Source organism: Eptesicus fuscus, chromosome 15, assembly GCF_027574615.1.
Source record: "Eptesicus fuscus isolate TK198812 chromosome 15, DD_ASM_mEF_20220401, whole genome shotgun sequence".
Lineage (NCBI taxonomy): Eukaryota > Metazoa > Chordata > Mammalia > Chiroptera > Vespertilionidae > Eptesicus > Eptesicus fuscus.
Window position 1 is genome coordinate 4,768,962 of NC_072487.1, and position 110,422 is coordinate 4,879,383.

Genomic DNA, 110,422 nt, shown 5'->3' on the forward strand with positions numbered 1-110,422 from the left:
TTTGTAGTACCATTGCCTCTGAACACGAAATTACAAATTCCCTGTGTAGATTTGTAAAATTAATTGTTCCACGGGTTGTCATTAGGTGGAGAATCGCAAATTTTAAAAACAACTAAAACATTGTCAGTCTCCAATGAGAGAAAATATCTTTCATCCGGTTTCAGTTACTGTCCAGCCAGATGCTGTCACTGTCACATTTTTACTTTGTTAGGGACAAGATCTGAACTTGACATGACTTGTTTACTTTGGGGCATCACAACAGTGCACAATGGATAGACTCTAGGAATGAAAGAAACCAGGAACGAGTCCTCTGGACTTCACACTCGCCTCCCAGGAGGCTAGCTTGCTAGCACAGCATCTTGCACATTAACAGCTAGCACCAGATTGGTGGTGGTGGTTTTATTTTTTAACAAAATAACAGTCATGAGCATTTTTCATGAAAAAGTCATATTCCTGGTAATATTCTTATATCATCTGGCAAAATTATAGTTGTTAAGCATGTTATTCCTTAAAATGTAGTAATGCCCTCAGAAAATATTGCACATGTTCCAGGAAATTACAGTCCTGAAGTTCAGCTAATGTACTTAAAAGGATGACCTATTAGGATTTTATTTTCAAATAATTCTATGAAATGCGTATTTTCTAAGACAGCATGCATTGTGTAACAATTACAGAGCTGAAAAGGACGCATGCTTAAAACGATGTTGAAATATTACAAAACGTATCACTGAGGCCACTCTGAGACACCTACAGCCTCATGCAGGTGCTGAGGAATGGCTGCTTACCCTCTGAACGGAAGGAAGTGTCATTCCATCAACCCTGGTGATGTAAGAAATAATAACAGGCCTCGCATATGTATCCAGCACTTTCCAAAGGGTGCACTCTGAGGACACTCCATATTTCTCACTGATAACAGGCAGCCCGGTGCCCTTGCCTTGGTCAAATCTCCCTTAATGACAGTTGTCAAGTGTGTGTCACTGGGTAAGTCTCCCCGGGGCTCCATCGGTAGGAGAGCCTCAGGCCTTTCTCTAAGGGGAGCAGGGCTGACACCAGGGCTGTTTTGGCCTATTTATTTCAATGAAAAGTAATCCTGCCATCGGTTCTCCATAATTAACAAGTGTATAGCTATCAATTTTTCTACTCCCTTAAGTCACTGAATAATAAAATGATGGAATATGGTCATGGTATCATCTAACATTCCACCGAATCTTTTTTATAGTGCAACATATGCTGGTTAAGTTTATTAATCAGAACAAAATGGAATCAACTGGGGGAAAGTTCATAGAGGAAAATATCTTTTTTCAAGTTGACTATCTTAATGGGGTTCAAATAAGTGATTATTCTTTCATTGTTTGAATTAAAGTGATAATACAACATATTAAAACCTCTGGGATTCAGTGAAAGCAGTAATAAAAGGGAAGTTTATATCATTACAGGCCTATCTCAAGAAACAAGAGAAATCCCACATAACCTAACATGACATCTTAAAGAACTAGAAAAAGAAGATAAAAAAACAACCCAAAAGAAAAAAGGAAATAATAAAAATTAGAGCAGAATTAAATAAAATAGAGAACAAAAAGGCTATACAAAAAAAATCAATAAAACAAAGAGTTGGTCCTTTGAAAAAATTAATAAAATTGATAAACCCCTGACTAGAGTCACTAAAGAAAAAAGGGGGGAAAAAACCATATACACAAAATCAGAAATGAGAGAGAAGTCACCACAGACATCACAGATACACAAAGGATCATACTAGAATATTATGAGAGTATATGTCACCAAATTTAATAACCTAGAAAATATGAATAAGTTCCTAGAAATATATAACCTTTCTAGACTAAATCATGAAGAATTGGAAAATCTAAATACTAGTATACTTGCTGCTCCATCAAGCCTAGAGCATTAGTGAGGTAAGTTAGACATTGCCCTGCCTTTAGGGAGAAAGAAAGTTCACAGACAATTTGAGCATATGACAACTATGCATGGTATGGGAGCATATGAGAAGGGCATCCAACCTGGAGGGGAAGCAAGGGAGGAAGAATGTTGTCAGAAAAGACTTTTTAAAGAGATGATAACTGAACAGGGTCTTGAAAGCTGAACTGGAGGGGACCAAGCGAAGTGTAGGGAATGATAGTACAAAAGTAAGTAAATGGCATAGAGGGTGGCATGTGCACCTGCCAGGCGGGTCTAAAGAGAGAGGAGGTAGGAGAGGATTCAGTTATGCGGTGCCTTGTTATGACGGGTCATTTATGCCAAGCCAAAGAGTCTGCATCCTTTGGCCACTGGTACCCATTCCTTCCTGGCTTTGGGAGGAGTTATTTTACCGTGTGTGCAGTCTTAGTGGCATTCTTAATTTAAACACCCTCTGCTACCCCAGCGGATGGATGGGCAGTTGACTCCAGCTAAGCCAATTGAAACATCACCAAGTGTGAGAGGGAAAGTAGGTAAGGAGAATATGGAAACATCTTCATTAGAGAGAAAGTGATGCGGGTTTCTTTGGGTCATGAAAAGATTAGGAGATTGGATGGAAAGCCAAACGCAGGGAAGAGACGATGTGTGATGCTTTCCTATAGCCTGGATTCTTGGTACTTCATTTTCACATCTCATAACTGGATATAAATACTGTGTTTTATTGCCCAGCTGGCGTGACTCAGTGGTTGAGTGTTGACCTATGAACCAGGAGATCATGGTTCGATTCCTGGTCAGGGCACATGCCCAGGTTTTGGGCTCGGTCCCCAGTGTGGGGCATGCAGAAGGCAGGGGATTGATGATTCTCATCATTGATGTTTCTATCTCTCTTCCCCTCTACTTTATTCTCAATAAAAATATATTTTTTAAAATTAAGGAAATAAATACTGTATTTTTTCCACTGGAAATATGTACTCTATAGTTATTGTAATTACATTTTTTAAAATATTTTTATTGATTTCAGAGAGAAATAGAAACATTAATGATGACAGAGAATCATTGATCAGCTGCCTCCAGCACTAGGGATTAAACCCAAACCAGGGCATGTGCCCTGATTGGGAATCAAACTGTGACCTCCTGGTTCATAAGTCAATGCCCAATCACTGAGCCACACCAGCTGGTCTGTAATCAGATTTTCTAATCAAAATTTAAATACTTAGTGTTTTAAATCAGCACTGTTATGGAAAATTCAGACTAGGTAAACATCATTTATCTATGACAGTTTGGATGGGCTGTTCTATTAACAAATTTTTTGAGTAATATGTGCAAAAACCCTGTCCAATTTTACTCTTATCCCATGTTCACCTAACAACCTTTGTGAAGTTTCAACCCAAGAACAAAAAGGTTTCCAGTAGAAAAATAATTTTTGTGTTATTAATGTTATATGAGAATTCTACATACCTGATGGATATCTTGAGACCACACCAAAGCACCACCCAACTAGTGCCAGAAAGAAAAAACCAAAAGGATGAAATTGACAAGCACCAGCCATGCTAAAACAAACCCCACTCAGAAGGTCAGGCTCCGCGCAACAGCTGACTGCTGTAGTGATGACCAGTCTTTATAACCAGTAAACCTGAGGGTCAGTCTCACCAACTGATGTGCCTACAGCAATCAGGGTGCAGCTAGAGTGGAGAGCACACAAAATTCACAATGGTACATTGTTGGGGCACCTGCTTGGAAAACCAGTGCCACTGAACCTCCCAGGACACCTACCACATAAGGCCACTCTGCCAAGACTGGGAAACATAGCAGATCTACCCAATACATAGAAACAAACACAGGGAGGCAACCAAAATGAGGAGACAAAGAAATATGTCCCAAATGAAAGAACAGGACAAATTTCCAAAAAAGAACTCAATAAAATGAAGGCAAGCAATTTATGGGATACGGAGTTAAAAACACTGGCTATAAGGATGCTGAATGAACTTAGGGGAAGAACAGATGATCTCAGTGAGAACTTTAACAAAGAGATAGGAAATATACAAAAAGGAGATAGAAAATATAATAAAGAACCAGTCAGAAATGAAGGGTACATAATAAAAACAGTGAAATGAAGAAACTGGATTCAATCAAGAGCAGATTAGATGAAATGGAGGATCGAATCAACAATTTAGGAGTCAAGGTTGTAAAAAACATCCAGTCAGAACAGCAAAAAGAAAAAGGAATCCAATATATATATAAAAGGGTAGTTTCACGGATGTCTGGGACAACATCAAGTGTTGTCCAAGGATAAGAGAGGGAGAAGAGACTGAGCAAGTTATTGAAATGCACTTGCAGTAATAGTGTTGGAAAACTTCCCTAACCTGGTGAAGGAAATAAACATACAAGTCCAGGAAGCACAGAAAATCCTAAACAAGATGAACCTGCCCTAGCTGGTTTGGCTCAGTGGATAGAGCATTGGCCTGAGGACTGAAGAGTCCTGGGTTTGATTCTGGTCAAGGGCACATGCCCAGGTTGCAGGCTTGACCACCAACAGGGGGCATGCAGGACTCAGCCAATCAATAATTCTCTTTCATCATTGATGTTTCTATCTCTTTCTTCCTCTCCCTTCCTCTCTGAAATCAATAAAAAAAAAATTTTTTTTTTAAAGATGAACCCAAAGAGGCCCACACCAAGAAACCTCATAAATAAAATGGCAAAAGTTAAAGACAAAGAGAGAACATGAAAAGCAGCAAGAGAAAAACAGTTTGTTATGTAAAAGGGAGCTCCCTCCCATAAGACTGTTAGCTGATTTCCCAACAGAAACTTTGCAGGTCAGAAGGCATTGGCACCAAATGTTTAAAGTGATAAAAAGTAAGAATCTATAACCAAGGTTACTATACTCAGTAAGGCTACCATTTATAATCAAATGAAAGATAAAGAATATGCCAGCCAAGAAAATACTGAAGGAGTTACAAGAAATATTAAAGGGATTTTTTTAAGAAGAAGAAGGAAAATAAAAAATATGAATAAGAAAATAGCGCAAAGAAAATATTCTCATTGACAAAGGAAAACACATAATAAAAACAGTGAATCAACCAACATTAAAGTTTGTACAAAGGTTAAAATGTAAGAGTAGGAAGATCATATGTAAATACAGCAGTAAATTAAGGGATACACACACACACCATATAAACATGGAGAGGGTGAATAAAAAATGATAGTGATTTTAGAATGTGTTCAAATTTAAGTGACCATAGGCTGCTATAAACACAGCTTGATATATTTGAAGCATGTGATAACCACAAACCGGAAATATACAATACGACTTAATAAAAGAGTAATATGCAAATTAACCATCATTCCGCTACACCCACCAGCCACGCCCACCAGCCAATTAGTGCAAGTATGCAAATTAACCCCAACCAAGATGGCTGCCACCACAGAGAGCACAAGGGAGGCTTGGGTTTCTGCAGCAATAGAGGAAGCCAAGCTTTCCACACACCCTGGCGGGCCCAGGCCTCCACTCAAGGCTACAAAGTTTCAATTATAGAAGATAAATCCCAAGAAAAATGGCAGCAGCCACGGAGCTGGAGAGAGCAGGCTAGGGTTGCCCCTGGCAACCAAGGAAGCCAAGCTTTCAACCTGCCCTAGCTGGCCTAAGCCTCCGCTTAAGGCTACAAAGTCTCAATTATACAAGGTAAACAAATCCAAACAGAAATGGCGGCAGCCGAGGGCTTGGCTTTGCTCCAGGCTACAAAGTTTCAATTGTAGAAGATAAATAAATTCCAGATACCAGGGCCTCTGCTTGGGTCGCCGGGGGGCGTGGCTGGCCTGAAAACCACCACAGGCCCCTCACCCAAGCTACCCTAAGCCCCAAGGGAACCCCCACCCTGACCCGGGACACCATTCAGGGCAAACCAGCTGGCCCCCACCCATGCACCAGGCCTCTATCCTATCTAATAAATGAGTAATATGCAGATTGACCATCACTCCAACACACAAGATCAAGATAGCTGCCCCATGTGGTCAAAGATCCTGCCCCCATGTGCACACAAGATGGCCACCACAAGATGGCCAGCAGGGGAGGGCATTTGGGAGGGACCAGGCCTGCAAGAGAGAGCAGTTGGGGGCAATCAAGTCTGCAGGGGAGGGCAGTTAGGAGTGACCAGGTTGGCAGAGGAGTGAAGTTGGGGGCAAACAGGCTGGCAGGGGAGCAGTTAGACATCAATCAGGCTGGCAGGGGAGTGGTTAGGGGGGTGATCAGGCTGGCAGGCAGAAGCAGATAGGGGAAATCAGGAAGGCAGGCAGGTGAGCAGTTGGGAGCCAGCAGTCCTGGATTGTAAGAGGGATCCCAGATTGGAGAGGGTGCAGGCTGGGCTGAGGGACACACCCCCGTGCACGAATTTCATGCACCGGGCCTCTAGTATAAGAAATAAAAAGGAATTAAAGCACAACACTGCAGAAAGTCAACAACATTCAACAGAAGAAAGAGGATAACAAAGGAAAAAGAGAACTACAAGAACAATCAGAAAACAACTAATAAAATGGCAATAACTATATACCTATCATTAATTACTTTAAATGTAAATGGCTTAAATGCTCCAATCAAAAGACAAATGGATAAAGAAGTGGTACATATATACAATAGAATATTGCTTGGCCATAAAACAGTGAAATCTTACTATTTGTGACAACATGGATGGACCTATAGAATATTATGCTAAGTGAAATAATTCAGACAGAGAAAGACAAATGCCATATGATTTAACTTATATGTGGAATCTAAGAAACAAAATAAACAAACAAACAAAACAAAAATAAATTCATGAATACAGAGAACAAACAAATAGTTGCCAGATCATAGGGGGATTTTGGAGGTAGGTGGAAAAGGTAAATGGATTAAGAAGTACAAATTGACATTTGAAAATCAGTCATGGTGATATGGAGTGCAGCTCAGGGAATATAGTCAATAATCCTATCTAATAAAAGAGTAATATGCAAATTGACCATCACTCCAACACACAAGATGGCTGCCCCCATGTGGTCAAAGATGGCTGCCCCTATCTGGACACAAGATGGCCACCACAAGATGGCCAGCAGGGGAGGGCAGTTGGGAGGGACCAGGCCTGCAAGGGAGGGCAGTTGGGGGCAATCAAGTCTGCAGGGGAGGGCAGTTAGGGGTGACCAGGCAGGCAGAGGAGGGAAGTTGGGAGCGACCAGGCCTGTAGAAAAGGGCAGTTGGGGGGATCCCAGGCCTGCAGGGGAGAGCAGTTGAGGGGGACCAGGCCTGCAGGGGAGGGCAGTTAGGGGTGACCAGGCCTGCAGAGGAGAGCAGTTAGGGGCAATCAGGCTGTCAGGGGAGCAGTTAGGCATCAATCAGGCTGTCAGGGGAGTGGTTAGGGGGTGATAAGGCTGGCAGGCAGGAGAGCAGTTGGGAGCCAACAGTCCTGGATTGTGAGAGGGATGTCTGACTACCCGTTTAGGCCCAGTCCTACAGGGATCAGGCCTAAATGGGCAGTCAGACATCCCTCGAGGGGTCCCAGATTGGAGAGGGTGCAGGCTGGGCTGAGGGACACCCCCCACCCCGTACATGAATTTTGTGCACCCGGCCTCTAGTCTATAATAATAAAAGCATAATATGCTAATTAGACTGGGTGTCCTTCCGGACGAAGCTGGGGCTGTGAGGGAAGCCTGGGTCCCAGGTGCCAGAGGTAAGCCGGTGCCAGCAGCCAGGGGAAGGAAGGCCTACTCTTGCATGAATTTCATGCATTGGGTCTCTAGCATTGTAATAACTAAATATGGTGTCAGGTAAATGCAAGACTTCCCAGGGGAATCACTTTGTAAGTTATATAAATGTCTAAACTCTATGCTATGAAAGTGATATAATATTGAATGTCAACTGTAATTGCATATTTAAAAATTGAATTTTTAAAAAAGAACAAAATAAATAATGTTGTCTAAACCACCTAGTCTATGGTATTTTGTATAGCAGCCTGAGCAGATAAAGACATAGAGAATACTTAAGATGTACATATCTTTGGGGTTGTATGAGTAGAGACAAGACAACATTGAAAAGATAATACTATGTCCTTGAGTTGATGAAGAAAGTATATTATCAATTAATGAATCAAAAGTGATCACAAGGAGGATAGAGAATTTTTTAACCTGAACCTAGTTGCACCTCTTGAAATAGTAAAACTCAAAAGACAAAAGACAATCTTAAAATCAGTTAGCAAGGAAGATGATCACCTACAAAGAAAATGTTATTAAAATGGTGACATAAGACAGAAGATGGCTGCTGACGAGAAGGCAGACTGCAAGATAGTGTGTGAGTGACAGAACGAAAGGAGAGTGTGTGGATGTACAGAGAGTGTATATTTGTTGGTGAGGGACAGCTATACTCCAAGGGACTGTTGGGGACTGCCGGACTGGGCTCCTCTGACCAGGCAGCCTACACTGTTGCTGAAATCTCTCTCAGAGCGACCGGCTCTGCTGCAGAGACCACACCATCTTGACACAGAGAGTGGCTGTTATCGGAAGCCTATACATCCAGGGACTCTACAACCCCAAAACCCAGGGACCAGGTGTGAAGCCAGGAACACTATATCTCAAGCAGAGCGAATACATGGACTCGAATGAGCTCTACACCTTCTCACGGAAAGGTCAGATTTTGCCTAGGGAAAGGAGAGAGAGAACTACATAACCAGACACCCAGAGAAAAGAGATCATGGGGAGACAAAGAAACAGCCCGCATATGAAAGAAAAGAAGGCATCACCAGAAAAGGAAGTAAACGAAATGGAGGCAAGCAATATGTCAGAGTGAGAATTCAGAGAAATGGTCATAAGGTCGCTGAAAAGAATGGAAGACAAATTCAACAATATGTGTAAAAACCAAGAGGAAATGAAGAAGAACCAAGAAGAAATGAAAAATGACATCACTGCTATAAAGAACTCAATAGACAGCATCAAGAGTAGACTAGAAGAAGCAGAGGACCACATCAGTGATATAGAAGACAAGGTAGGAAAAAATACCCAAGCAGAGCAGCATAAAAAAACACAACAACTTAAAAAACAGGAGGAGAGCCTAAGGGAATTTTGGGACAACACAAAACGAAACAACACCCGCATAATAGGGGTACCAGAAGGAGAAGAAATTGAGCAAGGAATAGAAAACCTGTTTGAAGAAATAATGACAAAAAACTTCCCTGATATAGGGAAGAAAAAACCCACACAAACTCAAGAAGCTCACAGAGTCCCAAACAAAATGAACCCCAAAAGACCAATGCCAAGGCACATTCTAATTAAATTGGCAAACACCAACAACAAAATAAGAATCTTAAAAGCAGCCAGAGAGAGACAGAAAGTTACCTACAAAGGATCCCCCATCAGACTAACAATTGATTTCTCAATAGAAACACATCAGGCCAGAAAGGAATGGAATGAAATATACAAAGTCATGCAAAACAAGGGTCTGAATCCAAGAATACTGTACCCAGCAAGGCTATCAATCAAAATTGAAGGTGAAATCAGGAGCTTCACAGACAAAAAAAAGGACTAAGGGAGTTTATTACCACCAAACCAAAGGCAAGAAATGCTAAAGGGTCTGCTGTAAAAAGAAGAAATAGGAAGCAAAGAAAGAACACAGGCATAAAGAATAAAAATGGCAACAAACAAGTATCTATCAATAATAACTTTAAATGTAAATGGATTAAATGCCCCAATCAAAAGACATAAGGTAGCTGAGTGGATAAGAAAACATGACCCATACATCTGCTGTCTACAGGAAACCCACCTCAGAAAAAAAGGACTCACACAGACTGGTGGTGAAGGGATGAAAAAAGGTTTTTCAGGTGAATGGAAATGAAAAAAAGCTGGGGTAGCAATACTTATATCTGACAAATTAGACCTCAAAGTGAAGAACATAAAAAAGAGATAAGGAAGGCCACTTCATAATACTAAAGGGAGCAATCCAACAAGAAGAAATAACTGGTAAAATTATATGCACCCAATACAGGAGCACCCAAATACATAAAAAAAAAAAAAAACTTCTAGAGGATATCAAGGGACAGATTGACAACAATACAGTCATAGTAGGAGACTTTAATACCCCACTATCACCATTGGACAAATCCTCTAAACAAAAAATCAGCAAAGAAACATCAATCGTAAATGACTCACTAGATCAGATGGAATTGACATCTTCAGAACATTTCACCCCCAAAGCCGCAGAATATACATTCTTTTCAAGTGCACATGGGTCATTTTCAAAGATAGACCATATATTGGGTCACAGGCAAAGTCTCTTCAAATTCAAGAAGATAGAAATCATATCAAGCATCTTATCAGATCACAATGACAAAAACTAGAAATCAACTACAGTAAAAAACAATTTAAAAAATCAAACACCTGGAGGCTAAAAAGCATTCTATTAAACAATGACTGGGTTACCAGAGAGATCAAAGAATAAATAAAAAGCATTATGGCAACAAACGACAATGAAAACACAATGATCCAAAATCTATGGGACACAGTGAAAGCAGTCTTGAGAGGGAAGTTCTTAGCTCTACAAGCCTACTGCAAAAAAAAAGAAGAAGAAGAAGAAGAAGAAGAAGAAGAAGAAGAAGAAGAAGAAGAAGAAGAAGAAGAAAAAGAAAGAAAGAAAGAAAGAAAGAAAGAAAGAAAGAAAGAAAGAAAGAAAGAAAGAAAGAAAGAAAGAAAGAAAGAAAGAAAGAAAGAAAGAAAGAAAGAAAGCAGGAAGGGAGGGAGGGAGGGAGGGAGGGAGGGAGGGAGGGAGGGAGGGAGGGAGGAAGGAAGGAAGGGAGGGAGGGAGGGAGGAAGGAAGGAAGGAAGGAAGGAAGGAAGGAAGGAAGGAAGGAAGAAAAAGAAAAGAAAAGAAAAGAAAAGAAAAGAAAAGAAAAGAAAAGAAAAGAAAAGAAAAGGAAAGAAAAGAAAAGAAACAATGGTAATAAATTGCCTAACCCTACAACTCAAAGAATTGAAAGAGAGCAACAAGAAAAGCCCAGTGTAAGCAGAAGGAAGGAAATAATAAAGATCAGAGTGGAGATAAATGAAATAGAGACCAAAAAAAAAAAAACACAATACAAAAGACAACAAAACAAAGAGCTAGTTCTTTGAAAGGATAAACAATATTGATGAACCTCTAGCCAGGCTCACCAAGAAGCAAAGAGAGAGGACCCAAAGGAACAAAATCAGAAATGAAAGAGGTGAAATAACAACCAATCCTACAGAACTACAAACGACTATGAAAAAATACTAAGAACAACTCTACTCCAACAAAAAGGACAACCTAAACGAAATGGACATATTCTTAGAAAAATACAAGCTCACAAAAGTCAACCAAGAAAAATCAAAAAACCTGAATAGGCCAATATCTACCAAAGAAATTGAAACCGATCAAAAAATCTTCCAGCAAACAAAAGCCCTGGTCCAGACGGCTTTACAGGGGAGTTCTACCAAGCATTCAAAGAAGAACGAAAACCTATCCTCCTCAGACTATTCAAAAAATTATAGAGGAAGGCAAACTTCCAAGCTCTTTCTATGAAGCCAGCATTACCCTAATCCCAAAACCAGATAAAGACACCACAAAGAAAAAGAACTACAGGCCGATATCCTTGATGAACATAGATGCTAAAATCCTCAACAAAATTCTAGCAAATCAGATTCAGCAATACATCAGAAAGATCATACACCTTGACCAAGTGGGATTTATTCCAGGGATGCAAGGATGTTACAATATCCGCAAATCAATAAATGTGATACATCACATAAACAAACTGAGAGACAAAAATCACATAATTATATCAATTGATGCAGAAAAAGCATTTGACAAAATCCAACACTCTTTCTTGATAAAAACTCTCAGCAAAGTGCGAATAGAGGGATCATACCTAAACAAAATAAAAGCCCTATATGACAAACCCACAGCCAGCATCATACTCAATGGGCAAAAACTAAACCCATTTCTCCTAAGAACAGGTACAAGACAAGGATGCCACTTTCACAACTCCTGTTCGATATAGTACTGGAAGTGCTAACTATAGTGATCAGACAAGAAGAAGACATAAAAGGCATCCAAATTGGAAAAGAAGAAGTAAAACTGCCCTTATTCGACAGATGACATGATACTGTACATAGAAAACCCCAAAGACTCCATCAAAAAACTACTAGAACTAATAAATGAATCTGGCAATGTAGCAGGATACAAAATTAACACCCAGAAATCTATGGCCTTTTTATACACCAATAATGAACTCACAGAAAGAGAAATGAAAAAAAAAACCCCATTTACCATTGCACCAAAAAAATTAAGATACCTAGGAATAAACTTACCAAGGACATAAAAAACCTATACTCAGAAAACTACAGGACATTGAAAAAAGAGATAGAGGAAGACATAAACAAATGGAAGAACATACCATGTTCATGGATTGGTAGAATTAACATCATTAAAATGTCCATACTATCCAAAGCAATCTATAGATTCAATGCAATACCTATTAAAATACCAATGGCATATTTCACAGAACTAGAACAAACTCTCCAAAAATTCATCTGGAATAAAACAAGACCCAGAATAGCCATATGCTGTCCTGAGAAAGAAGAACAAAGTTGGAGGGATCACAATACCAGACATCAAACTATATTACCAAGCCACAATTCTCAAAACTGCCTGGTACTGGCACAAGAACAGACATATAGACCAATGGAACAGAATAGAGGACCCAGAAATTGACCCAAGCCATTATACTCAATTAATATTTGACAGAGTTAGGCAAGAGCATACAATGGAGTCAAAACAGCCTCTTTAATAAATGGTGCTGGGAAATTTGGTCAGATACATGGAAAAAAAGTGAAACTAGGTCACCAACTTACATCATACACAAAAACAAACTCAAAATGGCTAAAGGACTTGAATGTCTGACGGGAAACCATAAAAATCCTACAAGACTCCATAGGGCAGCAAAATAGCAGACATATGTCGTAGCAATATTTTTACAGACACAGATCCTAGGGCAAGAGAAACTAAGGAGAAAATAAACAAAAGGGACTACATCAAAATAAAAGGCTTTTTCACAACAAAAGAAACCATCAATGAAACAACAAGAAAGCCCACTGCATGGGAGAACATATTTGCCAAAGTTATCTCCGATAAGCATTTAATCTCCAACATTTACAGGGAACTCATACAACTTAACAAAAGGCAGATAAACAATCCAATCAAAAAAATGGGCAAATGACCTAAATAGACACTTTTCGAAAAAGGACATTCAGAAAGCCAAGAGATACATGAAAACATGCTCAAAGTCACTAATTATTCGAGAGATGCAAATCAAAACAACAATGAGGTACCACCTCACACCTGTCAGAATGGCTATCATCAATAAATCAACAAATAACAAGTGCTGGCGAGGATGTGAAGAAAATGGAACTCTCCTTCACTGCTGGTGGGGTGCAGCCATTGTGGAAAACAGTATGGTGTTTCCTCAAATACTTAAAAATGGAATTCCCATTTGACCCAGTAATACCACTTCTAGGAATATACCCCAAGAAAACAGAAACACCAATCAGAAAGGATATATGCACCCCTATGTTCATAGCAGCGCAATTTACAATAGCTAAGATTTGGAAACAGCCTAAGTGCCCATCAGCGGATGAGTAGATTAAAAAACTATGGTACATCTACACAATGGAATACTATGCTGCTATAAAAAGGAAGGAATTCTTACCATTTGCAACAGCATGGATGGAACTAGAGAGCATTATGCTAAGTGAAATAAGCCATGCAGTGAAAGAAAAATACCACATGATCTCATTCCTTTATGGATAATAAAGAACATTATAACCTGATGAACAAAAAAATAGATACAGAGGCAGAGAAGCATTGAACACACTGTCAAATAATAGCGGGAAAGCTGGGGAGTGTGTGTGTGGGGGGAGGTCAGAGATCAACTGAAGGACTTGTATGCATGCATATAAGCATAGCAAATGGACATAAGACACTGGGGTGGTGGGGTGAGGGCATGTGTGGGGGGTAGGGGAGGCTGAAGGAAGGTCAATGGGGAAAATAAGGAGACATGTACTACTATTTGTAATACTTTAAACAATAAAATAAAAATTTTTTTAAATGATGGCATAATTTTCAATAGCAACTACATAAGTATATTAGATGAAAGAACTTTCAAAGTCCTTGAATGGAAAAATTTTGCATCTACAATTGATTATCCTGTAACATTATAATTTTAAAAAGTCCAACAACAAATATTATGTTATTTTTAATATATGCACACAATGCAAAATATAAATATTCAAAAATTAAATGAGATTTAATATATAAATTTTTTACCCTGAACTCAGCATGTTGAAAGAAGACCAAGGCAAAATGATATATCCAATATGATACTATATATAACACCCCAAATTATCATTATAAATAATTTGGTTACACATAGCTATAATAAAACCATAAACTCTTTTATAAGATGGATATACACCAAGTTGGAATTTTCTTAAAATTAAAAATATAATTAGCATGTGATTCCACAACCCTCTCTTCCAAACAATTCAAAGAAGGATCTCAAAGAAATATTTGCTCACTCACATTCACTGCTCCTTTTTTTCTTTTTCACAATAGCCAAGAGAAACCGAAGTCTATTAACAGATGAACAGATAAAGAAAATGTGGTCTGTACATACCATGAGCCTTGAAAACAAGGAAACCGCATCACATGTTCCCAGGCGAATGAACCGTTGGGACATTATGTTAAGTGAAATAAGCAAGTCACAAAAGAACAAATACTGTGTGATTCCACTCACATCAAGTATCTAAAGTAGTCAAAGTCACAGAAACAGAGGTAGAAAAGTGGTTGTGCAGATCTAAGGGAGGAAGTAATATGACAATATTATTGACTATATTCCCTAAGTAGGGAGAATTAGGGTCCAATGTGTACAGCAATCCAATGTTGAAAGATGGCAATTCTCTAGAGATCTGTTGCACAGCAATCCTATATAATAAAAGGGTAATATGCAAATCGACCCATCTGAGGAATGACTGGTCACTATGACGTGCACTGACCACCAGGGGGCAGATGTTCAATGCTGGGCTGAGGGACTGATGAGCCTATGGGCTGGCGAGCACAGTGCCGGCCTCCGTGGCAACGTGCTAAGGATGTCCAACTGAAGGTTTAGGCCCTCTCCCCGTGGGCCTACACTGTCAGTTGGACATCCCCTGAGGGCTCCTGGATTGTGAAAGGGCACAGGCCAGCCGAGCTGAAGGACCGCCCCCCTCCCCTCCCCAGTGCATGAATGTCATGCACCAGGCCTCTACTGTAAACATAATTAACACAACTGAACTGTACATTTAAAAATGGTGAAGATGGATTTTAAAAGGAAGAATCATAGGCATACCTTTCCACAATACATGATTGTCAACAGATTTTTAGATATGACACCAAAAACAAAGGCAACAAAAGAACAAAATAAATAAATTCAGCTTCCTCAAAAGTAAAGACTTTTTTCATTCAAAAGACACTATCAAGAAAGTAAAGGACAACCCACAAAATGAGAGAATTTTGTGGAAACCTTATCTCTGGAAAGACACTTTATTTACCTAGACCCGTGGTCGGCAAACTGTGGCTCGCGAGCCACATGCGGCTCTTTGGCCCCTTGAGTGTGGCTCTTCCACAAAATACCACAGCCGGGGTGAGTCTATTTTGAAGAAGTGGCGTTAGAAAAAATTTAAGTTTAAAAAATTTGGCTCTCAAAATAAATTTCAATCGTTGTACTGTTGATATTTGGCTCTGTTGACTAATGAGTTTGCCGACCACTGAACTCTTACAGCTCAATAATAAAAGCCAAACCAACTAAACGTTGGCAAATGGTGAGGACACATTGCTCCAAAGAAGAGGCACACATGGCCAGAAGCATACGAAAAGATGCTCAACATCAGGGAAACGCAATCTCCTTCCGCAATGAGATGCCGCTCCAGGGTCACGAGGGTGGTGACCGGTCTTGCTCCTATGTCACTGGCATTTCCCCAGGATGCCAGGGCTTCCTCCTGGGGATTTATTCCTCCTGGAGGAGCAGGAAGTCTCTGCAGCCAAACCTGCCTGGTGCCTCCCAGGCTGTCCCAGTTCCTGGAGTGTGACCTGCCCTCAGTCCCCTGACCTCCCCAACCCCATTTTCCCCACAGAAAAACGGGGGAAAGGAACGCACTCCCAGGCTCTCTGTGCACCACCCCCACCCCAGGAGCTACAAGGAAGTGGAGCAGCAGGGAGCGCTGAGCACACAGGGACACAGGGAGCCCCTTCTCTGGTTGAGCATCGTGATTTCCCTGGAGGAGTGAAGGGAGGGCATTGCCCTTCCCACAGATTCCACTTCAGTCACTAGGAGCCCGTCCTGCTTCCCGCCTGACGCACTGCCCTCCAGGGTGTCCTGTCAAGTTTATTTTCTGGTGATAAAGAGGGTTGGCTGCAGGGGAATATGAAACACTTCTTCCCTCTTCTTCCCATTGCACCCAGCTTAGTATTTTACAGACGCTAATGTGCCAATCTCTCCAGGATTCCACGTAGCCGTGGACTTGGCCTCGCCCACGATTGAAGCAGCGATGGGCCTCCCGTCAGCCCCACTGTACAGGTTCCAGGGAGATTTCGGGGTTCCCAGGGCTCCGAGGTGGGGGCAGCCCAGGCTCTGCCTCCCCCTGGGACCTGTTCATCCAAACAATGACTCAAAGGCAGACACAGCAGGCGAGTGAGGACGGGCGCAGAGACACCCGGGGCCAGGTGTGGACCTGATGATGGGGAAGGCACACAGGGCGGAGCGAGTGTGTTCCCTTCAAACACACTCAGTGTTCCTGACAACCTGGGGGCTGGGGGGGGGGGCGGGGGGGGGGTGGTTAACCTGTTTCGCCACCGAGACCCTGAAAGCAGAGAAGTCGCAGGAGTAATTCGCACCAGTGAACGAGGGTCCAGGCTCTGTCCCTCAGCCACACATTGGCATCCAGGGCCGGCCACCCCAGCACATCGGGTGCACATGGGGAGGATGCTGACCCGGGAGGGCTGGCAGCTTCTGGACCAGCCCACGACACACACACAGTCTGGCACAACCGCCGAGCCCGTTTCTCTGTGTTGAGGCCCAGCTGGACAGGGAGGGGGCAGCGGCCGGGAAAGACGGGCCCAGGTGAGGAGTCTCCTTCACAAAGTGCCCAGGGGGCCGGGAGAGTGGGTGCTGCCCGCCGCACGGGACAAGGGAAGGCAGCGGAGGAGGAGCTGAGGGCTGACCTGCGATTTTGTGGGAGGGGGAGGCCCTGACATGAGTCCATTCCCGCCCGAGCTCTGTGTGGGGGCAGCAGAGGGCCAGGCCTCCTTTGGAACTGTACGGCCTCACCCTCCCATCGCTGCTGCGGGGCCACCGCCCGGGCCACAGCTCTGCATGCTGGGTGGGCTGGGGCCCTGCTCCGGAGCCTCAGCCTTCCCACCCAACCTGAGCCCGGGACGGAATCAGAACTTGAACATGGGGAAGAGGCATTGGCCGGAGGCAGGGGGTGAGGGCCAGGGCATGGCCACGTGGGAGCAGAGCTGGGACAGGCAGTTCTGCAGATAGGGGTCTCCTCCTGGCTCTGCTCCTTCCCTCACTGCTGGCTCATCTCACTCTTACATCCGGGGTTCGGGTCCCCGCTTTGTCTGTGGGGTCTGTAGCAGTGCCCACAGCAGGTGACTGGGGCCCCTCCCTCAGCCTGGATCTCAGCTCCCACCAGCCCTGCACCCACACACACCTGGGCCCCTGCCGCCCCTGCTGGGGCAGGAGGACCTGTTTCCACGTGGATGTAAATCTGCGTCAGCATCTGTCACACAAGAGACCAGCCATGGCTGGAGGGAAGGGACAGCAGGCGTGGGTGTCCTTGAAACCCCGTTGTCCCTGAGCCCAGTCCCCCAGCCACAGCAGCTGGGTCCTGCTCCCCCAGCTGGACAAGATTGTCCCACACAGAAATCACGCAAGGTACTTATCCTCCCGACCCACTGTCATTCCCCATGTACCCACCTTTAACAGGCGTGTCGCCATTACTCCCTGTCACCCCCTTGTCCCAGCCTCTCCCCCACCCCCCTCCACTGTCAATCACCCACTGAGACAGAGGATGCTCCTCCTGCAGGAGGCCCAGAGGGGACAGCCTGCCCCTGAGGCCCAGCCTTTCCCTCTCGGGTCAGCCCAGAGTCTGGCCTTGGGAGCAGAATGATGGGAGGGGTCCCTGGGGATTAGAGAGCTGTGTGCTCCCAGGAGCAGTGGGAAGAGATCACTGTCAGTCGGGAAGGAGGGACTGAGGGCCCCTGTGGATGCAGAGGGCCCAGAACCTCCCGCTCCTCCCTTCCTCTGAGGTCCCCTCTCCAAGGAGCAGCGCAAACCGAGTATGGACACAGCAGCCCCAGAGCATTTTCAAACAAAATTATCTTTATTCATAACTGACCCACAATGCCCCAAAGGTGCTACTCCTACCCCCACCCTAACTGAACCCTCCATAACAGTCCTGCCCACACTCCTCCCCCATCCGAGGCCCACCCCCTCCCTAATGGTCCTGCCCTCCCTCCTATCCCACCCCAGGCCCACCCCCACCCTAAGGGTCCTGCCCTCCCTCCTACCCCACCCCAGGCCCACCCCCACCCTAAGGGTTCTGCCCTCCCTCCTACCCCCAGGCCCACCCCCACCCTAATGGTTCTGCCCTCCCACCTACCCCACCCCAGGCCCACCCCCCCCCTAAGGGTCCTGCCCTCCCTCCTACCCCACCCCAGGCCCACCCCCACCCTAAGGGTCCTGCCCTCCCTCCTACCCCACCCCAGGCCCACCCCCGCCCTAAGGGTTGTGCCCTCCCTCCTACCCCACCCCAGGCCCACCCCCGCCCTAAGGGTCGTGCCCTCCCTCCCTGCCTCCCATCCTCCCATGTCAGTGGAACAGCAGGATCAGCCCTGCGATGAGAAGGAGCCCTTGGCTCCTCTGGGGGACAGCCAGGTCCCATGGAGTCTGGGCCCCTCAGGGCGCTGGCAGTGGGGGGCACACCCCTCAGCTCCATACTGGCTGCAGTGCCGCTTCCTCCAGCTCCCTGGGTCAGACGGGTCACACTTTCTCTTGTGAGGCTGTGAGGAGGGAACCAGCCCCAGAGCCAGTGCTGGGCTCCCCCAGACCCCGAGCTCGGCCCCTGGGCAGGGGGTCTTCTCCGCATGGTCGTGGCCTTCCCCCAGAGCGCGCTTCCCAGACTGGCCAGCTGCAGGGGGAGCATGGCTGAGGCCTGGTCTCTGCAGGGACCGGGACTGGGCAGCGCCCCGGGGCCCCCGACCTCCAGGGCGGGCCAGGCCCGAGGCAGGGACAGGACTCAGAGAGAGCGCGCAGGGCAGCAGGCGGCCGGGAGAGGCCCAGAGGAAGGCCAGGCTGGCGAGGTCCTCCTCGGCCTCACGGGGCCTGTCCGCTGGCCCGAGCGGCTCCCTGACCAGAGAGGCCTCTCTGGGGACGCAGGCGCCCCTGGGTCCCCGTGCACAGTCAGCAGGCCCGTGGCCCTGGGGAGCAGCGGGGGGGCACCGAGCCCGGAGCGGTGGGGGCTCCTCACGCCCCGAAGAGACAGCAGCAGCCGGGGGCCTGGAGCGGGGGGCGTGTGCTGGGCCGCGCCTCTGCCGGTCCTGGAAGCCAGTCTCTGGCGGGCAGGCTGTGTCACTGACCCCCAGCTGGGGGCCGTGCTCACGCCTCCGGGCATCTGGGCTGCTCGCAGACTCAGAAGGACTGGAGTCCCACAGGGGAGCACCGTGACTCGGGGGGGCCTGCACGCCCCCCTCCTCGGAGGCCAGGAGTCGCTCCTCTGCCAGCTGGAGGAAGAAGGGGACAGTGACTGGCGCTGCACACGTGTGAGAGGAGGAGGAGGTGGGTGATGGGACAGTGGCACTGGGGGGAGGAGGGAGGAGGGGACACCGTGACTCGAATCCAGGACAGTCATGTGGCTCTGCTCCGTCCCCTGTGCCATATTCCCAGCTTTGTGCCCCTGCCCTTCGGGGCTCCCACCCCCTCCTCCTCTCTGTTGTCCTCTCCTTCTTGTCCCGCGCTGCTCCCACCCAGGGCCGGCCCCTCGGCATGCGCTGCCTGCAGGCAGGGGTGGCATGGACACAGGCATGTGTGTCCTGGTTCTGGGTTGCTCCCTGCCCTGGTTTACCCGGGTGCTCCCTCCCCTGGCTCCCTGAGGCCCCTCCTCCGCCCCCCCCCCCCCCCATCTACCTGGATCCCTCCCTCCCTGACTCACTAGGCCTGTCCCTCTAACTCCCCTGGGGTCCCTGGTCCTATGGCTCACTTGGGGTCCCCCTCCCATCTCCCTAAGGTCCCACCCTCCCCTGGCTCACCTGGGCAGCAGTGAGCCCTTCTTCCTGCTCCAACTTCTCAGCCAGGGCCAAGGGGTCCTGCTGAGCGTCTGGGGAATTCATTTGCTTCAGGAACTGGGGGTCAATGACCTCCTCCACCTGGGACAGAAGGAAGCGGCCATGAGCCCCTTGGCAGGGAGTGAACTGGGAGTCAGCGGGGCCTAGAGGACAAGTGGGAAAGCCAAGACCCACCCCGTCCTCCTGCACAGGTGGGTGTTTCACTCCATCACGGTCATCAGGTGCACACACACACACACACACACAGAAACACACACACACACACACAGAAACACATACACACAGAAACACATATATGCACATACACAAACAAGGGCACATCCACATGAACACAGCACACACCACACCCACACAAAATGCACACATGCACACACACACACAAGCGCACACTTGCACACACACACACACACACACACACACACACTCTCACGCGCCCAGCTCAGCAGCAAAGAGCAGAGCCCAATCCCATCAGCCTGGGGGAACCCGGGTCTGGGTGCAGCAGCGCCACCCTCTGGGACCTGGTAGGCCCCGAGCTGTGAGCCAGCCCACCTGGGTGACAAAGTCTTCCTGGGAGCACAGCTGGTCCAGGTAGCTCAGGAGACTCTCATCCTGCAGCCACTCCTTCACTTCATCTTCCCATCCTCCACCGGGCGCCCCCATGGGCAGCTCATCCGTGATGTCCATGTCCTCTTGCTCGGCCTCAGGGGGCATCCCATCGCGTGACTCGGTCTCCCAGGGCGGCTGGGGTGTGTGGGCGCACTGGGCGCTGGGTACAGCCTTCCTGGGGGTGGGCGCTGGGCAGAGAGGGAAGAGGAGGGAGCGTGAGGAGATAAAGTTCCCACCTCCAGGGCATGCGATGCTGAGGGCAGTGTTGGGGCATTAATAGGGGTGCGGCTGGGTCGGGGCCACTGAAGCCTTGTGACTGTGTGAAGGGGAGGCCAGAGGGGAGCACCCAAGAGAGTCAGCTGTGAGGACGAGTGGAGCCACCGACTCTAAAAGGGGCCCCGCAGCCAGCCTGCTTCTCAGCAGACTTCATGTGGGGCCTTGACAGGGAGCGGGGCAAGGGGATGAGAGAGTGGACCCGGTCAAGACCCCATGGGGACACAGGGCCGCTGAGGCCCGGCTCTCAGGGCTGTTTCCCTTGAAAGACCAAAGCCCCCCATGAGGAGAAGGCCGATGTGGGGGGTGGGGGTGTGACAGTGGCCTGCGCTAGGCCTTGTTGCCTTTGGCCATGGGCTCTCGTGGGAACGTGCTGGCTTACCTGGCTGCATGCCCACCACTGGGGCTGGGGGCCTCCGAGGATCAGGTCTCAGTGGGGCAGGAGGAGGCTGGGTCTGCGCCCCCTTCTTCAACTGCAACTTCTGAACGTGCATCTGCTCCTCCGCCTCAAACTCCATGAACCTGGGGGTGAGGGGCACAGGCTGTGCTGAGAAGGAGGCCACTGGGAGCCCCGCAAAGGCAGCAGCGGATGGAGGGATGGAGAGCAAGGGCCTTGGGGCTGCCAGGGCCCGGACACTGGGGAGGCAGGAGGCTGGCTGAGCACATTGCTGCACAGCCCCTCTGGCTGGAGTCTGGCCCACTGGGCGGGCACCTCCTCCCCAGCCTGTCCTGAGCCTTCATGTCCCGCCCAGGACGGGTCAGCGTCAGAGGAGGGGGAGCTCCCGGGGAGGTGGGACAGGAGCACCCACGCTCTGAAGCTCAGGGAGAGACTCCTCCAGGACAAAGTGCCTCTGGGCTGTGGGGACCCCGTGCTGACACCCTCCCACCCCCCCCCTCCGCTCTGATGAGACCTCACAGCTGGACCCTGCCCTGCAGGCAGCCCCCCTGCCCCCCAGGTGTGGGGACCCAGGACCCTGACTCACTTTTCTGCCATCTCGAAATAGACCCTCCGGTCACAGGTGCTCTTGCGCTGCCATTCCTGCATGGCCCGCCCTATTCCCTCCTCCAGCGTCATGGTGGGCTTCAGGCGGGACAGGGGCCGGAGCGCTGGCCTGTAATGCCTCAGGGTCAGTCACGGTCCAGCCTGGCCTCCACCCGCCTGGCCACCCCAGCTCAGTGGAGCCAGTCCCACCCCCACCCGGCAGGACTGAGCGCCCACAGGTGAGGGAGGAGGCATCTGTGTGCAAAGACACGCCTTCCAGCTGCTGCTGTCACAGCCTCACATCCACACCAGCCCGTGAACCAGGACTGGAGGTGACCCCGCACTCGCACCCCTAACTGGGACCCCACCCTCAGGCCTTCCCGCCAGCGTCCCAGGATCAGCCAGCCTGCAGGCCCTCCCACCTCCTCTGTGATGGGAGAGCTCCGGGCGCCCCCTGCCCTGCCCAGTGCACTCACATGAGGAAGCAGCAAAGAGCTTCCGCATCAGGACTCTGGGGAAGGTGCCCCCGGGCCAGGGCCTTGAAGCGCTGCCAACGACGGAAGTCCTCGTACACACTCTTGGGGTTAGAGGCGTCCTCCAGCGAGGCCCTGGATTGGGAGGCAGCCAGGCCACCCTCTCTGGAAGCCCCATGTGGCCGTGTTCCAGGGTCCACTCGGGGGATGATGGGGGCCAGCTGGGCAGCTGGTGGTGGAGCTTGAGGAGGAAGGCTGGGACACCAGCCTCCATTGCCGGCCTGGGAGCCCCCAAAAGCCAAGGCGGGCATCATCATCTCCACAGCAGTGGCTTCCAAGAAGAGGGGTGTAGGACACACAGCACCCCCACAGATGGCACCTGGAGCACTCCCGTAGAGGGGGGCCTGAGTCAGGACAATGGTCTGAGTCTGGGAGGGCTGTGGTCGTCTCCCTTCTGACCTGACCTGGTCCATGATGTTGTCAGCCCCAGTCCCAACGGGGCCTTGACCAGCATCTCCTGCCACCAGAGGTGTCCTGGGCCAAGCCGGCAGCACCAGGGGGCGGCCAGGAGGGAAGGACGGGGTCCCGGGGGGCGGCAGGTGCTGCTCCCCAGGGGGCCGGTGTTCGGGGCCAGTAGAGGGCGGGGGACAGGGCTGGGCCATGAAAGGAGTCACGGAGGCACCGGGCTTCAGGCTCACATCCGCTCCCCGCGCTGCAGATGCTGTTGAGACAAAGGAAAGGGGGATGGAGGAGGGGAACCAGCACACAGCACTGAGGCGCTCTGGGCCCTTCAGCCGCTGGGGAACCAGGGCCGTGAGTCTCACCAGGGAGGGCCATTTGGATGGGCAAACTGCGGAGGTGGCAAATGTCCTCAGGTCATTGTCACACTCTGACCTCCAGTTGGGAATTATTCCACTGGAGAGCTTGCTCCCCGTTCACCAAGGCTCCCTGACCACTGTCTGCGAGAAGCAACAGCCCCAGCCAGCGCTGACCCTGAGAGCCTCCCTAAGGATTCCCCGGCACCGACCCTGCCAGCCTCAGAGGCATGGCCCTGGGACGGAGTCTGCTCTGGGGCCACGACCCTAGGCAGACCCACTAGCGGTAGTGACCTTGGAACTTACATCTCCGAGGTAAGTTCTAGGCACCAAAGGGCCTCTGAGAACAGGCCGTGTCTAACATATTAGGGCCCATCTGCTTCTCAGTCTTCCTCTTCCTCAGTACAAGTCACCCCCTTTCTGTCCCGGGCTTGCACAACAACACAGAAACACTGGAGTAATGTCTCTCCACAAGAAGGCACAGGAGCCCTGATCTAACCCTTCAACACACCGCCCAGCATGCACATGTGTGTCGGAACCAACAGTGAACACTTAACACGGGCCAGGTCCTGCCACTCGGCCCCAGCGCTCAGACTGATGGCCACCCTCAGGAGCTCTGTCATTTCACAGCCAGCAATGGCTGCAGAGAGTTAGAGGAGGGCCACGGAATGGGGCAAAGTGGGACTGGCGGTAAGGGTTTCCAGAAACTTCCAGAGCTGCTGTCCTGTTAGATGTGTCGTGGGACTGCAGACTGGGTGAGGTCCTTCCCCCTCCAGCTCCCAACAGGGGGAAGTGAAGGCACAGTAGGAAGCAGGTGTGAGCGGTGACAGTGGGACACAGTTGTCTGAACACACCCCCGCTCAGAGGAACTGGAGCAGACCTCGTCCAGGAGAGCACGCTGCACACCGCGCCCCTCATCACTCAGGACAGGCGGCCTTGGCCGTTTACCACTGACACCGACCATGGTCTTCCTGCCCCTGTGCTCCCTCCCCCTTAAAAAGGAACCCGCCTTCGCACACGTTCCACAGAACACCACCCACGCTCCACATCTGTTTTCTGTCCCTGAAGCAGGGACGTGGACTGTCAGCAAAACCCTCATCTCAAAGGTAAAGGGCGGGGCAGAGGGTGCGCCATGAGATGCAGGACAAGAGGGAGTCGGTCTGAAGACCTGGGTGGCACGGGGGGACAATTCGGGACAGCTCAGGGAACCGGGCCCGATCTTGGTGGAAGTTTCCGGGCCGCCCTGCCCGTGTGGATTCCAAGCCAACAAGCAGCTCCCTGGGCTGAGGAGCAGTGAGCTCTGGGCTGGCAGCAGGGGAGAAGCTCTGGGCTGCAGCAGGCGGAGGACCTTCCAGCCCAGCCCTCGGGCGGACATTTCATTGTGGACGTGTCCACACACAGCCCCACTGGACAGTTTTCTGGCTGAGACCACCCTCCCACTGCCCCCCTTCGCTCTAGTGCACTCAGCTCAATCCCTTAGAAAGATGCTGCGGGGCCAGCTCCAGGTGCCCGAAGAACAGCCCACAGGACTGGGCTTTCCCGTGACCACCCTGTGCCACCCCCACGACATCGCCCACTACTCCCCCCACACACGTGGAAGTGGCTCGTCTCCCCTCTGGGAAGAACCCACGTGCCTGCTGCCTTCCTTTCTCCACACTCAGGCATGGCCCTGAGCCACCCTGACCCCCCTCTGAGGAGCCCTCCTGGCCAGTGCCGTCACAGGTTCCCACTGGCTCCCAGCCGCCCCGGGGGACAGGTCCTTGGAGTCCAGTGCTCTCTCCCCCCTACTTCACTCAAACCGAGTTTCCCCAGTGTCACATTTCAATCCCAAGTTTTGAGGGACAGCTCAGTGTTTAAACCATCCCCCCTCCAATCTATAGGCTTACCTCCTACTGAAGCCATCCCCGCAGGCTCATTCACTGACCACCGCTGCCTAGTAGCCTCCACAACGAGAAAAGTCAAGTCGAGGATCCAGAGAGTGACCTGCTCCAACAGCTGCTCAGCATCCAGTGGAGGGAAGGTTTGGATTTGAACGGTAGAATGTAGGACTCCTGACATTCTGCAGCGGGGGAGGGGCAGAGGACCTGGGCTGGGGTTGGGTGGGGGGCATTCCATGGAGGGCTCTGATAGGTAGGCAAGAACCAGCAGTTCCTTTCAAATTTAAAGTCACAAATTTAAAGACACACTAGCAGTAATGACCTTCTCCAAGGTAAGTTGTAGGCACCCAGTCATTGATGTGCCCTTTATCTCCGTTCTTGATCCATCACCCTAGTTCTGGGTCCCTCAGCCTGCTTCCTATCTGGTCTTGGTTTACTTCAACGCAGGCTACACTTCCTGAACAAAATTCAGAACATGCGGCCTGAAGAAATAATGGGAACTTATGGCTCACGGATCCCAGTGTTTGAAATTAGGATTGACCCCGCCGAGGCGGCGTGCTCGGTGGCTGTGTGCACCTCATTCCTTAGGAAGCAGTCCTGTGACCCCAAGTCCCGCCCAGTGCCAGGAGCCCTGCAGATGCAGCCGGCCCAGCCTTACAAACCATCCCCTTTGCTCCAGTCCATCAGGGCAAGGCCCTGCAGCCTACAGGGCAAGGCCAGAAATCACCACTTTTTGTTTCTCCGAGTATTGGGTTGTTCAATGTCTAACTTTTTACCCTTTGAGTGATTTTAATGTAATGTTTTAAACAAGTAATGCCTTTTCATAGTTCACAAATTGTGCAAAATGGAAAATGTAGTGGAGTCTTTCTCCTGCCTCTTTCCCCTCTTGCAAATGACCGGAAAGATGATGGTATAATTTCAGTTTCTTTGGAAAGTATGACAAACTCAAGTGAGTAAGTTGATTCTGCTACTATACATATGTTTTATTGACAAGTGAAATTCTGCAATATAATACAAAAATGCAGGGTGGGCAGGGTGACATTGTTCCCATGCTACCTGCCATGTCAACGGAAACTGGCCCAGGCAGCCACATTTTGATCAATGTTTGAACAACCACCTTGCAATGGAAACATCTGTGAAGCAACATTTATTGAAAAGCCTCCACGTAACAAATAAATACAGGAGGAACGGGGTCAGGGGCAAGTGTCTCTTAGGGTGTGTCCGAGGTCTAAAATTCTTGGCCAGAATTGTGCGATGGAACGCCCAGACTTCTAGGAGGAAGGACTGCTCTTCAGAAACCACGGAAATGCAGTCCAAGGGCATGGAGGCATTGCCCCTCCGAGGAAAGTGCTTCAGGCCCGCCTCTCCCAACCTCTGTCCCGAGGGGCAGCTAAGTGCATGGCCTGCACGTTTGCAGCTTTAAAACCCAAGTGCTCCCTGCACACGCGCTGGGAGGTTCTGAGGAGGAGGACCTGCAGGAGGCTTCCCAGGGGCCCCCTCCCTCCACCTCCTTCCTCTGCTGCAGGGACAGCCTGGGCCTCTTCCCAGGGGGCCTCGCGCCAGGACGCAGGAGCACGCCCACTGGGGGCGGGGCTCTGTCCTGCAACTGCTCCCAGCGTCCGTTGCGGCCGTTGGCTCCCAGAGGCGCGCATGCGCTAACGGCAGGGAGGGTCCCCAACTGCCGCCCAGGCTGCGCGTGGGGCCTGGCATGGCGGCCTCCAGAGTCCGTTAGGTAAACAGGGAGGTAAGGGGCGCGCGGCCTCCTCACCCCTCAGGGGTCCCCCTCTTCTCCGCTGTTCACACGTGGGCTGTTTGCCCCCAGGTCTGTGTTCACCCCCACACCGCTCACTTCCGGTGGTGTGTCCCCTGGGAATGGGTTCTAACTGGCTGTGCTGGGCGGGGCGGTCAGGGATGCGGGGCCTCCACTGGGTCCAGGAATGCCTGTGAGCTGTCCCCTCGGGGCCCCTTCCGTGTCCCCCGCTTTCTGAACACGCAGCTCCCGGCAGTTCTTCCGAATTGGAAAGCGTCCTCCGGTTCAGCAGGAAGCCGCCGCCTCATTGAAATGAGTGGACAGGGCGAAGCCTCCCCCCTCCGCACAGTTCACAGGCCTGCCTTCCCCATGGAGCCTCTCAGCCCGCGGTTTCCTTCACCCGCACCCGCCACTGAGGGAGCGGCCTTGCTGACCGACAGTAATGCCTCTGCCCCGAAGCCTGGGGTGGCGGGCAGGCCTGGGGGGTGTGAGGCCTGGGGTGGAGGGCAGGCCTGGGGTGTGTGAGGCCTGGGGTGGCGGGCAGGCCTGGGGTGTGTGAGGCCTGGGGTGGCGGGCAGGCCTGGGGTGTGTGAGGCCTGGGGTGGCGGGCAGGCCTGGGGTGTGTGAGGCCTGGGGTGGCGGGCAGGCCTGGGGTGTGTGAGGCCTGGGGTGGAGGGCAGGCCTGGGGTGTGTGAGGCCTGGGGTGGCGGGCAGGCCTGGGGTGTGTGAGGCCTGGGGTGGCGGGCAGGCCTGGGGTGTGTGAGGCCTGGGGTGGAGGGCAGGCCTGGGGTGTGTGAGGCCTGGGGTGGAGGGCAGGCCTGGGGTGTGTGAGGCCTGGGGTGGCGGGCAGGCCTGGGGTCTGTGAAGCCTGGGGTGGAGGGCAGGCCTGGGGTGTGTGAAGCCTGGGGTGGGGGGCAGGCCTGGGGTGTGTGAGGCCTGGGGTGGCGGGCAGGCCTGGGGTCTGTGAAGCCTGGGGTGGAGGGCAGGCCTGGGGTGTGTGAAGCCTGGGGTGGGGGGCAGGCCTGGGGTGTGTGAAGCCTGGGGTGGCGGGCAGGCCTGGGGTGTGTGAGGCCTGGGGTGGCGGGCAGGCCTGGGGTGTGTGAAGCCTGGGGTGGCGGGCAGGCCTGGGGTGTGTGAGGCCTGGGGTGGCGGGCAGGCCTGGGGTGTGTGAGGCCTGGGGTGGCGGGCAGGCCTGGGGTGTGTGAGGCCTGGGGTGGCGGGCAGGCCTGGGGTGTGTGAAGCCTGGGGTGGAGGGCAGACCTGGGGTGTGTGAAGCCTGGGGTGGTTGGCAGTCCTGGGGTCTCTGCCTGTTCACTCGGTGGCGGGAATCTGAGGTGTGGATTCAAATGTGTGCGCTCGCTTTGTCTGCGGATGTCTGTGATCACGGGGAGGTCATGCCTGTTTTTGTGAGTGTGTAGGGTTGAGTGCTGTATTTGGAGGGTGTTGAGATGTAGTGCATGATACTCAAGCAGTTGGTAGTAATGTGTTTGTAATTTGGTGTTTGCTGAAATGTTACCCATTTTGTTTTTATCCCTTTGAATTCCAGGTTTCTTTTTAATGGAAAAAACCTGGAAAATACACACATACTCAGTCATTTTTAGGACTGGTGGGTGTTTAATATGCTGGTGTCAGTGTGTGTATTTGTGAGTGTGTCCGGAGGCTTGGGGTCCTCTTTTCATCTGTTCCAGAATGTAATGCTTGCAGAATTTGGTGGTGTTGCTTGTATGTGTCCTCTCAGTGTGTGTGAGGTGGACTTACATGTATTTGATAAGTAGTAGTTTGTGCCTGTGTATGTATTTGAGTTCCTGGAGTTTGTGGATGGGCTGTGTATTCTAGGGAATGTGAGAGTTCACTTTGCATGTTTGGAGACAAAGAGACTGTGTAGGTTTTGTGTGTGTGTGTGTGTGTGTGTGTGTGTGTGTGTGTGTGTTCAGGAATCGTGGAGTGTGTGCATATTAGGGCTGTGGGGTTGCATATGGATCTTTTTTGGGGTGACACACGAGGCCGATTTGGAAGGATTATCTGCATACGCATAGGGCAATGTTAGGACAAGTGCAGGTGTTCATTAGCTTGGGTGTATGATCTGTGTTTTGTATCTGAGGAATGTAGACAGATCATTGTGTATTCAGGGCATGTTGTAATTTTGTGTATTTTGTGTGTGTGTGATCTTCAGCAGCTGTCTACGCCTGTTTCAGTGTGCAGAGGGCAGGTCTGTGACTATTTTTAGGACTGGTGGGTGTTGAATATGCTGGTGTGCAGTAGTGTTTGTACGATTTGGTGTGGTGTGTGTGTGGCTGTATTCTGTAGGATGGAAGAGTTAATTCTGCGTGGGAATTTGGGAGTGTGGGGTTATGTATACGCAGGTAGTATGGCATGTAGTGTATTTGGGACATAAGTATAGAGAGATGGGTTTGCATATTTGCAGTGTACTGGGTGTTTGTGGGTATATTTGGGGCTTGTGGAGAGTGTGTGTGTGGAGTTTACGTGTGTATTCCAGGCTATGGCCGTGGGGAAGGATATTTGCTGGAGCTACATGTTTGTATTTTTCAGTAGGGGCTCTAAGGCTTACATATCTTGGGTACTGAGTATGTGTGTATTTGACCGAGAGTGGAGTTTCTGTGCTTATACAAGGGATGGGAGGATTGACTCTATATGTATCAGAAGTGTGTGATAATGATTATTAGTATTTGTGGATGTGAGAGCTGACTCGTTAGCTAGGGGTAATTTGGAAGTTGTTTCATATGTGGTTTGCTGGAGATATTTCTACATGTCTTGCCCATGTATACTGGTTTTTCCTTATATCTATCACCAGTTGCATGAATTATCAGTTTGTTCAGGGGTTCTTAGATGTACTTAAAGTGTATTTCTTTGGAGAATACTAAAGTGTTTCTACAGGTATTTGGTAGTAGTTAGCAAGCAGTGGTCTGTATATTCAGAGTGATGCTAGAGAAAAAATGTGTATAGTGTGCTTTTGTTACATACTGAAGAGGAGAGGTGATGAGGTTGTATTCTGGAGAGGTGGCATAATGTATAGTGTTTGAGGGGTCTATATATTCAGGGGTTGAGAATATTTGCAAGCGTGTGTGTTTCCATAGGTGTGTGAGAATTGTGTATGCACATTAGTGAGAGTTAAGGGATTGTCAGTGCTTTTGTGTTTTGCATGTATCTAACTGAGCGTGTGGGGTGGATATTCATAAGTGGTTTGAGGTCTGTGTATTTGGGATTTGTGAGTGTGTCCAGAGGCTTAGGGTCCTCTTTGCATCTGTTCCAGAATGTAATGCTTGCAGAATTTGGTGGTGTTGCTTGTATGTGTCCTCTCAGTGTGTGTGAGGTGGACTTATATGTATTTGATAAGTAGTAGTTTGTGCCTGTGTATGTATTTGAGTTCCTGGAGTTTGTGGATGGGCTGTGTATTCTAGGGAATGTGAGAGTTCACTTTGCATGTTTGGAGACAAAGAGACTGTGTAGGTTTTGTGTGTGTGTGTGTGTGTGTGTGTGTGTGTGTGTGTGTTCAGGAATCGTGGAGTGTGTGCATATTAGGGCTGTGGGGTTGCATATGGATCTTTTTTGGGGTGACACACGAGATAGTTGTGTACTTGATATTTTTAGAGTCTGAAGTATTCAGTATTCAGTGTGTATATCTGGGTGGTATGTTGGTTTCCCATGTTTGTATACAGGCCCATGTTTTGTGAGTGTGTTTATAATTGTAGGTGTAAAATGTGAATATTCAGGATGATTAGGGTTTGTTGGTAACAATTTAGGTACTAAGAGGTGGTCTGTCTGTATATTCAGGGAGAGTGAGGGTAGAAATGTACATGTGTACATTTATGTAAATTTTTGTTTATATATCTGAGTGGGAGTGGAGCTTCCTACTCATGGTGTAAGTGCATTGTATGCACATAATTATATGACAGGGAATGGGGTGCGCTGGAACTTGCTCATTCTAGCTTGGGATAGTTGATGGTGCATATCTCTCTGGGGCTCTGTGTTCATCAGGTGGGTAGCTTGAAATTAGTCATGCTGGGAATATTTGTACCAGGTACTCACCACAAATGAAGTCTTTCCTGCATCCTCCTGAGAGTGCTCTGCATTCACCAGCACCCCACTTGTGTGTCTGGATGCATGTGTGTGTGGAGCAAGAACATTCAGGTATCAGTGGGCATATGCATGGGAGGCTCTCTGTGAATGCAAGTGAGGCATCTGGGGCTGTGGGCCCTCCTATGTGTGCATGGACCCTGGTCATTCTGAATCATCGCATTGCTCTTAATCAGGTTGTTCCATTCTTTAGGGCCAAAGAACCCCATAGGTGTTGGTGATTTCTGGCCCCTCTTCCTACAGATGGATTGGGGGTGTCTGTCCTTTAGGCTGGTGGACATTTCTTTATTCTTTAGCATTCGTATGGTCCTGGCATCGGGGGTCCTAGATGGGTGGACCTGGTGGACAGATAGCCGTGCAGAACAGAACCGTCACAGGTGTACTGCTGACCTGACAGGCCGCAGTCAGAAAGATGCGGGGATGGGGGCTTCCTGGACAGGAGGTCAGATGGTGAAGTGTTACCGTTGGCAAACTCCCTAAGAGTCAGCTGGGCAGGTACTGGTGTTACTGACTCTTCTGGGCTAAGGTGGGTGGGCAGGGACAACTTTCACATGGGGTCCAGGTGGTGAGTTGTGTTGCGTATCAGGCTGGTCAGTGATGTTACTAGTTCTTAACCCACTTATCTCCATGGAAAGCTCGACCCTTTTGAATAAGAAGGACTTTAGGGTTCAGTGATATGACAGGGATGGAGGTGAAGAGGCTTTGTCCCTGAGGATGGCTAGGGGCTGACACCTGGAGAGACAGGGGAGTCCCACTCTGAGGACATATATGACTCTGACATTTCCAAACGCTTTAGACATGCTCTCCTTTGTTTTCTGAAGGCCCAGGAAGATTCTGGCACTGAGATGAATCTCATGTCAGCCTCATGTTTTACAGATAGGATGACATGACCCTCTTTTCTCTATTCCATATTGATCTGCAAACTACCAGAGGGAACCACATGATGAGTGTAGCCACCAGCTGACCCCACAGCTGCCTCCTGCCTCTCTTAATCCCTCTCAAGAATTTATTGGGTCTTCCTTCCTTATGGTGAGTCTCCTTCTGGTCTTTTCTCTTCCATGGTGAATCCTCCTGCCAACACAATGTACCCCTCACTTGCTTAAATGCCCCAATAACTGCTTGTCTGAGTATAAGCAGATTCCTAGTAGCTCTCACTGTCCTCTTCATAACCAAGCCCCAATAAAATGACAGTGTGTCTTATTGATCATATTGTGGGTTGTTGCCAGAATGGAGCCAGGCCTAGTTTTATATTTTAAAATGTTACATCTATATATATAAAAGCCTAAGTGACTGTTCAACTGTTCGACTGGTAGCTATGATGTTCACTGACCACCAGGGGGCAGACACTCAACATACAGGCATGGAAATATGGAACCGACTGATGAATCTCAGAGGGAAGGTGGGGAGGGGATTCGTGCACCAGTGGGGTCCCTTGGCCTGGCCTGCGGGGATTAGGCTGAATCTGTGCACCCAGCCTCCAACATCCTCCAAGGGATCTCGGATGGTGAGGCGAAGGGACCCCACCAGTGCACAAATCAGTGCATTGGGCCTCTAGTATTTAAATAAACATGCAGTATAATGTATACTAGTTACAAGGTAGATGTTCTTAGGGTTGTTTGTTGAAAAAATTTTTTGCTTTGGTTCTGAAATGGGAAGGCACGGCTCTGAGTTTTATGGGTGAGGAACAGGAGTACCTTTGTATCTTGAATCAGCACTGAAAATCCCCCACCAGGTGCAATTAATGCAAAATGCTAGACTGGCTGGCTTGGACAGAGCTGGTCTAGGGTTCAGGATTTAAAGAAGGGGCTGCACACAAATGAAAATACTAGGCATGAAATATGAACTTAGAAGGCATGGGGGCCAGGTGGAAACCTCTCTCTAGTGGAGAAGGTCACTGAAACCCTGGACCTGTCAGCTTTTATTCACTTGAATACACATTTGCTCTTTAGGAATGCATGCAGGCATATCAAAGGTAAAGTTTGGTAAACAGTGAAAGCATTATCAGGTTAGGGAATTGCCTTCAGCCATTGAGCCCACAGCAGGGCAACATTATGCTGATTTTCAGCCCTGCTGAATATCAAAGTCCATTGGCCTTCCAGTGAGTCTTTTTGCATTTATATGCTAACTACTTTTGGTTTTAGCCTCTGGCATTTCCCCCTTTTTCTTTTCTTAATAAATCTAGAAATTGCATGCCATCTGCAGGGCTTGAGTCCTTTTAAGACTTTTCATTTGCATCTGCAGACTAAAAATAAACATATAAGAACAAGAATGGAAAAGCAAATGTAAGGAGATCCAATGAAAAGGATTGAGTTTTTTATGTCCTTTTAAATTTCTGTCAGGCATTTAAGGAATTAGTTTGTAGTAGTCTCCTTTCTGGGCCACCAGTTCTTTGAGTCCCCTTCCCAATCACTGTCCCCTGTGACATGACAACAATGATATTCAAGTTCTGGATGGTGGACAAACAATGGGCAATGACAATGCAGGTCCAGCCTTCTTTGGATTTGTCCAGGGAAACCTGCACCATTGCACAACTGATGACTGCTAGCATGGCAAGGCTTCTTCATCATCCCCCAGGTCATCTCTGGACTATTTCTCCTCTGTCTTGTTCTCCTCCCAGTCCTTATCTTCAGCGTGTTGCTTGGGGCTACTGCTATCTGTGGCTGGAGTAGTTGATTGTCTGCAGCCACAGGTACAGGTTGAGGCCTTGCAGGAATCCACATAGGCTTGGAGGAGTTTTCTAGAAATACACAAGCATATCCTCAACCAAAAGTTAACAAGGGTCCGGGGCCCTTCCATAAGCCAGACTCGGGATCTTTCCATTTAACCAGACCATTTTCCTTTGGCTTATTCTGACACCATTGTAATTCCATGGGTGTCTTGCCATCAGGGTTACAAGTGAAAAAAATTTAAAGTAATTAAGGCTTGGTGTAGTTTACTTACAGGAGGTTTCTCCACTATTCCCCCTTTTTGTTTTTCAAGTTGGGATTTTAGCCGCTGATGTTGGCGTTCTATAATTGGCTGTCCTTGGGAATTGTATGGTATTCCTGTAATGTGCTGAATTTTCCACTTTTTACAAAATTGCTGGAAATGATACCTGCTTAAATAGTATAAATAGACTTTGGTCACTAAGCCATTTTAATCAAGCAGTCTCAATTCTATTTACCAGGCCAGCAGCATAGGCAGAATCAGAAATAATATTAAGAGGCTTTTGGAAATTCTTTAGTGCAGCCTTGATAGCTTCCAGTTTAATTATTTGCACAGAAGTATGATTGGTCTGGATGACTCGGTCTGAATTCATTGCATGATAAGCAGCTTTACCATTAGATGAACCATCAGTAAAAACGCTTACTGCTCCAGGAATAGGTTCCTGCTTAGTATTTTTTTTTTTTTTTTGGTATAATAGTAGGGGTGTAATATAAAAATTGTAATAATTTGTTTTTTGGGTTTTTTTGTAGGTGAAAACTAAGTTCTCCTGAATATCCACTTAGTCTAATTTGCCAATTCAAATCAGTCTGAAATAACATTTCTAATTGCTTCCCAGTGAGGGGAAGATAGATGCATTGGGGTTCTTCTCCTCTAAGTTGCCTGCACTGCTTTGTGAGTTGAGATATTAACTGAGCCATGAGTTCTATATATGTAACCACAATTTTAGAGGATTGATGCCCTAGGTGGACCCATTCAATAATAGTTGGAGAGTTTTTATTTTGGAAAATGACTCCAGTGGGACTATTTGCAGTAGGATTAATCTGTCCTAATAAAGGCAATTCAGGCTGTACCCATGCTACCTGAGCTGAGGATATTGCCTGCTCAATCTTAGTAACTACTTCCTACCTTCATCTGTTAATGTTCAGGGTGAGGAAAGATTAGAGTCACCCCTAAGTGTATTGAATAAATTTGCCATTTTTCCCCTAGAGATTTTTAGATAAGGTCTTAACCAATTAATGTCCTCTAATAATTTTTGAAAATCATTTAAGGTTTTAAGGCAATCTTTTCATATTTTACCTTTTGAGGCCTAATACATTGGTTTTTTATTACAGTTCCTATATATTTGAAGAGCATCTGCCTCTGTATTTTTCCCCAGAGCAATCTCTAAGCCACATATAAGGAGTTTCTTTTAAAAACTTTTACTTTCTTTTAAACAGAGCAACAAACTTTTTTGCTTTTCACAAAAAACAGTAGGAGAGAGGTATGCTGGCCAATACTGCAATGCATACATTTCAAGTAAAATAATTCTTTTTACTTATGGTGTCTCATTAATGGTGAGATTTAATGCTTGAATAATAACTTTTAGTTTACTGTGTAAATAGCAGAAGAGATTTTAAAATTTCTCCTTTTATTAAGCTTAAATTTTACTTTTAAACAGCATTCTTTTTGGCTAGTGCTCATTTGCATATGTATGCAAATTTTACTTTGGACTTTACTAGAACCAATTGCTCATAAAATATTGGCTTCTCATATACTGAGTTTATATAAGACCTTGATTATATTGTGAAAAGCTAACGAGTATTCAGCAGCCTTGTCCTGCTAAGCTTAGAGGTTGAAACCTTTATAACATTTAAAATATATGTATATAAATAGAATACAGTTATTAATTTTTATTTAATAACTATAGGCCTGGTGCACGAAATTCGTGCACGGAGGGGGGTTGTCCCTCAGCCCAGCCTGTACCCTCTCCAATATGGGACCTGGGCAGTCGGACATCCCTCTCACAATCCAGGACTGCTGGCTCCCAACTGCTTGCCTGCCTGCCTTCCTGATTGTCCCTAACCGCTTCTGCCTGCCTGCCTTCCTGATTGCCCATAACTGCTTCTGCCTGCCAGCCTGATCACCCCCTCACCACTCTGCTGCCAGCCTGTTTGCCCCCAACTTCCCTCCTCTGCCGGCCTGGTCACCCCTAACTGTCCTCTCCTGCAGGGTTGATCACCTCTAACTGCCCTCCCTTGCAGGCTTGGTCCCTCTCAACTAAGTTCTTCTGAATATCCACTTAGTCTAATTAGTTCAAAAATACTTCTAAGAAGAGAGAATAAATCCTTGAATCATTCCAGGGCCCTCAACTGCCCTCCCTTGCAAGCCGGGTGCCTCCCAACTGCAATCTCCTGCTGGCCCTCTCCTGCTGGCCATCTTGTGTCCACATGGGGGCAGGATCTTTGACCACATGGGGGCAGCTATATTGTGTGTTGCAGTGATGATCAATCTGCATATTACTCTTTTATTAGATAGGATAGAGGCCTGGTACAGGGGTGGGGGCCAGCTGGTTTGCCCTGAAGGGCTTCCCGGATCAGGTAGGGGTTCCCTTGGGGTGTGGGGCGGCCTGAGCGAGGGGCCTGTGGTGGTTTGCAGGCCGGCCACGCCCCCTGGCAACCCAAGTGGAGGCCCTGGTATCTGGAATTTATTTTCCTTCTACAATTGAAACTTTGTAGCCTGGAGCGGAGCCAAGCCTGGGGCTCCCTCCGCGGCCGGCAGCCATTTCTGTTGGGGTTATAATTGAAACTTGGTTGCCTTAAGCATGTGGGCCCGGCCAGGGTGTGCGGAAACCTTTGCTTCTCCTGTTGCCGGAGGCAACCCTGGCCTGCTCTCTCAAGCTCCATTTTGCCGCCATTTGTTTGAATTTGTTTACCTTCTATAATTGAAACTTTGTAGCTTGAGTGGAGGCTTAGGCCTGGCAATGGCAGGCAGAAAGCTTGGCTTCCTCTGTTACCTAGGAAACCTTGCTCTCTGTGGCTGTAGCCATCTTGGTTTGGGTTAATTTGCATGCTCGCTCTGATTGGATAGTGGGCGTGGCTTGTGGGTGTGTTGGAGGTATGGTCAATTTGCATATTTGTCTATTATTAGATAGGATGCTTCCCACGTGATTTCAACTATTTTAGATCGGCCTAATTTAGTTCAAAAATACTTCTAAGAAGAGAGAATAAATCCTTGAATCATTCCAGGGCCCTCAAAATGTCCCAAAGCTATCTCTCTGTTAAAGTCTTGAAATTTAACTTGGAAAGACTATCAAATATACATAACCCAAAGATTATATTATATACTTTTTGTAATTATTCTAAAAGATATCAATTACATTTAAACCGGTTTTAATATTAAAAATTTAGTTCAGACCATAGAATTAATTCTCTTTTTAATCAGGCCAATAAAATATTATATCCTGGATTGAAATTTTATCACATGTAATACACATAAGGACTCCAGTATATTTTGAACTACTAATTTCTCCAGAGAAAATATAAGAATTATTTTTCTCAAAAATTAATTTCTATACTTTATGCATTTTGTTATTACAAACATATAATTTCTCCCAACTTAATTTGAACTTTTAACTCTTAGAAGCCTCAAATTTTAGGTGGCAAGTTAAATACTTGGCATTTCTCAGATTAGTAATATATATTTACTAGTAAGGATATATTTCAAATAAAATACAAGACATTTAATTAAGAAATTCAAATCTATCTTCTAGATTTTTCATATCAGGCAAACTCAGAATAATATTTCAGTATTTTGTCACTTTAAAATACCTAGATATTTAATAATTTTTATTATTTAACTAGAGGCCAGGAGCATGATTAAATCATGCATGTGTAGGATCCCCTAAGCCTAGTCTGCCATCAGGGCCATGTCCACTGCCCTACAACACCTTGCACACTCCGTGGACAGTGCCAGTGCCACCCGATGCTTTGCTGACACTGCCAGCGCCCCAGGTTGGGGGGCAACAAGAGGTGCTCCCTGCACCTCCTGGTGACTGGTCATTTGGTCCTTATGGCATCATGGTGTTACGGCCACTGACCTTTTATAATATAGATTCAGCAATGTTCTAAAGTTTTAAATTACCAAAGACTTTGGAAAACTATGTTTAGGCATATGAGGCTGGGAAAATGGGAGGGGGAGGAGGGAGCAGGCCTCTAGCCATTTGAATTTAAAACTGCCACATTCTTCCTTAGAGATAACATCTAAGGTTACTGCTGTGGCTTCTATGCTTTTACAGGGAGAAGGGCGACTGACCCTTTCCTCTAACAGAGAGTGCAATCAGTCTCCCCTTGAGTGACTGGACTTTCATTATTAATATTTTTATAATTATTACTGAAAAGCTTTATTATAAATCCTTCATTTTAGTTATATCTATTCATTTATGTTTTAACAACTTTGAAATTTTAAAGCCAATTATTATTATCCAAGGCATTTTCTTTGGCAAATTCTGTACCACAGATAACTTACTTTCAGTGGCTTTAATGTAAACCTATCCTATCCAATAAAAGAGTAATATTCAAATTAACCATCACTCTGCTACACCCACAAGCCACACCCACCAGCCAATCAGGAGAGAGTATGCAAATTAACCCAACAAAAATGGCTGCAGCCACGGAGTTTGCAGGAGGCTTGGGTTTCCCCGGCAATGGAGGAAACCAAGCTTTCCACACACCCTGGTGGCCCCAGGCCTCCACTCAAGGCTACAAAGTTTCAATTATAGAAGATAAATCTCAGATACCAGGGCCTCTGCTTGGGTCCCTGGGGGGCGTGGCTGGCCTGCAAACCGCCACAGGCCCCTTGCACAGGCTGCCCCACGCCCCAAGCGAACCTCCACCCTGATCTGGGATACCCTTCAGGGCAAACCAGCTGGCCCCCACCTGTGCAGCAGGCCTCTGTCCTCCTATCTAATAAAAGAGTTATATGCAAATTGACCATCACTCCAACACACAAGATGGCTGACCCAATGTGGTCAAAGATGGCTGTCCCCATGTGGACACAAGATGGCCACCACGAGATGGCCAGCAGTGGAGGGCAGTTGGGAGGGACCAGGCCTGCAAGGGAGGGCAGTTGTGGGCGATCAGGCTAGCAGGGGAGGGACCAGGAATGCAAGGGAGGGCAGAGTTGGGGGCAACCGGGCCTGCAGGAAAGGGCAGTTGGGGGGATCCCAGGCCTGCAGGGGAGAGCAGTTGAGGGGAACCAGGCCTGCAGGGGAGGGCAGTTAGGGGCAAACAGGCTGGCAGGGGAGCAGTTAGGCATCAATCAGGCTGGCAGGGGAGTGGTTAAGGGGTGATCAGGCTGGCAGGCAGAAGCGGTTAGGGGCAATCAGGAAGGCAGGCAGGCGAACAGTTGGGAGCCAGCAGTCCTGGATTGTGAGAGGGATGTCCGACTGCCTGTTTAGGCCCAATCCATTAGGATTGGGCCTAAACAGGCAGTCAGACATCGCTCGAGGGGTCCCAGATTGGAGAGGGTGCAGGCTTGGCTGAGGAACACCCCCCCACGTGCACGAATTTTGTGCACTGGGCCTCTAGTCATATATAATAAAGAGGTAATATGCAAATTGACCATCACTCCAACACACATGATGGCCTCCACCATATAGATACAAGGTGGCCGCCACAAGATGGCCAGCAGGAGAGGGCAGTTGTGGAGATCAGGCCAGCAGGGGAGGGCAGTTGGGGGTGATCAGGCCTGCAGGGGAGGGCAGATGGGAAGGACACAGCCTGCAGGGGAGGACAGTTAGGGGTGACCAGGCCTGCAGGGGAAGGCAGTTAGGGGCAATCAGGCCGGCAGGGGAGTGGTTAGAGGGTGATCAGGCTGGCAGGCAGAAGCAGCTGGGTCAATCAGGCAGGCAGGCAGGCGAGCGGTTGGGAGCCAGCAGTCCTGGATCGTGAGAGGAATGTCTGACTGCCGTTTAGGCCTGATCACACCGAGATCAGTCCTAAATGGGCGATCGGACATCCCTCAAGGGGTCCCAGATTGGAGAGGGTGCGGACTGGGCTGTGGGACACCCCCACCCTGTGCATGAATTTCGTGCACCAGGCCTCTAGTTTTATTTTATAAAAACAGGAGTGCCCCCTGGACCTGTGAGCCAACCTTGGAATGCGGTCCATTATTATTCAAGAACAACCCTTTATTATGGAAACACTAGTCTTGTTTCCCAAACCCAGCCTATATATTTTCCTTGTGTCATTTTTGCCATCTTTTAAAGAAAAACAGTCTTGGGTTCATTCTATAGCATCCTTGAAGAGATGGGGCTCAGGCCAAGAGACCACCCAAAATCGGGCAGGGCGCACCTTCTCTTAAGTGAGTCTTTTTCTTTTTATGGGTATAGAAATCCCAGACATATCCCTAAATTGTGAGAAATGTCTCATCTATCCACATTTCAAATGATGGACTGGGAAATAACAACATGGTGAAAATGAGACTTTTAATAGCACTCCCAAGAGTGGGCATCCATTTTACAGGATCACCAAGAGACCTAGGAATTAATGGGCTGGGGCCTTTTTTAGTTACTTCCTTTGTCTAGGGAATTTTCCTAAAACCTGTGTTATTGAACACGTGTACTGCTCATATTCTTTCTCCCTACCCCCACATTGTTTGCTCTGGGGAAATTTAGTAATGGCCTGGCCATCTACTGTTTCTTTTCTATTAAATTAAATTAAAGGCATGCTTAATAGACTAACAATAAACAAATTAAACTGAATAACCAAGACAGATAAAACAACAGTCAACAGACAAGCGCCCATAACATATAGACAAGAGTTAATAAATCAGAGTTCTTTTTATGGATCTTTCAGATGTTTTACATTGCCTGAGACTTATAGCCTGAATGCAGCCAAATCTCAGCCTGTTCACAGATCTTATCATATTCTGCTCTCCATAGCATTGATGGCCTCTAAAGTTATTTTAGCTAAAATCTGCCTGTCCCAAGGCATCATATGGTAATATTCAGACAAAGCATTAAGGAGTCCTTTTGTAAAAGGACTGTTAGCTCCATTTTCTCTAGCTGTTGAGCCTTCCCACATTAGAGGTGGAGGATCTGGGGCCTTAGTGTTACAGATTTTTGATCCCCAATACGAAGTGGACATAATGCAATTTGAACAAGAGCCCACCTAGTTAATGATTACAAGGGCACTCATTTTCCTTGAGCCTGATTTAAGAGGCAATACCTTTTGACACCTTAATTCCTTTATCCTTGAGCATGCAAGCTAAAAATTTACAATGATGTTTTGCCTTTTACTCAAATTCTTCCCCATTATAACCTGGCTTAAATAAAAGATGTTCCTCATCCACTTATGATTCGTGACTCCAAAGCTGGTATGGGCTTTGTGCATGGTGAACTTCGCCACCTTTTTGGTGAATTTCCCCACTGTTCCAGTGAATTTCCTTTTTTCTTCGTTTTTTGCTCAGGTGAGTCTTCTCCAGATCCTTATTCATGCATAAGAAGCCACATCCATTTATGGCTAGACTTCAGGATCTGAAGGAGGGGCCACACACAAATGAAAACTCTGGACATGAAATATAAATTTAGAAAGCATGGGGGTGGGTGGGCAGGCGAAAACCTCTCTCTAGTGGAGAAGCTCACTGAAACCTGGGACCTGTCAGCTTTTATTCACTTGAATACACATTTGCCCTTTAGGAATGCATACAGGCATATCGAAGGTAAAGTTTGGTAAACAGTGAAAGGATTATTAGGTGAGGGAATTGCCTTCAGCCATTGAGCCCACAGCAGGGCAATATTATGCTGATTTTCAGCCCTGCTGAATATCAAAGTCCATTGGCCTTCCAGTGAGTCTTTTTGCATTTATATGCTAACTACTGTTGGTTTTAGCCTCCGGCATGATCATATTGTGGGTTGTTGCGATAATGGAGCCAGGCCTAGTTTTATATTTTAAAGCATTACATCCTAATATATTAAAACCCTAGATCCATAATGGCCACTAATGACTGAAGACTTGACAGGAAACCAGGCTAGGGAGCTGAGGAAGCTGGAGCTGTGGGCCGCTGGCTGCCTGAGGTGGCGGCTGGGAGGAGGGAGCTGTGGGCCCAAACGACCAAAGGACTGGTTCGGCTCTCATGGGTCAGGCTGCAGAGGCTGAGGAGCCTCGTGGTGAGGCAGAGGGGAGTCGCGGGGTGGGGCTGTTAGCGTGGAGCTTCCTGGGGTGGCTGAGGCAGAGGAGCTGGGTGGGGTGGGGGTGGTGGAGGCAAGGCAGAGGAGCGGGGTGGGGGCTGTTAGCGTGGAGTTTCAAGGGGTTGCTGTGGCAGAGGAGTGTCGCAGGGCAGTGAGCATGGAGCTTTGAGGGGCAGGGGCTGTTAACATGGAGTGTTGTGGGGCAATGTAGGCAGGGCGGGGGCTGTGAGCCTGGAGCTTCACGGAGCTGCTGAGGCAGAAGAGCGTTGTGGGGCGTAGGCAGCAGAGGCCAAGCAGCCTCACGGTGTGTGGGCTGTTAGCGTGGAGGTTCATGGGGCAGGGGCAACGGAGGTGGAGGAGTGACGCTGGGCAGCGGACATGGCCCTGACTGCATCTAGGCCTAGGGAACCTGCACGATTTAATTGTGCGCAGGGCTACTAGTATTTAAGAAAACATTCAGGATAATGCATACAAGGTAGATTTCCTTGGGGTTGTTTGTTGGAATTTTTTTTTTTTGCTTTGGTTCTGAAATGGGAAGGCAAGGCTCTGAGTTTTATGGGTGAGGAACAGGAGTACCTATGTATCTTGAATCAGCACTGAAAATCCCCCACCAGGTGCAATTAATGCAAAATGCTAGAATGGTTGGGCTTGGACAGAGCTGGTTTTCTTAGGGTGATATTTTTTTGGAATGTAGCATTCTCCATGGACAGAGGGAATCTTCTGTTCTTTTTTAAAAAATAATTTAAGAAAATGTTTTATTACAGTTGCCATACAATTATTATATTAGTTTCAAGTGTACAACATGGTGATGAAATATTTATATAACTTACAAATTGATTACCTCGATAAGTCTAGTACCCATTTGACACCATAAGTGGGTCTCACAATATTATTGACTTTACTAGTATATTCCTGTGACTGTTTTTATAATTGGCAATTTGTAGATATTAATCCCTTCCACTTTTTCACCCATCCCTCCAACCTCCCCTCAATTTGACAACCATCAAAATGTTCTCAGCACCTATGAATTTATTCCTGTTTTGTTTGTTGGTTAATTTTATTCTTTACATTTCACATGTAAATGAAATCACATGGTACTTGTCCTTCTCCATCTGACCTATTTGATGAAGCATAATGCCCTCTAGTTCTACCTATGTGGTTGCAAATGGCAAGATTTCATTCTCTCTTTTGGTTGAGTAAAATTCCATTGTTTGCAATACCACACTTTCTTTATCTATTCATTTATTGATGGATATGCTAAGTGTCCAGTTGTCTGCTCAGCCGTTCAACCATTCAAAGCATAATATGCTAATGATATGCTAAGGCCACTCAACCACTCCCTATGATGTCCACTGACCACCAGGGGAGGGGGCAGACAGTCGACCAGTAGCTGTGATGTGCACTGACCACCAGGGGGCAGATGCTCCGATCAGTAGGTAAGCTTGCTGCAGGGGTCTGGCTGATTGGGACTGAGCAAGATGGGCCAGACATGCCCTGGAGCCCTCCCGCGGTTCCTCCCCATCTGGCCAACCACTCGTGTCCCTCCCTGGCCCTAATCATGCACCAGTGGGGTATCTCTGCCTGGCCTGTGCCCTCTCGCAATCTGGAACCCCATGGGGGATGTTGGAAAGCTGGTTTTGGCCCAATTCCACAGGCCAGGCCGAGGGACCCCCACTGGTGCACAAATTCGTGCTCCAGGCCTCTAGTTGTAAATAATGCTGCAATGGACATAGAGATGCATATATCTTTTAGAATTAGTGTTTTGTGTTTCTTTGAATAAATACTGAGAAGTGGAATTGCTGGGTACTCCTTGTTTCTTGTTAAGGCTGTTGATTTAAAGTGTATTTTGTGTGATATAAGTATTGTGATCCCAGTTTCTTAAAATTTTCATTTGCATGAAATATCATTTTTCATTTCTTCACTTTAGATCTGAAGGAGGTCTCTTATAAGCAGCATATGTATGTGTCTTGCTGTCTTAACATTTAGCCATCGAGTGTCTTTTGATTGGAGCATTTAACCCATTTACATTTAAAGTAATTATTGATAGGTATGTAGTTATTGCCATTTTATTGTTAATATGTTCACCTCCACCTCCCACTCTAACTCCTGCTTTTTCTTTTCTGAAAAGCTAATATCTCTTCTTCTATTCTAAGTGATAGCCTTGCTGAGTAGAGTAATCTTAATTATAGGCCCTTGCTTTTCATCACTTTGAATATTTGGTGCCAGTTACTTCTATCTTGCAAAGTTTCTGCTAAGAAATCAGATGATTATGGGAGCTCTGTTGCAGGTAAGTAGTTGTTTTTACTTGTCTGCCTCTGTTTTGTTGAGTTTTTTTCTCTGGATTTTTTTTCCTGCTTTTTGTTTTTATTTGGGACATGTTTCTTTGTTTCCTCATTTCGGCTGTTTCTCTCTGTGTGTTTCTATGTATTTGGTAGATCTCTTCTATCTCCTGATCTTGATAAAGTGGCCTTATGTTGTAGGTGTCCTGTTGGGCCCAGTGGTGCAGACTTCCAGGTCACCTGTGCCAGGTACTCCAGGGGTGTCTCTTTGTAGATTGTGTGTGCCATCCCCTTGCAGGTGAGCCTTGATTGCTATTGGCATGTCAAGGGAAGGTATTGGCTCTCAGGCTGATTAGCTGTGAGGAATGGCTGTGAGTACAGCAGACACACTGTTGTACAGGGGTTGATGCCATGGAGCAGGATTTGGATAAAGAAGAGGGGGTACAAATATATTATGGAATATTACTCAGCCATGAGAAAGAATGAAATCTTAATATTTGTGACAACATGAATGGACCTAGATGGTATTATGCAAAATGAAATAAGTTAGAGAAAGTCAAGTACAATATGATTTTACTTAAATGTGGAATCCAGAAAACAAAATAAACAAAAAAACAAACTTATAGATACAGAGAACAAAATGATGTTTGCCAGGTGGGTGTGGGGCTAGGGAGCTGGATAAAAAAGGTGAAGGGATTAAGAAGTACAAATTGGCCTGGCCAGTGTGGCTCAGTGGTTGAGCATTGACCTAGGAACCAAGAGGTCACGGTTCAATTCCTGGTCAGGGCACATGCCTGGGCTGTGGACTTGATCTCCAGTGTGGGGTGTGCTGGAGACAGCTGATCAATGATTCTCTCTCATCATTGATGTTTCGATCTCTTTCTCTCCTTTCTCCTCTGAAACCAATAAAAATATATTTGAAAAAAAAGTACAAAATGCTCACAGGGATATAAAGTACAGCATAAGGAATATAGTCAGTAATACTGTAAAAACTATGTACAATGTCAGGGGTTACTAGACTTATGGGAGGTTCACTTCATATTCTTATTTTATATTTTATATAAATAAAAATGTAAATGTTCGTTTGTTCAAAATATCCGAAAGTTCTTCACCAATTGCTTTGAAATTTTGACACAAGGTTGCATTCGAATACGCATGTGTTTTTATATACCTTATACCTACTACTAGAGGCCCGGTGCACGAAATTCGTGCACGGGGGGGGGGGGGGTTGTCCCTCAGCCCAGCCTGCACTCTCTCCAATCTGGGACCCCTCGAGGGATGTCCGACTTTCCTCTCACAATCCAGGACTGCTGGCTCCCAACTGCTCACCTGCCTGCCTTCCTAATTGCCCCTAACCGCTTCTGCCTGCCAGCCTGGTCACCCCCTAACCACTCCCCTGCCAGCCTGTTTGCCCCTAACTACCCTCCCCTGCAGGCCTGGTCCCCCCCAACTGCTCTCCCCTGCAGGCCTGGGTCCCCACCAACTGCCCTTCCCTGCAGGCCTGGTCGCCCCCAACTTCCCTCCTCTGCCGGCCTGGTCACCCCTAACTGCCCTCCCTTGCAGGCCTGGTCCTTCCCAAGTGCCCTCCCCTGCTGGCCATCTTGTGGAAGCCATCTTGTGTCCACATGGGGGCAGCCATCTTTGAACACATGGGGGCAGCCATCTTGTGTGTTGGAGTGATGGTCAATTTGCATATTACTCTTTTATTAGATAGGATTATATAGATGTCACACCTATGACAGGTAAAAACATGCTTTTTTTGAAAAACAGCACCATCTGTTGGAAGTAAAAGCAACACACGCTATACTAAATATCTTAAGATTCCATTTCAATGTTTCTGATTGCATTGTTAAATTGAATTTTCAAAGATTTTGATTTATTTTCATTTTGATTTAATTATTTCGTGTGACATTGCATTGGAATTGAGCTGTGTCGTTTGCCATATCATTCATTTTGTCAGTATAGTTCAGTCTGCTTTAGTTCATTCAAATAATGCCTCGCAGAAGATCAAACCTAGCAGAAGCAGTGCGACGAGTAATTGCAAATCAAACTGAGGAAGAACAGGCATCAGCGAACGAGCGAAACAGACAAAGAATGGCTCAAATACGTGCCGAGGAAGCAGCAGAGCGACATGCAGCCAGACTTGAGGATGCACGGTTGCGAGCACGGCGATCGCGTTCTGCAGCTTCAGATCTGCTTCGTTCTCAACAGAATGAAAGAGACAAGCTGAGAGTGGCTGAAAGACGTCAACGAGAAACGGCAGATCAGCGTCAAACACGACTGCGTGCTCGATCTGCCAGGGATGCCACCACACGTACTGCAATTGAAAATTGGCATGTCAATTATCATGTGAAATATCAACCAGCCAAAGCTTTGTATCGGCACGCGGCTTGCAGTAAAAAAATTAATGAGCAACGTCGTAGAAGCAACAGTCTGGACAGGTCCTTTCAAAGGTGAAGATGTCCTCATTCCTCGCATTCCTATGATTCCAACGGATATGCCATTTCAATTTAAGAGATTGCAATTCCCCATTCGATTGGCATTGCAATCACCATCAACAAAGCTCAGGGCCAATCTTTAGAATTGTGCGGTTTAGATCTAGACACGGATTGCTTCTCACCTGGACAATTATATGTTGCGTGTTCTAGAGTCAGCAAACCAGACAATCTCTATATCTACACAGACAATGGAACAACAAAAAATATTGTATACCTACAAGCACTGTGAAATTAAACATATTAGAAACGTGCGCTTTCTCTTTTCTTTCTTTACCATTTAACCAGACTGAGCTACAGCAATGCGTGGCCGGGTACAGCTAGTGCTATATAAATGTCTAACCACTATGCTCTACCCTTGAAACTAACATAATATTGAATGTCAACTATAATTGAAAAATAAAAAGATTACCTCCAAAGAGATATCTGAGTTTATATTCTCCTGATAGGGTTATTGCTTGGAAAACACATGTCATCATGATTTATAAACCAATGTTTGATAGAACATTCCCATAAATCCTTTAGACTGGGAATAAGAAGAGAGAAGAATAAAAGAAAAACACTCCCACCCCATAGCTATTGTCAGGAACCACAGCAGTAGAGGAACCACAAAATCAATGGTTGTTCCAAAATAATACACAACACAGCACTGTTTCAAATCACTGAAAATATCCTACTGTAAGGTCATGTGGCTCCAACTTGTTTGTTCTGGTTCAAGCTACTGCTAAACTTGCTTCATCTTCTCACACCAATTGCACAGAAAGTAATGGATTAAGTATTTTAACCCAAAACATTTGGGACTTACTTATAGGACATAGCTGTGCCCTGAGTACTATTAGGCTCAAGGCCTCCATACACTTACCTAAATGACTAATGAAACTTAATGGACATTATTGGTTTTCTTATTAATATCTGAGGTAGGTACTATTGGGATAATCAATCATACCCTGAACTTTTATTTCAATACTGGATTAAAGACTTAGATTTAAGACTAGAAATCAGAAAACTCCTAGAAGAAACATAGGCAGTAAACACTTTGACATTTGTCTTAGAAATGTCTTTTTGGATATGTCTCCTCAAGCAAGGGCAACAAAAGCAAAAATAAACAAATTGGATTACACCAAATTAAAAAGAATTTGCACAGTGAAGGAAACCATCAACAAAACTAAAGATGACCTGCTGAATGGGAGAAAATATTTCAAAATGACATATCCAATAAGGGGTTAATATCCAAAATACATAAGGAACTCATACAACTCAATATAAATAAACAATCTAATTTAAAAATGGGTAGAGCATCTGAGTAGACAAAGAAAACATGCAGATGGCCAAGAGACACATGAAAAGATGCTTAACACCACTAAATATCAGGGAAATGCAAATCAAAACCACAGTGAGATATCACCTCACACCTGTCAGATTGGCTAGTATCAAAAGGACAAACAAATGTTGGCAAGGATTTGTAGAAAAGGGAAACTCATGCACTGTTGGTGGGATTACAAACTGGTGCAGACATTATGGAAGCCATTATAGAGGTTCCTTAGAAAATTTAAAAATAGAATTACCATATGACCCAGTAATTCCTCTTCTGGATATCTATCAGAAGAAAACTAAAACACTAATTTGGAAACATATTTGCACACTTATGTTTATTACAACATCATTTACAATAGCCAAGATATGGAAGCAACCTAAATGTTCATCAGTAGATAGATATGCAATGGAATGTTACTCAGCCATAAAAAAGAATGAAGTGAAATCTTGCCATTGTGAAAACATGGATGGACCTAGAAGAGTATTATGCTAAGTAAAATAATTCATATGGAGAAGGACAAGTACCAGATAATTTCACTTACATGTGGAATCTATAAGATAAACAACAACAAACAGACTCATAGACATGGAGAACAAACTGGTGGTTGGCAGAGGGGACAAGGGTAGGGGGGAGGGGGAAATTAACGGGAATAAGAAGAATACATTTCCAGTTTTTAAGTTATGGTAATATAATGTACAGTATAGGAAATATAGTCAGTAATATCACAGTAACCTTGTATGGTGCCATATGGTTACTAGATTTATTGTGATGATCTCTTCCCTAGGTATACAAATGTTGAATAACTATGTTATATACCCAAAACTAAAGTAATATTGTATATAAACTATATTTAGATAAAAATGGAATATATTTATCTTCAAGTATATGATACATGTTCATTGAAAAATAAATTTTAAGAAAGGCAAACAAGTATGAGGAATACACATAGTGGTTTATATTGTTCAAGACATTTTTATGAATATCCTATCGAATAAAGAGGGAATATGCTAATTGACCATCACTCTGTCACAAAGATGGCTACACCCACAGCTGAGGCCAAGTTCCCATAAGGAGTCTTAACGAGCAATCAGAAGGTACCTGAGGCTACGCCCTCCCCCACCCAGCAGGGCTTGACAGGGGACCTCAAGGTGTGCTTCCTGTCCTGGTGCTAGGCTAGGGGACCTCAGGCTGCGCCCCCCCCCCCCGCCCCAGCACTGGACCAGGGGACCTGAGGCTGCGCCCCTTGCCTGGCGGAGCTTGACAAGGGATCTCAAGCCATGCCCCCCACCCAGTGGGGCTTGACAGGGGATCTCAGGCTGTGTCCCCCACCTGACAGGGCTTGACGGAGGACCTAAAGGCATGCCCCTGGCCCCGGTCTGGGCTGGGGGACCTCAGGCCACGCCCCCCATCCTGGCGCCAGGCCAGGGGACCTGAGGCTATGCCCCCTGCCTGGAAGGGTTTGACAAGGGTGGGACTGGCCGGGTCTTGATCTAGCCCATTGGGGGGGGGGGGGCGGGGGGGCCGGGTCTGGGTCTCATGTGATTTTGAGGTGCACGTGGGTGGGCGGGGACTTGACTCTGGGTCCCGTGGTGAGCCCCAGACTCTGACAGGAAGAAGGTTTTCATATACATTTTACTAATTTTCTTTCATCTCTGACACTTATGTTATAGAGAAAGGGCAAATAGCAATATTAAATTATTTCCTCTAATTAATCCCCTTTTAATGTGCACAAATTTTATTCACCGGGTCACTAGTTTAAACATAAGTATAATTTTAGATATCAAAATTACAACTTAGCTACAGAATAACCATCATTCAGAACCACCTGAAATATGGCTGAATGGAAGCCTTATAACTGGAGAATTAAAGAAACCACATTGAGACTGGTAGGAGGGCCAGAGGTGGGGGCCAGTTTTCTCCCAAACAAAAGTGCTGGCAGAGGTCATTGTTTCTCATCAGAGACCTCCCCCACCACAGAACCAACAGACAGGAGCCATATCTGAGCTTCCACCAACCTGGCCCACACTATTTAACCCACCTCCCTGGTGATACCCTGAGACCCTGCCCCACCAATTTGCAGCCCCAACCAAGCTGTTTGCAGTGGGTTTTCTATATGACTGTCCTGGCTTGGTCTTCAGACTTTCCTAAAATCTCCCCACCAAGCAGCAGCTGGCCTCAACTTCCATACCTCTCAATAAGTGGCCCTAGGCCCTGCAGTAGCAGCAGCCTGCCAAGGTTCATAGCTTGGCCTCCCCTGGACACCTCTAAGCCCAACATAAGTAGCAGCCATATGCAGGTCACTCTAGCTCATGCCAGGTGGCCTAAGGCAGGGAAGTCCCTGGGAGGCCCCAGAGCCAGTGCTCTGACGTGGTCAGCTTCAGACCACGCCAGATTACAACCTTACTACATCCACCAGTGACACACTCAAAGGGTGGACTTGGTGAGCACCAAAGCCCCACTGAAACAAGTCTTGCTCCATAGGGGCATCTTCTGCATAGCAGTTCTCCCACTGTAGTTGCATCTGGCCCTCACAGCTGATTCGCCTGGGAGTCCATTCCTCCCAGTAACGCCAACAGCAATCAAAGTTCAACTACAACAAGACAGTGCACACAGCCCACATAGTGGCACACCCAGAATGCCCAGCTCAGGTGACTGGGTAGGCTCAGCTGCTGGGCCCTACAGTGCACCTACTACACAAGGCTACTCTACCAATTCCAGGAGAAATAGTAGTTCTACCTAATACATAGAAACCAACACAGGTAAACAGCCAAAATGCAGAGACAAAGAAACATGATGCAAATGAAAATACAGAAGAAATCTCAAGAAAATGAACTAAATGAAATAGAAGGAAGCAAACTACCAGATACAGAGTTTAAAACAATGGTTATAAGGATGCTCAAGGAACTTAATGAGAACTTCAAGGAACTTAGTAAAAACATCAATGACATAAAAAAGGACCAGTCAAAAATTAAGAAACACTAAGTGAAATGAATAATAATTTACAGAGAATTAACAGTACAGTGGAGGATGCCAATAATCAAATCAGTGATTTGGAATATGAGGAAGCAAAAACACCCAGTCAGAACAGCTGAAAGAAAAAAAGAATCCAAAAATATGAAGATAGTCCAGCTGGTGTGTCTCAGTGGTTGAGTGTCAACCTATGAACCAAGAAGTCCCCAGTTCGATTCCCAGTTAGGGCACATGCCTGGGTTGCAGGTTCAATGTCCAGTATGGGGTGTGCAGGAGGCAGACGATTTATGTCTCTTTCATTGATGTTTTTATCTCTCTATTCCTCTCCTTTCCTCTCTAAATCAATAAACTATATATTTAAAAAACAAAGAAATATGAAGATAGTGTAAGGAGCCTCTGGGACAACTTCAAGCATACCAACATTTGCAACATGGGGATGACAGAAGGAGAAGAGAGTGAGCAAGAAATTGAAAACCTATTTGAAAAAAATAATGACAGAAAACTTCCCCTAATTGGTGAAAGAAATAGATTTATAAGTCCAGGAAGTGCAGAGAGTCCCAAACAAGAAGAGCCCAAAGTTGCCCACACCAAGACACATTATAATTAAAGTGGCAAAGTTTAAAGATAGAGAATCTTAAAAGCAGTTAGTTACCTACAAGGGAGCGCCCATACAACTGTCAGCTGATTTCTCAACAGAAACTTTGCAGGCCAGAAGGGAGTTGCAAGAAATATTCAAAGTGATGAAAAGCAAGGACCTACAACCAAGACTCGCCTATATAGGAAAGCTATCATTTAGAATTGAATGTTAGATAAAGAACTTCACAGACAAGAAAAAGCTAAAGGACTTCATCACCATCAAACCAGTGTTACATGTAATGTTGAAGGGTCTTTAAGAAGATGAAAAAAAATTAAAAATATGAACAATAAAATGGCAATAAATACATATCTATCAACAATTGAATTAAAAAAAAAAAAATAGAACCAGAGACATGGAAACATAGAACAGACTGACAAATCTCAGAGTGAAGGGGGTTGGAGGATGGGAAGAAATTAGCCGAAAAACTTATATGTATACTAGAGGCCCAATGCATGAAATTTGTGCAAGAGTAAGCCTTCCTTCCCTCCAGCCGCTGGCAGGCACCCGGGACCTGGGCTTCCCTCGCAGCCCTGGCTTCGTCTAAAAGGACGGAAGGACGTCCAGTCTAATAAGCATATTACACTTTTATTATTATAGACTAGTGGCCCGGTGCACAAAATTCATGCAGAGAGGGTTGTCCCTCAGCCCAGCCTGCACCCTGTCCAATCTGGGACCCCACAAGGGATGTCTGACTGCCCTCTCCCAATCCAGGACTGTTGGCTCTCAACTGCTCACCTGCCTGCCAGCCTAATTGCCCCTAACCGCTTCTGCCTGCCAGCCTGATCACCCCATAACCACTCCCCTGCCAACCTGATTGACGCCTAACTTCTTCCCTGCCAGCCCAATTGCCCATAATTGCCCTCCCCTGCCAGCCTGGTCACCCCAACTGCCCTCCCCTGCTGGCCTGGTGGCTCTTAACTGTCCTCCCCTGCAGGCCTGGGTCCCCCCCCCCAACTGTCCTCCCCTGCAGGCCTGGTTGCCCCAACTGCCCTTCCCTGCCAGCCCGGTCACCCCTAACTGCCCTCCCCTGCTGGCCTGATTGCCCACAACTGCCCTCCCCTGCCGACCATCTTGTGCTGCCCATCTTGTGTCCACATGGGGGCGGCCATCTTGTGTGTTGGAGTGATGATCAATTTGCATATTACCTCTTTATTATATAGGATATGCATTACCCATTGACACAGATAATAGGGTGTTGAAGGCCTGGGGTGGGGTGCAGGATCTGGGTAGGTGGGGGCAATGAAGGGTGGGTGGTTAAGAGGGGGCATCAGTAATACTCTTAACAATATCTTTAAAAAAGAAGTAAAATTTTAAACAAGATCATAATCGTTTTCGTAAACTACTTTTTATTTAACATACAGAATTCTGCAATATAAATTACCACAAACTTAGCTTAAAACAACACATATTTATTACCTAAGCATTTTTGTTGCCAAACTGAAATCCAGTGTTGACCAGGTTGCAGTCTCATCAGAGTGTTGACTGGGGAAACATATGCTTTCAAGCTCCCTCAGGTTATTAGCAGGATTCATTTTCTTTCAGCCATAAACTGAGGTTCCTGTGTTCTAGCTGTCAGCAGTGGATTGCTCTCAGCTCTTAGAGGCCACTTTCATTCATTTCCATAAATGGGGTCCTCTCCATACCCCCTCACACCATGCCATCTTCTTCAAAGCTGTCAGTTGGACATCCCCCAAGGGCTCCCGGACTGCTTGAGGGTGAAGGCTGGGCGGAGGGAACAACCCCCCCCCCCCACCTCCACCGAGGGCATGAATTTTCATGCACCATCCTCTAGTATATGATAAACCCTCAGCCAATATCATACTCGATGGCAAAAAACTGAAAGCTTTTCCTCTAAGATCTAGAACAAGACAAGGATGTCTACTCACACCACTCTTATTCCACATAGTGCTAGCAGTCCTAGCCAGAGCAATAAGGCAAGAAAAAGAAATAAAAGGCATCCAAATAATGAAGGAAGAAGTCAAACTATCACTTTTTGTGGATGACATGATTCTGTATAATAGAAAACCCTAAATATTCCACCAAAAAACTATTAGAAACAATAAACAAATACAGTCAAGTTGCAGGATACAAAATCAATGTGCAAAAATTGATTGCCTTGAGCCAGTCAGGCCAAGGCAGATGTCCTCGGGGTATAGAGACTGGTTCCCAAAAGCGGTCCGGAGCCCCAGGACCCCCTGGACTGCTGGGCCTGTGCTATGCTGGTCATTGCCCAGAATGTGCTGGTGGCTGCCTTCAATCTCGTCTTGCTGGTGCTGGTGCTGGGGACCATCCTGCTACCTGTGGTCACCATGCTAGGCTATGGCTTCCTCTGCCACTCCCAGTTTCTGTGCTCCCAGGCACCCCCTTGCACCATGCACCTGTGGGACTCGGTCTTCATGGCCCTGCTGGTCAGTGGTTTCCTGCTACTCGTGCTGCTGCTCATCCTTGCCCTGGCCAGCTACCACGGCCTCTGCCTGTGCCTTCATCTAGCCAACTGCTTCATGCCTTACAGCCAAGCCCTTTATTGATGCCAGCACTCTCCGCAACTATGGCAAATCCAGGCCTCACCAGGGTCCCAAGCTGTTCCCACAACAGGAAAGGTATGGGTTTGAGAACCCTTGAGTCAAGAACAACTCAACGAATGCCCTCCTTTTCAATATGCCCAAGGACTGGAAGCCTGGGGGTCTTCCGACCTATCCTGCCCCATCCCTGCCTAAGCCAGTCCTAGCATCCCCTTGGCAAACTGCAGCATCTGTGGACCCAATGTTGGTGAAAATTCGCTGTTCCAGAAAACACTTTCTCTTTACAACCAGTATATGAATCCTGAATATCTGGGCTGGACCCTGCACGTACACTCCCCACCCCACCCCACCCCCCATCTTGTGAATAGGACAACTGAACCTCGCTGGTGCCCTCATTTTCCAGTGCAGCCCCTCTAGTATTTATAGGCTGATGGGTGAGGTTGGGGAGGAAGGAGTGATCACATGTTAATAAAGAATTAATGAACTGGAAAAAAATGATTGCCTTCCTGTATATTAACAAATAACTTCAGAAAAAGAAGTGAAAAAATTATTTTTGCAATTTCAACCAAAATAATAAAGTACCTAGGAATAAACTTAACAAAGAACATGAAAGACCTATATACTAAAAACTACAAAGCATTATTTTAAAAGATTGAAAAAGATATAACAAAATGGAAAAATATCCTGTGTTCATGGATTGGAAGAATCAACATAGTTAAAATGGCCATATTATCTAAAGCATTATACAGATTTAATGCAATCCCCATCAAAATCCCAATGTCATTTTTTAAAGAAATAGAACAAGAAGTCACCAGATTTATATAGAACCACAAAATGTGAGAAGCCACGTCCCGCATGGCTTAGGGTTCAGGATCTGGATCTGGAGAATGGCCGTGGGCAAATGACAAGATGAGACTAGAAATAATAATTTGGAAATGGGGGCCAGGTGGAGAGTCCAACACTAGGGGAAGGACTTCGCTGGTGCCCAGGCCCTGCCAACCTTTTATTCAACTCTGAATACACATATTGCCCTTAGGCAGGCAATTCCGGTAGCAGACAATCTTAAAGGTCAGTAAATATTAGTAAAGATTTACTTTGAGACTATTGGGTCAGGAAATTGCTTGAGCCACCATTGTCTTGACTAAACAATTGGTGCATACCTTTGGCCCTTGCCAGAGCTCAAGGTTCACCAGCATTCCAAGCTCCTTGTTTACACTTTTCTGATAGTGAAGACAGTGGGTAGCTTCCAACACCTCCCCCTTTTAATTTCCTTAATAAATCTTGAAAAGTGAATGCTGCCTTAAGTGTTTGAGTCCTTTTAAGACTCCATTCTGCATCTTCACACTAGAAATAAACATATAAGAACAAGAATGAGACAGGCATTGTTCAAATTGATTATTTGTTGTCAGTAGCAATCAGTATTAATGGTTTCACCTGGTTTTAGAAGCTCATAATACACCACACCTTCCTGATCCCACCAAACGCAGAGCATTGTCTTCTTTCCAAAGCGATTTGGCTTTGCAGTTGATGTTGATGGTTGACCTGGATCAACCCATGATTTTGTGCATTTGGGATTCGCAAAATAAATCCACTTTTCATCACCAGTCACAATTCGATGCAAAAGACTTTTCGTGCCATTGAAGCAACATTTTACTGATAACTTTTTGGTTTTCCATTTGTCTTTCGTTCAGTTATTGTGGCACCCATTTTCCTTCCTTTAAAATCTTTCCAATTGCTTGTAAATGATCAGAACTTGTTTGCTGAGCAACGTTTAATCTTTCTGCAAGTTGTTTTTGAGTTTGCCATGCATCTTCATCCAACAATGCTTGTAATTGTTGGTCTTCAAACTTTTTCAGTTGACCTGGACGTTCTTTGTCTTTCACATCGAAATCACCACTTTTAAAGCGTTTAAACCAGCGTTCACAAGTATCTTGAGATGGAGCATGTTCACCATAAGCTTCCCGAAGTATTCAGCAGCACTTTTCTTCAAAGTAAAGTAATGAATTAAAACTTCCTGCAAATGCTCTTTTTGGGGCATGAAATTTGATATTTTTAAGCATAAAAATATCTATAATGTTAACACCTTCAGCAAATTTGACATATGAAGTTTTGAAGCTTGTTGTCAATACAACAAAATAGCATACACATCAAATCGCATATATATCAACATAGGTGTAACTCCATCTATTGAAAAAAATCCGCATTATTAACTGCTACACCTAGTACATTTAGGGAGTTTCTTTTAAAAACTTTTTTCTTTCTTTTAAACCGAACAACACACTTGGTTACTGGCCAATGCTGCCATGCATACGTTCCAAGTAAAAGTAACTCTCTTTATGTATGGTGTCTCTTTGGTGAGATTTAATGCTTGAACAATAATTTTTAGTTTGCTTTGTAAATAGTAGCAGAAGAGATTTTAAAATTTATCCTTTTTATTAAGCTTAAAATTTACTTTTAAACAGTATTCTTTTTCACTAGTGTTCATTTGCATATGTAACTTGATAAGGGTAATGGTCTAGCCTTTGTTTAAACTTTCCTGAGATTTTATGACCCTTTTACAACTTTTGCAAATAGTTTAGAATTTACTTCTCTCTTTCAGGATTCCTTTTTTCCTTCTCATCTTATACATAACCTTCATAAATTTTATACTTTCAAATTAGTCTTTAAACCTTCTTTTTATGTCCTTCAAAAATGCATTTTTACTCTAATAGTTTTTCTTTCTGTTATTAACTTGTGTATACCTTTAGCTATTTGTATAGAATTTTTTCCTCCTTTTCCTTTAAAATGTATGTCCTGCCTTCTATTATTAAAACTATACAATATTTAAACCTTAATTTTCCAATGATAATTAAAAGTAAACAGCCAGCATTTCTTAGATTGACATTTATCAATACACCTTTTGTAATTATTCTAAAAGATATTAATTAAATTTCAACTGGTTTTTATATTAAAAATTTGGTTCAGACTATAGAATTAATCCTCTTTTTTAATTAGACCATATTAAATATTATATCTTAGGTTGAAATTTTACCACACAGACTATAATATATTTTGAACTACTAATTTCTCTAGAGAAAATATAAGAAGTATTTTTCTCAAAAATGAATTTCTAAACTTTATGCATTCTATATAATTTCTTCTAACTTAATTTGAACTTTAAACTTTTAAAAGCCTCAAATTTTAGGTGTCAAGTTAAATACTTAGCATTTCTCAAATTATTAATATTTTTACATTTTTAAGGATAATATTTCAAATAAAATACAAGACATATTTTATTAATAGATTCAATTCTATCCACTAGACTTTTTATATGAGGTAAACTCAGGTTAGTATTTCAGTATTTTTGTCATTTTAAAATACATAGATATTTAGCCTAGCCTAGCTGTTTGAATTTTAAAACCGCCACATTCTTAGAGAATCATCTAAAGTTTTTTTCTGCCACTGGCTTCTTCACTTTTACAGGGAGAAGAGCAACTGGCCCTTTATCATTAATATATTTATGATTATTATTGAAAAGCTTCTTCATGAATTCTTCATTTTAGCTACATTTATTATTTATGTTTTAACAACTTTGAAATTTTAAAGCCAATTACTACCCAAGGCATTTTCTTTTGGCAATTTTGCAGCAGAGATAACTTTTAGTGGCTTTGATGTTAAAGTATTATTTTATTTTATAAAAACAGGAGTGTCTCCAAGATTTGGGAGGCAACTTTGGAATGTGGTACATTATTATTCAAAAATTACCATTATTATGGAAACATTAATCCTACTGCCTAAATACAGCCTGTATATTTTTCTTGTATCATTTTGCCATCTTTTAAAGAAAAAAACAGTCTTGGGTTTATTCTGTAGCATCCATTAAAAGATTGGGGCTCCCAAGAGCCACCCAAAATTAGGCGGGGTGCCTTTCTCTTAAGCTAGCCTTTCCCTTCACGGGTACAGAAATTCCAGATGTATCCCCAAATTCTGACAAATGTCTTATTTGTCTAAATTTCAAATAATGGGATGGGAAATAAAAGCATGGCAAAAATGAGACTCAGAGTGGGCATCCATTTTACAGGATTATCAAAAGACCTAGTAATTTTCTAATTACTTCCCTTTGTCTAGAGAATTTTCTTAAAACCTGTATTATTGGCCACGTGTACCGCTCATATTCTCTCTCTCTCCATCCCCACATTTTGTTTTCTCTGGGGAAATCCAGTAATGGCCTGGCCATCTACTGTTTCTTTTCTATTCAAAATTAAAGGCATGCTTAATAGACTAACAATAAACAACAAAGATAGATAAAACAAAAATTAATAGATAAGTGCCCAATAATTTCCTTTTTAATATCTAGGACATAAAAGAGGTTGAATCTGCGTTGATTGAATTGGGAGGTGGAATGCTCGTGCCTTTCCCTTGAGCGCCACCTTGTGTCCTTTTTGGTTGCCTACATTTTTTTTAATGTCCTGTTTTTCCACAAAATCTAATTTGTTTATAAGCTTTTTGCACATAATTTAGCTGATTCTGCACATCACTGCTTATTATTTGATTTGGGAAATGTGGGTTAGCTACCTGTATAATAGGAAAAGCAAGTCTCTCCTCCACCATCATGTCCTTTAATCCTTCTCAGATAGCTCTTTGCACAGGTGATTCCATTAACAGCGAATTAAATGTTCCAGGATTAGGACATGGAGGTGGAGGGGCCATGAAGGCCATTCCTCCAATAATTCTTTTTGCTCCTCTTTAGGAGTGGAGGGTGCAAAGGGAGGAGGTTTTCCTCTTTTGTCTCTCTAAAAGGCTCTAGCAACTACAATACAGTGTTCACAAGGAGAAACAATTTGGAGGCAAAAGTTTCCCCTGTTGCTTTTTTCAAGTTCTGACCCACTCTTTCCCAACATTCAACATCTAATGTACCCTCTTCAGGAAACCAAGGATTATATTCCATAATAATATGCAAAAACTGTAAGAGAATACCTTCTGACACTTTAATTCCTTTATCCTTGAGCATGCAAGCCAAAAGTCTATAATAAAGATTCTCTTCTTTTGACAAATTCTGCCCCATTAGCCTGGCTTAAAAAGACATTCCCACCCTACTTACAGATTGTGATTTCTGTAGCTGGCTGTGGGCTTTGCACACAGTGAATTTCCCACCTATCCGGTGAATTCTTTTTCCCCACCTTCCCTGTGAAACTTTGTTTTTCTGCTCTAGGCAAATCTTCTTCTCTAGACATCCCTCATTGAGGCACCAGATGTGAGAAGCCACATCATGCATGGCTTAGGGTTCAGGATCTGGAGAAGGGCTGCAGGCAAACGATGAGATGAGACAAGAAATAATAATTTTGAAATTGGGGGCCAGGTGGAGAGCCCAACGCTTGGGAAAGGACTTTGCTGGTGCCCCAAATCAAATAAGCCCTGCCAACCTTTTATTCAATTTTGGATACACATATTGCCCTTAGGCAGGCGATTCTGGTAGCAGACAGACTATTTTAAAGGTCAGTAAATATTAGTAAAGATTTACTTTGAGACTATTTGGTCAGGAAATTGCTTGGGCCACCATTGTCCCAACTAAACAATCAGTGCATAGCTTTGGCCCTTGCCAGAGCTCAAGGTTCACCAGCATTCTGGGCTGCTTGTTTACACTTTTCTGATAGTGAAGACAATGGGTAGCTTCCAACAACAAAAGACCCTAGATAGCCAAAGCAATCCTGAGAAAAAAGAACAAAGCTGAAGGTATTACACTGCCTGACTTCAAATTATACTACAGAGCTATGATAATCAAAACAGCATGGTACTGATAGAGATAAAGACACACAGATCAATGGAACAGAACAGAGAACCCAACTGTGAAACCACATGTACATGGACAAAGAAACCAGAAATGCACAATGGTGCTGGGAAAACTGGAAAGCTTCATGCAAACTAATTAAACTGGATTACAGTTTGTCTCCACGTACAAACAATTCAAAATAGATCAAAGACCTACTAGTAAATATAAGACCCAAAACAGTAAGTTACATGAAAGAAAATATAGGTACCAAGCTTATGGGCCTGGGTTATAGAGAACGTTTTATGAAGTTGATCCCAAAGGCAAGGAAAGTTAAAGGCAAAAATAAATGAATGGGACTATATCAAACTAAAATGCTTCCACATAGCAAAACAAACTGGCAATAAAACAAATAGGCAACCAACCAGATGGGAGATGATATTTGCACACAGTAGCTTTGACAAATGTTTAATTTCCAAAATATATAAAGAACTCGTATAACTCAACACCAAACAAACAACCCAATCAAAAAGTGGGCAGAGGACAGAAAATACACCTCTCCCAAGAAGACTTACGAACAGCCAATAAACATATGAAAAGATGTTCAACCTCACTGGCAATTAGGGAAATGCAAATCAAAATTACAATGAGATACCACCTTACATCTGTTAGAGTGGCCATTAGCAATAACACAAGCAATAACAAGTGTTGGAGAGGTTGTGGGAAAAAAAGGGAACCGTCATTCACTGCTGGTGGGAATGCAGACTGGTACAACCACTATGGAAAGCAGTCTGGTGAGTCTTCAAAAAATTAAGAATAGAGCTACCATATGATCCAGAAATCTCATTTCTGGATACATACCTGAAAAACTTTAAAACATGTATTCGCAAAGATATATGCAACCTTATGTTCATTGCAGCATTATTCACAATGGCTAAGATCGAAACAACCAAAGTGTCCCTCGATAGAGGGCTGGATAAAGATGTGGTACATATACACAATGGAATACTACTCAGCTATACGAAGGTATAAAATATCACCATTTGCAACAACATGGATGGACCTTGAGGACATTATGCTAAGTGAACTAAGTAAGAAAAAGCTAAGAAAACATGATTTCACTCATATGTGGGATATAAAACTGAAACTCGTGAACATAAACAACAGTATGGTAGTTGCTAGAAGGAAGAGGGTGGGGATAAAAGGAGGTCCTAACATAAGATGACAGGAGAAGATTTGACTCTGGGTGGTGGGCACACAGTGTAATATACAGATCTTGTAACAGAGAAACCCACCTGAAATCTGTATGTTCATGTTGACCAATATCACCCCAATCAATTTAATAAAAAAATATTATTTCCCAACTCTATGGTCATCTGTATTATATTTTTAATAGGATTCACCTAATGCAAATTATATTAACTTTTAGATTACTCTACCCAGCAAAGTTATCATTCAGAACTGAAGGTCAGATAAAGAGCTTCATAGACAAGAAAAAGCTAAAGGAGTTCATCACCACTAAACCAGTATTATATGAAATGCTGAAAGGTATCCTTTAAGAAGAGGAAGAAGAAGAAAAAGGTAAAGATAAAAATTATGAACAACAAATACATATCTATCAACAAGTGAATCTAAAAATCTAGTGAATAAAAAATCTGATGAACAGAATAAACTGGTGAATATAATAGAATCAAGGGCATAGAAAGGGAGTGGACTGACAATACTCAGCGGGAAAGGGGTGTGGGGTGTGCGGGAAGAGACTGGACAAAAATCGTAAACCTATGGATGAGGACAGGGGGAGGAGAAGTAAGGGCAGAGGGTGGGAACCGGGTGGAGGGGGAGCTATAGGGGGGGGTGTGAAGAGTAACAATTGTAATAATCTGAACAATAAAGATTTATTAAATTAAAAAAATAAAATAGGTCTCACACGGATTTTAATAAATCGGGCACTGTAGAATACGATGTGGAGGGAGGCGATTATATGGTAACTTCTTTTTTTATTTTTTTAATCCTCACCCCAGGATATATTTATTGGAGAGAGAGGGGGTGGAGAGGGGGAGAGAGAGAGAGAGAGGAGAAACATTGCTATGAGAGATGTGAGTGAGAAACATCAATCAGTCGCCTCCCTATGCACCCTGACCAGGGATGGAACCCCCAATCTCCGTATGTGCCCTGACCAGGAATTGAACCCACAACCTTTTGTGTAATGGAGGATGCTCCAACACATTAAGTCACCTGGCCAGGGCTGTGACAGATAAAATCAAAATATTCCAAAGGTTACAGATATTTTCCAAAGCTACCGTCTGTAATGTTAACCCTAGGAATGAGTCCCCTTGATAGGTTACCATATTATTTTCAGTTTCATACACTTCATAAAGATCTCCCACAAAAGGACATTTCAGGAAGTGTCCCAGATATATATATAGCTACACTTTCTGTGGTGCTCACACCAAGGGCAGACCCAGATCTGGATGCCCAGGGGCTTCATAGCTGTGGCCACGTCTCTGAGTTCAGGCAGATTGTCTTTAGGATTGTGCCCCTGGCCCCGTGGATTGTTGCATTTCCCAAATCAGTGGAAATGTATTCCTTTCTCAGGTCTGCCTGAGCCCCCTCAGGCATTGCCTGGCTGTGTCCACAAGCTGCAGTGACCACAGGAGCCACTGGACCAGGCTACCCAGCCACGTCACCCCCAGACATGCAAGTGGTGCTGATGGATCTTCCAGAAAGCTGTAAAATAAGAGGACGTTTTAGAATATGTTAACATCTTTTATAGAAAATGTAGATAACACAGCTCTCTGGTCCTAAGTTTTCTTTGCCTGTGACCTGGCCCCTGGATCTGGGAAAATGCAGCTTATTGGAGAACTTCTCCCCCTCACTCACTGGAGCAATGACATCTGCGCTCCTCCTTCCTTCTGTGAGTCCAGAAGCTGGAATTGACACCATCTGCTCCCTGGGATTTCACAGTCTCTACCATCTGTTCTCAATGACCACTCCACTCAGCCCTCTCTCGGTTCAGGTTCCACTCAAATGGCCAGAGGAGGGTCACTGCCCCTTTCAGTGCCACCTCAGCTTTATCCTAGTAACACTCCACATTCCTCCTGACAGTGCCAATGACTTTCTCCTGCTGAACGTGGCCTCTGGACTCCACCTACTAGCTCTGTTACTTGGACAAGTCATTTGTTGCCTAGATTTACCAATTTTATGAAATTGTATTTAATAAAATGTTATTGTGTTATAAAATTGGTAAATCTATGAATTTTGGCTGTTATTTGTTAAGTACTGGAATTTATCTAAAATATTTGCCAATTTTTCTCTCTCTTTTATACATATACTAGGGGCCCAGTGCACAAATTCGTGCACCTTGAAAAGAATTGTGGGCCGCTAGACTGTGGTGGGCACAGGAGCAGGTCTCGGCCCATCCTCCACACCCACACCCGGCCCCTGCCGCCATCGTCCCCGGCCCCCTGTCTGCCAGCAGCCCCGCTCCTGCTGCCACTGCTCCCACACACTGATGGCACCAGCCCTACTTGCACCCGCTGATGGTGCGAAGCAATTGGGGCCGGCACCAGCAGCAGGTGCGAGTAGCGGCTGCTGTCCCGCTCACCCCTCAGGAGCAGAGGGAGGAGGAGAAGCCCTTGGGCAATCAGGGCCAGCAGCCACCGCTCACACCTGCTGATGGCGCCAAGTGATCAAGACCAGCGCCGGGCACTGGTAGCGGTTGCAAGCGGTGGCTCCAGAGCCAGCTGCACGTGCGAATGGGGCCAGAGCTGGCAGTGGGTGTGAGCAGCAGCTCCAGCGCTGGCAGCGTGTGTGAGCGGGGCTGGCACTGGCAGCAGGTGCGAGCACAGGGTGGGACTGCAGCACGCGGGAGCAAAGAATTTTCAGTAACCACCAGAGGCTTGCCCCAATGACAGCAACTGGTGCCCCACCTTGGTCTGGCACCCCCGCTCACCTGCTCCACCATCCCACCACAGACAAAGCCTATCATGTTACACACACACACCCTGGAGGTCAGCACATGTCATAGCAACTGGTTGTTTGGTTGTTCCGGTTGTTCTGGTATTTGGTCTATTTGTATATTAGCCTTTTATTATATAGGACATAAGAAAATACATTAATAATTCAACTGTGGGGTTTTCTGCTTCCCTTTGCCTCTTCTGAGCACGTTTTAGCTGCTGCTGTTGGTTTTTTACGTCCGTCATCTCACCATGCAGCATGACCCTCCGAAGAAGAAGCTGGAGAAGAAGACAGAAAAGCGGTTCTTTGACATCGTGTCCTTCGGGAAGGATCTGCTGGCTTGCGGGGTGGTGGCAGCTGTGTCCAAGACTGCAGTGGCGCCCATGGAGCGGGTGAAGCTTCTGCTGCAGGTGCAGGCGTCGTCCAAGCAGATCTCTGCTCAGTACAAAGGCATGGTGGACTGTCTGGTGTGGATTCCCCGCGAGCAGGGTTTCTTCACTTATTGGCGTGGCAGTTTTGCAAATATCATTTGGTATTTTCCAACACAAGCTCTAAATTTTGCTTTTAAGGACAAATACAAACAACTTTTCATGTCTGGAGTTAATAAAGAAAAATAGTTCTGGAGATGGTTTTTGGCAAACCTGGCTTCTGGCGGAGGAGCTGGGGCAACATCTTTATGTGTAGTATATCCACTAGATTTTGCTCGAACCCAAATAGGTGTTGATACTGGAAAAGAGCAGTGAGACTGAACGGCAGTATAAAGGAACTATAGACTGCTTTGTGAAGATATACCAACACGAGGGAGTCATTGCATTTTTTCGTGGCGCCTTCTCCAATATCCTTCGTGGTACAAGGGGCGCTTTAGTATTGGTATTATATGATAAAATTCAAGAATTCCTTAATATTGGTATTGGAGGTAGTTCATCAGGAGATTAAATTGAGGAATGCATACATTTAACTTGTTAAACACACAAATTATATAGCTGCCATTTCTATATATTTTGATAGTTGGTTATTACTGTCAGTATTTCTTAAATGGTAATTCTATAATAAAGCATAAGCTTTTTCAAGCATTTAAATACTAAAAATCAGATAAATGAGGGTTTCCTTCCCACTAAGACTCAAACTCACTTTACTGAGACATTTTACTTATAATTAGTATACTTTTTAAAATATATTTTATTGATTTTTTACAGAGAGGAAGGGAGAGGAAGAGGGAGTTAGAAACATCGATGAGAGAGAAACATCGATCAGCTGCCTCCTGCACACCCCCTACTGGGGATGTGCCCGCAACCAAATTACATGCCCTTGACCAGAATCGAACCTGGGACTCTTGAGTCTGCAGGCGGATGCTCTATCCACTGAGCCAAACTGTTCAGGGCTAGTATACGTTATTTTTATTAGTTAAAATCCTTTTCTTTTGTGATGAATAATGTTAAAATAAAAGAAATTAAAGTTCTTTTAAATGCTGTTATTTAAATGCTGTTATTTCCTTTCTTTTAGAATCATATGACATATTTCTTAAAAGCTTATTTATCAGAAGATGTCATCATTATATCTTTGGGCATAAGTAAGCTTTCTTCTACAACATCTCTACTAAAATAGCTCAGTTTATTACTAAGTATAGTGTTTATGGTATTATATAGCTTTTAATAAACCCAGATTCTATGTCTCATAAAAAAACCTAATAATGACATTTATGACGCTGTAAACCAGTAGTTGGGGGAAAAAAGATACAAACTTGCATATATCTGCTAACATTTTTCTATAAATAAAATCTTGCTAATGTGACTATATCTTGGAACAGAACAAGTCCCCTCAAAAATTAGTTTGTGTATTTTGTATTAATAAAGGAAGTTTAAATGTTAAAAAAAAAAGAATTCAACTGTGAAGATACCACAGTTGGAAATACTTTTTTAGTATTTTCATTGTTTATACTTATTTTTATATTGAATCTGTTACTTCACAGCAAACAAGAAAGCTTGTTTTTGGGGGGAAAACATCAGTCTTAAGGACTTACTAGATTAAAACTTGGCATATTATATCTGAGGGTCATCTTACTTTTTTTTTTATATATATATTTTATTGATTTTTTTTACAGAGAGGAAGAGAGAGGGATAGAGAGTTAGAAACATCGATGAGAGAGAAACATCGATCAGCTGCCTCTTGCACACCCCCCACTGGGGATGTGCCCGCAACCAAGGTACATGCCCTTGACCGGAATCGAACCTGGGACCCCTGAGTCCGCAGGCCGACGCTCTATCCACTGAGCCAAACCGGTTTCGGCCATCTTACTTTTTTGAAGATGTTTTTCGTTAAAAAGCCACACAAGCTTAGGAACAGAAACAAATTGAGAATTAAAACCCAAATCATTACAATGAAGTTTGTCCGAACAGTTTGTGTGGAGATGACAGTTTCTAGGAACTTGAGAGAAATCAGCAGAGCAGTGTTCCCAGAACTGAGAATAGCCAGCCCTGTGCAGGCTTCTCCGGAGACACTTTCATGCTGAGAGGTGACCATGTTTCCCTGGGAGACCAGGGCAAAGACACAGAGTATTCACTCGCATTCAAGCACTTAGTTACCTGGGTGGTGAGCTGCCTGATATTTTGTGGGCCAACATTTCAGTTGTATTTCCGAAACTGCCATGCGAGGCAACAGATCAGCCTTTCACCTCCGCCGCCATCTTTTTTCCCTTGTCCTAATGTGATTTTAAATCCTTATCCACAAACATTATTGAGCTGGGGAATATAATAAACATTTTGCCTTTATAGGTCATATACAAGAGTACAACATCTTTTAAAAAATCTCATGGTCAGGAGCTCTGGAGGGAGGCTCTTGGTGGAAGGGGAGAGCCACGGGAGGGGTGTGCGGCCCAGCAGGAAGAAGCGGAGGGAAGGGCGGGCTTGGCTGGGTACCTGGGCTCAGAGATGGTGAGGGGGCTCGCTTTCCACGGGGCTAGTCCAAGGGCATCAGGCTGTTGCTCCCCGGCCAGAGTGCTCCTCGGCCTGCCCCAAAGCGTCCTCCACACCGCGCTGCTGCCAAAAGGCGGGGCTTCCCTCGCAGGGCACCCCACTCCGCTCACGCGCCCCCATTCCTGGGCCACCATGGAGCTGAGGGGAGGGCGGGAAGGGCCTCCTGAGAGCGGTCAGCGCCAAAGCGGTTCTGCCTCCGGTTTCCACAGGGTTTCCACAGTGGCAACAAGGATCCCCCGAGGTGTTGCTGCCAACTTGTCACATTGAGCATGCGGCTTAGAGACCACATCTGGGAAATACTTCCATGGGGCGTCCCCCTAAGACTTCTGATTAAGTGCTAAAGCCACGTGTTGCTGAGCGTGGAGGGACCCTTCCGGCACCAGAAGCGGGACAGCTAGGGGAAGTTGGTGTCTCTGTGCACACGGCTCCACCTTGTCCAAGGCCAAGGTTTCCTTTAAGATCACGCTGACATCCCACCCATAGCCTTGTACTCAGTGTTCCTGAAATCACACCGTTCACAGCAGTCTTTGAGTCTGTAGCAGAATTTAAAATTCCTGCAGCCACAGTGCAATTATTACCAATGATGGAAAAGGAATAAATCCTGCACAGACTGCTGGAAATGTTTTCCTAAAGCATGGTTCAGAACTGCGAATTATTCCTAGAGATCGTGTTGGAAATTGTTAATATCCTCTTCTTGAAGATAGAATTACCTTTCAAAATAAATATTGGTATTGCTATTGTTAAACTGAAAGCAGGCATTTAAAATACTATGAAAGCCGAAACCGGTTTGGCTCAGTGGATAGAGCGTCGGCCTGCGGACTCAAGGGTCCCAGGTTCAATTCCGGTCAAGGGCATGTACCTTGGTTGCGGGCACATCCCCAGTAGGGGGTGTGCAAGAGGCAGCTGATTGATGTTTCTCTCTCATCGATGTTTCTGGCTCTCTATCCCTCTCTCTTCCTCTCTGTAAAAAATCAATAAAATATATTTAAAAAAAATAAAATACTATGAACACATCAACTAGCTGATGAAATAATGAAAGACCACTCTCCGTCCCTTCTTGTTATTTCCAGTCTTCATGTGAAGAGAGAATGCTCCGGCTGGAGGGTACCATTTTTACACATCTCGGTCTTTCATTGCTATCCCACCGCCTGCACAGCTATTCACTTGGGGTATTACTGAAGGATGCTGTGTGTTATTACTGAAGGATGCTGCTGATAATTCTTTCTGAGGACATTTGGAAGGTTAAATATATTGAATCTCTCTATTTGTCTTTAAAACTTTAAGAGGATTATGTGTCATACATTGCAGGTTACTTGACAGGATCTGACTTGCAGATTCAAAAATAGTTGAATTCTTAATGATATACTGTTTATGATAAAGGATACAGACATTAATTAATACTTAACGGTCTTAACTTTTTACATTTAGTTTTTTTTTTAAGTTTAAAGCTTCATGTGATCATATACTATTTAATTTAATATCATCCAAACATTTAATTTTTAAAATCTATTCCCTATGTGCAAAATTGATATCCCTCACCAAAGAGTTTTAACTATGTTCTTGCAGAATCCGATGCTTGTGATGGTTAGAATAAAAAATAAAGTAGAAGCATCCTTACTTGGGGGGTGGGGGTAGGAGCTGAAAAATGTCTCACATATTTCTCCAGCCTAAAGGAACAGTTTTCCATCCTTTCGTTGCCCAGGACAGTTCACAGGTAGTGTGACGGCAAATTCTCACCATATATTTCCTCTTATTCACCTAAGAGGATCTGAGATTGATCAAATGGCCATTCTCAAATCTAAAGATGTACAACACCCCAAGGTATTTATTGTTTTTAGTCTTCTTTATTCTATTTTTAAAGTAAAATTATTTGCATTTTTCTTTTTATAAACTTTTGCAACGTTTTAGAGATAAATGTTATTAGCACTAGATAGTGATCATTTTTCACATCTTCATCAAATAAAAGAGTGACACTTACTTTATTCAAGTGTTGGTGTGTTGACAAGACAAGGCACAAAGTTCTCTAGATAATTGTTGTTGTTGTGGGGTGCTGGTAGTGACTAATTTAGAGAGAGGTAAAGTGAATATTTACTTAAATACTTTATCTCCAATCTTTTAAAAGAATATTGATTCCTATTACTGAACAATTTGCTACATAAAACTAGTTTGTGTAGATAAAATTACTATTGCATTTTCAATTAATTACTTAGGAATTGTTACAAGAGAATAATCTTCTCTTAATTGGCTGTAGATTTTAATGTTGTACATGATTTATATTCCATGTATGGATGTTTCCAATTTTGTACAAAATCAATTATATTCATTAAACACCCAACCACTTAGACTCAAAGACAGTGGTTTACCCTTGTTCAGGCTGTCCAGTTCTTCTCCATAAGCCATCCCTGCATCAAAAACAACAGGAGCCCTTTAAATCCATAACTTTCCCTAGATTCACAATCAAAACCTTTGTCCTTGCCCCACTGGTGTGGCTCAGTGGTTGAGCATCAACCTATGAACCAGAAGGTCACAGGTTTGATCTCAGTCAGGGCACATGCCCAGGTTGCAGGCTCAATCCCCAGTGTGGGACTTGCAGGAGGCAGCCAATCAATGATTCTCTCTCATCATTGATGTTTTTATCCCCCTCTCCCTTCCTTTCTGAAATCAATAAAAATACATTATAAAAAAAAAAAGAAAAGAAAAAACTTCATCTTTATCTATATATATGAAGAGGTAATATGCAAATTTGTCTGGGATGCCTTTACAGTCACGACTGGCTCCAAGCCTTAACAGTCACCACCGGTGCGGCTTGGAGAAAGCCCCCACCCCAGTGGACACACACAGGGGGGCCTCTGCGCGTGAGCTGCAGAGGAAACACCTTTTCTGACTGCTCATTGGCTAAGCTCCCTGTATGCTGCCACTCACAGTGTTCTTGGTAACTTGGGTAATAAGAATCCAAGAAGGTGTTCTAGGGTTTTCCCACCTCACTCCTGGAGGAAAAAATGAAGGTTCGCTGCTGGAGGGGCTAAGAAATGTCATATCCTGCCCTACCCAGTTTCGCTCAGTGGATAGAGCCTCGGCCTGCCGACTGCAGGGTCCGGGTTTGTTTCTGATCTAGGGCATGTACCTAGGTTGCAGGCTCCTCCCTGGCCGGGGCCCAGGTCAGGGCTCATGCAGGAGGCAACCAATCGAAGTGTCCCTCTCACACTGATGTTTCTCTCTGTCTTTCCCTCTCTCTTCCACACTCTAAAAATCAATGGAAACATATCCTCAGGTGAGGATAAAAAAAAAAAATGTCATATCCTATGAAAGACACATCTTGAAAATGCCTAAAGAAAGTGGTGAAGGGACTGGAGTCCATGTTGATAAAAACACCTTGGCTGCTGCAGTGGCTGGCAGTGGCAGCAGCAGCGGGGTGATGGGGGCGGCACCTTCCCCTGATCAGCCAGGTCACCTCCCACAGAGGGAGGCCAGATTGCAGCCTCAGCTGTCAGTAGGACATCCCCTGAGGGCTCCTGGACTGTGACAGGGGGCAGGCTGGGCTGAGGGACCCCCCAACCCCAGTGCACGAATTTCGTGCACCAGTCCTCTAGTCCTTTTATAAGAGCCAGGACTCAAAGAGAGAGGATGGACTGTGCCCTCCTCCCTGACTTTTTGGGGTTATAAGCCCCAGCATATGGGGTAATAACATGACTCTATTCCCAAGAGCATTAGGCATGGTTTCATTATTCTAAAGCTTTCTGATAAACAAGTAATTAGTTCTACACTGTCTCAAAACTTAATGTCATGATGGATATAGATATAAGTAAAGATGACATTCAAAATATTTAACCCACAGTATGAAATAAGCAATCCTACATAATAAAAAGATAATATGCAAATTGCATCACTCCACTACGCCCACGATTGGGCTGGCTGGAGGCGCAGGGGGCGGTACTCAGGGTAGCCGATTGACTGGCGGGAGGAGCAAGGGACGGGGACTCGCTCCTCTCATCGGCCTAAACGGCCGGCCAGCACTGCGGGAGGACCCATGGGGCCGGAGGAAGGCGCCAGTGGCAGAACTCGGGGTGGCCGATTGTGTGGCTGCCGGCTTCAGTTTTACGCCAGTACCAGTTTTCCTCTGGTCACCTGCCGATCGGAGCACCTCCAGCCAGCGCCATTGGCCACCCCGAGTCCCGCCCCCAGCCTTTGGGAGGTGCTCCAATCGGTGGGTGGCCAGAGGAAATGGCACCAGGTGGCCAATCGCACTGGCTGGAGGCACTCCGATAGGCGGGTGGCCAGAGGCCAGAGATCGCGCTGGCAGGAGGCGCTCTGATCCACGGGTGGCCAGAGGAAAACTGGTGCTGGAGGAAAACTGGTGCTGGCAGCCAGGTGAAGGAAAATCTATTGCACGAAACTTTGTGCAACGGGCTTCTAGTAACCAATAAAAGACAATGATATGGGGCTAGAGAGGGCTTCTAAAGAAATTTAGCTACCTAGAGAGTGGGAAGGTTATAGATAGTTCCATGTGAGTGGACAGACTGAACAGAGCAGCAGGGAGCATTCAAGGCTCAGGAAAGAAACCCTTTAGCAACCAGTACAAAAGTGTTGTAATTTTCTACAACTTCACAACTAGTACAGCCTCACTTCTGTGTGCCAATTAAATATCAGACCTAATGATACAGACATTTCTCACTATTTAATTATTTGCTAAAGGTTTTTTAAAATATATTTTTAATGTGCCCTTGACCATAATTGAACCCTGGACTACTCAGTCCCCAGGCTGACAATCTCTCCACTGAACCAAGCCAGTTAGAGCTATTTGCTAAAGGTTCTTATTGGGAATAGATACGGGGTAATCTAATCATAAGTCTAATCACATTGATTTTTGAAAATCAAACCAACCTGGCATTCCTAGGATAAACACTACTTGTGTATGTACTAAGCCTCTTTAAATTGTGTTAATAATTTCTCCAGTTATACAGGGGTGGGAAAAAGTAGGTTTCCAATTGTTTGGGGGGGGGGAGATAAGTGATACAATAATTAATAAATAATAACACAAAAATAAACTGTATACTTATTTTTGTCCGCCCTGTATTCATGAGGCATATTGGTCTGCAGCATTCTTTTCTTTCATGTCTTTGGTTTTGGAATTTGGGTGATGCTGGCCTCATAAATTGGTAAGTAATATCCTCTCTTCCAAATTTCTTTTTAGTTAAATACTAGAGACCCAGTGCATGGATTCGTGCACCGGTGGAGTCCCTCAGCCTGGCCTGCACTCTCTCCCAATCCAGGACCCCTTGGGGGATGTCAGATAGCTGGTTTCTGCTCAATCCCCACAGGCCTGATCCAGACAGAAGGGAGCCCAACCCCCGCAGGCCTGATCCCCGCAAGCTCAATTCAGGCAGGAGGAAGCCTGATCCCTGCAGTCCTGATCCAGACAGGAGGGAGCCTGATCCTGTGCATTCAGCATCTGTCCCCTGGTGGTCAGTGCATGTCATAGCGACTGGTCAACTGGTCGTTCAGTCGCTTAGGCTTTTAAATATATAGATAACTAGAGGCCCGGTGCATGAAACTTGTGCACATAAGGGGGATGTCCCTCAGCCCGGCCTGTGCCCTCTCGCAATTCAGGACCCCTCGAGTAGGGTCCCTAGGCCTGGCTGGTGATCAGGGCCTATTGGGGCTTTCCTTCCCCTGGCTGCTGGCAGCTGGCCCCACCTCCGCCGCTGCCACTGCTTGCCATCTGTGCAGCGCTGCCCCGGCCCCCACCACAGTCACCTCCCTCTGCGGGCAACAGGCATGGGGTGCCATCGCTTGGCTGGCCTGGACCTCCCTCTGTAGGGCGATTACTGGCTGGCTCCACCCACCTGCCACAGTGTTGCCGGTTTGGTAGCCTGGGCCTCTCTCTTTTAGGTGATCAATGGCAGGGCTCCGCAATCACCACGCAGAGGGTAGCCTGGGCCTCCCTCTTTGGGGTGATCGATCGTGGAGGACCCCATCAATCACCCTGTAGAGGGTGGCCTGGGCCTCCCTCTGTGGGGCGATGGCGGGCCCTCCAACCAATCACATCACACCCACCTTGGCTGGCCTGGCGCCAGTGCATGTCATAGTGTGATCATCTGAAAGATCGTTTTGTTCGGTTGTTTGGTCAATTTGCATATTATGCTTTTATTATTATAGATTAGCATTATTTCTTGTACAGTTCACCCATGAAGCCATCTACACCTAGAGTTTTCTTTGTGGATAGTGTTAAATTACATATTCAATTTCTTTAATACCGTATTTTCCAGCATATAAGATGACTTTTTAACCCAGGAAAATCTTATACGCCCAGTCGTCTTATACACCGGAAAATACGGTATTAAAGAAATTGAATATGTAATTTAACATTTGATAACTAAGATAAAATGGACAAATTTCTCAAAAGACAAAACTACATAATTTCACTCCATAAGACATAGCCAGAATAGCCCCATATATCTACCGTACTTTCCTGCGTATAAGATGACTGGGCGTATAAGATTTTCCTGGGTTAAAAAGTCGTCTTATACGCCGGAAAATACAGTACCTGACACTCTATTCATGAGAGAGACTTGGGCGAAAAGCCTATTTACTATTACCATATTTTCCGGCATATAAGACAACTTTTTAACCCAGGAAAATCTTATACGCCCAGTCGTCTTATATGCCAGAAAGTACGGTAGCTATATGGGCTATTCTGGCTATGTCTTATGGAGTGAAATTATGTAGTTTTGTCTTTTGAGGAATTTGTCCATTTTATCTTAGTTATCAAATCTGTTGGCATAATGTGTTTATAATTCTTATCTTTTAAATACCTATAAAATCTGTTACTTCTTATTCCTGATATGCTAGTTTTCATGTCCTCTTTTCTGATCAGCCTGAATAGATGTTTATAAATAATATGGAATTTCTCAAAGATTGTTTAAATAGTTTTAACATATATTTTTATTGAATTCAGAGGAAGGGAGAGGGAGAGATAGAAACATCAATGATGAGAATCATTGATTTGCTACCTCCTGCACACCCCTACTGGGGATCAAGCCCACAACCTGAGCATGTGCCCTTGACGGGAATGTAACCTGGGACCCTTCATTCCTCAGGCCAATGCTCTACCCACTAAGCTAAACTGGCTAGGGTTTTAATTAAATTTTTTTTTATATAATATTTTTGCTTTTCTATTTTTTCATTTCGACACTGGTATTTTTTGTTGATATGATCCTACCTTAATTTTATTTTTTTCCATTAAATGTATTGGGATGACATTGGTTCATAAAATTGTATAGGTTTCAAGTATACAATTCTATGATACATCATCTGTATATTGCATTGTGTGCCCACTATCCAAAGTCAAATCTTCTTCCATCACCAAATATTTGACCCCCTTTATCCTTTACTACCTCCCACCCACTTTCCTCTGGTAACCACCATACTGTTATCTGTGTCTATGAATTTTTGTTTTTCTTACCTGTTCATTTGCTTTCAGCTATTTGCAACATGGATGGATCTTGAGATTGTCATGTTAAGTGAAGTAAGTCAGAAAAAGTCAAGAATCATATCATGTCACTCATATATGGGACACACTGAAATTTTTTTCCTTTATTCTGCATCTTTTTGGTTGTATTGCTCTTCTTTTTCTGGTTTTTAAGGTGGAAGCTGAGATCAGTTATTCAAAATCTTCCCTAATGTAATCATTTAGTGCAATAAATTTCTCTTTAAGTACTCAATGAGGGAGATTTCACTAATCTTGGAATAGTTCTTCATTTTCATTCAGCTCAAAATGCTTTTGAATTGTTTGGCTCTATGAGTGATTTATAAGTGTTTTGCTTGGTTTTCAAGTTTGTGAAGAACTTCTAGAGATCTTTCTGTTACTGGGTTCTAATTTAACTCCGTTGTTGTTGTATTGAAATATAACACATCCTATTAAATTTGAGAGAACTATCTCTTTCATTGTGACAACCAGCACATATATTTGTACTGTTTTTCTAGGTAGGTTATAAGCTCCATGTGGGCAGGTCATAATCCCAATGCCTTGTATAATGTCTGTTATGTATGTATTTAATAATTGCTCATTATTATGAATATTCAAAGGTCCCACACTTCAAATACCATCACATTGGGGAGTAGGGCTTCAAAATATGGAGATTGGGGGGACATAAATATTCAGTCTATAGGGTAGGGGATGAAAAAAGAATTCACATATAAGTCATCCCTACTTCAAAATTTTCTTTTTCAATACCAGATCTGGAAGTCCCTATAATGAGGCTAAAATTAAGGTCTAACAGTTTAGAAACATCACCAAATGAGAAACTATGTCTATTACTTTGACTAATGGCAAGAATTCCAAAGGGATTGATGGGATGGATAATCTCCCTGTATCACCAAGTTGGGCTGACTGTACAAATGTTTTGTTGCCTTGTGGATAGGACAGCCATATTTCTCTGCACTTAACCAACTCAACTCTATATGGCTAGGAATGGCCCAAAGAGGAAGCCCTGGTCATTTTGCCTTGCTACCATCACTATTAGTGACTTCAAGGGGAAAGGTCAATTTTAAAATTAATGGTACATGGGAGCAATCCTGAGATTGTTGCTTAGTGGACGGGAGCCAATAAATAGGTGTTACAAAAGCAAACATCTATACTAATAAAAGGATAACATGCTAATTAGACCAGACATCTTCCAGACGTCCTTCCAGACAAAACCACGGTGGCAGGGGCTGAGGCAGAGGTGGTTAGGGGTAACCAGGCCAGCAGGAGAGGGCAGTTAGGGGCGACCAGGCAGGCAGGAGAGCGGTTAGGAGCTAGTGGTCCCGGATTGCGAGAGGGATGTCCGACTGCCAGTTTAGACCCGATCCTAAACCAGCAGTTGGACATCCCCTGGGGGGTCCCAGATTGGAGAGGGTGCAGGCTGGGCTGAGGGACCGCTCCACCCCATGCACGAATTTTGTGCACCAGGCCTCTAGTTCTAAGATAATAGTGGTGCCTGAAGAGAGGCTTAGAACAAGTGAAAAATATGCTTAGCTTAGACTCAGGTGCATCTTGGGACAAAAGACTGCCAAAATTTCCTCCACTTTTAACTAAATGAAGGAGCTGTACAATGGCCAATCTAAGCACTTTCAGGATTGATCTATGTCCTCCTTTTTATTCTATAAACAGATCAGAACTAAGATGACTATGTGGAACAATACCAATGTAGCTGTCTCTTATGGTTCTCATTCCATAGAACATTGTGTCCATGAGATAGAAGAGGCTTAAAGAAGACTTACCTTTGAATGACAGATTGATTAGAATTCTTGTTATTCAACAGATGTATACCATAAAGTGCAGATAGCTATAGATCTGGGAGGCCCCCCAAAAAGGAAAGTGTAAAAATATAAGAATATGAGACAATTTGTATCATCATTATAGGGTAATCTAAATTATACAACCCCACACTTGTTACTACAACTCTGAAATCTGTGTGGATTTTGATTGTCTATTTGATTACATGTTGTTGAAAGGCAAATGACTGTTGTCAAACTAAGAGTGATGTTTTTTTTGTAAAAGGCTTTGACAAAAAATCAGGGGGATTAAGTCCAGCACACTTGGAATAGGCCTGACCTAAAGTATCTATACATCACTATTCATTAGTCGATGTGGTTCAGTAGTTGGGCCAGGAGGTCGCGATTTTGATTTCCAGTCAGGGCACATGCCCAGGTGTGGGCTCAATCCCCAGTGTGGTGTGTGCAGGAGGCAGCTGATCAATGGTTCTCTCTCTTCATTGGTATTTTTATCTCTCCCTCTCCATTCCTCTCTGAAATCAATAAAGATATATATATATATATATTTTTATATATATATATATAGATATATATATATTTTTTTTTTTTTTTTTTTTAAGATGTATAGAAGAGTTGAGCCCTAACCGATTTGGCTCAGTGGATAGAGCGTCGGCCTGTGGACTGAAAGGTCCCAGGTTCGATTCCGGTCAAGGGCATGTACCTTGGTTGCGGGCACATCCCCAGTAGGAGGTGTACAGGAGGTAGCTGATTGATGTTTCTCTCTCATCAATGTTTCTAAATCTCTATACCTCTCCATTCCTCTCTGTAAAAAAAATCAATAAAATATATTTAAAAAAGAAGAATTGAGCATCACTTCCATGATGAGATGTGAAGATAAATAAAATCCTGAAGTTAAATCCTGGGGAACAAAGAAAAGGGCAATGATTCATTCATATTCAAATAAACACTAAAACCAAAAAGTTGGATTGTGAACTAGATCAGCTTAAGACTATTTTTAAGCTCCAGGTGTTCCAGTTTTTAACCTATTTTTATTGTCTCCAATATTAAAATATGAAACATATAAAAAGGATTTTGATCTTATTTTATATACAACTTGATAAACTATTTATTAAAGAAATTTTTATCAAGTAGCAAGCATGGTGCTATGCTTTTAAGCTGAGGGATACTACCTCAACCAGGTGATCAAGCTTAGCATTGTTAATGATCATTCACGTTGACAGCATATGCTATTAATGAGAATGGCATTTTTTTTTTAACCTCTGCGATCTTCCTTCAAAGTATAAAATGGTAACACCAGTGAAAACATAAAAATATACTAGAAACCCAAATTGAGAGTCTACAAAATACTGAAGTACTCCCCAAAACTGTCAAGTTAATAAAAAACATGGAAGGTATGAGAAATTGTCAAAGACCAGTGGAAGCTAAGGAGACATGAAAATTAAGTGTAATGTGGTATTCTGAATGAAATTTCGGAATACAGCACTAGAGAAAAAAACTAGTGAAATCTAAAAAATAGTATGGTTAGTTAATAATGTATCAGTATTTCCTAGCTATGACAAATGTACTAGAGCTGTGGTTGGCAAACTGCGGCTCGCGAGCCACATGCGGCTCTTTGGCCCCTTGAGTGTGGCTCTTCCACGAAATACCACGGCCTGGGCGAGTCTATTTTGAAGAAGTGGCGTTAGAAGAAGTTTAAGTTTAAAAAATTTGGCTCTCAAAATAAATTTCAATCGTTGTAATGTTGATATTTGGCTCTGTTGACTAATGAGTTTGCCGACCACTGTACTAGAGTAATAAAAGATGTCAATGAGAGGACTCTGTGAGGAGTATATAGGAATTATTGTTTTAACTTTTCTTTAAATCTACTATTCCAGAATGAAGTTAATTTTTTTAATATTTAAAGTACTTTAGTTTTCTAGGAATCAACAGTTTTCTGAAAAATCAAGTATGTACAGATACCTTTTGATTCATTTCCCTTTTGGCCCCCGTGCAACAAACTCACATTGTATCGAAGTGGCAGAGACTGAGGAGGGCCAAACATATTCTCTTAGTTGCTGGAACTCTCCTGCCACCAGGAGTGCTAACCCAGTCTCTGGTGTGCTAGCCCAGGTGGAACCATCAGCCTTCATCTCCTGGCTCTTTTCTATGGCAGTGATGCCACTAAGTAAAGCGATGATAAGCCAGTCAAAGAAATACCTGTTTTCCAATTAATGGTAAAGAACAAACAAACAAAAACACATAATTTTCTCTCACATAATATTAATAGAAGATAGGGAATAGAAAATTTACTCAGGGAATCAACTGACATTGTCCACATAATCTATCAGATCACACTTGCAGAAAGCAACATGCCCAGTGTTGAGATAAATTTTTAGTGGTTCAGGTTTTAAAAATGAGAAATTAATTTACTTTCTTCTCTGTGCTGATCAAACCATGTAGCCTGAAATTAGGACAGATTGAACAAATATTTGCTTGGCTAAGACTATACTATATTGTTTCTCCCCTTCCCCGCCCCCCCCCCCCCCCCCCCCCCCCGCCAAAAAGCGAGTTCTTTTCAATACTAATGCAGGCTTCTGACATGAAAGTAGCCCTGATTTCATTCTAATTCTAAAACCTCCTATCCAAGCAAGGCAGAAATCAACTAGTTTGCAATGCTGTGGTATCAGCAAGCATCATGGGACTGGGAAAAGATCCTATACAGGATACTCAGGCTACATGCATACAAGAGAGCTGAGACTTGCTTTGTAATTACTCTGCAAAATGAACCACTAAAATGGCATAAAATGAAGGCCAAAAGAACACGTAAGAATCAACATCCACCACACACACAAAGAATCCTTGAGAAATCTTATGGTCCTAAAAAACAGGGCCAGACCAATATTCAGATATCCCAGGCAGGCCAAAATCTAACAGCATCAAGCTGAGGGAAGCCAAAGCAGCAGCACACAGACTGTCACTCAGAAAAGTTAACCGGCCCAGACCAGGTTTGGCTACTGCCTTCTACTGTTACAGAGACTCACAGATGCACCACATCACTCAGAGACTAGTCACAAACATTTATTAGCGTTGTCCGGAGAGTTCAATATATTCTTCCATCTTTAAAATTTCCAGTGAGTTTGTGCACAAATGTTTTCTATAAAACTTAATATAACATATAAAACAAGTTTTAGTACATCAGTTCTAGGTGAAATTTTACTCATTTCTGAAACTGATACATTTTCTTAGAAAAAATATTATCTGTTGCAAACTCAATGTGTTAGAAATGTATTTATCTAACACATTAACAAATGTAAAATACAAGATTATAGCCTAATCTTAATCATTTGATGTTTAATAAAGTTCACTTGGAAGTAAAGGCCTTTGTGTTTTTCCCTGAGATTTCTCTCATTTTTAATGAGGTCTGATAATTCAGGACATTGACAGAAGTTGCCTTCCTCATGTGAGTTCTATAATATACAATGACTAGTGGCCTGGTGCATAAAATTCATGCATGGGGGGGTCCCTCAGCCCAGCCTGCACACTCTCCAATCAGGGACCCCTTGGGGGATGTCTAACTGCCTGTGGGATCAGGCCCAAACCGGCAGTCGGACATCCCTCTCACAATCTGGGACCACTGGCTTCTAACCGCTCACCTGCCTGCCTGCCTGATGGCTCCTAACTGCCTCTTCCTGATTGCCCCTAACCTCTCTGCCTGCCTGATTGCCCATAACTGCCTCTGCCTGCCTGCCTGCCTGATAGCCCCTAACTGCCCTCCCCTGCCAACCTAATCTCGCCCCTAACTGTCCTCCCCTGCCAGCCTGATCCTGCCCCCAACTGCCCTCCCCTGCCAGCCTGGTTGTCCCCAACTGCCCTGCCCTGCCGGCCTGATCTTGCCCAGTCTCTGTCTCTCTTTGTTTTTCTCAGCAGTCCTCCATGCCTCCCTGTGTCCCTCTTCCTCTTTCCCAGCTGGGAGTGGGTGGGGCCAGTGGAGGCCGCTCCACCCTCTTCCTCCCTTCCACCAAGGCCTCTTCAGGCCCAGTCTGTTTTGTTTCCTCATTCTGAGAGAGGCTCCGAGAGTGAGCTGGGAGGGAGGGAAAGAAAGGGAGAAAAGGCTGTGTGTGTCTGTGCATGTGTGCGGTTGTGAGTATGAGTGCTGGCCCCACCTTCCCAATCCCCATCTCCACGGCCACAGGTCCCCCACCCACCAGAGCCTGCTGCTGGTGCAGCCTGGGGCATTAGGTCGAGTCTCCGGTCGTTGCGGATGTGACGGACCCAGGGTTTTTATATATTAGGATAGGTTGAATTATGATAGATCTTCTGACATTTATTATTTTTACAGGGTTTGTGAACCCTCAAAGGAAAAAAAGACACCTATTAAGAAGGGTTCTGGTGGCTACCTTGGCTCAAACAAACAAAAAAAGCGGGGCCAGCAGCCATTTCTGCACAGGGGACTCTCATGCAAACTGTTCAGCATTAAACTGCTGCTGGCTGAGCCAGCCCTTTTAAGGGTTTCCTGGAATCCTATTCCTACCAATAGGATTGAGACTTTCTCCATCCAATCAGAGCAGCTCTATTCTGACCAATCAAGACCAGTGCCTTTGGACCAAACTTTGAGGATTTGGATTCCTCATTTGTATGAGGACAGACCAGAGGCAGAAACTTCTGTCCATTTAAGCCAGCTTCCCTCTGGCTCAGGGAGCGAACTTTCCACAGGGAGCAGACCAGAGCTGCCTAGCCAAAGAGAGTCCTGGCCCAAGGGTGACCTAGCCCCTGCTGTTTTCACAGCTGCATTGCATCACAACTGAGCTATTCTTCAGCTGTGCTGTTTTCACAGCCATGCTATAGCACTGAGTCAAGTTTCCTTTTTCACTGCACCCCAAATTAGGGATTCCTGTTGGTGCTGAGTTGGCACCAATGACCCAGAGTTAACAGGTTTAACTTCATTCTAACAGAGTTGGCTAGAGTATATGCATTTAACCAATAAACCAAATCTTTAAGAACTCAACACAGTACAAATATAATTCCTGCTTAAAAAAAAGGGTGGGGGGAGATTTGTTAGTAGAAAATCGTCTCACCACTACCTTGTGCTCTACGTTCAATATACAGCACACAAGTCTTTCTTGCAAATTTCTCCATTTCAGTATGAATGACACAGAACAGGAAGAATGCAATTTTTAAAGGCTAACCTTAGCTGATATGTAAGAGCATAATAACCTATGACCAGCCCCACCTGGGTGAAGGACAGACTGGGAAATTTAGACAAGCTTGTGCCTATCAGAAGAGGAAACAGTTAAAGGAAACAATTTGCCAGTCTTTGTGACATTGTGTGTTTTCTAATAAAGTATCAGTTCCTTCAAAACTTCCCAAACTCATCACATAGGAGGTTTTTCTCTCTGGTGTGCCTTCTGTTATAATGCACTCGAAGAACTGCCTTACGAGCAAAAGTTTTCCCACATTCAGTACACTCATGTGGTTTCTCCCCTGTGTGAATTCTCTGGTGCTCTCTGAGAGTTGAATTGTGGGCAAAAGCTGTCCCACATTCATTACACTCATAGGGTTTCTCCCCTGTGTGAATTCTCTGATGTGATCTCAGACCAGATATACGGGCAAAAGACTTCCCACATTCACTACATTCATACGGTTTCTCACCTGTGTGAATTCTCTGATGGGTACCGAGATTTGTCTTACGGGAAAAAGTTTTCCCACATGCATTGCATTCATAGGGTTTCTCCCCTGTGTGAATTCTCTGATGTGTACTGAGGTGTATCTTCCTGGAAAAAGTTTTCCCACATGCATCACATTCATAGGGTTTCTCCCCTGTGTGAATTCTCTGATGTGTACTGAGATGTGATGTCTTGGAGAAAGTTTTCCCACATGCATTACATTCATAGGGTTTCTCCCCAGTGTGAATTCTTTGATGTACTTGGAGGGCTGAATTATGAGTGAAAGTTTTCTCACAGCCATTACATTCATAGAGTTTCTCACCAGTGTGAATTCTCTGATGTACTCTAAGGGTTGAATTATGGGCAAAAGATCTCCCACAATCACGACATTCATACGGTTTCTCCCCTGTGTGAATTCTCTGATGGGTACTGAGGTGTGTCTTCTGGGGAAAAGTTTTCCCACATGCATTACATTCATAGGGTTTCCGCCCTGTATGAATTCTCTGATGTGCACTGAGGTGTGTCTTGTTAGGGAAAGTTTTCCCACATGCAATACATTCATGGGGTTTTTTGCCTGTGTGAATTCTCTTATGTGCTCTGAGATGTGATGTCTTGGAGAATGTTTTCCCACATTCAATACATTCATTTGGTTTCTCGTCTGTGTGAATTCTCTGATGTTCTTTGATCTGTGCCATCCTGGAGAATGATTTCCCATATTCATTATTTTGATAGAGTTTAATCTCTTTGTGTGTTCTCTGATGTACTAAGAGGGCACACTTCTTGTAAGATTTCCCACATTCATTGTTATCATAAGGTTTCTCTTTTGTGTGAACTGTCAGATGTTCACTGAGGTTTGACATCTGACAGAAAGTTTTCTCAGATTCATTATATTCATAGAGACGGGCCCCCATATGAGTTCCAGGATAATGAATAGTGTGTGAATTTGAACAGAAGAACTTCCCACACTCCTCACATTCACAAGTCTTCTCCTCTGAGTGGGTCCTCTGATGCTGAATGAGGTGTGCTTTCTGGTAAAAGAACTTACTGCATTCATTACTTTCAAATGACTTCTCTCCTATACCATTTTCCTGATTTACACTGAAAAGTGAGTTTTGATGTAAGGATTCCCGATGTTTACCACATTGATAGAATTTCTCTTCTGTCTGAGTTCTCTGATGTATTATTGTAAGGTCTAAATCCTGGTAGGAGGCACTTGTACATCCATTAAAAACACAGACCTTATCTCCAGTTTGTATCTTCTGATGTACCAGATGGGCTGATCTTTGGGTCAAGTTTTCCTCACATTTACTGCTTTCAAAAGCAGTTCTTTTAACAGTTCTTGTAACAGTTCTCTGAGGTTGAATGAGGAGTAAATTCCTGTTGAAATTATTTCCACTTTCATTACATTCATAGTGTGTCATAGTCATCTGAACTTTATCATATTCCACAATAGTGGCTTTGTCACAGGATCTCCCACATTCATTAAGATCAAAGCATTTCTCCCTTGTACCAGTTCTCCTGTGGTTAAATAGAGTTGCGTTATCACAGCTTTTCCCAAATACATCATCCTTACATTATTCCTTTCTTGTTAGAGAATTCTTAACTATAACACAGACAAAAGTGTTATCATGTAAAACTTTTCCAAATTCATTACATTCAAAAGGTTGCTCCAGAGTTGGAAATTTCAGATGATCTCTCTTATGACTGAGAGCATTCACATTTTTATACTCGTAAGACCTCTCTTCAGGATGAGCTTTCTCATGTTTGATATCAAGCTGCAACTTTTCACATACATTCGTGTAATCAACCTTTCTTGGAAAGTTTCTATCATTAATAATTAAGTCAGAAACAAGTGGCAACTTCATTCTACGTGAGTCACATTCACAGGGCATTTTTCCTGAAAAATCTGCAGTTATATCCAGATTAATTGGTTTTCCTAAAACTATCTGCCTTTCTTTACTCAATGGTTTATTATCAATGAATATTACTTGCCAAAGAGGTTTCTCTTGTTTTTCCTGGTTCTCCTCAATGTGGACATCAACTCTGTAATATCCTAAAATTAGAAACATTGAAAACATCTTATGAATCTTAAATTTCTTATTATGAGGAGCTTATAATCATTTTCGTTATGCTTTGTATTGTTTCTGGTCATGTTTTCAAAGATTAATAATTCATGCACACAGACAGAAACACAAGACACACACACTTTCTCTCTGCTCATCCACGTTGTTTAAAAAATCAGAATTACTCCCAGTGCTAGCCAAAATGGAGCAGCCTCCTTCTTCCAGGTCCTCCCTCTTGCAACTAAAAAATCCCTGGGGAAAAAAACTCTCAGCAAAGTGGGAATAGAGGGATCATGCCTCAACATAATAAAAGCCATATGTGACAAACCTACAGCCAACATCATACTTAATGGGCTAAATTAAAACCATTTCCCCTAAGAACAGGAATAAGACAAGGGATGTCTGCTTTCACCACTCTTGTTCAACATAGTACTAATAGTCCTAACCATAGCAATCAGACAAGAAGAAAAAAACAAAAGGCATCCAAGTTGGAAAGGGGAAAGTAAAACTGTTATTATTCGCAGATGACATGATATTGTACATAGAAAACCCTAAAGGCTCCATCAAAAAAACTACTAGATTTAATAAATGAATTTGAAAATGTAGCAGAAAACAAAACTAACACCCAAAAATTGATGGCATTTTTATACACCAACAATAAAATCTCAGAAAGAGAAACAAAAAAACAATCCCACTTACCATTGCAAAAACAAAACAAAAAATTAAGATACTTAGGAATAAACTTAACCAAGGAGGTAAAAGACCTGTACTTGGTAAACTACAGGACGTTGAGAAAGAGCTAGAGGGAGATATACACAAGCAGAAGAATATACTGTGTTCATGTATTGGGAGAAATCAACATTCTTAAAAATGTCCATACTGCCCAAAGCACTCTATAAATTCAATGCAATCTCTATTAAAATACCAACAGCATAGTTCACAGATCTAAAACAAACGCTCCAAAAATTTATAGGGAACCAAAAAAGACCCCAAATAGCCGCAGCAATCCTGAGAAAGAACAAAGCTGAAGGCATCACAATACCAGATATCAAGTTATACTACAAAGCCACTCTACTCAAAATAGTCTAGGACTGGCACAAGAACAGGCATATAGGTCAATGGAATGGAACAGAGAACCCAGAAGGTGACCCAAGCCATTATACTCAATTACTATTTGATAACAGAGGCAAGAGCATACAGTGGAGTCAAGAGAGTCTCTTCAATAAATGGTGTTGGGAAAACTGGACAGGGACATGCAAAAAAATGAAACTAGACCACAAACTTACACCATACACAAGAATAAACTCAAAGTGGATAAAAGACTTAAGAGTAAGACATGAAACCATAAAAATCTTGGAAGAAACCATAGGCAGCAAAATCTCAGACATCTCTAGTAGCAATATGGTTACCAATACATCTTGAAAGGCAAAGGAAACTAAATGAAACTATATCAAAATAAAAAGCTTCTGCACAGCAATAGAAACCATCAACAAAATGACAAGAGAGCTCACTGCATGGGAGAACATTTTTGCCAATGATACATCCAATAAGGAGTTAATTTCCAAAATATACAACCCTCATGCACTGCTGGTGGGAATGCAGACTGGTGCAGCCACTGTGAAAAACAGTATGGAGTTTCCTCAAAACATTAAAAAATGGAACTCCCATTTGACCCAGAGATCCCACTTCCAAGAATATATCCTAAGAAGCCTGAAACACCAATCAGAAAGAATATATGCACTCCTATGTTCACAGCAATGCAATTTACAATAGCTAACTAAGATCTGGAAACAGTCCAAGTGCCCATCAATAGACGAATGGATAAAAAAGCTGTGGTACATCTACACAATGGAATACTACAAAGCTGTAAAAAAGAAAGAATTTTTACCATTTGCAACAGCATGGATGGATCTGGATAAGCCAGTCAGAGAAAGATATGTCTCACATGATTTCACTCATATGTGGAATCTAATGGACAAAATGAACAGATGAATAAAATAAACCCAGAGACATATAAGCATGAAACAGACTGATGAATTTCAGAGGGAAGGTGGGAGTGGGGCAGATGGGAGGGGAGTGATTAACCTGGGAACTTATATGCACAAATGCACAGCCGATGGACAGACAATAGAGTAGTGAAGGCCTGCGAGGGGTGGGTATGGATGAGGCGGGGGGCGGGGGGCGGGGGGCAGGGGAGAGATCAATGTGAAAAAACACAAAGTGGACATCCGTAATACTTTCAACAATAAAGATAAATTTAAAAACAATAAATAAATAATAAAAAATAAAAATCCCTGGGGAGAAAAAAAATTAACAAACAAATGAAGATGCTACGAAATAAGAAGAAGGTAGACTTTGAGACTTAAAGAATGAATGGCCATATTTTCTTTCTGCTTCCCATATATTTTATGTGGGGTGCAGGGTTTATGGAGAAGCCTGTAATCTATAGTAAATAATAGGCAGAGACAAAAGAGTTCCAACAAAAACCTGTAGCTTCTAGCCAAAGATCTGAGAAAATTATGGTCTAACAGAACAGAAAAACTTTTTGACAATATCCATCATACTCAAGCCTCCCCGTCCTCACCACCCCCACAAAAAGAGAGAAAAAAAGAAACACTTCTCTATGGTTCTACCACAGATATACCAGTAAAGCATTTTCACACTCTTGCAAAATTTTCCTCCATGAGCCAAACCAAAGTTCATAGGGAAGATTATGAAGAATTCTGAGAAATCTCTATTCTGGGAGATGGTAGCAGCAGATATTGCCAAAATTCCACCTGAAACCATATTTCTATCTACTCTTTAAAATTTGGGTGGGCAATAGGAACAAAGCTGTTGGTTCAGGGCACTGGTGGCCAACACATAACAGGCAGGAGAAAAAAAAAAAAGGAAAACAAAAAAGAAGTAAAGCAAAAAAGGGGAATCAGGAATAGATGGTAGGCCCAATATTACAACTAGGAGAAATGAAGCAACACGTGTACAAAGTATACCCTCCATACCCAAAGACACAAATACACTAAAAAGCAGCTGAATTTCACATTATTATCAAATGTACATGTGACTATTCATTAAGACAGACCACATTATGGGCTGTAAGACAAATCTGTACAAATATTTTAAAATTACATAAAATATCTCGACCCACTGAAAAATTATACTAGAAATTAGTAACATAAGGTTATCTTGAAAAATCAAAAAAATATATTTGTAAATTAATATGCTTCTAATTAAATCATGGGTCACAAAGTACAGCTCACAGAAAATTAAGGTATTTTAAAGTGAATGAAAACAAAAACAGTTCAAAACATAGAAATTTGTGGAATGCAGCTAAAGTAGCACTGCGATAAATTAATAGCTTGAAATGTTTTATATTAGCAAAAACAACCTCCAACCAGTTACCTAAGATAAGCTTCCACTTTAAGAAACTACAAAAAGAGCCCCGGATGGATGGCTTAATGGGTTGGAGCATCATTCCCTATGCCAAAAGGTTGCAGTTTCAATCCCCAGTCTGGGCACATATCTAGGTTGCAGGTTTAGTCCCTCATCAGGGCATGTAAGGGAGGCAACCAATCAATGTTTCTCTCTCTCTCAGTCTCTCATATCACTCTCTCTCTCTAAAATCAATGAACATATCTTTGGATAAGAATAAAAAAAACTACACAAAGAAAAGTTAAATCTAAAGGAAGAAGAAGAAAATAATAAAGGTTAGCAAATACAGTGAAACTGAAAACAACAGAGAAAAATCAAACCAAAGCTTACTTCTTTGAAAAAAAATTTTTTACGTGATAAAAATGAACCAAGGAAAAACAATAAGACACATTATCAATATCAGAAATAAATACAAGGGGGGATATAACTACAGATACAACAAACATTAAAGAGATAATAAAAGAATATTGAGAGAAACTCTATGCCCATAAGTTTAACAATTTATATGAAAGGACAAATTTCTTAAAAACAAAAAAACTACCAAACTCACTCATGAAGAAAGAAAAGTCCCAAATAGATCTAATTAAGAAACTGAATATGGGCCGAAACCGGTTTGGCTCAGTGGATAGAGCGTCGGCCTGCGGACTCAAGGGTCCCAGGTTCGATTCCAGTCAAGGGCATCTACCTTGGTTGAGGGCACATCCCCAGTAGGGGGTGTGCAGGAGGCAGCTGATCGATGTTTCTCTCTCATAGATGTTTCTAACTCTCTATCCCTCTCTCTTCCTCTCTGTAAAAAATCAATAAAATATATTTTTTTAAAAAAAGAAATTGAATACGGGATAAAAAAAATGTAGTTCAAAAAAAAAAACAACAAAACACAGCTCCAGGACCAGATGGTGTTAACTACTGAATTCTACCAAACATTTAAAGAAGAAATAGTATCTATAGTTTTCCTGAATCATTTTAAGGCCTGTGTCCTCACAGCAAAACCAAAGATAATTCAAGAAAAGAAACCTACAGACCAATATCCCTCATGACAATAAATATAAAAATACTAAAATCTAGTACCTAGCCCTGGCTAGTTAGGCTCATGGTTAGAGTGTAGGCCTGCAGACTGAAGGTTCACAGGTTCGATTTCAGTCAAGGGCAAGTACCTCCACTGCAGGCTTTGTTCCTGGCCCCAGTCAGGGAGTGTGCAGGAGGCAACCAATTGATGTCTCTCTCTCACAAAGATGTTTTTCTATCTCTGTCTCTCCCTTCCATTCTCTCTAAAAAAAAAAAAAAAAAAAAATCAATGAAAAGTATCCTCAGATGAGGATTAGCAAAAAAATAAAGTAGCTAAAGGAACACAACTATATATAAAAATAAATAATTAATCAGGATCAAGTGGGATTCATCTCAAGAATGCAAAGTTGCCAATAGTAAAAAAAATCAATGTAATCCATCATATTAACTGTCTAAAATATTAATACACACACCACATCAATTAAGATAAAATATTTCATTAAATTGAAAATTCAACCATTAACCTAATAAAAGGAATCTACAAAAAGCCTATAGCTAACATCATACTTAATAGAGACTGAAAACTTTAACACTAAGATTGGAAAAAATAAAAAGGTGTTTACTCTCAAAAGCAGAAAAAGGTGTTGAGTAGAAAGTGTTCACTTCTACTAGAGATTGTAATGGAAGTTCCAACCAATGCAATAAAGCAAGAATAAAAATGGAAGATACAAAGTCTACCAAGAAAAATAACCAAAAAATTCTTTTAGAAAACTCCATAAACTAAGTGTTTTCAGCAAAGTCAAAATACAGAGCTAATATGCAAAAGCCAATAATATACAAATAATTGATCAATTGGAATTTGAAATTAGATATACAAGATAATTTACCATAGTACACACACACACACACACACACACACACACACACACACACAGAAACAAAACAAAAACCAACCCCCAAAACTGGTATCTATATGCTGAAACTACTGATGAAAGAAATCCTAAATAAATGGAGAGGGAAATGTTATTTATGAATTAGAATACAATATATTATTAACATGTCGATTGTCTTTAATTTGATCTATAGATTTAATGTAATCCAAGCTGAAATGCCAGCATGCTTTTTTATAAATATCAAAAAGCTCATTTTAAAATTCATATAGAAAGTTGATGAACTTACACTACTCGATTTCAAAAATTAGCTACTGTAGTAATGTTAGCAGATGAATAAAAAATAATAGACACCACAGAAATATACAATCTTAAACATACAAAGCATACATACAAATATATATGCAAATTGCACTCATCTGTTTTTTTGAGATCATGCAAATACTACTCAATGGAGAAATGATAATCTTTTCAACATACGGTGCTAAAATAACTGAACACCTTTTTCCAAAATTATACCTCACACTTTCTATAAAAATTAACACTAAATGGATCACAAAATGCAAAATGTGGAATTTAAAATTTTCTAGAAAAAAAAAAATCACAGGAATAAATCTGAGTTCCGATGTTTCTAGACAGGACAACAAAAGCATGATCCTTACAGAAAATTAAAGAATGGACTTTATCAAAATTATTGTTTAGTCTTAGCCAGCCTCCTCTGAAATCATGCCAACAGAAGAATGGGGTGCAGCTCCAATACAGCCAAGTGGGAAAAGAAGTTCAGGTAAGCCACTAAACCTTTGCAGATACCCCTGGGAGTTGGAGGACAAAGTTGCCACATTAACACTGAGCAGGGGTGAGAGACCTGGCTCCCTCAAGCCTTCAGTAATAGTAACCACCCAGTTATTTTATCAGGCGCCAATGTCCCTTATTTAAGTACTAGAGGCCCGGTGCAGGACATTTGTGCATTGTGGGGGTGGGGGGGAACCCTCAGCCCAGCCTGTGCCCTCTTGCAGTCCGGGCCCCTCGGAGACTGATAGGCTCCCCGGGAGTGGGCCTAAGCCAGCAGTCAGACATCCTCCGAGGGGTCCTTAGTGCTGCTGCAGAAGAAGGAGAGGATCCCTCCATCGCTGCTGCACTCACCAGCCATGAGCCCAGCTTCTGGCTGAGCAGCACTCCCCGTGGGAGCGCACTGACCACCAGGGGGCAGCTCCTGCATTGAGCATCTGTCTACCCTCTGGTGGTCAGTGCACGTCATAGCGACCGGTCATTCGCTGTTTGGTCAATTTGCATATTAGGATTTTATTATTTAAGGATATCTTTTTTAGCCAATCAGTATGATCCAATCATTTATATTTAGTGACTGGGAAACATGTTTGAAATTTTGTCAACCTTTATGTTACACTACCTATTTAAATGGTTTCACAACAAAAACTTTCAGTGAAAATATTTACTTAAAGATGATTTTACTTTTTTGCTTGAGGAACTATACTGAAACTATGACTTCTGAAATTCCTGGAATTTTTTATTAGTTTACACAAAGGGCAATAAGCACATGAAAAGATGGTTGGCATCATTAGTGATCAGAGAAACTACTATGGACTAACTAGAGGCCCAGTGCACGATATTCATGCACTCGTGGGGGAGGGTGGGGTGAGGAAGGTGGTCCCCTCAGCCCAGCCTGCGCCCTTTAGGTGTCCAGGAGCCGTCAGTCAGACGTCCTTAGCACTGCCGCGGAGGTGGGAGAAGCTCCCGCCACTGCCGCTGCACTCACCAGCCATTAGCCCGGCTTGTGGCTGAGTGGCGCTCCCCCTGTGGGAGTGCACTGACCACCAGGGAGCAGCTCCTGCGTTGAGCATCTGCCCCCTGGTGGTCAGTACGTGTCATAGCAACTGGTCATTCTGCTGTTCCGTCAATTTGCATATTACCCTTTTATTATATAGGATTGCATCCCCCCATCCCAGTTCACAGTTGGAAGCCTTAACTCCCAATTCTATATAATAAAAGGGCTCCCGGACTGCGAGAGGGCACAAGCTGGGCTGAGGGACCACCACCCCCCCCTGCCCCCAAGTGCACAAATTTGTGCACCGGGCCTCTAGTGTAACTATATCTACACTAATAAAAGAGTAAGATGCAAATTGACTATACCTTCGCCATGCTTACCAGCCAATCAGGAGTGAGTATGCAAATTAACCCAACAAAGATGGTGGGTTAATTTGCATACACAGGCGCCGAGCGGCTGGGGGCAGGGCAGGATGCCATGGCGATGACGCAGGCGTTCCATACCACCCCAGCCGCTCTGGGCCTGTGGGCAGCGTGGGAAGGCGGAAAGGCGGCTCCGGCCGGAACGAAGGCGGTGCCAGCAGCCAGGGGAAGGAAGGCCCATTCTCGCATGAATCTTCATGCATCGGGCCTCTAGTTTAGACATAAAACCTTTAGAGAGCTAATTAAGATTAAATGAAGTCATAAAGGTGGGGCCCTAGTTCTATAGAACCTGTGTCCTTACAAAAACAGGAAGAGCCGTCAGAGCTCTCTCTCCATGGGTGCAGAGGAGAGGCCATCTGAGGGTACACTGAGAAGGGGCTCACCTGCAGCCAGGAAGAGAGGCCTCACCAGAAATCTACCCTGCTGGCACCAGGATGTTAAGACTTCCAGCCTCCAGAACTGGGAGAAATGACTTCTCTTACTTAACACGTTAAGCACCATGTCAGTCACTGTTGACTGACACTATACTTTCCATCCAGACCGGTCAGTCACTGGTGCCACCAACATATCAGTGAAATCGGTTATCGTGGGCTAAATGGAAAGGAAGACAAAACAGGCTTGGCGCTTAACCTGTTCAACCACCCAAACTATGGTATTTTGTTCTGCCAGCCCAGTTGACTAATATAAAAATGCAAATCAAAACCTCAGTGGTGTAGCATTTCACATTCACTAGGGTGGCTACAAGCAAACGTCAGGTAGTAAGTCTGGAGGAGATGTGGAGGACCCAGAACCCTCAGGTGCTGTCATTAGGAATGTGAGATGGTACAGCCACTTTGGAAAACAGTCTGGCAGTTCCACAGAGATACCATATAACCCAGAAATTCCACTCCTATCTAGAAACTCAAGATAAATAAAAGCTTATGTCCAACCAAAACCTTGTAAATGAATGATTATATTAGCATTACTCAATAATAGCCAAAATATAGCATCCTAAATGTCCACTGACTAATGAATGAGCAAACAAATGTGGTATATCCAATGAAATATTATTCTTTCCATAAAAAGGATGAAATATTGCCCTGGCCGGTTTGGCTCAGTGGATGGAGCATCAGCCTGCGGACTGAGGGGTTCCAGGTTCGATTCCAGCCAAGGGCACATGCCTGGGTTGCGGGCTTGATCCCCAGTGGGGGGGTGCAGGAGGCAGCCAATCAATGATTCTCTCTCATCATTGATGTTTCTATCTCTATCTTCTTCTCCCTTCCTTTCTGAAATCAGTAAAGAAATATATTTTTTTAAAAAAAGATGAAATATTAATATATGCTATAATATGAACCTTGTAATGCAAAGTGAAAAAAACCCATCACAAAAGAACACATAATGTGTAATTTCATTTATATGAAATGTCCAGAATAGCCAAATCCATAGAGACAGAAGTAGATTAGTGGTTGTTAGGACTGGATAGGCCAGAGGATAGGGAGGTAATAGCTAAATGGCATGAGGTTTCTCTCAGAGGTGAAGAAAACTGACTGGTGTTTGCATATGTTTATGAATATAATAATATAAAGCCACTGAATTAATTGTATACTTTAAATGGGTGAATTATATGATATGCAAATTATATCTCAATAAAGCTACTTAAAAGCAAAAACAACTTTCTGAAGTGTTTCCCTTAAAGGTCTAACCACCCCAAGAGTTTCCTTTTGTCTGTGCTCACCTGGGTACCTCTGGCTCAGGAATTCTTCCTCTGAGGACCAGGGCTCTTCACCGTGCTCCAACTTTAAGATCAGCTGGGGTTTGGTAATGCAATACCCTGTGAACATAACAGTTGAGGGTATATTTAGGGCAGATCCATGGGCTTTTTAGTTTCTGAAGGTGGAGAAACATACAGCAGCAAGAGCAAAATAAAGGTACCTATTTGCAGTTTTTAATGGGAAAGTAATGACACAAACATTGTTTCTATTTCTCTAAAGGTTTCAGTTACTTAGGCCTCTTAATCAAAAGCCTAAACATTAATCTCTATAAAGGATCCATGTGCTTTGATAATTTAAAAGAAGAGGAAATGTATCCCAAAGGGGGTTGCAGGGGAAGGGCTGCTCACCCATGGAGACGAGGTGGCTGTAGTTCTCCAGCATCACCTCTCTGTACAGGGTCCTCTGCCCAGGACCCAGGCACTGCCACTCATCCCTGCTGAGCTCCACAGCCACGTCTTCGAATGACACCGATCCCTGCAATACATTTTGTTAAAAAGTTCTGAATTATGTGACAAAGAACATAGGTCTGAGAACCTCTATTTTCCTATTTACTCTAAAGGCTCAAAAACAGATATCAAGGATGTCTAATTTTATTTATTTTTATTTTTTTATTTTTTTTGGAGTCCCTCCATTTTTTTTTTTTTTTTATTTTGATTTTTTACAGAGAGGAAGGGAGAGAGATAGAGTCAGAAACATCGATCAGCTGCCTTCTGCACACCGCCTACTGGGGATGTGCCCGCAACCAAGGTACATGCCCTTGACCGGAATCGAACCTGGGATCTTTCAGTCCGCAGGCTGACACTCTATCCACTGAGCCAAACCGGTTTCGGCAAGGATGTCTAATTTTAACTTAATTTGTCTTTAATGTGGAGTTACTCAATTAGCTTCTAATGTACCATAATTCAATTATATTTATGAATTATAGTTTTGTTTTGTTTTTGTTAACCTTCACCTGAGGATATTTTTCCATTGATTTTTTTAGAGTGGGAGGGAGGAAGGGAGAGGGAGAGGAGAGAGGAAGAGAGAGAAATATCGATGTGAGAGAAACACATTGATTGGCTGCCTCTGGCATGCACCCTGACTAGGGCCGGGGATGAAACCTACAACTCAGGTATGTGCCCTTGACCAGGAATCGACCCATGACCCTTCGGTGTGCAGGCCAACACTCTAACCACTAAGGCAAACTAGCCAGGCCAAATTACAGATTTTTAAGACAAAAAAATAAAAAATCCAGTGTAAAGAGACTTCTTACAACTCTTCTACATCCCAAGTGATTATCCTGGGTATTCTAGAGAATTCTAGGATGTTCAATCCCTCCTTGGACATCATTACCATAAATAATGGGAGTCAGGAAAGAGATACATGTAAGCTGTGGAGGTATCATACATGATCGAGCTTATGAATACATAAATGTATAAAGATACATAAATCTAGAGCTCATGAAGAGCAAAGAACAACCTACCACGGAGGTGGAATCAGAGAGACAGTGTGAGAGAACACAATCTACCCTGAAGTAACAGCAACTGCTGTACGGACAGGGCAGCAGGCACAGCGCAGAAGCAGCCACCAACGTGATAACCACTTTCTCACGTAGCCGCCCAGTCTAGCACCGAGCTGCTCCTGGAACGCTGGTGCCAAACACCGATGTGGGACACAAAAGCAAAACTATGTGCTACAAGCTCTAACGTGACAGATCTGTGCATGTTGCTGCGGGAGGGTCTAGGGAATGTAAAGCTGGAGCTGTCCCTTAAACTAGTATACCCATGGTTTTAGAACACGGAAAGGAGTCGAGGATGGAGACAAACACTAAGGAGTTACTAGCAATTTAGGTAGTAACTGAAGTTATCAGAAGGAGTCAGACAGCAACTTGAGCATGAAGGAAATGAGCAAAGAAAAGTATCAAAAACAACATGTGAGGAATATTAAAGAGGCTGGCAGAGCCCTGCCGGTGCTGCTCAATGGTTAGAGCGTTTGGCCTGTGCACTGAAGGGTTTTGAATTTAATTCCTGGTCAAGAGCACCTACCTTGGTTGCAGGTTCGATCGCCAGGTCCGGTCAGGGGTCTGGCTGGGGCTCGTGTGGGAGGCAACCAACCAATAAATGTGTCTCACATTGATGATTTTCTCTGTCTCTATCTCTCTCTGTCTCTCCTTCCCTACCTCTTCATTTCCCTCCCCCTCCCTTCAACTCTCTAAAAATTAATGGAAAAAATATCCTCGGTGAGGATTAACAAATAATAATAATCTATATAATAAAAGCCTAAGCGAACATTACGGCGGAACAAGCAGAACAACCGGTCGCTATGATGTGCACTGACCACTAGGGGGCAGACACTCAACGCAGGAGCTGCCCCCTGGTGGTCAGTGCGCTCCCACAGCGGGAGCACCACTCAGACAGAAGCCGGGCTCAGGGCTGGTGAGTGCAGCAGCGGTGGCGGGAGCCTCTCCAGCTTCCATAGCAGCTCTAAAGAACAGCAAGCCCAGTGGTAAGGAGTAGCGAGCAGGCAGGCAGTAAGGAGCAAGGAGTCCCGGACTGCGAGAGGGTATGTCTGACTGTCGACTTAGGCCCAATCCCCACGAGGAGCAGGCCTAAGTCAGCAGGCAGACATGCCCCAAGGGGTCCCAGACTGCGAGAAGGCATAGGCCAGCCCTGCCCCAGTGCACAAATTTCATGCACCAGGCCTCTAGTAATAAACAAAAAACGCTGGCAGAAAAAATATAGGCCACAAAGCCAGAGAACTTTTTTAAAAAGTAATAATAGATGCTTGAGAGAGCAGAGTCTTGAAAAGTGAAAAAATGGAAAGTTTCCACAAGTCTTCAAAGGGGATGGTGGTGAGAAGCAGAGCATAGGTTTCACTTGTGAAAAACATTACGTTCTAGAGAACTGTTGTACAACACTGTGCCTCTAGTTAACACTGAACTGTACACACAGAAATGTGCTGAGAGTGGATCTTATCACAATTAAAAACCAGAAAGAAGGGAAAGGAGATTAAGAGATAAGAGGACAGACACAATCCAATTACATGTTCATTCACGTCTTCATTACTGAGTGAATACCTCCTCTGTGTGAAGCTCAGAACTAGTAGCTGGGAACTAAAACAAATGAATACAAGAACAGGAACACTTCTCATTAAATTTATTTTAATCTAAAAAATTAAAGAAAACTTAACTATATTTTCCAAAACTAAAAAATTAGTGAGAAAAATTGAATTTTTTTCATTTTTGCTAAACTTTAATATCTGGCTTAATAAAATTCAGCTGGATTTTATTTTTTAAATTAAGCTAACAAGTAATTTAGGTTAAAATGTTGAAGAGGGATCACAGAAAATTATCTTCTCCACTAAAGCAATGAAAAAACTGGCAAAAATTATAGAAGTTAGCAAAGGCAATCTGTGGAAATATACAAAGAAAATGGCTGACTCACAGTAAGAACAATATTGTGTCCTTTTAATTTACCCCTCGCTCTCCAACTCTGCAGTAGTTTGAGAACTAACAGTCTGCAACTAGCAGCCTGGCAACTACAAGAGGGTTGGATTTCCATCAAATCAAAACCTCATTCCCAATTTTATAGTCCTCCTCAGACTATTCCAAAAAATTCAAGAGGACGGAACACATCCAAGTTCATTCTATGAAGCCAGCATTACCCTAATCCCAAAACCAGAAAAAGACAACACAATGAAAGAGAATTACAGGCCAATATCCCTCATGAACATAGATGCCAAAATCCTCAACAAAATTCTAGTAAATCGAATCCAGCAATACATCAGAAAGATCATACACCATGACCAAGTGGGATTTATTCCAGGGATGCAAGGATGGTACAATATCCGCAAATCAATAAATGTGATACATCATATAAACAAACTGAGAGACAAAAATCACATAATCGTATCAATTCATGCAGAAAAAGTATTTGACAAAATCCAACACCCTTTCTTGATAAAATCTCTCAGCAAAGTGGGAATAGAGGGATCATACCTCAACATAATAAAAGCCTTATATGACAAACCTACAGCCAACATCATACTCAATGGGCAAAAACTAAACTGATTCCCCCTAAGAACGGGAATAAGACAGGGATGCCCACTTTTACCACCCCTGTTCAACACAGTACTGGAAATGCTAGCCATAGGGATCAGACAAGAAGAAATAAAAGGCATCAAATTGGAAAAGAAGAAGTAAAATTGTCCTTATTTACAGATGACATAATACTGTACATAGAAAACCCCAAAGACTCCATCAAAAAACTACTAGACCTAATAAATAAATTTGGCAATGTAGCAGGATACAAAATTAACACCCAGAAATCTATGGCCTTTTTATACACCAATAATGAACTCACAGAAAGAGAAATGAAAAAAGCAATCCCATTTACCATTGAAAACAATCCCATTTACCACTGCAGCAAAAAAATTAAGATACCTAGGAATAAACTTAAATAAGGAGGTAAAAGATCTGTACTCGGAAAACTACAGGACACTGAAAAAAGAGATAGAGGAAGACATAAACAGATGGAAGAACATACCATGTTCATGGATTGGTAGAATCAACATCATTAAAATGTCCATACTGCCCAAAGCAATCTATAGATTCACTCCCCATTAAAATACCAATGGCATATTTCACAGACCTAAAACGAACTCTCCAAAAATTCATCTGGAATAAAAAAAGACCCCGAATAGCTTCAGCAATCCTGAGAAAGAAGAATAAAGTAGGTGGGATCTCAATGCCAGATATCAAGCTGTATTACAAAGCCACTGTTCTTAAAACAGCCTGGTACTGGCACAAGAACAGACATATAGATCAATGGAATAGAATAGAGAACCCAGAAATCGACCCAAACCACTATGCTCAATTAATATTTGACAAAGGAGGCATGAACAAATGGTGTTGGGAAAATTGGACAGATACAGGCAAAAAAAATGAAACTAGACCACCAACTTACACCATACACAAAAATAAACTCAAAATGGATAAAGGATTTAAACATAAGACGGGAAACCATAAAAATACTAGAGGAATCCACAGGCAGCGAAATCTCAGACATATGCCAAAGCAATTTCTTCACTGATACTGCTCCTAGGGCAATGGAAACTAAAGAGAAAATAAACAAATGGGACTACATCAAAATAAAAAGCTTTTGCACAGCAAAAGAAACCATCAACAAAACAACAAGAAAGCCCACTGCATGGGAGAACATATTTGCCAATGTCATCACCGATAAGGGTTTAATCTCCAACATTTACAGGGAACTCATATAACTTAACAAAAGGAAGATAAACAATCCAATCAAAAAATGGGCAACGGACCTAAATAGACACTTTTCAAAGGAGGACAGAAGGAAGGCCAAGAGCCATATGAAAACATGCTCAAAGTCACTAATTATCCGAGAGATGCAAATCAAAACGACAATGCAGTACCATTTCACACCTGTCAGAATGGCTATCATCAACAAATCAACAAATGACAAGTGCTGGCAAGAATGTGGAGAAAAAGGAACTCTTTTGCACTGCTGGTGGGAATGCAGACTGGTGCAGCCACTGTGGACAACAGTATGGAGTTTCCTCAAAAAACTAAAAATGGAACTCCCATTTGACCCTGCGATTCCACTTCTAGGAATATACCCCAAGAAGCTAGAAACACCAATCAGAAAGGATATATGCACCCCTATGTTCATAGCAGCACAATTTACCATAGCTAAGATTTGGAAACAGCCTAAGTGCCCATCAGCAGATGAGTGGATTATAAAACTGTGGTACATCTACACAATGGAATACTACACTGTGGTAAAAAAGAAGGAATTCTTACCATTTGCAACAGCATCATTGGAACTGGAGAGCATTATGCTGAGCAAAATAAGCCAATCAGAGAAAAATAATATCACATGATCTCACTCACTTATGGAATATAATGAACAACATAAACTGATGAACAAAAACAGATTCAGAGACAGAAAAGCATCAATCAGATAATCAAACCTCAGAAGGAAGGTAGGAGAGGGTGGGGGTAAGGGGGGGAGATCAACCAAAGGACTTGTATGCATGCATATAAGCCTAACCAATGGACATGGACACCAGGGGGGTGAGGGAATGAGTGGGGGGGGCAATGGGGCAATAAGGACACATATGTAATACCTTAATCATTAAAGAAAAAAATTAAAAACAAAAAACACCTCATTCCCAGAAAACTTTCACCATTTGGTCTATTTGGTGGTTGCCTGAAAGACCCCGCTTACACCCCTTACAAGGAAGTCTTTATTTGAGCTAACTTGGAGCTTACATAGTGGGAATAGACAGTCTTCAGAGCATCTGTCAAAACACTGAAAGGCAAAAAACAAACAAACATTGAAAGGATTTGTTTAACTTAGTGGCTCCCAGAGGTGGTGAATAACAGCAGGGGCAAACAGTGACCAATGGAGAAGCTTAAAAGGAAATGCTGGCGACCCTGGGTCCGGGTGAGGCCGTGTGCCACTGGATACGGGTGAGGCTGGGTCCCGGGCCCGGGTGAGGTCACGCGCCCCTGGGTCTGGGAGAGGCCATGCGCCCCTGGGTCCGGGTGAAGCTGGAACCCGGGTCCGGGTGAGGCCGTGTGTCCCTGGATCCGGGTGAGGCTGGGTCCCGGGTCCGGGTGAGGCCATGCGCCCCTGGGTCCGGGTGAGGCCACGCGCCCCTGAGTCCAGGTGAAGCCGTGCCTCTGGGTCCGGCCGAGACCAAACCAGAGAGAGTCGGACCTGCATTACCACCATTTGTCCACCATCCAGAGCTGAAAAGTCAGTGCCGACATGTACACATAAGGAACTGGTGGACATTGAAATTGGGTCTCAAAAGAACTGTTGGTCCAGAAAGAAACTCACTACAGACTGATTCATTTGCCTGTCAGCATAACTATTATTGCTCGTCTCACATTCAGTTCTTATAAGTATATCTCTAGTGACACATGATCTCGCTCAGCTAGGGGAAATGATGAACAACATAGACTGATGAACAAGAACAGAACCAGAAACAAGGAGGCATCGATCGGACTATCGGGCCTCAGAGGGAGGATAGGGGAGGGTGGGGGTAGGGGGGAGAGATCAACCAAAGGACTTGTGTGCATGCATACGAGCCTAACCAATGGTTAAGATCAACAGGGGGTTGGGGCATCCGTGGGGAGGGGTGTGGGATGGGAATGGGGGGATGAGGACAAATATGTGACACCTTAATCAATAAAGAAATTAAAAAAAAAAAAAAAAAGGAAATGCTGGGAAATGAAATGTCAATAAAGATTCCGTAGCCCTAACCGGTGTGGCTCAGTAGATAGAGCATTGGCCTGCGGACTCAAGGGTCCCAGGTTCGATTCCAGTCAAGGGCATGTACATTGGTTGCGGGCACATCCCCGGTGGGGGGTGTGCAGGAGGCAGCTGATCGATGTTTATAGCTCTCTATCCCTCTCCCTTCCTCTCTGTAGAAATCAATAAAATATATTTTTAAAAAATAAATAAATAAATAAATAAATAAACTATATTTAAAAAAAAGATTCTGTAAAGCTCCTGTATAACGTATTCCTGAGAATCTGGAGGCCACTTAATGCAGTTCGTATTTATACAAAGTAATTCGTATTTATGCAGAGTAATTTTGAGGATATTCAATTGATTCATCAGAAAAATGTCTTAATTCAACCCCTGTGTCTGAGTTTCTGAAAACTAGTATTGACTGAGTTTACATATAGCATTAAGTCTTCTACTTTTATTGAAGAACAATTAGAGACAATATTCTATATTATTTCAGGGTTATATTACTGGAAAGTTGTTAACTAAATTGCCTACTTGAAAACAACAAAGATATTTTTTATCTTCAATTTTCTTTACAATATGGGGAATCAGTTTGCTTTATCTCCTCACCAATGTCAGCCTTTAAGGAAGTACTGTCTGACATTCTGACATAGATATCAGAACCCTCAGAAATAAATTTCTGCATATATCCACATGCTAACTTTGTTCTGCTATTCCTCTGTATTTCTATATCTTCTCTGAATGCATCTGATCCATTTTTATTTCTATTTTTCCATGTTAACATAGAGACACTTAAGCCGTTATAAAATCCACTGTAAAATAAATAGGTTATTAAAAATTGAACTCACCTGAGCTTCGTTCATTTTCTGCTGCTCCTGCAAGAAGGTAAAAAACTGGTTTTAGCTGGGGAGAAGGGAAGAGAAATGGGGTCATGAGAAACCTGGTCTGCCTTACAATTCCTATATTCCTCTGCCTAAAAAACCTCCTAACACCAGGTGGGAAAAAGGCTTCCCTGTGGGAGAATGTCCCTTTGGCATTCTTTTCTTTTATTATTATTGATTTCAAAGAGGAAGGAAGAGGGAGAGATGGAGACATCAATGATGAGAGAGAATCATTGACAGGCTGCCTCCTGCATTCCCCCACTGGAGATCAAGCCCACAGCCCGGGCATATGCCCCGACCAGGAATCGAACCGTGACTTCCTAGTTCATAGGTCTATGCTCAACCACTGAGCTACACCAGCTGGGTCCCTCTGACAGTCTTGAGAAGGAACAGCAAAAACCACACAGAGGTAGCACCACCTGAATATCTGCATCTCTGGGGTGATCACGTGGGCTTAATCTTGCATTTTCATTAAGTAAACTGCTTTTTGTCAATGAATTAGCAATTTATGCTCCCTCTTAATTAAAACAAAAAAAAATATTTAAATAGTAAATAAAGCAGAGGATTTGTTAAATAAATTCAGGTACACCAGAGGTGAAGCCCTCTACTTTCATTAAAACTAATGTCAAAAAACTACTCTGGCTGGATTATTAATCAAGTTCTTGTTGTCTTTACAGCTTGAGTTAGTTTCCCCAGAAAACTCTAAAATACGGTGGGACATTTTATGTAAGAAATCTATTCTTAAACTTTTTGCTCTAAATTGGTTACAGTTTCTAAAAAGATCTTTTGAGAAGATGTTTATAGCACTTAGCTGTGTAAGTAAACAGTACTGTGTTGCTGCTATTTGGTTCTGCCCTGGGTGACTCTACAAAAATCATTCATTTGGGGACCAATATTTTTGTGTTTTCAAAAGTGGCCAATATAGAAAATCCTTTTACGCTCACTCTGCTATCTCTATGTTCAGGAAAGAGGGAGCATCTGCATAACTCTAGATGCCACATGTGATGGACAGGGTCTGAGAGCCGCTCACAATCTGGAGGGCAGAATAAAGGAAACCTAGCGCTCAGCATTTCCTCAGCTCTGGCAGGTCACACCTTCCCTGCACATCCATCCTCACCAGCCATCCACTGAAGGGCCTTTTCCTGTGCAGCCTGACGTCACCCATCCCTCAACACAAGGCTTCCACCTCCTGCAAAGCGATCCACAGTTCCCGCTGTCACACCGTCTGTGATGGCTTTTGGCTGTGGCAACCTCACCAAGTTTGACTCATGCTGTACAGGCATCAAGCCCTGCTTCGAGTGGAGCAAACCAGCATCTGCTCCTTTCTAGAAACGTCTGCCTCTGCTCTGAAGTTCTGGTGAAGGGTCTGTCAGAATGGCTGTTCTTCCTTTCCAAGTGGCAGCTGTTTCTGGGGCTCCCTCTTTCCTGACTTCAAAGAGTTACTTTGCTCCAGAGGAACGGGGACCTGAGCCCGGGAAACAAATGCACTTTATTTGAAACCTTCCTCCAACATTCTAAACCTGACCCTTTTGGAATTCACTAAAAATGTACTATCCAGTACTGTAGCCATTAGCTGCACGCAACTACTACATCCGAAATGTGGCTGCTGCCACAGGACAAAATCATATTTTGACTGTACTGAATTAAATCAGTAACATTAACTTCGCCTCCTTTTCTTTTCACTGACTACTGAAACTTTTTAATGACGTTTTTATATTATATTTGCATTCTCTTTCTATTGGCCACCACTGCATGTGATGGCCAGACGGGGCCTTTGAGGATGGAGGCAGCCTGGACAGTGCAGGAAGCTGCAAGAGCCTCAGTGGGACCCAGGGTTCTGGAGAAAACCCACGAATCCCAGGTATATTTACAAATGGTGAGGTCCTGTCCCCATTCACTTTACATTCATGTCTCTGGGAACTTTGGGTTTGGGGCGGAGAGGATTTTTACAGGAGCAAGAGATAGGGGGTAAAATCTATATTTGCATCCTACCTCTCTCCACGGCCAGCTCTGGGAGGTCACACCTTCCCTGCACATCCATCCTCACCAGCCATCCACTGAAGGGCCCTGGGGTATATCATCCCGCCCCGGGAAAGTCCTTTTACTTCTTAAAACGGCATGTCCACACCGACCAGTGGGCTTGTTGTCAGCGCTAACTGAAACAAAATAAGGGAACAAAGTGTCTTGGGAGCCATTTACACAGTGATTACACAGCATTTGGCACAATATTTTGCAGATGACACCTTACTCAATTCGCAGAATAACTGCATCAACGACGAGTCGCCCCTCGTTCACTGGGAACGTCAGGAGGGTGCGCTCCCCCTCGCGCCGCCCGCAGTCCCCACGCCCGCCGCACAGGGCGGCTTCTCCCAAGGAGGACTCGGTCCCGCCTGCGCTGCGGGAGCCGGAGAGGGGGACCCCGCACGCACACGGGCTTGGGGGAGGGAGGGCCCACCTGCAGAACCCCGGGACTGCCGCCTCCCGCGCCCCGGGCTGGAGCCTACCTGACCGCAGGGGCTCGGTGTCCTCACCCAGGTGCACAGGCTCTGCTTCCGCACGGACCCGGCGCGTCCCTCTCCGGCCCCGAGGGCGGCAGGGAGGAGGCGGGACTGTGAGCACATGCGCAGAGTGACTGCTAAGACCCTTTCCTGGAGGCCTGCTCGGTAGGCCCACACATTCAAGACTACATTTCCCATGAAACCTTGAGGCCGAAGGAAGTAATTTTTGAAGCATTTCCGCTTCAGGAGCCCATTGGACCTGACCCTGGAGACTTCCTGAATCCACAGAGATTTGGGGTTAGACTTTAGGACCTAACACGTTGCAAAGCGTGGTACTTGATGGGATCCGGGTTGGAAAGACAAAGAGCCACAAGAGACAACAATTGAGCCAGAACGAATATGAACCAGATACTAGAAATATTAAGGAAAATTACCATTACCTTGGTTAGTGTGATAATACAAGGGTGGACGAAAGTAAGTTATTAATAATAAATAATACAATAATTAATAATACAAGAATAAACTTTGGTGTACTCATCACTGTAAACTTATTTTTGCCCACCCTTGTATTTGGACTAGGCAGGAAAATGTCTTACTTTAAAGATACATACTGATATAGTTACAATTTAAAAATCATATATTTATAATTTACTTTTTAAAAATTAAGCAAAACAGAGAAAGCAAATACGTTAAAAGATTAAGAATCATTAAATCTGTGCAGTATGTGTGGATGATACTCATTTTACTATTTCTGCTATTCAGAGTGTTTGAATTTCTTTTTAATAAACAGTAAAAGACATGGGGTGGGGTGAGATGGAAGGAGATTAGGGAGTTTACTAATCTAGAAGTGTACCTTTTAAAATCAAGCTGCCAAGAGAAGTAAAAGTACACACAAGAATCCCTTTCACGGCGTGAAATAGAACAAACCTAGAAAATAGAGCCAGCATTAACCTATTAAAAAGTTACCTCTGTGACCAGCAGGATTCAGGTGGCGGAGGAGGCAATAATCTAGCTGTTCAAATTACATCACCAATATACGAAAAGCATACAATCCCCAAAAAGAAAATGATTATTGCATCAATTTTGCATTTCTGTGAAGTAAACCTTCCTTGAAACTTAATGTGTGCACACATCAAATCAGAGACATGGATACAATAACATAAATTTCTTCTAGCAGACTTTTTTTAGAGCAGTTTTAGGTTTATAGAGTCATTCATTAGAATGCAAAAAGAGTTTTCATATACCCCATCTCATCACCCCCAGAGCAGTTTCTCCTATTACTAACATCTTACATTTGTGTGGTATATTTTGTACAATTAAAAGGATTATTACTAGCTAAATCCCACAGTTTACATTACCAGTCACTCTGTGTAGTACCATTTTATGGGTTTTACCAAATGCATAATGTCATCTGGTATAATATCCAGCATTACATTATCATCTATATATATAACAGCCTAAGTGACCATCGCAACCAAACAGACGACCGAACAGGCTGGCAGGGGCGTTAGTGAGGGGTGACCAAATGACCGAGCAGCAGGCTGCGTGGGGCAACCAGGCCCGCGAGGGGGCGGGGGGGAGCAGTGAGGGGTGACCAGGCTGGCAGAAGGGGGGGGGGCCAGTTGGGGGTGACCAGGCCGGCAGGGGTGGCAGTAAGACATGACCAGGCCAGCGGGGACAGGGAGCAGTTGGGGGCAACTAGGCCGGCAGGGGGGGCAGTTGGGGGAGACTAGGCCAGCAGTGGGGGCAGTTAGGGGCGATCATGCAGGCAGGCAGGGGAGCAGTTAGGAGCCAGTGGTTCCGGATTATGAGAGGGATGTCCCGGATTGGAGAAGGGTGCAGGCTGGGCTGAGGGGACCCACCCCCATGCACGAATTTCATGCACTGGGCCTCTAGTACAGAATAATTTCACTGCCCTAAAAACTTCTGTGTTATGTCTATTCAACCTCTCCACTCTTGCTTTTCCATCCTGAACTCTTGGTAGGCACTCATCTTTTCAGTGACTCAGTAATTTTACCTTTTCCAGAATGTCATAGAGTTAGAATCATATATAAAGTGGCCCTGTTAGTCTGGCTTCTTTCACCTTAATATGCATTTAGGTTTTCTCCATGTCTTTTCTTGGTTTGGCAGTTCAATTTTTATCAATAACATTCCATTGTATGGCTGTACATAGTTTGTTTATTCACTCATCTATAGAAGGAAATCTTGTTTGCTTCCAGGTGCTTACAATTGTGAATAAAACTGCTATAAGCATATCTTGCGCAGGCTTTTGTGTAAACATATGTTTTCAAATCAATTGAGTAAATACCAAAAAGTACAATTGCCAGATTGCATAGCAGAGATTAGGTTTTGCTTTATCAAAAACTGCCATATGGCCGAAACCGGTTTGGCTCAGTGGATAGAGCATTAGTCTGCGGACTGAAAGGTCCTGGTCCCAGGTTCGATTCCGGTCAAGGGCATGTACCTTGGTTGCGGGCACATCCCCAGTGGGGGGTTGTGCAAGAGGCAACTGATCAATGTTTCTTTTTTTTTTTTAATTAATTTTTTTATTGATTAAGGTATCACTTATTTGTCCCTTCCTCTCTCTGAAATCAATTTTGTGCGTGTGTGTGTGTGTGTATCCTCAGGTAAGGATTTTTTAAAAGTCGATATCCATAAAGAGAGATTCAGAGTGGCAAAACTTTGGTTCCCTTCACTAGAAACCCAGAAAAGCAGTTTTCTATAATACCGGGCAAAAATTTTGTAATGTTCCAGTCTGTTCATTCAGGCTGTCTTACAACAGCTCTGGCTCTTAACCCCCTGGGGGCATTTCAAGTAAGCTCATCACCATTGGCAACAAGGCAGTGGGTCTCAGTATAGCAGAGAGCGCTGGGGAGTTTCAATGACCTCCTTGGGCATCACAGACAAGCAAGGGCTATCTCATGCCTTTATTATGGCATGCCTGTTTTCAAACTCTTGATGGTAGACTAAAAATCTATACTAATAAAAGGGTAATATGCTAATTAGACAGGGAGACCTTCTGGACGTCCTTCTAGACAAAGCCATGGTGGTAGGGCCCAGGCAGAGGCGGTTAGGGGTGATCAGGCTGGCAGGGGAGGACAGTTGGGAGCGAGCAGGCCGGCAGGGAGGGCAGTTGGGGGTTGTAGGCTGGCATGGGGGACAGTTGGGGGCGATCAGGCTGGCGGGGGGGGCAGTTGGGGGTGAGAAGGCTGGCAGAATGGTCAGTTGGGGTGAGCAGGCCAGCAGGGGGGGAAGTAGGGGACGATCAGGCCAGCAGGAGGGAGCAGTTGGGGGCTATCAGGCCGGCGGGGGGGGGGGCAGTTGGGGGTGAGCAGGCCAGCAGGTGGGGGCAGTTGGGGGTGATCAGGCCAGCGGGGGGGCAGTTGGGGGCAATCAGGCCAGCAGGAGGGGCAGTTGGGGGTGATCAGGATGGCAGGGGGGCAACAGTTGGGGGTGAGCAGGCCAGCAGGCAGAGTGGTTAGGGGTGATCAGGCAGGCAGGCAGGTGAGCAGTTAGGAGCCAGCGGTCCCAGATTGCGAGAGGGATGTCCAATTGCCGGTTTAGGCCTGATCCCACAGGGGTCCCAGATTGGAGAGGGTACATGCCAGGCTGAGGGATGAATTTCATGCACCGGGCCACTAGTAAATAAATAAAATACATAGCATACCTTTCTTCTCTCTCTCTGTCTCTCTGTCTCTCATACACACACACACACACACTCACTCTCTTGCTCTCTCCATTCTTTTACTGTTCTCTTTACAGTGAAATATTTATAATTAGATTTAAAATTAAAAATTGCTTTAAATTCTTTTTAGCCCTTTTCCTCAATAGTTATTTTAGGAAATAGGGTTCTGTAATTTCCAACTACCTAGAGGCAATGATGATCATTTCAATACTACGCCCATATGCTATCCAATAAGGGAAAAGCATTTTCTGAAGATCAAATCATATTTTATTTATTTATTTATTTTTATATATTTTATTGATTTTTTACAGAGAGGAAGAGAGAGGGATAGAGAGCTAGAAACATCGATGAGAGAGAAACATCGACCAGATGCCTCTTGCACACCCCCTACTGGGGATGTGCCCGCAACCAAGGTACATGCCCTTGACCGGAATTGAACCTGGACCCTTGAGTCCACAGGCTGACGCTCTATTCACTGAGCCAAACCGGTTTCGGCTCAAATCATATTTTAATGTATTGGGTGGCATTCTCTAGTTATTAAAGAGGAAGTATGCAAGTGCAAATATATTTTTCGCATGCTTGCTTTGATTTTTTTACACAAGTTTGAAAACTATCCACAATTTTACATAGCTATTAAAATGTTATCACTTAGTGTTTTAATATATATATTTTTCTTTTTGATTGCTTTGTCTCCCCATATCAATGTTCCCACGAGAAACTAGTATTAAAAAACTAGTGTTTGCCCTTTCACGTTTTCTATATATTAATCTTATACTCCAAGTAAATAATTGATAGATTCATATTCACACACATTATGAATAGATATACATTTGGCATTGTTTATAAACAGGATACAGTTTTATGAAGTGTTCCCTAACTGGAGTTTCATATTTAGCAATACCTTGTGGAAATCCTTCTGTTATCTGATGTAATTCTCCTTTATTCTTTATAATTGCTCTGTGATTTTCAATTTGGAGAACATATCATTGTTTAGTTATTCCCTATTCATGAGCACTAACTTTTTATTTTTTAAATGTTGAATGTTTATTGATTAATTGATTGATTGCTACTGCTGTATATAAAGTTCCAATAAAAAGTCTAATTCACAGGTTCAGGTACTGACCCTTTTAATTCTATGGAATAAACTTCAGGAATAGAATTTCTGAATCATTTTTTTTTAATTATGTCTTGTTTAAAGTATTATATATGTCTCCTTTTCCCCCATTGACCTCTCCATGGCCATTCCCACCTCCCAGCACATGCCCTCACATGTGTCCATGTGTTCTGCTTTGCTAAGATTTGGAAACAGCCTAAGTGCCCATTAGCAGATGACTGGATTAAAAAACTGTGATACACGCGCCCCTGGGTCCGGGTGAAGCTGGATCCCGGGTCCGGGTGAGGCCGTGTGCCCCTGGATCCGGGTGAGGCTGGGTCCTGGGTCTGGGAGAGGCCACGCGCCCCTGGGTCCGGGTGAGGCCACGCACCCCTCGGTCCGGGTGAGGTCACGTGACCCTGGGTCCAGGTGAAGCTAGATCCCGGGTTCAGGTGAGGCCATGTGCCCCTGGATCCAGGTGAGGCTGGGTCCCAGGCCCAGGTGAGGCCACGCGCCCCTGGGTCCGGGTGAGGTCACGTGCCCCTGGGTCCGGGTGAAGCTGGATCCCGGGTCCGGGTGAGGCCGTGTGCCCCTGGATCCAGGTGAGGCTGGGTCCCGGGCCTGGGTGAGGCCGTGCGCCCCTGGATCCGGGTGAGGCCACATGACCCTGGGTCTGGGTGAGGCCACACGCCCCTGGGTCCAGGTGAGGCCACGCGCCCCTGGGTCTGGGTGAAGCTAGATCCCGGGTCCGGGTGAGGCCGTGTGCCCCTGGATCCAGATGAGGCTGGGTTCCGGGCCCGGGTGAGGCCACGTGCCCCTGGGTCTGGGAGAGATCACGCGCCCCTGGGTCTGGGTGAGGCCACGCGCCCCTGGGTTCGGGTGAAGCTGGATCCCGGGTCCGGGTGAGGCCGTGTGCCCCTTGATCCGGGTGAGGCTGGGTCCCGGGTCTGGGTGAGGCCGCGCGCACCTGGGTCCAGGTGAGGCCACGTGCCCCGGAGTCCGGGTGAAGCCGTGCCCCTGGGTCCGGCCGAGACCAAACCAGAGGGAGTCGGACCTCCATTACCACCATTTGTCCACCATCCAGAGCTGAAAAGTCAGTGCCGACATGTACACATAAGGAACTGGTGGACATTGAAATTGGGTCTCAAAAGAACTGTTGGTCCAGAAAGAAACTCACTACAGACTGATTCATTTGCCTGTCAGCATAACTATTATTGCTCATCTCACATTCAGTTCTTATAAGTATATCTCTAGTGACACATGATCTCGCTCATCTAGGGGAAATGATGAACAACATAGACTGATGAACAAGAACAGAACCAGAAACAAGGAAACATCGATCAGACTATCGGGCCTCAGAAGGAGGATAGGGGAGGGTGGGGGGAGGAGGGAGAGATCAACCAAAGGACTTGTGTGCATGCATATGAGCCTAACCAATGGTTAAGTTCAACAGGGGGTTGGGGCATCCGTGGGGAGGGGTGTGGGATGGGAATGGCAGGATGAGGACAAATATGTGACACCTTAATCAATAAAGAACTTAAAAAATAAATAAATAAATAAAAATAATAAAAATAAAAAACTGTGATACATCTACACAATGGAATACTACACTGCTGTCAAAAAGAAGGAACTCTTACCATTTGCAACAGCATGGATGGAACTGGAGAGCGTTATGCTAAGCAAAATAAGCTAGTTGAATCATTTTTTAAAAAAATAAATGTTTTTGGATTGCTTTCCAAAAGCCTTTAATTTCAGACATTTTTACCAGCAATGTATGAGTACTTT

The 110,422-nt window shown here is 44.3% G+C and overlaps 3 protein-coding genes and 2 pseudogenes across 3 annotated transcripts; 3 read left to right on the top strand and 2 right to left on the bottom strand.

Moving 5' to 3' along the window:
• Nucleotides 1-18,859: 18,859 nt before the first annotated feature.
• LOC129151726 (NUT family member 2G-like) lies at nucleotides 18,860-25,365 on the bottom strand. The gene is made up of 7 exons (XM_054727619.1): nucleotides 25,350-25,365; nucleotides 22,652-23,369; nucleotides 22,177-22,305; nucleotides 21,576-21,715; nucleotides 20,864-21,108; nucleotides 20,279-20,395; nucleotides 18,860-19,753 (listed from the first exon to the last, which is right to left on the bottom strand). Exons 1-7 carry the CDS (start codon nucleotides 25,363-25,365, stop codon nucleotides 18,860-18,862), a joined length of 2,259 nt encoding a protein of 752 aa, XP_054583594.1.
• Nucleotides 25,366-27,095: 1,730 nt separating this feature from the next.
• Nucleotides 27,096-65,466, top strand: LOC129151659 (ADP/ATP translocase 4-like; annotated as a pseudogene).
• LOC103297900 (transmembrane protein 88-like) lies at nucleotides 53,971-54,282 on the top strand. Its single transcript, XM_054727352.1, has one exon. It carries the CDS (start codon nucleotides 53,971-53,973, stop codon nucleotides 54,280-54,282), a length of 312 nt encoding a protein of 103 aa, XP_054583327.1.
• Nucleotides 65,467-66,356: 890 nt separating the features above from the next.
• Nucleotides 66,357-67,674, top strand: LOC103297902 (ubiquitin-fold modifier 1-like; annotated as a pseudogene).
• Nucleotides 67,675-81,559: 13,885 nt separating this feature from the next.
• Nucleotides 81,560-84,060, bottom strand: ZNF658 (zinc finger protein 658). Its single transcript, XM_054727620.1, is given in 1 exon segment — nucleotides 81,560-84,060. A coding segment is annotated over 1 exon segment (2,388 nt). The 5' UTR covers nucleotides 83,948-84,060.
• Nucleotides 84,061-110,422: the final 26,362 nt, after the last annotated feature.

What these genes read in the sequence shown, in the direction of transcription:
- LOC103297900 (XM_054727352.1), top strand. Translation starts at nt 53,971, where the DNA reads ATGCTGGTCATTGCCCAGAATGTGCTGGTGGCTGCCTTCAATCTCGTC.
- LOC129151726 (XM_054727619.1), bottom strand. An exon ending in TATTTCGAGATGGCAGAAAA is followed by an intron (nt 21,716 to 22,176) that starts GTGAGTCAGGGT and finishes CCTCACCCCCAG; the next exon opens with GTTCATGGAGTTTGAGGCGG. An exon ending in AGGAAGACTTTGTCACCCAG is followed by an intron (nt 20,396 to 20,863) that starts GTGGGCTGGCTC and finishes CTTCTGTCCCAG; the next exon opens with GTGGAGGAGGTCATTGACCC.